We start from the raw sequence: 109,609 nt of genomic DNA, 5'->3' as shown, positions 1-109,609 counted from the left end.
CATTATTCTGTTTTTATATTCTTTAATTACATTTAGTGTGTCCTCCTTCAGTTTTAAACATCCTTTGTCGCTTCCACTTTCTGATCAGTGTTACTCAGTGGCTGCTCGATTCTGATTGGCTAGAGTGTTGTGTGTTATTTTATTTGCAATTTAAATATTGGCGTAGACAAAGAACACAGATTTGTGTTATTCAGTTATTAATAACCCGAAAAAAAGAGATATATTAAAATGATATCGTCACTAATGGGGTTGTCAGTGGATTTTCCACACTCCACTTTGAAAAACACTGGGCTGCACCAGGATGAGAATAACATCAACTACTTCTAGGTTATTTTGCATAACATTTTCAAACCATTCAATTACCCCCTTCTGCTTTTTCACAAAGTCTATATGTATTTGTTTTCCCCCATAGATCTTTGTTTCATAGTGAATTTGAATCCTGAGTATAGCAGAGTTGTAAAGTCAGTCTGGTGATGCTTATGAAGATTTGTAAAAGTAATTTGTTTGACTTTCTCAGTAGACTGTGCTTGTTAGCAATTTATGACATGTAGAGCTGGGATCTCAGGATTTTTGAGAAATTCAATGACAGTCACTTGGTTGGATCAATATGATCACTGAAAGTCAAGAGCTCCATCCTGCCCACTCTGTTCTCTTTTTGTGTGAAAATACATGACCTAATATACCTTAATTGTGATAAAGTGAGAGCTTTTTCTTTCTAATGCTACACCTCTCTATCACACAGTTTCCATTCATATTATTTATTAGGGTTTGTTAAAATAATAATGTCCCCTTACTTCAAGATTTTCTCTATATTTAGCTATTGTATATTCAAACAGACCAAAGTCCTATGTCAATTAATCACTTAAAGTGGTGACCATTGAAGTGGTTTCTGTGTTGCATGTATGTAAAAAAAAACTTGTGACTACAGTAAGGCCTTTCTCATATTTTCAATGATGTCAATATCAACTCAAAAAGACCCAAGAAACAGGAAACATTTTAACATTTTTATTATTAAAATATTCACCTACAAAATGGCCTATAAACACTATTTACAGAGGAGCGAGCTGCAGTGAAGCCTGCTAAGACAGAGAAAGATATTTATACTCAGACAACACTGTGCGCCATTGTCAGAGGAAGAGATGAATTTAGGTGGTGTGGAGAAAACAAACATTTCCCATCGTCTCTATCAGTAAATCATGGGGGCTGGTATAAGAAAAGCTCTACAGTTATTTCCCTGAGGGACAAACCTGCAGTTGAATCACAAAAAAGAAACCTCTCCTAATGTGTCAGCACGGACATGTATCTGAGGTATATCAGTCATCAAACATCACAAATGATCAACGATTCGGGACACTTTTCATTTGATTGATTTAAGTACTCTCATGAAGCACGCAGCCACACACACACACACACACACACACACACACACACACACACACACACACACACACACACACACACACACACACACACACACACACACACACACAGCTCTCAGGAATGAACAAATACAACCTTATTTTCCGATGTTTCTAAAATGTTACAGTGGGCTCTGACAGCACAAACATCGCCATAATCAGTCACTTCAAGTAGATTATAAACACCAAAAATTGAAGTTAGTATTTTCACATGACAGTGATGACAGTCCTTTCATCCAAGTGCTCTAGAAAAAGAGGAAAACATTTATTATCAGTAGAAAGCATGTGATCCTCTGCAGTATCAGTGGATGATCACACATGAATTTCACCGCAACAAAAATATGATTTTATGGATAAAAGACAAAAACTTTACTGTTGTCTGTTTGTTCTTCTCTCTGTTGAGAAAGCAAATATCAGCACGTCAAAAGAATTGCATTTTACTTGTGACATTTTACTTGTGACATTTTACTGGTGACATTTTACTCTTCAAAACTGTTCAGATTTTTATTTTTCTAAACTCACTCTGATTTCTTTGGGGAAGCACCGTTTCACAAATCTCTCGATAACAAACATCCTGCTGTACTTTATACGTCCTTTTGTACCTGCAGAGCACAAAACAAACTCATGGATTTGATCAGGTTATTCATCATACACATGTTTAGGATGAGTATAATGTATGGAAAGGCTAGAAGCAGGAGTTCCATGCCTGATAAAACTATAGCTCGACCGATTAATCGGCCGGCCGATAATATCAGCCAATATTAGCAGATCCAGTGACTTTCAGTATCAGCTTACTTTAGCGCAGATATTACTAGATTTATTTACAAGTCAAATAGAATTTCATTTGAGTTTCATTATATTAAACTAGCAGTTCTCTTTTTGGCTGTCACCAGCAGAGTGTGCTTTATGGATTACTTCAAGCATCATCACTCCAGAGTGTCAGACGGTGATGCACATACATGTGCAGTTACTTTCAAGTTGGGTGACCATCTTGTCTTCATTATCTTTTCCACAAGTGTTTGATAACTGCTTTTGAGGGATTAATGCAATAAATGTGTGTGTCTATATCTTTCTATCTCTACAGATCCAACATAAATCGAAAGAAAGATATGCCAATATATCGGTATTGGATGTTTTTCTCCCCAACATGGATATCGGTATATCGGTGAATCTCATATTGGTCGGGCACTAGATAAAAACTTACAGGTAGTGGCAGACTCCGCCCTCCCAGACGGGCACACTCTTGGTCTCAGAGTACAGGCGGGTACAAGGGTGCGGCACTCTCTGGCACACTGTAAAAAGGGGGTCACAAGACATGATGAATGAATGTTTTAAGTTTTGTCAGGGAGGAAAAAAAGTCTGCAGGAAGGTTTAGGAGTCATGTGGGATGGAGCTGCTCTCTGGCTGATGGATGGTTTTAGGAAAGGAATGTTTAAACAATCTGTCGCTGGATGTTTAGGTGAAGAAAAGGACTCGAGAGGGACCAGGGGATGTCCAGCGTCTGCTCATGCACGGCTTCATCAACATGTGACTGCAAGGGACCTCAAACTGATGGTTTTATTGTTTCGCTTGATTTAATATAAAGTATTTTTAACTAGTAATAAGAGGAGAAAAACTTGAATAACTTTGGTACGCTAAGACTCAACCGCTTCAAAGATGACTTGAATCAGATTCTTTAACTTTTACTGTAAATGTCTTTGATCATTTTTTTTTTCTCTTTGGAACTGTTACAATTTCTTAGATAAGTTTAACAACAATTATATGTTCATAATTTTATATGGCAGACACATGTTCAAGTAAAAAAGTCATCTGATGTTAAAAACAATGATTATTAAAGATAAATAATCAGTATATATATAAATGTTATTGCAGATGTTTTTAAATTCAGTATTGGAGTTTTTTTTTCCTTCTTCTGGTGCAAAATAAATGTAAATTTCTGTTTTATTTGAATCTTGTTTTTGCACAAATAGAGATCTTAAGAACTATACACATATGATCTATTAAGGTGATAATTTTCCCATGGCATAATGTGATTTAAAAAATCATGCTAGTCAGCATCCGTGCACACCACATCTGCATTTTCTTTTCCTGCAACTTCATTTTGTTTTTGTTTGTTTCCTTTTTCTCGAAGGAACTGCAACGTCTACAACTGTGTTCAAATATCTAAACGTCTTGATGGAAGAGGAGTCTCTTATATACAGTAAACTGCCCATTGTTGTGTAAATGAGGGCGACACCTGCAAGCTAGTTCAGGGAGTCAACTCGAGCTGCACTGATATCACACTTGACATGCCTCATTCTCAACAATCACCTGACAACACTTCCTTCTAATTAGCTCTCTATTTAAGCTACAAGATTTCCGGTCTCTCCCTCTGCTCTTTCATTACTAGCTCTGACCTGCACCAGTACTGCACTCTGCTATCAGCCCCACCACCACCCCAGCATCCACCTGTAGGCTCCCACTGGGGGGGGGGAGGGGTTTTGATGTTATCCCATCGCTCATCGTGTCCTGGTGCAGTTTAAACTGTTTTTGTTGTTATAACTTGAACTCAAATTTGTGATTTTTATTTTACGTCATCCAAAGAACCCTTTCACAGGCACACTTACTTCATGATCTTTTCAGGCTATATTCAAGCTGAATTGAAATAAGCCCTTCAGAACTGGGCTGAAGATTTGCCTGTGAGTAACAGCAAAGACGTAAACATAGAGATAGAGTAAAATCAGAACAAAGAAGTACGTTGTCCACAGATAATAAACTGCTGCTGCTGCTGCCTCATTCAACCTCCACAGCATTGAAAAGAAACACTGAGCTATAAAAGTCACGCTGGCTGTTTTTGAAAAAAAAAGAAGAAGAAAAGAAGTGCAGTGCAAATAATATAGAGCTTTGTGTCTTTCTTTGACAGTGTATTCATGCTCTACGTTCATGCCCCTAAGCCTAAGAGTTAACCAAGCCTTTCAGAGGGGTCAACTGTCAGCAGAGCATGTTTCCTGCTCCTAAAGATCCCGGGGTCTAAACATAGCACAGTGCTCTATGTCAGCATACATGATGACATGCAAATCTAACACAGATTCTGCAGTAAATTCACACCATGTGAGACTACAGATTCACAAAGAGTGAGCAGAGGTACAGCCCCTGGGAACACGTCGACAGAATGTAAATCCTGCACTGACACTGAAGACAGTCAGAGAGTCTATGAGTGGACATCTTTCACCAAAAGCACTTTGGAGGGGCCAGAATACAGTAACACTGATCTGACTGGGCCTGGATATCATTTGAACTAAAACTGTTTAAAGTAAAATAGTAAAATGATAGTAGCCTGTCCTTATTTCAACATTAAATTAAACTTTATTTACTTTTTGTTATCCTGTTCAGAGTTAGGAGAGACCTGATCTGACCCTGGTTAGCATTTATAGAGTTAGCTGTCTGACACTTTGTTCAACCTTTTGAGACACTGAGAACATACAAACCCTACACAGAAACACAAGACCCTCACGCTACGACATCACAGTTTAGTCACATGTAAAAAAAAAAAAAAAGAAAGACTTTACATATGATGTGAGTTATTCTGTTGCTTTGTGTACAACAAGTTTAGATCCGTGAGTTTTTTTAAATTTTTGAGCCAGTAGTGAGCACATTTGGAATAGAGGATGGTTACAACCTCAGACATAATCAACTTTTTTTCATGTATTAATGTGAATGGGACCATAATGAAAAATAAAAACGATAACATACTGATACTGGATAAAAGAAGACTTCAACTTGACTGAGACCATAAATTACTTTGTTTGCTGAGGTAATGAATAAAATGAGAAGTAAGACCATTTCTAGTAGACTAACATACAACTTTACATCTTTTTGAAACTATTGAAGTTGACTCTCAGACCATGAAACATTTTGTAATCACTTTGTATTGGCTTTACCTTTGTAACCTCTGTTCACTTCAGTCCACACAAAAACACTCTTCAGTTGTAATACAGTATGTAAAGGTTTTTTTAGGCTTTAGGGACATATGCCATTTATTTTGGCTAGTTCAGGACTTTGACTTTGAAATGAAAAGTGGTTGAGTTCTGAAATACCCAAATGTGTCAGACATTCAGTCCTCCTAGAAAAGAATTATTTATCCCTTTAGTGACTTCAGCTCTAAATGTTTGTTTTTTCCAGTCTAAGTAGAAACTAGTGACATCCCCATTGGGACTTTGTGTCTAGAGCTAATTAGCATATTTTAGCATTCTTACACCCTTAACTACTTTTTTTTTTATTTCTACTTTTCATTTAACAGGTTATAACAAAGGGGCAGGGGGTCTAATTCTCTAGAGAGACCTGGTCCAGCCAAAAGCAGCAGAACAAAGCAGAGTTACAGACACACGTGACATTCAGTGAAGAGACACAGTACAGCATGAATCATAAAGACGTGAAGTGCAAAAGTGTTGAGACTCAGATTACAAATGCTATATACAGGAAGAAAAGCCCATTGACCCCCACCCCCCTTCCCCCGGCGGTTGTAAAAGTAGTTTTAACATGCCTTAGGGGAATCTTGTCTAAAAATGGTAAACATTATATTTGCATACATCTGCATGTGAGAATTGCCCGGTGAGCACCAGCATGCCTGAGTAGAGCCTCACAGAACTGCAACAAGACTTCACACTCTAAAGTTTATTAAATATAATATGAGGGATTAAAAGAAAACATTTCCATGAGGGAACCCTGCTTCTCCCCTAATGCCAGATGAGATAATCTAAAGGCCCCTAAAAGTGCCACCAAAAAGGACAGGCAGATATAAATAGCGAATGGATGGATGTTACTGGTTTCACTGGGCAACTTTTAGATCAGGTGTTCAATCTTCCCTGAAAAAGAATGTGTTCAAAATCATTTCCTGGTGTCCTGAATATTTGACAACCCAACACATTTCCCTTTTTTCCATAAAGTAGCATACTTTCACTGAGCCTTCCCGCTGGAGTGTGTATGTGTGTCGAGAAAGCACATAAACTTACACAGTTCACACTGTCTGCCCTTGAACCCTGCGGCGCAGTCGCAGTTGAAGGCGTCGCCTCCGTTCACACATGTTCCCCCGTTCTGGCACTGCAGACTGCGGCAGTCCTGTGGCAACTCTAAAGCACAACAGCTGCCGTCAACATCCACAGTGCAGAATGAGCGCGGGTGTCAGGTTTCAGGACCACTACTCCACATTACCCACAGCTGATAGCATGTGTTGATAGCCACTGGCTCTGAAACCACTTCCTTTTTCTTCTCACCACTCTGCTTTCCTGAAAAGTACTTCTTTGTCTTGCAAGGGCAGCATCCTCATTTACATTTCAATCAAAATACTTGACTAACACATGTGACAATGACAATAAATTACAGGTATAAAGACTAGGAAGCAGCCTAGTCGCTTTGATGAGGAATGCATCTCATGTTAGTACAAAACATGAACAGATGCAGCAAAAACGCTTACCAGGTTTTGTTCTTAAACCTTCTTCTTGAATCTCAAGTGCGAGGCTGATTTTATTTGTAGTTTCTTCCATCTTCTCTAGTTTAACCGGCGGGTCAGGTTCTACAGGACAAAACAGGAACGGAGCAAGAATCAGCATAGAAAGACAGAATAGATGACAAACTGCAGGGAGACTACAGCTAAAGATAGAAAACATGGAAAATAACTGAGACACTTGGAAGGTACATCTGTAGTTTACATTTATCAGCCTCAAACAAAGAACTACAAAGTTTGACAAAAGGTCAAAATTATACAGCGGAATCACAGAAGTTACATCTATAAATGGGAGGAAGCGTTTTAGAGAAGAAGCTTCGATTCAAGAGCACAGTATAAAATATGCAAACTTTTTTTTCTGTTTAGTCTCTAAGCTATAAACCTTCAGCTCGGGATGCACAGGGGCAGAGAAAGTGAATATTCATCATCACATGAAATATGAAAATCAAAAGAGAAAAAAAGGGTTCTTTTCTAACAGTGTTTGTTTTCTCACATCGTGGTTCAACAAAAGCTTCTAAATGAAGCAAACATTTGTCAGATAGATTGGGTCTGTGTATGTGATAGATGAGAGTCAGGTTTACATTAGAGGAGCAGCTATATGTCATCCAGACAGCCTGTGGTTGGGACCATATGGTTACAAGACCATCGCTTAAGCGGTTCCTTCTGCATCAAGAAAAGCAGTCGTCTTTGTTTGGACGTCCTGAGTCCAATCTGACCAGTTTCAGTATATTAGTGTAGATTTGTAGTTTAATAGATGTCAGAGAGTGTTATATGTCCTGCTAAACGTATCTGAGTTTAGAAACAGGATACATTACTTTATTGGGAAATTATGTCAAATTAAGTCATGACTTTTTGTGTCATAACACGACAAATGTGTAGAGGCTTGTCAAACACAGTAGTAGAACTGATCTTCCATGAAGTTAAGTCGTTTCTGTACTTACTGGTACGATGTCGAATGGCTTTTCGAGGGAGGTGAGTAAACCTGGCTGTTATTTTCCCCCTTCTATCAATGAGTTCTGTGTATCTGCAACACAGAAATCAGAGCTCACCATGTGGCATCAACAGTTTAAATACCAGATGATAATAAGTATAACCATTTTCTGCACAAAATAAAACAATACACATTATTATCCTGATGATTATCAAAGCATGCTTAATGCTCTTAATGAACAAAACAACACACTGCAACATACTTTATTGAAGAAATAGATAAAGCATATATAAATATTTGTGTTACATCATACACACAGGGTGCATTCCTATTTGACTGGGTAACCATGTAGAAGAATTCAACGTTTTTCTAAAGTTATAATAAATGTAAGTTTTCATGCATAAGTAACAGATTAATAAACAAATAACAAAATCATGAGAGGATTAAATGGAAGTAAACAGATGTTCACACCTATTTAGATAATGGAAATTCACAACTTAGCTTAAGTATAATGCAATCAAATTCAACATTGTCCCATCCATCTTTGAGTGCTTATAGTCATCTGGACTCTGTGTGTACCTGTGCAGTTCCTCTGAGTTCTCCGTTTCTGCTGTACCCCCCAGGTCCTGAGGCTGAGATGGGGTTATTGTTCGTCCGACCTGAGTTCCCTGTCCGGTTAACGTCGGCCTCTCTCTCCTCCCCGATCTTGCCTCCATCGGGACTGAGGCAAAAAGAATGTAAACAGAAATTCACAGTGACAGTTTTGACAGTAACCATCCATGTTTAAAAGATGTGCAACAATGTGTTAAATGAAAGCATGATAAGAAACTCATTTCCCCAAACACAGGCACTCACAGGTAGTGAAGGCTAAGTGTTGAGGTATGCTGTGGAGCTGTTCCTGTCCTGTGTTTTTGACAGATGTTAGAGCCACATAATAGTGCTGTCCTGGCGTCAGTTCTCGCAGAGTGTATGATCCTAACTTCCCGTTGGGCAGGAAGCGACTCCTGGTATTCAACCCTCGGGTCACGTTGACCACAAAGCCGTCTGGGATGCTTCTCGGGTGGCGGCTCCAGGTGATCAGTGCAGAGTTAGTGGTCACATGTGACAAGGAGAGGTTCTGTGGGGGAAGAGGCCCTGAGGGACAAACACATGTACATGGTCACAGTGTTACACGAGGAGCATCATAAAGTATTCATTTTCTTTCTTTAGTCATCACTTCAATAACTTGTTTTAAGTTATTTGCATTGATTGATTTATTCACAGAACTGAGCAAGAAGATTATCACTTTGACCTGAAAATACTGTCACTTTTAAAATACTCTAACTCTAATGACGTAAAAACAAAGATGTGGCACACTCAGGCCTCAAGAGAAACTACTTACATAATCAACAGAGGAAAGAGAAAACAAAAGGAACCCACACAGTTCATCAGACATTTTGACAAAAACTTAGCTTTTCTTTTTTAAGATTTTTTAATTTATCTTTTAACTTTATTTAGAGACAGGACAGAGAAAAGAGTCAGAAATCAGGGAGAGAGAGAGAGAGAGAGTGGGGAAAGGAGCCACATTTGGGATTCGAACCTGGGCCGCCCGCTTGGAGGACGATAGCCTAAGTATATGGGGTAGGTGCACTAACCACTACGCTAACTGCGCCCCAGTTTTTGCTTTTTTAATGCAATTTGAATGAGATGACCTTACATAATACCAAGATTTAGTCTAGAGGTTGAATTAAACATGTTATTATAAAGTAAAAGATAAACTGCAAAACCCATTCTAGATGTCTTTAAGTATGATTGCAGTTGTTTATGAATGCATGAATGTACACTTAAAACCATTATTTCACCGTATCTGTGATTATATTTAATGTACTGTACATGTGTCAGCATTTAGCCTTCACTGACTGTTTGCTCATATGTGTATGTTTATAAGGGATGACGTTAAAGAAGAGACATGAAGTAAAGATAAGAGACTCATCCAGCCACACAGTCACTAAACACTGAGTTAGTGTTACTCCTTGTCTTTTTAATTTGCAAACTTTGACCATTTTTTGTAACCTTTGCACTGTGAGATATTTGCACTCACCATCATTATGCTCATTCCTGTTCAACTGTACTGCTCCTGCATTGAACCTTTTGTACATATTTCTTGATTATTATTTTTTATGTTGTTTAATTGTATCTTTATATTATTCTTTAAAAATTCCCTGACAGTAATAGTTTTGTTCTTAAATAGCTTTAATCATTTCTTTTCTACTTCTGGGTTCATTGTTTTGTATCACAACACCAGTAAAAATCCTGGTATGCGTTAACCTACTAAGCAATAACCTGATGCGTGCTTACTTGCTGAAGCATTCTTACACTTCTGCTTATTTACTAAAGCAATAACAAGCTTACGAGAGACATGCAGTTTGTATATTCTGTGGTCATATTTTAAAATGCACTTAGTTATTTTAAAAAGCTTAAAATTGAAGTCAGCAGTCATTTTATTAACGTTGTTATAAATTTGATGTTACACATGATCTGCTGCTGCTGCTGCTGATGTGACCTACTTGTCCAGAATTGCAGCGGTCCAGCTGAGTGACTGGTGGAGGGAAACTCATCAGGTCTGATCCCACTTTGAGTCACTACGTCCACGGTGTACATCTGACCAGGGTGCAATGAACTGTGAAACAGAAAGAGTTACACCAAAGCAGTGAAGCACAACTCCATCGTCTGAGAAAAAGTCATGAAATAGTGATATCTAGTGGTCAAAGTTATATGACTAGAACATTGTAAATTGCAGCATCTCAACAGCACCATTTAGTGGACACATAGGTTGCTGCAGGTGTCAACAATATTATTCTCAGTGTAGTGCAGAACCTGACCTGAAGGTGTGCTCGGTGGTGCTCGTGTTGAGCACATCAGTGCGAGCTTTACTTCCATCTGAAGGCAACAAAGACACATGCACCCTGCTGACTTCTTCATGACCAGCTGCCTGAAGCAGCCAGCTCAGCCACACCTGAGAGGAGGACACATTCAGCACCTGCAGCTGCTCCACCCGCGGAGGTCCTGACACAGAAAGCACATGACACAGCATTCAAACTCAAATGAACATACAAAGAGAAACAATTTCCACTCTCTAAACTACTGCAGCATTAGAGAGTTTCATACTTGTGCGTATCAATGCGGTGGCCGGCTGGCTGATGTCGTTGCTGTTGGTGTTGCGCTTGGTGGAAAAGGTGGAGATGTTGTAGAGCAGGCCAGGCACAAGCCCTCGCATGACGTGTGTGGTCTTCTGTACGTCCAGAGAGTCAGAGTTGCGACTGCTCCAGCCGAGAGGGCCGTAAGTGACAACAAACCCGCTGATCTGACTGTGAGAGGGGTCTGGCTCGTCCCAGCGCAGCTCCACCTCGCTCTCCTCCACACGCAGCACATGGAGACCAGAGGGAGGCAACAGGTCTGGGAACAGTGGCAACCTTACATGTCTAATCCGTACATTGAATAAAGAGAGTTGTATTTGATATAAAGATGATGGGAGGACAAATGACAAGCTGACAGAGCTGATCACTGACTCTTACCTTTCTCACAGTCTTTGCCCGTGTGTCCCACTCTGCAAACACAGTTGTAGTTCCCTCTCCTGTCACTCCTGCACACGCCACGGTTTCCACAAGGCTGCAGCACACAAGGATTCTCCACTAGAGGGGGACGAAGACAAGCGGTTAGAGAGCTATGGTTGGAGCGCACGTTTTATGAATAAGCTTGAGAGGCAAGAGATAGTGAGACTTACACATCTGGCACTGGTCTCCGAAGAAACCATCTTTACACACACACACATAGTTCCGTCTGTAACCGCGACACACACCTCCATTTAGACAGGGATCTGAATCACACCCGTCCTGCTCTGCACACAGACAAATAGAAGGCAGAGTTTGATGACTGTCCTGTATGAGCTGCATGTTAAAAGGTTTCAAATGTAACTCTGAGTGAAAACTTTACCTGCTTCACAATTCTGGCCTTTGAATCCCGGAGGACAATGACATACGTAGGTACCCAGCTGGTTCTCACATGTCCCCCCGTGCAGACAGGGCTCCATCAAGCATTCATTAACATCTAAAGAAGATTATGAACACAGTTATACTGAATATGATGTTTATGTCTGAGCACTGAAATTCACTTTATACAGTTTGTTCTAACTGATAACTAACATTTGTCAATAACCTGCAGACAAATAATCTCTCTTCCCAAACTCTCTCAAACCACAAAACACTTCACACTCAGGACAAAGTCAGTCGACCAAAGCATTAACAAAGTGAACACTGTTACACACAGATTTAAAAAACACTAACAACAGGAAGCACTGAACAAGTGATGATCTTAAATATCTGAAAGATATTCTTCAAAGAGTTATAATGACACCTTATCATTTTTAATGGCTGTGCTAAAGAATATGTAATAATGATGAATCATAAATGCAATCGTGTTCTCCTTGATCCTTTTGTTTTAACGCTGACTTTGCAGTTTTATTTCTGAGACTCTAGGACTTCAACCATAAAGATAATTTTGAATTAGTTTTAGGGTTGTAGAATGATTATTATGATTGTAATTACTTTATTTTACTTTAAATATTCTGCTAATATCTGATGTTTGTTTCAATATGCTTACAAGATGTTCCTTCGTTCTGTTTGAAATGTGTGTTTTTAAAGAATGGCATCTGCGTTAGCGTTGGATAAATGTTTGAGAAAACATACAATGATTTACAGGCAGTAGAGAAAATAATATGAGAAAATGAATTTATTGAAAGAATTTGTGTGAAATTAAAATTGTTCCTTAAAACTGTGTGAAGAGTTTTGACTTTTACCAATGCCCCTAAACAATGAGTAAACCCTGTAATATTCATCAGTTGTTACCTGTCTGACAGCGCTTGCCACTGAAGCCGTCCTCACACTCACACTTGTAGAATCCCACCTGGTTCCGACACGTACCGCCATTGAGACAAGGTTTTAACAGGCATTCATTGATCTCTGCATCAATGGGAAATAAAAAACAACAAATGTATAAATAAAAAAGCAACATCAAACTAACCCATTTCAGAGTGTAATCTGTGGTATTAACTGGATTCTTTTTCAGTTGGACCTGTCAGTCATTGTTCTTAGTGTGTGTCCATGTGTCTGTGTTTGTTACTGACCCTCACAAACGGGCGGCTGGCTCCAGTCTCCCTGAATGCCACAGATGCTCTGGGTGGCTCTGGGCACAGACATGAAGCCTGGATGGCACACATACACAGCCACAGAGCCCGGTGTTGTCAAGGAGAACTGGACCTCGGCGTGCCTCACTTGCGGAGGTGGCCCACAGCTTGCCTCTGAAACGAACACAAACACATTCATGACGTGAGCGGTAACACCAGATCACACACAGTGGGGTTTAACAGAGTCTCAGACTGACGGTGTTTTCCATCCTCTTTCTGTTTTTTGCTCTCCTAAATTTACCTCCAGCATGCTCTTAGAGTGTGTAGACATGATTCACATCATCTAATCAGGCCTTACTTTATATATAGCCTTTGCAACCGTTCTATATCTGTAAATGTGGGGCCCTGAGAGTGCAGCAACACGGCTAAGATTATCTACAGATGGAGAGCACATATCGCTACACTTAACAGCTCAGGATATCCCCTTTCTGTGCCAAATCTATTAACGTGAACATCACTCAAACTTCAGCGTCAGGGCAAGATTTGGAAATGATTCTGTGTGTGACTCACTGTGGACTGCTTACCTGTGGAGGTTTGTATTGAGCTTGTGTTGATTTCACAATGCCTGCCGCTGAAGGCCTCAGTGCATTCACATTTGTACTTCCCTATGTAGTGAAAGCATGTCCCCCCATTCAGACAGGGGCTGGATGCACAGGGGTCCGGCTTACCTGCAGGAACACAAACATAACTAACAATCACTGTGGATAATAATAAGTAGAACTGTATTTATCTAGCACCTTCATGCAGAGCAATAGCCAAACATGCGCTACAAACAGGATTATACAAAATGAATATAAACAGAAAGAAAAATGTTTGATTAGAATGTGTTAGAAGATTAAAAACAAAAGAGGATAAAATCATGTAATAGATATGAATGATAAAGCTCTGACCAATAAAAAAAAAGGGTTTTCATTTCAAAGACACACCACAGTTTATAGCCATTAAAACAGAAAGCTTCATCTTACTGAGCAATTAAAAAGGAAGGTTTTGAAAGATTTGATCGTTCTTGTTGGAACAGGCACTGAAAGGAAGTCTCTAATTAAAGAAGGTGGTAGGTTATCATGAGCTTTATGAATGAAGCTGGCGCAGAGTTCTGAGGGGAAGGTTTAAGTGATCTCTTGTTTCAATTTAAAGCAAAGTCCTGATTGCAGCACATTGAATTAACTCTAATATCCCTGACGACATTTAAGAAAGTCTGATAAAATAAGACTTTCAGAAACTTAAGTGGTCTTGTTAATAAAGACTGTACCAGCATATCGCAGAAGCGTAAAGATGAAAAGTTAAAAAGTACAGAATGATTCATGTCTTCATTAAAACAGTTTAAAAAATATATCAGATCAGTCTTCAACAACTTTCAAATCTTCTATTTGTGTGTCACTCTGACTGCAGTATGATTGACTGGTTGTATTTGATTTTCGTGTCATGCACACAAAGGGCCCTCCCTCATGGGTTTGTAAGACACCAGAAATTCAGTTGCAGTGGTTCAACATTTCATAACATTAAAAAGTTGAATGTTCCTTTCAAAGCTCAGTATCTAATAGTTTATTCTGCCTCTTCTCTCAGTAGGCTTTGCAGATAAAATCTGTTGCAAAAAAGATTCCTCTTCCAAAGCACAACTCAAGTTTTTCATGATTATCCAACCAGAAGAAATCAACGTCAGTGGAAGAATTTTTTCTCAAGGTCAATTCCACCTAACAATCTCTGTCCTCCTTTGGAGCGGCATTAACCCTGCCGCTCTCTAAAGCTAGAGAATCCAGAGCAGCTTTGGGAGAAATCTTGCGCGAGAGTTCTCCCTTGCCCCCGGTCTGGATTTTCAGGATGTAACGGTGTGCAGAGGGATCTTTGTCCTTTGGTTAAATTATACTTCACATGGGGGGCACTGGTGGCCTAGTGGTTAGTGGGTGCACCCCATGTGCAGAGGCTAGCCCTCCAAGCAGGCGGCCCAGGCTCAAGCCCGACCTGTGGCTTCTTTCCTGCATGTCGTTGCCCACTCTCTCTCTCCCTCCCTGGTTTCTGACTCTATCCTCTGTCCTACCTCTTAATTAAGGCCCAAAAAAACCCCCAAAATAAACCTTAAAAAAATGTATCCTAGGCGTCTACAGTACACTGTAACTATTCTTTATGAGACAAAATGTTAGTAGTTTTTGTTTGCACCATATATCATCAGACCATTTGTGTTGCCGGTCTGTGGATTAGACAACTCCTTACGCAGTTCTTCACATGGAATCTTGATGCTTCTGCATTGCACATTTGCATGAATGAAGTTTGTGCTTTGGGTACAAAATGTTAGTGATGTTGGCACTCACCCACTTCACAGTGTTTTCCTGTGAACCTGTAAGGACACACACATCTGTAGCTCCCTGCCTCCTCCTTACAGGAGCCTCCATTACGACAGGGACCAGAAGCACAGGTATTGAGTCTAACTGAAAAGAGACAGAGAGAGGGGAGTCCTTGAAGCACGTACCACTCTTGACCTTTTATTAACACAAAATGAATCTGATCCAGGAAAACAGCTCAAAACGCCATCATAAGCACAAATTATCATAAGCCTTTTAGCTTTGTAATATTTCAAGCAGCATTACGAGTGATGGCATGTTTCCTGGTGTATTAAAGTTTGGTTTAAGCCTGAGCATTAATGCAATAATAATGGCCTGCATTCATTTTTTTCAGTTATACTACCTTTTTCACAGTGTTTCCCCCAGTATCCATATTTGCATTCGCAGCTGTAGCCTCCATCCCGCTCGTAGCAGTAGCCCCCATTCAGACACGGAGAGGAGTCGCAGACCGATTGGGGCTGTACTGAAAAACACACACCGAGACTTGACTATGTTCCATTTGCACAAGCAAACATTACACAACTTTAATGATTTTATTCAAGCCTGTGTGCTTGGTCCAGATGTTCTAAAACTCAGATTATTTGTTACTTGATGACTGGATGAAATGCGTTATTACCTCAAGCCATGAATCATTTTGAAATGTCTCCCCACATGTAAATGTAAACTGCAAATGTGACTGTTCCCTTATGAAAAAAAAAAGCGATGGTTGTCCAGACCAGTGTGTTTAAAATGATGTTTGTCACCATGGAAAACGGCTACTCATGCAATGACACATGGCTGCACAGTGACTTGGTGTTGGGTCAGTGCCTGAGTCTCTTACCATATGGGTAGAAGTCTTTATGATCCAGCTCTGATTCACTAGTCTGACAAGTGCACAGGTAGGTTCCTCCATACTCCAAGCAGGGACCTCCATCAGGACACGGCCTGCTGTTACTGCACGGCGTCTGGGTTAATTCTGAGAGGAAGACAGGTTTATACATTTTTGGAAAAAGTATCTGCTTTCTACACTTCTGTCATTTTACAACACCAACAATGATTCCAGATTAGTCAAAACTTAAATCAGACACCTGATTGGAGAAGTACAAACGTATTGTTGCATCAGTAGCCCAGTATTATGTTTGGTGACACTTTATTGATTTCCCAAAATTATATCAAAGTTGAAGTTACTTTCTGCATGCAAAGTTTTCCAGTCAAAAAGTAATGTCTTTGCTCTGACTACACACAAACATGCCTCTATGATTTTGTATGTTACATTAACTGTGACAAATATGAATTCAGATTCCACTGTCTGGGCTGTGTAATGGCGAGATTCTGCTGCCATGTAACAACGAACGGGACAGGGTATACAGTTCAATATGTGGCGATATATTGTGACACTGTAAGCTATGGAGAAATTTTCATAGAACAAAGAACAAAGAACAAAATGCTTAAAATCAGAGTTTAAAAAAGCTGACGTGGAGCGACGGACAGCGGTTATGTCGTGCACCTCATGTACAGAGGCTATAGTCTGCGTTGCAGCGTCCATTAGTTTGGTCAGTTATAAATAAAAACTTTGCATGTAGTATATATTTTTAATAAAACAGTATTTTTTATTAAGCCTCAGCGTATCATTTTTTTCTTACTCCACGACTAAATTTACTTAAGTGTCCTGATACAGATTTGCAATAGCGTACTGATTTTAATAAATAGTTTACATGCAATGATTTGACTTTTTTTCAAGATTCAAGATTAACTTTATTGGGTGAGATATTTGTCTTGGGCTCTTCAGCCGTGCTGCAGCCATAAGAAATGTATTAGATGGAAAATGTTAATTCCCTCTCTCAGACTGCAACACGCAACAAGTTACAGGGACCAGGATAAGTAGAAATGCAGATCACTGTTATTATTGCAACAACAAAGAAAAAAACTTATTGCAACTCAAAAGTTATGCATGCTATTTTTTTGATTCCCTCAAATGAGACAAAACTTAAATAAACTGCTTTGGAACAGTATTGCAGTATTTTGAATTGTTTAATAATAGTTATCATATTATGAGATTCTAGCCAACACACAGCCCTTCTCCTGATAGGATTATACATATCATACCCACCAAACTGACAGTAGAGTCCTGTGTAGCCTGAGGGGCAATCACAGGTCCCATTGTTGTCCACACAGACACCTCCATTCTGGCACAGACACTCCTCTGTAGACACAGGAAGAGAGAGAGAGGGAGAGAGAGAGAGAGAGAGAGAGCACAAGTGTGTCAGAGAGAGAGGAGAGTCTGCTCGATCGACTTGAAAGCAAGTCCTTAAATGATGTTACAGTATTGGCCTGAGTGTAAACAAAGACAGAAGGCAGAAATGGTCAACATGTGTACCATATGCTGAGCGTCTTTCATCTGCTTTACTGTAAACTTTGTATTGATTTGCTGTCATTCCTCTTCCTTAATCTCTTCCAACAAAGTTTGCAGGATTGGAGGATTACCAGTCAGCATGCTGCACATCCGCTCCGTACAAATGCTAAGAATGTTTTTATTTTCCCCTGCTTCCTAATTGCAGCAGTGGATCAAAGGACATGGCCTTTGAAGTCCCGGGAGCTCTGTGGAGGGTATTATTTTTTCTGATGATATGGAGCATATTTTGCGAGCAAAATGTATGGCCCCGAGGGCAATTAATGGATTGTTAATTAGCAAGAGACACTTTTCATTGGCCACCTGTGCAGCCCAGACCCTTTGATCTGAGAGCCTGATTAGGCACTTCTGTGTCCCACTACTTTCTCTTCCTTGGAGGATCGTGCTCCTTTTTCCACTGTGCCTTCCAAGTGAGCCAGGCAGGAAAGTATTTAGAAGATTTAAGAGAGCCTATATAAGCACAGATAGTTATTTCAGCTCAAGGGTGAGAAGTAGCATGCATTTGCATGAGCTCAAATACTATTAAAGACCTTTCATGGGGGAAAGAAAAAACTTGCTACAACTGCTATGAGAGGGTGACACTGACCTCTCATGGGAGCCTGAATTTGCTTTAATTGGCTTAATAGTTATTTGCTAAAACACATATAAAAGGATTCAGTCATAAAACATTAAATAAAATGACTTAAACCCATTTATGAAAGGAAAGAATGAAACATTAGTAGAGGATGATTGCATTTTACATATTTGGTGTTCAAATTGCCCCTTGGTTATGCAAGCAGCAGCTGTGCTTGAACTTCCAGCGAGGTGCAGTGGCCAACTTCCAGAGGAGCAAGTAGCGGTGTGGAAGCATGCATATTTCAACAGCTCTGTCTGAAGAAATGACCTGAATACCAAAGAGCAGCTTTGACTCATAAAGACGCCTTTTCAAGTCTAGACAAAGCACTTCCTCTTGTTGGTAAACTAATAAAAAATGTGCTATAAAACAATTATTCACAACATCAAGCGACCGGTTCCCGTAGTAAACTGGGTGAGGCCGTGTCAGTTTTGATAATTACAATAATCCATCATCACAGCAGCCTCTTCCAGGGGCACAGCTCCAAATTCCTGTGGGATGGCACAGCTCCTCTTTAACTACCTCTGTCTGCTCTCTACCTGCTCAGCTTCCTGCAGTAGGCGAACAATACCTTCACACTTGTCACCGTAGAAGCCCGCAGCACATGTGCAGTTGTAGATTCCAGAGCTGGTGAGTTCACAAATCTGGTGCTTCTTGCAATCTTCTTCCTCGCACGGGGCTGCATACAGAAAAACAGGTCAGGCTTCGCTGTAAGGCTCAAACTGTATGTGAAAGGAAAAAAATCTGGCAACGTATCCTTGCGGTAGTCGTGCCTGCTTTTACCTGTTTGGTTTTCTGCCTCAGTTGAGTTGACCTGAAGCACGACCAACTCTGTGAGAGGAAAACAACATGTTTTAAAGGTTTAGTTCATCCAAATAACATCCAAATATACATATCTACTTTACTTCTGCTGGAATTAGCCAAAACCTGTATTGCAAGGATGCTAAGAGTCAGCTTCCCTAAATAAGTTCATGGACTTTTTCTTTCTCTCTTTCTTTCTTTCTTTCTTTCTTTCTTTCTTTCTTTCTTCCCATGCACCCCTCCCATGAACTTATCTTTTAATAGTCATTTATTAAAGAGGAGAGAGTGGGGTAGACATGCATCAAAGATCTGCGGGCTGGAGTCAAACCTGCAGCAGATGCTCTGAGGACTGTATATAGAGCAGCTGCTCTAGCTACTGAGCTAAACAGGTAACTCAATTAATTATATACACCTCTGAGTATACACTTACATGTTGTAGATTTATGCCATGGTAATATTGCCCTAAATTCTAAGAACAATGAAGAAGCAAAAAGAAGCAGCTCACTTGAACAAAGTTCATAGCCATAAACGCTGGTTTTGATCTCAGAGAGGTATGATTGGATTCCCTTTGTGCTTGTCCCAGTTGGAGGAATTCAACGTTTCAGGAAGCCAAGGCAAAAGTGGGACTAACAGGCTAAAGTATGTCAGCATTTTCTACCAAGAATCATTTTTCCTAACATGCTTTATTGGCAGAATCCGTATTGAGTTACAGTCACCTGTCTCGCAGAGCATTCCAGTGAAGGCAGCCGGACAAATACAGGTGAAGTTGGCCACCTGATCGATGCACTCGCCTCCATTCAGACACGGCTGAGACTCGCATTCGTTTATGTCTGGAGAAGGCACAGAAGACAGTTCCTCAGACGGGAGAAGTTTATCGGCTGTCGATTCAGTTTCACATGATGATTTTTCAATCTTGAACCTTGGAGAAGCAAGAGGCTGTTGTCTGGATTCAGAGCACTGAACTTCCCCTCTTAGAGAATAGAGTTTCATTGAGCAGGTGTCTCGTATTAAAGGCTAATCCTGTCTCATGTAGATACAAGGATTCATGAACTGTGCAGGGCCTGAAAATTCAATTCCCTGTTGGGTTCAGGTTCTATCAACAATCATTCGCTAGACAAATAAGATTATTATAGCAAACAGGTTTGACTACAGTGAGCTCTCATTGCTACATTGTGTGAAAAGAACGGATGAACTGTTTGCAAATGAATTCAACCGTAACCTCAACTTAGACCCGTTTGTCTTGGTAGACTGAGAAGCTTTGGACAAAAACATCTGCCAAAATGACAGCAGAAAATATTTCCTCTGGAGGGAGATGCCTACTTTTCCCCAGAGTGAGAAACCCCCCCGCTCACCTGTCTCACAGAGGACACCAGTGTAACCCGGTTCACACACACAGGTGAAGCCGCCGCTGCCCTGTATACACGATGCGTTGTTGAGGCACGGCCTGTCTCTGCACTCGTCAATGTCTGCAACACACACACACACACAAATGGGGGGACACAGACACTCACTCATGGAATATTTACTCAGCTGATTAATATATCCGCCACACTGCTCCCCTCACTCTGCAAGTATGTGCTGCTGGCTGTGAAAGGTATTAGAAGAGGTTTGAAACATCTCCACAGGCTGAACTGTGGGAATAGGCAGAGAGGCTAGACCAAGAAACTCTAAAATACTCGTTTTTGAATCGGAAACTGCTTCATGAGGCACAAAATGATTCTGATTAATCAGAGTTTTTTCCAGGTCAGAAGTCTATTCGGAGCATAGGAAAAGAAACGTGTTATTTTTAATACTTAGAACAACATGTTCACAGTAGTTTTTTTCTTTGCTATATTTAGAAAGATAGACATATTTGTGGCTTTTTGTACATGCTGTTTTAATTAAAGTCTTTAACACGTTTCATACTAACGTGGAATCTAAAAGAAAATATTGTAGAAAGAGTTCATTTAAAAAAACTTGTGGGTGCAACAGTTCTTAACATAAAACAATTCCCACTATTTCTATGAATATGACGACCTTTAGAGTTTGATGAAGGTCATTACAAAGAAGACATGGACGGCAAAAAGCGTTTAACATCAGGTCCCATTTGAATATCCTGGTATAGGCTTTATAAATGTTACAATTTACGAAAGACAAGTGAAATAAAGCAATATTATTGATGTTTTTTAAAATATATTCTCTCGATATGTATGCAACACATTTAGTAAAAGTCATCTTATTTTTATCTTATTTCCTTTCTTTTTTAAATCATCTGTTTGTGACACACAGCCTCTTTCCTGTTTTTTGATTTAGATCAAAGTATTGTAAACAAACCAATCAGCCATTAGTTTGTAAGGCTAGGTTACTCAGAGTTCATACAGCTGCATGTTAATGTGAGTTTTAGTGGAATATTTATTTTCATTGGCGATGCATAAAATGAAGTGGGAATAAAGCCTTTTTCAGGATAAAACAGGACATTTTGTATATTTTAAATGGGGGACATAAGGAAAGCATGCAAATTTCTCAGTTGGGTCAAACTTATTTCTGATTTTCTTTTCCTGTCATCTCGACTCCAGCAGTGACTACAGTGCCCCCAAAAGGGCATTTGCAGGCTAGAATGTTTTTCTCCATCAGATGTGCACAAAATAACAAGACTGGAGAGATTTAAATACTTAATAAGGAAGTGCTGAACCTGGTTTTGGTTTAAGAGAAGCTTATTTCAATACATTTTCAATCTAGACACACAACTTCGTCATCACCAGCAACCACAGTTGGACAAAGCAGAGCGTCCTTTATACCTGTTTCACACTGACTCCCAGTGAACCCAGGAGGGCAGCGACACACGAAACCATTAATCTGGTCTTCACAAGTCCCTCCGTTCTGGCATGGACTCGAGGAACACTCGTCGACATCTACAGAGACGGGGAGAAACACAAAGGACGTAGTATGACTCTTTTAATTAGACATAAACAGCTGTCCAAGGTGAATTAGTTTGGAAACGTCAGAAGTAATACAGGTATTAAGAAAGTATCCAAGTGCCCTTTTGGCAGGTGACATGGTTTTTTTCCTGGATGCCAGGTAGACAGGTTTCATTCAAAGAGTGCAGTGTGTGTCGAGCAATGACAGGGCAGGAAGCTGTGTCAAACATAACTCACCTATCTGGCACTGTCGCCCGGTGAAGCCAGCCAGGCAGGAGCAGGTGAAGGAGGGGTTACCTGTAATGCAATCATCAATGCACTGGCCTCCGTTCAGGCACGGCCTCAGATGTTGGCACACGGATGCTGCAGAAAGAGGTCAATGTGTAACCAGAATCCTCAAATCAAGACAGCCAGGAGGAAGCAATTAAACGTCTTTGAAGCAGGACTAACCTGAGTTATTGCAGCCACCCACTTCCACATTGGCATCATCTATTCGGAAGACCCATTTGCCAGGATAGCCCACGTTAGTGGTGCCTTCGACGTTCACCACATCAGCCGTGCGAGAGCCAGGGATGTTGAAATAGCGCTTGCCATCACCGGCATTAAAACCTGCCTGGTAACAAAGAGGAACAAAGAGGAACACATCACAAAAGATGGCTGAATGAGAGTTGAAGAATGTCTTCAAAGATAGGAGACTGTGAGTACGTTTTAATAAAATAAACACAACAACCATCAAGTGATCTTACCTGTGCTGCAATCCCTCCCAGCCCTGCCAGGTTTCCTCCACTGCTGGCATGCATGCCTGTAGTCCAAGTGATGTTATTGTACTGGAATATAGTGAAGGAAAGCTCGCCGTCTGTAATAAGCACCACTTGGAAAGTATTCACCTGCATAAAGGGGGACACGCTCGGTTAGAACAATTCCTGATTTCCATGTAGTCTGGTAATAATGCATGCATCTGAAAGACTCCTGATTAATGGTGCAGATTCCTAAATCTCATCGGGTCTGCAGACTCAATAGACTAACTTGGACCTGTCTTTGAGGCAGCTAGAAGATAAAGTAATTATCATTAAAATGAAACAATAGCTTTGCTTCCTACGCTCTAATTTCATCCAGCAACTACAAGGAGATTGTCTGCCACTTCTAGATGATCTAGGCCATTGGTTTCCAGTAGTTGATCTCTATTAGATGAGAAGTAGTACCGTCTCATCAACACTACCACTCGTTTCAATGTGGACGTAAAGAAAAACTCACAGATTATATTTCAGAAGTGATGTCACTGTGATGTTTTTGGATTACTGTTTTGAAGACTCAAATGCTGCATTAGAACTTCTTAATCATGTTTTTTTAAATTATTATTACTTCAAGCCTAAATTGGGGGTATTTGGACAAAAGGATGAATACTAACTGTTAACGACTGGGCGGATATCCAGTCTCCTTTAAAGCTTCTAAGAGGTGATTTTACTGCCTTAAGCATACTGAATATTTTGATGCTTTTAATGACCCACAAGAGAAACAAATACCATCAGGAAGCAGATGTATGATGCAGATGTAGAGTACTTCTATAAAGTAGTAAACTGCTGCAGTGAGGTACGAGTAAGACAGATTGACTAACAACATGCTGCACAAACAGCTTTGTTTTTTTTACATTTTTCGGTTTTAAAACAGTGGTGCAGTTTTTTAAGAAAACAAAAACTAGACTTTGAGACCAAAGAATAATACAAAAATGTAAATATTTTTTAATGTAAAACTCAAGAGAGAAAGTTATTTTCTCATAGACTTATGTAACATAAAATAAACATTTTTACATTCAGTGAAACTCCCCCTATTGGCCATTAAAGAGAATGCAAGTTTAATCATTTGCTTTACTTTACTTACAGTTAAGGAGTCAGGGGCTGGATCCTTAACTATTCATACTTTACATTTTACTTACTATTTCACCTCCTATAATATGAGGTCAATTTTTTTAAACTGTTTTCCCATTATGTATGATTTTCAATCCTCCCATATCCATTAACCAATAATTCAATCAAACCATTTGCCTTTAATTAAGTAACTCTTTGGTTTTCATGCACTCTCAGTGGCAACATGTGGCATCAATAACTCAGCTTGTGGGAGATAAGGTAATGTTACTTACTGCTCAATGTTAGATCACTGCCAATTAACTAAAATTCAATATTAAATTTGACGTTTCCTACCTTAACACAAATGTATGTAATCATTTGAGTCATATCATAATTTAACCCCAGGAATATGCACAAGCACCTTCTGGGGTGGAAGTGGGAATAATCGATGTAGGACACTTAAAACTTCAACGAAGAATCATAAAAGAACCACCACTGTAAGAAATAACTACACAGCAATAGGAGAGCAGTGAAGTGTGAGTTTATACCGGTGTTTTTGAGTTGCCTCCAAAGAATGTGACTTGGTGCCATGTAGAGATGAGGACCCATGTTGCATTGAAGTTTGGGAACTCTGAGAAGTACGTCTTGACTTCACCTGAAGCCCTCCTCAGGATGGAGGGCTCGTGGCTCTCTCTGTAGAAGACTCTCCCTGCTCTCCGGTTGTCCACATCAGCCCAGAATGGGGCCACAACCCTCCTGTCCCCGGCAATCGGGAAGGCCACTGGTGTGAACTGAGACACCTCCCTCAGGAAAGACACCAGGCCATTGTTGTTAACCTGAGGAGAACAGAGTTGGAAATATAAGATTCATGAAACCATCATGTTTTTTAGTAGCCTCTGTGTCTTGTTTGTAGGAAGAGGCGGGGGAAGTGCTGAGGAGACGAGGATAAGGTGGACAAACAGAAGTAGCCCTAACCTCGCAGGGCAAACAGCAGCATGGGGCAGTGGACGCTCCCATAACGGATGTTTGCACTTCCTATGTCGCAAACAGACGCTACATTTATTCCACGAAATGACAGCAGCTGAGAAAACCGGGTTTCTGCTGCTCATGCACCTGCAAAGTCATCACACCAGGAAGAACACTCACAGGTTTTAAATCCACAGACGTCTGCCAACAGCAAAGTAACCAAATAAATGAACCCACCCTACTCTCGTCCACATAGCCCCTCTGTGAGAAAAGCTCAGTCAGCACTGCAGCTATGGAGTCTTGCATGGTGAAATGTCTACTTAAAATACTTTTAGCCTTTAAAAAGGTAGTGTTAGGGTGCCAGTGGCCTTGTGGTTTGTGAATGCACCCCATGTACAGAGGCTATAGTCCTCCAAGCGAGGGTTCAAGCCGGGTTCAAGTCCGACCTTTGGCTCCTTTCTTGCATGTCATTCAAAAATCTCTCTCTTCCTTATTTCTGACTCTATCCACTGTCCTGTCTCTACAATAAAGGCTTAAAAAGCCCCAAAATAAAACTAAAAAAAGGTAGTGTAGGAGTATTTTCAAAGTATTTAGTCAACTGAATGTACATAAGGCTTTATTTAAAGGTAAAGACTTGATGGTCTCTGTTTGATACATTTCAAAATGAACATCTTTGAGCTGCTGCCAAAATGAATACGCAGATTAAAGACAATTGTGACAAGTTTCTCGAAACATTTACAGATGGAGCAATTTATTTATAGTTTAAAATAACTGATACAATGTTTTTAGTTGCACTCATTTGAGGACAGGGTAGTAGTATGGATACATAACACTGGCATATTTACAGCTTACATGGTTCCTTAAAATTTGATGAAAATCTTTTTTACTCACACAAGCGTAAGCAAAACATCCACTCCTGCTCTTTTAGCTCTGTTTGGGTCAGTCTTGTTGTACTTTTTAAACATTGATTATTGTGAACTCAAAGCTTCTCTGCTAACAACAGCTGCCTGTTTCAGCAGAGGACGGGGTCAAAGGTTTTGAGCCTGCACAAAAAATGTCACGTTAATGGACCATAAAACCCATTTAGCCTAAGGAGGCTAAAAGACTCTCTGAAGTTAAAGAGGTGCATCGTTGATATTTCTGTGGTCGTACAAATATAAACAGAGGAAGTTGGGTTTCCATGGTTGTCACAGGTCTGTAACAATACCATCCAGTCATTTCCTTGGATATAAGTGAGGCAGAGCATGTTCATGTGTTCTGAGGAAGTGAATTGGACATATCTTGATTGGTTTGATACTTGCAAAATCTAGTTAATTTTTCCCAAAAAGAACTTTCATTACCATAACTGTAAAATTTTAACTTTCATTTTTTTATAACCCAAAATAGATTTTTTTTAAAGTACAAAAAAAGACAATTAGTGTCACCATTTTTAGGTTTTCAGTTTAATAGTCACCATTTCCAAATCAAGAAATGTTCTTTTTCATTGCTCTTGATTTTCTTTCACTGTTTACAAACTTGAGTTCAGTTTTCCACTTGTTGTTTTCACAGTTGCCTAAGTCATTTAAAAGTGTGACCGATGGCCTGATGCTACATAAAGGACATTGCAGGAAATGTACAGATTGTTAAGAAGAAAAAAAAGCTCAGGCGTCCAGTTTGGGGGAAGGTTGGTGGTTATTTAGGAAAACATGTTTTACAGAAATACATAAATAAGACTTTAATAGCAGTAAGCAATGTGGCTAATGGTCATTTAAATGATAGACTGCAAACATAATTTTTTTTGAGTGTAACCATGTCAGGTGAGAGTCCTTTTATTGGATTTTAGCCGACCAAGCACTGCACTAAATATTGAGCACAATAAGAAACAAGCAGCAAAACTTTGGAGGAGAGGAAACTTCTCCAGGCTGCAAGATTGAATCCCAATGAAAGGCCTTCATTCATCCATTCATACATCATGTCTGAATATTATCAACAAGGGCAGATTCTTCTTCTCACCATAGCACCTATCCTGTTTCACCTGAACGCTTGCAAGAACTTTGCTCCTCTGCATTTCGAAGCCGTGTGCCATGTGACAGTGACAAAGCAACGTCAGATGGCTCAGCTTTGCTCCCTGCATGTATGAAAACCATAATTTGAAGGACTTTGCTGTAAAAACAGCCGAGGAAGTTTTGTTTGGCACGGCACGGGAGCTCAGTTAATTGCCCGACCACAGTCTTCCCCTCTGCATCAGCGTGATGTGGTGAGAACGTGGCTGATGTGGGGAAAAAGAGGAGCGACTGCAGGGGCTGGGCTCGGGGGTCAGCCAGAGCGCCATTGGATACCAGGAGAAAAACAAGAGAGAGAGGGCACAGAGCCGCACGAACGGAGGGATGTACATGAACTACCAACCTTCCACACCCACATACCCACTAATGAGAGACCTGTGGTGGCAGCGGTCTGGAAGTCTCCCATCTTACAGCAAAATTAGTGTAGGAAATCATGCTGAACACTAAATAGAGTTTATAGTCTAATACTGGAATATGTTCAATCACCCAATCCAATCTCTTGCAGCATCTGGAACAGTTTAAACAAGTGTATTTCCTACTTGTTAAGATTTTTTAGGGGACCACTTTGACATAGCAATGACCTAAGAGGAATTTAAACTGAACTTGGGACCTTTTTCTTTGCTTCACATGGCATACTTTTCCTCTTCTCATGGATTCCAACCCGGCTATAACCAGTACAGACTTCCAGTGAAGGGTGCTTATGCATCACACTTATGTGAGAGAGTGAATGGGTTCAGAGCTGCCTTGTGTTATGCTGTGTAACATGACCAAGGTCAGACTCACAGGGGGAGAGGTGCGATCAGTCAACCTTGTAAGAAGCATCTTGCTCTCCATATTTCTTTCTCTAACTCTCACTGGTGCCACTCCGCTCTAAAACTCCCTTGTTATTTTTTTGGGGAATTCTTCGCCGGATATATCCAGGATTTTGCTTGGGTGGTTTTTCTTTAGAGCCAAGCAATTTATGGACTAAAATAAACTTTCATCTGGCTTAAGTCAAGCCAAAGCAAACCCGTGAATGAAAAGGTGCCCATGGATCGACTCAGGAAAACATTAGTTTTCCTTGTCAAAAACTGAGGTTTCACAGTTACAAGCTTGTTCAAATTATTTGACGAGGCCAAAGGAAGTGACTAAAGTCCGTGCACTCGGTCTGTTTCTTTAGCCCCGGCTCACCTTCAGCTACAAACAGTTTAGATTAAAGTTATAAATCTCATTTTGAACAGAGTGGAGGGACTCTGATACAACTTCTTTGGTACAAGTGATGTGGAAGTTTGTGAAGGTGGAAAAAGATGTTTAAATGAATCATAAACACAAGCCCTACTGCATTTGTGGTCAGTTTAAAATATCCTCCTTTGACTTTTAAAATGATGCACTTTAACCGCTGCTATCTGCAACTAGAAGTGCAGGTAGCAGCAGTTATGTCCCGACTGCTACAAGCATTTTAAACAACTCAATGTGATGTTTATTTATGATATTTATTCATTGCCTCTTCCCTCTTAATTAATAAAGTTTTTTCTGATGTATCCCACATTTATTTTATTTTCGTCTATAGTTTGTGCGATGGTGTGGTGCTGCAGGCTGCAAAGCAAATTGCATCTCGGGGATAATAAAGAAATCCTTGATCCTTAAAGGAGTTTCTTCTGGAACATACATATATGTACCCCAACACTGAAACATGGGGTTGTTGTGATTATATTTGGATATAGTATTTAAATAAAGTTTTAGGCTGAAAGAGCTTTTAACAAATGTCATACATTGGGAATTTGGGAACTATAGATGTATTGTCTTACTAGCAAATCGAATTCTTTAGCTGACTTCTTCTCTTTTGGCACTGTGAGCACAACAAGTGACCAGTTGGAGACTCTAGAAAAGTGCTTCACTCGGCCAATAATGTTCGATAAAAGAGCTCTTGTCCTGTCGTACTTTGTTGTAATGGGCTATGAAAATAGAAAGCTGTTTGAGTCCCATGTTAAACCTTACAATATTTCAAAACATAGCATGATCATTTTCTAATCCTATCCATGGTTGGTTTTGTACCTAAACCCAACCAAAAAAACAGGAAAAAAACGGAAAATTGTACAGATTTGTTGGGTTTAGGCACCATATTCAGATTCTTAGGTTTACCTGGGTTAAAATAACAAGGCAACATGGACTATTATACAGGACACAGAGAGCAATATCCGGTATTCTTGGGTGAGAAAATGTCATAGTTAGATAAAGCTAATTTTGAGGCTACAAAAACTAGCCAGCCCATCATATCAAAGTCAGTCAGTATAAGGTAGAAGTCTTTGGGGAAAAGTTAGGGGTCCAAGAATCAGGCTGAAACCAAGTGGCAACCTCCAGTGATTGATACTGAAGCCAATGTGGAAGTGTAAAAAACTACAGTTTCTTGAGTGTCCACTTGAGGCTTTCTAAAAAGGCCATGGAAACCCAACAAGTCCCACGTCAAAAAGGGAATCGTTTTGGCAGAAACTAAAATGTTTACAAACTGGTTTAAAGAGCTCATATTATGCCCTTTTTGGGGTTCATATATTTAATCTATGTACCTACTAAAGTATGTTCACAATAGCTCAAGTTCTAAAAAAAGTGTCTGTTTTTTACCGGCTCTTTGCACATAGATGTGCCTAAACATGCACAGGAAACACACTAAAGAGCATAATAACCAGAAAAAGCAGAATATGACCTCTTTAAATAATTGGTTTGGTCTAAATCGCTCACTTCATTTCTAGTAAAAAAAAAATGTCTAGGGGGGTGAATCATTTTCAGTGTAATCTGTTTGGATTATTTTAAAGGGCCCATATTATGCTTTTTCTGGTTTTATATGCTCTTTAGTGTGTTTTCCAAGTGTCCTGTGCATGTTTAGGCACATCTATGTGCAAAAATTCAAAGTCTGCGGAAACGCAGCTTCTCCTACGTCCTCCTGTTAGCTGTAGCATTAGCTGCATGTAACGCTCGGTTCTAGACCCCCTCGATAAAAATTTGTCAGTCCGACATCATTGTCAGTGTGAGATCACTGATCAAAGCCCATTGGCTCGTTGTGGCAAGCCCTGCAGCTCATGTTGAAATTTCTGAGACGCGTGCTGAGCAACTGACCAATAACGACAGAGCGGATCGGCAGACCAATCAGAGCAGACTTGGCCCACGTGGGGTCTAACAGTGTGGGCTCAACAGAGTGTAGCTGATGAACTCAGAGCATAGAGGGAGCAAGGAGGAGCAGTACATGAAAACAGACACTTTTTTTGGACTTTAGCTATTGTGAACGTACAAAAGTAGGTACATAGATTAAATATATGAACTCCAAAAAGGGCATAATATACGCTCTTTAAAGCTATGAGTTGTGCAAAATGAGGGCATAATAATAAGGGGTGGGCAGATTTTACCTACACGTCGGTGCAATGTAGCTGTTTGCCACAAGGCCAGGCTTTACTTTAGCTAGTTCCTGTTACTGACCTCAAACTGTCAGTTATGTGTGTTGTGTTTTTCATCGTTTGGAATATGCTAGCTAGATGACGCTAGATGGGAGAGTTGCAGCAAAGAAGATTTATTCAGCCCCCCTTAACTTCGTCTCTTTGCCTGTGTCTCAATTAGACATTGTTTGGCTTTGGCTTCTTCATAAACGATTGTGTGACATCACTGAGACTACTTTTATTTTTATACAGTCTGTGCCTGGAATGCATCACATGGTAAACAATAAGCTTAATATTGGATGGAGAGGCATTAGAGGGGAATACATCCTCCCTAAAATAAATCAAAGAGTGTTATTTCTATAGTCTGATTGGTCCTTTACTTTATGACTTAGGCTTAGGCTATGAAAAGGCTTTTTTTTTAGACTTTTTTAAGTATGTGCAGATCAATCTTGTCCATGGTGGACAAAACTGCTTCTAATATCACTCAGTCACATCGCTCATCCAACACATGCGTCTAAAAAAAATCTCCCATTCAGAGAACAAAGAGTAAAAGTTGATGCACACATCTTTGGGCCATACATAGTGGTGAGGGAGAGTGAGTGAATGAAATTGCACAAGTGTTGAAGCTCTTCAGAGTAGCAGATGAGCACTAGCAGATGTGCAATCTGTAAAGGGTGCAGTTATTGCAGCACGTTCTTGGCAGGACCCTCTAAAAATGTAAGTTTATGTCTAATTATAGAAAAATGTCAGATTAGTCTGTAAATTTTAATTCTATGAATGACATGTTTCACAATAAGAAGAACGAGAAAAGCTCGAGTTTTCCACTCTATGAAGTTGTGTATCTTCAATGAATGCCTTTGATCATAACTGACTGTCCTCACATCTGCTGTAAACTTGTTTTCTTCCCTCGCTGACCTTGGATATCCTCCTTCTTGATCTTTCTACACTGGCCATCCGAACGAGTAGTTAATCCGTGAACTGCATTGTTTGGAAGCCCCTAAGATGCTCTGCAGATACATCTGTGTTCTGTTAAAGTGATTGGTCATTTCTCAGATAAAGCAGCTGGACAGTTCCAGGGGGAAGACCCCTGCCATGTTATCTGAGGCGTAGGAGGAGGGGAGGGGGGGCTGGAGAAGGGGGGAGGGGGGGAGGAAGAGAGATCCCAGCAACGTGTGAGAACTCCCAGACACAAACCATAACAGAGGGACGGCTTGGTTACCAGGAGGCAGAAGTGGGACGAGCGTCGGACCTGTTTGTAAAGGGATTCTTCAGTTAATGTTGATGAGACATCGGGGAGCTCTGCGGCCAAGTGTAACATAACTGTGACTCTCTGATGTGTTTGTTGGTAACAACAGCTAGAAATATGATGTTATTCATGCACGACTCTGCATTTAAATAAGCTACAATGAAAATGCAACATCCAGTAGGATGTAGTAAGTATTTTACAGCGTTCTTATGTCCCTTAATTAGTTTTGTGTATTGTATAATGTGGATTTTTTTAATTCACTATCAGCACTTTAGTATACTTTGTTGCTTTTCAAAATATGCTACATTTTCTTTACAAATAAATTGGATTGGATTGTTTTTTTTAAAAACAACAGTCAAGCCAGCGATCGTTATGAAGCAACTCCAGGAAACATGTACTCAGAATATAAAAACTACAACTTTATGTTGTAGGTTATGTTGCGCACCCCTTGCAGGGCCGGAAACCCCACTTTGCCCTTTGCTGCATGCCACCACCTACTCTCTCCTTTCAACATTTCCTTTGTGTGTTTTGTTTAAACCCCAACCATCAGATAGCTGTGTTTTCATCCATCTACGTTCCTTAAATATTTGAATATATCGGTGTATTGATATAAAACTATTGTATCATAGTATGTAACAGATGACCAGATTCTTGCCGACACTCAGCCGTAACATGTTCTGCTGAACTGTATCAGTGATGATAATAACAGCAATTATAAAAACATCTATAGTCAGTTTGTACCTACAGCTTCTATGTAACCCCATCTTAAAGGAACAGCAGAAGGTATTTATGCAGATTAATCCCCTTAGCACTCAGTGGCATGTTAACTGTTCAAAGCGTCTCTCTGGTGGCAAACATCCCCATGTGGCCTGCACACTCCACAGCACATGTTTAATGGATTCAGGTAAGGCACTTAAAATGAGCGTGACTATAATTTCAAGTGTCTGTCACAATGTGTTATGCCTTTGCGTGAGTACTGGATTACAGCCCAGTGAGATGCAGAGGGAGCAACAGGGTATCACATCACAACTAAACACGGCAGAATGTGGACAGCTCTGATTTTTATCTCTATTAGATGAGAATTAAACCTCAGATCAACATGCCAAGCAACCATTGACTTGTCTAATCTTGTTTAATTTGACTATTGTGTTTCAGGAATTATTACAGGAGAAGTGATGCACTGGAATTCCTTACAGACTTGGATGAAACCTGGTCTCTTTACACTGGATACCTGTTGCTTCGAGAATTTATTTAAAAATAATACTGATTACTTAAGAAGCCCCAAGTGACAAACTTTATAATGTCCTTCTTTATGTCCCTTCACCCACCCTCAAATGCATCCAACCATGTAGTTCCAGGGTTCAAACTGATACACAAAGGTGACAGAGACTTTGCAGTCAGGGGGTCGTTTACTTTGAAGTAACGAAAGGGATCAGGGATGCAAACTTTGAGCTCCATCAAGTTCGATGGATGACTAAAAATCCACTTTGTTAAAGTTCATTTTGAGGGAATATATTTATGTTTAATGACGTTTCAGGGCCTTTTTTTTTTACATTTTTTAAATGACATCACATAATGTATTTATTTTTAGTGACTTTAACTTTTTTAAAGCTTCCTCTCAATCAGACTGTTAAAAAAAGAATGGACAACATCACAGCCCAAACAAAAGCCAAAACATCTGGCGCTCCCCCTACTGACTGGCTGCAGTAAATCTTATAAGCTCCGCCTCCTCCATGTTGACAGATGGAACATGGTCAAACTATTAAATATTCAAAATATATGCCAAATACATTTCCTCAAACATGGTTTCTGTCACAATTTGTCCTTTTGGTACTGATTTATGCCGGATTAACTTTTCTGACTCCTTTGACAAATGCAGTGAGAGGTAACATAACAAACACTAACACAAGAGTCATTGAACATTACATAACTGTGAGTGCCAGCTTCAAACCACACAAGAATCTGTTCTAGTGTAGACTGCACCGACCTGAGTTTTTAAAAATGTTTTATCAGTAAGTTAAATGTGTGAAAGGGTTAGCTGAGGGGGTTGGACATCAATACCCCACCAGCTGATCTCTACTGCAAAGACTGGCTGCATATGTCACCCGCACAATATGTCAGCCCCCCGTTGTTGGGGGTATTTTGGCTTCATTTGTCCACCTTAATATACAGTAAATGTTTGTAAAGCAGTTTATAACTGTGTTCTTCAAGATGCCATAGAAATAAAGTTTATTTTATTTCTAGAAACAATACAGAACAACCACAGTTGTGAGGTCATAAAGACACATCTCTGACACACTGCACTTAAAAATACTGTGTCAATGAGACTATGCACTGTGCGTGGATTCAAAAGAGTCTGACTGACCTCACCAACATAGCACAGATGCTTATATTAGAAAGACCACCTCTGACCTTGCCCATTGTTGCCATGGTTCCTCAGCTTCCCCTGCCCTGCCCTGTGGTTGAACAGGGAGGAGAAAGGCGAGGCTTTGAGCAAATGGGGAAGGAGGAGGGGATTCAGGGAGAGCGAATGCGGATGCATAACCACAACAGGTGGTGTTGATTTAAGGGAGTTCTGCCTTTCCATGCGCTGGAACGGAACCCAATACATGACAAAGGCAGATCAAAGTGTGTTTCACCGTGCTGCGCGAAAATCCTCGACAAACCATTCTGCTCTCTCCCATGAGCACTGTTTCTCTTTCTCACTCTCCAGAGAGGAGATTTCAACCCCGCTCTCTCTAAAAGAGAACCGCTCACAGATGCTCTGCGGCAACAGTAAGAACACAAACTGTCATTTCCTTTAACAGCTTATTGTAGACTGATTAGAACAAGGCTTTTCACTGTTCTGCTAATAGTTTCTTTCTTGTACTTGAGAGTTCCTCAGAGTGCAAGGAGGGCAGATGTAAAGTGAGGAAAATGTCATACAGGATTATAATTCCACCCGTAGGGGACAACATGATATTCTACAAATGAGGCTACACACCAGAGCCTGTGAGTGCACATAAACATATACAAACTCTCACTGGGCACTTCAATGTAGTATCTGGATGTGGGCCAAATTTCATCTCCCTGAGGCTCTTATACAATCCACACCATGTCAGTTTCAATTGCCAACTGCCAAGTGCATGCACACACATACACGCTGACATATAGAGACATAAACACACACACACACACACACACACACGCACACACACACATCAGTAAAAAATCACTGCTCTGTACTCACATAGAGTCCTGTATGCCTGTCACCAAAGAAGGGGAAAGCAACAGAGATCTCCAGCAGCCTGGAGCCTCCGTCGTCCTGAGCAATGGTCTGGGAGTCCCCCTCGTCCTGGCCAAAGGGGTAGAAGTCCTCCAGGGGCACAGCGGGTTCCACCCCAGGCAGCAGGTCCAGGGAGAGCAGGGTGCAGAAGCAGGACAGCAGGACTCGCAGCACCAACACCATGGCCTCAGCCAGCCAGGGATGGAGCTGACAGCAGGCACTGCGGATGGGGAGGGAGGAGCACACACACCTGAGGCAACAAGAGCAGAGCAGAACAAGACAAGACCGTACGTTCCTCCTCTCAACCACAGCGGTGTGAATCCTCCCCTGACTCTGCACTCTGGCTCTGCCTCTTTCTCTCCTCACTCACTTGTCCTTCAGGAGTGAACTGGGCTTCTTGTGTGAGACAGGGGAATACTGTAGATTCCTTGCATTCTGCTTGCTGCTGGGTACTGCATGAGAGCTACACTCCCGTCTCACTGAAATGAAACGAGGGAAGGAATGAAAGAGGGGGAGCAGCGTGATTCAGCTGAGATGTTTTTTTTTTTTTTTTTTTTTTAACAATCCAGCGATTTGGTCCCTGATGGTCAGCTTAGAAATATCCTCAATAAAAGCTCTATTCTGCCTGCCAAAGGAGTTCTTTCAGTTTTGGCCCCACCTCCCCCACAGGGATTCACTACCTTGCATAATTAGCTGCTTCCAGCCAATAGCTGTAAAGAGGCCGGTAACTGGATAACCACTGGGCGGAACTATGATAATCAAAGGGCTGCTTTAAAGAAACTCTGACAAGATTTTCCCTTTTCAGTGAAACTCCTACTATGTACAGTTGAGGCATGCAAGGTTACACAGTGAGAAGACATGCATGAGCACTGTTGTCAGAATATGACACCATTTACAGTAAGCATGGAGCTGAAATGTAAGAAAGGTTTTCGATTGATTTTAAAGATACTTACACAGTAGATGCATGTGTGGCTGGATACACATTAGCACAGGACTGTAACAACATATTTCTGGGTTTTATAAGCCACAAAGAAATAAAAAGACCACATGTTAACTTGAGATTTTAGGTCTGGTAATCTTTGGTCCCCACAGACTTCAAGGCTGCAAACATCTGAAAGAAAACACTGAAGACAGCTCAGGCAACAGAGAGCGAAGGTCATTCTCTCACCCACAACACTAAATCCACAAAGGCTTTTAATGGTGTGAACCAAACGCCAGAACTTGCATGCCATGAAAGGGCTGTGCTGTCCTTTGCAAAGATCACAGGAGACCTTTTTTTCCATAACAAAGATGTGTTTCCAGAAGAAACATCATTAATAAACTTAATTGTCAAAGACAACTGTATGATCGTGCTCTGATACACCCAGTTTATTAAAAACAATCACAGCTTTAACAAATCAAATCCAAGACATAATAAAATTAATTAGCTCATTATAAAAGTTGTTTATGGCACCATAAAAAAAAATAATAAATCACATTACAAAGGAAATCTGTGAACCATTATTGTAAATATTTGGATACATATTCTCATTAGGACAAACAAACAGTGATTATGACAGAAAGAAATTGGTAAATGATCAGTTTGACAAATTTATAATTATAAGATTAGAATAAAGCACCAACCAAGGAAACCATTCATCATATTGTTCCGCTAAAAAATGACGCAGCATAAACAGACTTAGACAGCCAGAGGAAATCCTTAAAACAATTTGGCACATCTAGTCTACTTATACACAAAACACTCATTGTTTGTTGTTGTTGAGTTTTCCTGCAGATTAATTTAATCCGGCGTGCACATGTGCACGGGTGGGAGCAGACGCCTCAGGAGTGTGTTTGTGCAAACGTAGCTTGTAACTTAATGTTGTTGGGAAGCTGCCAGAGGAGCAGTGAATGAGGCAGACAGAGGTGCTACATACTTCACTGCAGGGTCTCTGCTTCTAAACACCAGGCTGTAGCATCTGATTGAAATAAGTCCGCCGTCTGCTTGTCTCCTGATCCAACTGCTCCTTCAGCGTCAGCAACTTTGAAAAAACCAGGGATAAGAAAATGACTTCAAAGACAGAAAGACAAATATATAATACATATGAATTTGTAGTTTAGAAGAAAAACTTTCCAAATTAATTCCCAACAGTTAGAATAAAATACCTGTTCCTCCAGGCATCTGACCCTCTGGCGATGAGCCCTCTCTCTGGTCTCTAAAGCCTGCTCAGCTTGAAGCTGACTGTCTCTCAGACGCTCTGTCTCTGAATCGAGCTCCTGGTGATGGCGGGCAGTCACCTCAAGAAGGCGCTGTGCATGAGAGTGCTCAAACTGGGAGATTTGGGCCTGAAGACAGTTTATGTAAGTTTAAATAATTAAGCAAGTATAAAAGTCAGGATTTTTATTTTAGTCTTTTTCTGTTGCCACAGTCTGTTTTTTTTTTAAAGAAGGGGGACTCAGAAGCTCTTTGACCCTGGGCCTGGGTACACTGACCCCTGGCTCATCCAGTTTTCAAACAAAAAAATACATTTAGGTGCATGGTAGAAAACAAAACTAGTTCAGAATCATGACTAACATGTTCTGTTGATTTAATGTAACAGGGCAGTGCAGTGAGAACTGGCTAAGAATCATAGAAATGATTGCATGAACCTCCTGCAATCACTGAAGGCAACAACACAGTCAGTGAAGTCAGAGAGGGTCTAAAAACAGAAAAATACCTCAATAAAAAATAAGCTACAGGAATGTTTGGCCTTACTGGTTTGAAACGTGTATATTCCCTATGAAACTGAAGTGAGAGATTATCTGCCGTGTCTTATATCCAACTGAAACAGGATAGAACCAATCACAAGATAGAAGGTGGGACAAAGCGTTGAGATGAATGTGATTGGATTGTTAGCTTTGACAAAGCTTTCTAAGTGGTTGAAAAATTAGTTAAGGTTGAGTCATCAGACATTTGAAATGTTTTACAGGAAGAGAAAATAAGGTTATTTGGATGTAAAATACTTAATTAATGTTTAATTGAATTATATTTGAACATTTAACACAACAGCGCTGGATTTAAACCGGTCAGTTTTATTTTTTATTTCATCTGGACTTTGAGACATTATACACAGTTAAAAAACATACTTTTGTAAAAAAAAAATATATATATATAAATATTTGTCTAATGATGTCATCTCTCAATCAATGGCTGTCTGATGCATCTTTATGTAGTGTTTGATATTTTAAGTTTTTGCAACTAGTTTTACATTTTTCTTCAGTATGAACTTATTGAATGATAATTCATTGAGTTACTCTTGCGCTTTGGTTTGAGTTTTAGAATCACATGTAACATATCTCCAATTCAACTAACAAAAACTAAAACTAAATTATTTTCTGCACACAAATATGAAATTTACAGGCCAGAGTGTAAACTAATTCATGAAATTTGCAACATTGGTGCTTCGAAAAATCGGCATTACGTCATCCATACTATCCCCTGTATACTGAATCTTTCTTATGTTTCATTTTATGACAAAAAAAAAAAAATGTGAGTATTAAGTGCCTGTATGAATCCTGATCCAGAGCTCTTTGTGGGTGCTGGATGTGTTTTTCAAATGTAAATCTACATTCATCTGCACATATAAATAGGTTGACTTATTAACATGTCACTTGAATGGCTTTGAAAAATAGCAGTTCATTGTTCTGTAAGCTCAAGTATAGTATTAAGGTATTTCAAAAGTGACAGCTATCACCATTTGTTCATTTAAATGTTTGATTTGAATTTGCCTATTTCTAATAATTCCTCCTGTCCAGCCGTGTGACCCCAGCCCAGTCCCCGTCCATATTCCAGCAGCCTCTCACCTGCACAGTCTGCACCTCTTCATGTTTTTCAGTCAGCTGCTGCTCCAGACTTCGGACCCTCTGTCCCAACAGCTCCTTCTCCCTGGCTGCTGAGGCCTCCCCCTCCTCCCTCCTCAGCCTCTCCATCTCCACCTGACAACAACACGAGGGTGACATAATGTGAACGACTTTACCATGATCGTTCTGCACTCATGTGCCTTCCTGTAATGCGTGTAGCAGAAGCCAAGCACAGAGCCCCGTGGTTCCCACAGTCCACCTACATGTTTCCATCTCTTTGAGATCACCCTGTCCAATGTGTGACAAAGGAGATGAATATTAGGGAAATGAAAACAAACTATATCACAAAAATAAATGAATAATAAATCTGATCTCCTCCTACAGTGATTATTGTAACCACAGATTTATATGCCTTAATGCTCGGGCGGCTGCACGTCTTGGTCCAGAATGGGACAGGAAGGCTTCTGACCAGCACTAAACACATATTACTTCAGTCCTGGCTTCTATATATACGTGGGCTTCCAGCAGTTTCAGAACTGACTTTAAGATGATTTTAATTATATTTTAAAGCCCTTTGTGGTTTGGCTCTCTTCTGTATTTCAAACCTTTTACCTCAGCACCAATACTTTTCAGGTTTCCTTACCAAAAGCTGTTTAATGTTCTGGGGTCCAATAGAGTGGGGGTTATGTCTTATGGTTTAGGCTGCTTTTCATTGTAGTATCAGAGCAGATCAATCTATGCTATACAAAAATACTTTTGATTATATATTATTTTAATGATAGATATCTATTGCACTAATATTTAATGTCACTGCTAAGCCCCTCAACTTTGTGTAAGTGCAAACGTAACATGATGTTGGGTTCTTGAATTTAATTTATTTTACTTAAATCGATGTATTTAAAAGAGCCTGATCAATCTACCCCGCCCCCCATCATCAACCGAAATGAGCTTAACAGACACATATTTGGAAATTAGTAATGTTGTATTTGTCCGATGAATGCAGATATGACGACTTTTCTACACAGAACATAAACTGCAGAAAACAATGCTTAGAATGATGTGCCGTCATATAGTTTCTCCAGCAAAGCACGCTCCAACTCCAAAAGGTTTTTATACTTTTTGCAGCACATGTAGCAGAGCATCACATCTGAAAAGTGGTCATCAATTGAACTCGTTCACGATATATAGTCCATCATCTTGTAAGCATTCTTTTCATCCCCCCCAAAGGTTTCTTTTTGAGCTTTTTATGCCTTTATTTTAAAGAAAGGACAGTGAATAGAGTCAGAAATCGTCGAGAGAGAGAGAGAGAGAGAGAGGAAGAGAGAGAGAGAGATAGAGAGAGGGGAATGACATGCGGGAAATGGGCCACAGGTCAGATATGAACCCAGGTCGCCATGTTGGAGAACTATGCCTCAGTACATGGGGTGTAAGCGCTAGGCTACTGGTGGCCCTGGTCTATCATCTTGTGTTCCAATAAGACTCAGTCATGTGGCCATGTATGATCCTGTGCTTCCTGTTTTACAGCCTCATTGTATGATATTTTGTATCCTGTATTGTTCTGTCTTGTTTACTGTTGAGTTTGTTTTGTGCTGTCTCTTGTGTATTTGTTGATTTTTTATGTATTGTAAAAGCTCACAGAGGGACAGGCGCTGGAAATAAGCTCAAGATATAAGAGCTGTAGTGTTTGGCATTTGTAGTGTTTGGCATTGGTTCACTTGCTTCATAAATGTACCTATACCATTGAACATTAAATAAATACAATTTCCAAATAATGGTGAATCAGATGGGTCAGCTCACCTTCTCCAGTGTCTTTCTGAGTGCTGACCTGTCTTTACCAAGTCGTGTCAGCACCCTCTCCATCTCTGCTCTCTCACTTTGCAGCTTTTGCAAAGACTTCTGGAGATTGGTGACTTTGTCCTGAAGTTCCTCCTTCTCTTGCTGAGAGCTCATCTGGGCCTGCACTTCAACTTCCTGCTGTTGTTTCAGGCTCTGAGACATCAACATGTACATATATATCAAAATGGAGTTTTAACCTTTGCACCTTTATTTGCACTTTCACCACAGTGTGACTCACCTCCTTCAGTGTCCTGTTATGTTTCTCCAGCTCACAGTATTTAAACTCACAGTCCTCTTGGGCTCTTTGAAGGTTCTGGGTCTGCTCTGTGAGTTTGTGGCCCAGCCTCTTACTCTCAGAGAGAGCATCTCGTGTTTTATCCAGGCGGTCCTTTGGGCAAACACATGTTGATATACATACACTACGCAGTGAGCAACTCAGCTTTGTCAAAACACAGTATAGCACTACAACTGACCCTACAGTTCTCACCTTCCTTTATATCCTGTCTTTTTTTTTACAGTTCTTGACACACCGTTGAATGGTGCAAGCAAGAGATTGGAATTTTTCCTCACTTTTTATGGCAATGACCTGACAGCTTTTGAGAAAATCAAGAGATTTATACCAAGCAGGTTATGTTTTTGTTTGCTCAGTATCTTTTAAGTGCAGTCCCAAACTAAGACCGGAAAGCTCTCCTGAGTAGCTCTTGGAGAATTAATGAGGTTGCCCGAGAATTTTATTGCTCAGTCTTTGAGGTCCTCCAGGAAAACCACAGCAGCAAATGTAAATAGAAAATGCTCAGTCTGGAACTGTGAATGTTACTAGCTGCATGGTAAATCAAAGCAAAGGCACTGAAAATGTGGCTATTCATCTCATTTGAAGTTTCAATCAAACACCCTTATTCTAAGAAGAAAAAAAGCTTACAGTATGAAAAACACAGTGCACATGATTTGTTTTAGGTTCAGGTGAAGGACTGTTTTTCTTGGAATGAATTTCTACCTGTAGCATTACATTTAACTACAACATGTAACTTTAATCCTGTTGATTTATCTTGTGTTAAGGATGAGTAGGTGATATTCTGTACCTGCAGCATTCTTCGGTCCTGCTCGCTGGCAGTCAGAGCTCTCTGTAGCTGTGTGATCTGCTCCTGTAGAGCTTCGTTGCTGCTCATGTTTTCGCTGAAAGTGTTAGACAACTTGTGGATCTGTTCTCTCAGCTGGCTCTCGTGCTGCTCAGCTTGAGCCAGAGACGTGGCTAACCTCTCCTCGCTGACCCTTAGAGCTGCACACCGGTCCTCGCTCTCACCCAGCTTCCTCCTCAGCTCTGTGAGTCTGTCCTGCAGCGCCCCTGATTCTGCATCCAGCTCTGCTGCCCTGAGCTGGGCTCTCTGGAGCTCACCTTCAAGTGTGCGCTGGGACAGCTCCAGGTGGCTCGCCCTGCTTTCTGCTGCTTCTAGAGACTCCTTTAGCTTCCGTTGTTCTTCATGTGCACGAGATTCTGAGCCCTGCAGGAGCTCCAACTTGTCCTGTGGAATAGTAGAAGTTTTGTAAAAATTATATATGCTGTGAGAATTTATACCTGTCCTTTTACTCTTTACTTACCTGCAGTGCCCTGGACTCAGCCTCAGCAGCGTGCAGACTTATCTTTAATTTTGCCACCTCCTCCTCAACTTTTCTCTTTTCCCCCTTTGTACGATGTACGGCCTCTTCATGTATAGACATGGATGTGTGCACTTTGTGCAACTGTTCTACCATCTCTCTTTTTTCTGAAAGAATATGGTAAATGTGCTTAAATAGAAAACATAATTATTATCTGATAATCTCAGTGTTTGTGGGATCAGTTGGTTTCCTTACCCTGCTCTGATTTCTTCAAGGACTTCTGTAGTTGTAGCAGCTGGGTGGCTGACAAATCATGGCCTGCTTGGAGCTCGGTCACCTGCTGACTTAAACTAATTACCTGAGTCTTGGCTTCATCCTAAGGAAGAACATGAATTTAGTAGAAATTATTGTAGAACGTATATCAGATTGTTGACCTGGATCAGATCAATAATCAGCTCAGAGTTTGATATTACTAGCTGGTTGTAAAAAAGCAATAATGAGGGAATGGCTGAGTAACGAGTCTGCAACAACCATGAAACTAAAAGACACAGTTTAGAACATTTAAAGTATGGATCCCCAGAGTTTTTCTTCTAGGAGTGCGTAGAAAAAATGAAAAAAAGATATGAAAAAAGATTTAAATACATATTTGAAACCAAATCAGTTTCTGGTAACACTTTATAATAACCATCATCTCTGTAATGTTTATAGATGTTTTATAAACCATCTCTTAAAGGTTTACAAATCATTTGTTAATCATTAACAAACACTTTATATCGTGTATAAAATGTTATAATGTGTGCGTCAATAAACTGTGAACACAACATACATGATTGCATGAAAGATAGTTAGCAAACATTAATAACTAGCATTTCATTGTTTGTTAACAGTAAATAACTATTAACTAACGGTTAATTAACTATCTATTTACCCTTTATAAATGATGGTTATTATGAAGTATTACGTAGTATGTAAATGACGCTATTTGTCCTTCAAACCTTTATTTCAGTTTCTTCTTCACAACAGCAAGGACTTTGGTTTTGAAAAAGTGGAGGACCCATGCCTAGCTCAAAAGTACTCTGGCTTTGCACAAATTAGCATCATGGATCAAAAGGAACTCTAAGATTTTACTTCCCTGAAACCCAGCTTCTTTTGATTCGCATTGTATTCCAATTTGAAGATGTCTAGCCCCCCCCACTTCCTACAACAAACCTGTCTTGTTTTGTGAAATAAAGAATAGAGTTTGAGGTGTGTGACCTTGAGCCCTTTATCTAACAGTAAAAGAAGTTCAAACGTACCCTTTCTCTTTGCGTGTCCCTGATCTCCTGCTGAAATTCCCGTAGAGCTGCGTGCACTGACTCCAAGTTTATCTCTTCATCTACACCACGTGATAAAGAGAACACAGATCTGTCTGTTGTAGCATGCACTTTCAGCAAAATAATTGCATTCTACCAGAACATTCTGAAAATGCATGTGCATACCTTTTGCTTGCAGGTAGTTTCTCCATGAAGAGGGAGACCTTCTATGGGAGCTGGGTGTGCCTGAAAGCCTCGAATGGCTGGTGTAAACAGTGCGACGCAGAGTTGAATATAACCCCGATAACTTGAGCTCAAGCTCCCTGCGCTTGGTATCTTCGAGACCTAGCTGCTCTTCCAGACCTTGGATCCTCCTTTCAGCGAGTCCCGCCTGAACAGAGAGTTCCTTCAGCTGGATCTGGGCTTCCTCCAGTGCTTCCTCCAGCTGAGCGGTGGTTTGACTGTGCCTCTGGTCACACTGCTGATGATAGGCTTCTTTTTCCTGAAGCAGATCTTGGTTCTGAAGCTCCGATTTCTCCAGCTCCAGCACACGGCGCTGCAGTCCTGCAACCTACGCAAACATGAAAACCAGTCACAAGACTTACCATATTATTTTTCATGAGTCATGAAATTTGTTCAACAGGCTGAATATAGCAAAACACTGATTAACAACACTGCAGTGTAAATCCTGAAGAACAATATCCTGAGCATTATCTAGCCACCAACACTTTACCCAGAAAATAACATCATGGTTTCTGTAAATGGGTGCATTTCATAATGCAGAGCGAGAATCTTAACTTTATTATGCTGTTGCTATTAATTCAAGACAGCAGCTCACTGTTACAGGAGTATATGCAGTGTGTTAGGGTTCATATTCTCTCATGAGTACAGCAGGTATTCCTCAAGTATGTATGCAAAAGTGGAATGTTTGCTCGAGCATGTTGTTAACAGACTGATTCCCGGAGGCCTTCTACCTCATTCAGTGCTGCGTCTCTGCCAGCCTCGCACTCCAGCACTCTCTGCTTCAGAGTGAACGCTTCACACCGCGCCTCCTCCTCCTTCTGCTCCTCCTGACACACCCGGGCCTGCAGCTCTCGCAGCTCCTGTTTCTGCCGGCTGTTCTCACCTTCAAGTACCTTTACCTGCTCGTTTTAAACACAGCACACACTTCTTGAAGATAACCATTTCTTAAAAAAAAAAAAAAAAAGAATAGGTTAGAAATGAGTAAACTCAGTGATCTTATTACCTGTCTGCGCAGCTCCTGCAGTTCTCTGCGAGCCTGCAGGCGGGACTTCTCAAGCTCTCTCATGCTACTACGCAGCGTGGTTGCCTCCTGGTGCAACGAGGATTTGCAGTCTTCCAAGACAGCTACTTTCTGCTCTCTCTCCTCTACAGCTCGTCTTAAGCTAGCAAAGACATATTTTAAGTTAAAATAACTGAAAACAATACATAACCGTTAGATGATTACAGAAGAGAACTGCAGACAGAGTGACTAATGTACCTGCTGTTGTCACTCTCCGCTCTTTTGATAAAAACTCTCAGCTCCTGGTTGGAGGCTTGGATCGCCTCCTTCTCCCTGGTCTCATCCCCCAAGAGTCTTCTCAGGTCGAGGGCTTCTTTCCGTTGCCTATCCCTCTGTTGTGCACACTCCTGGAGCTCTCTGTGAGCTTCAATCAGCTCAGTTTTCACTTTGATGAGTGTATCCTCTGCCTCTTGCAGCTGGTGACGAAGGTCCTCTAACTTCATGTCCAGATTGTGGTAATTGAAAATCATAAAAATGTAAATAATTATGACTCAGGAGCTCTTTGTAGATCAACAGTTCACCTCTTTTTCATGAGCTGAATATAAAAGTGGCAACACTTTACAAAAGGGTAAAAAATAAAAGACTTAATGTTTAGCTATTGCCTGACTCATAATGATTCAGTGGTGAATAAGGGATTCTTGTTAAACAAACGATCACATCACTAGGACTTACTGCGGTAACTTAACACTTATTAGATCATCCGTTAAGGAATGTTGATGAACAGTAACTTCACAAATTAACAGATACGCAACAAAATCAGTCGGCAACATTCCAGCAACATAAAAGTGTAACTGAACCCCTTGTGTTTGCTCCTCTCTGAAAGCACCTTTGAGGTTTTATATCAAACTGGTTGTCAGATGTAAACATGTACTGAATAAATAAAGTAACATCATTAAACTTGTTACATGAACATAAGGAGATTGGTACATTCAAGTATGGTGTTAAGTAACTGTGAATTATGACTTCACCAGCTTTGAATGGTTGGCAACAGACGTTCATGCTACACTCTGCATTAATGTATCCATTAAATCATCATGAGTCATGTGAGATTAAAGAATCATCACAGTATATTATTTTTGCCTTTACTGTAAAGTGATTCCATATATCTGACATCTATGAATACATTTTTTTCTTGTTCCTGGTTTCGTTGAAGTGTACAATGTGAAATTGTCACGATTTACTCTTGTTTAGTTTGTTCCTTGTTGTTGTTGTTGTTTAGTTGTGATTTCCTGTTTTATTTTGTCCTTTGTATCCTCGTGTATCTCTGTGTCCTGAGTATCTTTCTGTTGATATTCTATAGTTGTAGTTTTCAGTGTTTCCTGTTTTATTTTCTAGTCTTTTCCCCCTGTGTATCGTGTCTAGTGTTTCTTTGTGATTGTGACTGCCCTGATTGTCTTCACCTGTGTCACTAGTCTCACCTGTGTCTGATTACCCCAGTGTCTGTTAAGTCTCAGGGTTCCTTCCCTTCTGTGTCAGGCGGTACATCTTTCTACCTGTGCTCCAAGTGATTTGCTCTTTATTAGTATTTGTGTTTTTGATCCTCTCTGTTCAGATTTTTTAGTTGGACGTCTAATGGACTTTGTTTCTTGGCAATTGCAAGCTTTTGTTTTTTATAAATTAGTTTTAGTTTCTGCATGTGGGTCCTCCCCGTTGTTTTATTACTCAATGTGACGGCTATATATTCCAATTGAATATAAAGATTTTAGTTTACTAAATCAAGAATAAATAAGATAAGAAACTATTTAAAATAAGCATCCAACTGTATTTCAATTTCCAGTGTAAATTAAATGAAATGACTTACATAAAAAAGTAGTTCACTGACTTTAAAAAAATGTGTGTTTGTCTGTTACCTACAGGTCGTCAAAAACTAAAACACATGTTTTGCATGAAATAATCAAATTGTAAAATCCTTTAGTATACTGTAAGGCTGATTTTGGATCAGATAACACATTCGAGCATCATTGTTTGAAAGCTTATCCTCAACGTTCCCTATGTTAAGTGCAACATGTACATTCTTAAGATACTGTATGACCTATATTCAGTTTTATGGTAACCTGTTGTGTATAGGGGGAGAAACAGGGAGGACAGAGCTTATCTGGGCACGGATAAGAGCCAGTTGGGCCTGCAGCCAGGTGCTGTCTCTCCCCATCTCCTTACTGCAGCTCAGAAGTGTAAAGAATCCACGGAGAGCAACTTGACAAACAGCAGCTCCTGCCCCCCCAGGAAGTATCAAGGAAAGAGGGTGAGCGAAGCGGAAGATGAGGAGGAGTGTTATGTTCAAAGGCCACACAAGATGGTACTTTCTCATAAACTCTAATGTGGGAAAAAACAAGCTAGTGCTGATCTGGCCAATTATACTTTATTTTATCTGATTTATTAGAGGGGGGTGTTGGAGGAGAAGGGCTGAGAACATGAGGGCAGCAGTGTTGCATTATATGGATGGGAGATGGGGACCTGGAGTCCCAGCGGAGCCAGCCTTTCGCTGCTGCAAGGGAGAAAATAAACACTCCCCCACTGGCTTATTTACACAAGGGGTTAACTCAAACTTTGATTTCATATTATGGTACCAGGGACCGTATCCCCCCTGTTCCCTTCTTCTAGCTCTCTTCCACTTGCTTTCTTCCTCTCCAATGCTCTCTAGCTCTCTGTCACACACTCTCACTCCTCCTCTGTCACAGCCTGACATGAGAATCCTTGGATGGGATAAGTAAAAAAAACAATCAAACAAGGAAACGAGCAGGGGTAGCGGCCAAATATGACAGCGTCGTTGAAGCTTGACTTGATATATGATAGGGAGGGCTCTCCAAACCTCAAAAGTCTTTTGCTCTGGCTCCACACAACCTCATTCACTATATTCTGACAAGACTAAAGAGACAGAGGGAAGACAGGATGATCCTCATTTTTGCTTTTTTTTTGTGGAAACCGATAAGTCCCATACAGATAAACAATCCCCCCTTTCAAGGAAACCAAGCTTTTAAATCAAGGCATGGTGAGGCCCTTTACTACTCTGCTGTAACATCGTAATGAGGTGACTGTGAGCTTGTTGTTTCACTAAAACGCCCAGCGACCCAGTGCCTGGAATTCTGACCTCAAGCAACCTCAAGAGATGAGATTTACGGCTTTCGTTTGGCTCAGAGAGGTTTGTCACTGGCCAGAAATTATAGTCTCTAATTGTGCTTTTATGTTTATATTAAGGTCAGTGAAACTAAATTATCCTTCAGGGAACTTGACAGGATGAAGGCACAGAGATTGAGTGCTGGACACCAGCTCGTCTTGGAGGATTTGGCTCTGCACACCTGATGGCACCCTGATGCTAGTTGAGCTCTGTGGCATCAGCCAATGTCAACACCAGCCAATGGTAGATGGCTCTCCCTCACACTGGTACTAATTAGTGCAAACTCCAACTCACTCAAGAGTCATATCCCTGCTCTCCCATCCAGTGCCAATCCAAACAATCTGTCTTTTCCTATACATGTCAGAAGAGCACGATTGGGTACCTGTGACTATGTCAGTGAATGCAAGGACCAAAACAATCATTTACAGGCCCTGAAAACAAAAACAAAACATTGCACTGGAAAGTCATTCTTCTTTGCTCCTCCAACATGGTAGCCTTCATAACAAGTCAACAAGTTTCTCTGTACGACCACCAGAGATGGTTCAGATGGATGTATTACATGGATTTTTTTAAGGCTGCATTTTTATTTTGTGACGACAGATAAATATCTTCTACAAATCATCGTCTCTGACACTTTAACAGACAAAGCAAACCCAGAGGGGCTATGAACCAAGCTGCTCCCAACGTTAGCTTAGCTTGCTTCGAGTGGTTTCAAACCTAGTTAGCTCAGGATTCCTTCAGTGTTCATCGCTTTAGAGGTTTTTAATGTGAGACACATAGTATGCAAAGATCTCCTCTTCTGAAAAAGAAATGAGCCCAGTCATTAAAAACAGTAAAGAAACACTGTATAATGCACTGAATAATCAGTGCCTGTCCTGTTCTCAATTTCATCTTTTTGTTAATTCAAAGATTTCATTTTAATGTTTCTTGTTAAACTGGATAGTAAAAGACAGATCTATGGCTTCATTATCTGTATAACTTTTGAATTTTTTTAAAGGAATAAATCTAAATCAGGCCAAACAACAATAATAATGTCATAACACATCCATTTGTACTGTTTTTTATTTTAAGTTTGTACTGGTGCTGTATGAGTACTTATTATTTGCAAATTGAGGTTTTTGAAATCGACGAACACGGTGCAGAACATTTTCCTCCTGATGTCTTTGAATGACAAGCATAACGGTCAAAAGGAAGTCAGAAGAATCTGGTGAAGTTTAAAGTTACCTCCTGTTGTGTATGTTCTCTCTGTTGGTTCAAATCTCTGACCTGCTCAGATAGACTCTTTTTGGTATCCTGGTGGGAGCTCAAAGACTCTTCGAACTGAGTCCGGAGGCTTTGCAGCTCTGACTGAAGGACAGACATGGTGTCCTAGAACAAGGAGGTACACATGTAGTAAATCTGAGTGATGTGCAAAGATTTTTTTTAAAAAGAAGAAAAGTAACCATCTATTGTAGCCTTGTTTTATCTTACCTTATCCTGCTCCTGTTTACTAAGGGCCTCCCTCTTCATCCGCTCATGCTCCATGCCTTCATTGATATGATCCTGCTGCAGGGCTGCTAGTTTCTCTGTGAGGGCAGCCTTCTCCGCTTCCTTCTTGGACAAAGCCTGGTCACAACAGACTTGAGGTCAGAGTTCATGAAAACTTTGACCATTGTACTTGGACACACAAAGACTAAATTACTAAGGTGAAAGCAATGAAGCGAGCATCTTGCATGAGGATGGACAAACAACTGTGAAACTGTGAATCAACATCTTGGAATTCTATGGTTTTGGAACAATTCTCTATACCTTTGGTTTCCTTAAAGTGCTACAACATTTCACAAAGCATAGATAATAAAAGAAAACTATGACCACATAGCACACCTGCTGCTTTTCACTCTCAGCATGCAGGAGGCTTTGGTTGAATTCCTGCTGCAGCCTGGTTTTCTCCTCCTGCACCTGCTGCAGCTCCCTCTGGCTGTGCACACGCAGCTCCTCACACTGTCTACGCAGCTGCTCCTCAACCTGCTCACGCTGAAGTGTCAGATCTGCAAGCTGCTGCTCCTGTCACCCACCGAAAACACAAAAAACCTCCTGATCAGTTTATAGTTGGCTAAGAAGTCAGATGTAAGGTTTTTCTGATGGCAACGTTTCTGTGGAAGTTACCATTCGCTGTTGTTCTGCTTCAAGCTGCTCTCTGTGAATTTGCTCTTTATTGTTCAGGGTTAGCAGTGAATTCCTCTCCACCTGGACCAGCCTCTCCTCCAACTTAGTATGCTCTTGTGCTGCTTGTGCCACCTGATGTTCAGCATCCAAACGAACCCGAGCGACATCACCTATACAGATGTATCACAATCACACCAAAAGTTTAGATGGGAGACCCTAAAGGATCTATTTTGAGTTTTATTTACAGGGAATATCCAGTCATGTTTTTTTTATGTGGAACAAGCTAGCTTAACACCACTTATCCGATCCATGTGTGAATGTGTGGAGTGTTGGGACCCTTGTCAGCTGAAAAATCAGCCTCAGTGATCCTGCAGCCCAGCTGTTGCAGAGCTCACAGCTGAAATATGGATCTCTAGTGGGCTGTTGGAAAGACTTCATGGTTAGGAGCCTTGGCACGGAGGACAGTGGGGTCTCTAAGGGAGGGGGCTACTCACGCGTCAAGGCCTCGTTAGCCAGGAGCAAGCTGCGCCTCTCCCCCTCCATCCTGGTGCGCTCTGCCTCCAGAGACGAGGCCAACTCCTGGCTCTCAAACAGCACTGTCTCCAGGGACTCCTTCTCGGCTCTGGAACACAGTGGTAAAGTGGTTAGAGCTCTGAAAAGAGGACCTTTGAACCGCTAGGTGTAGAAGATCATAAAATCCAATGATCCATCATGAGTATTTTCCAAATAAAACCATGTTACTTAAAGACTCTTGTTACATGTGACTGGCTGTGCTTTAGAGAGTCAAATTTGCTTCGAGGGTCAAAACAACGTTAAACACACGTTTGCAGTTGGTCTGACTTCAATAAACACACAAAGACACACTCACTGTTTTTAATGGTGCTTTTAGGGGGACCCTATTGACTTGAACATATTCCTTACACCCTTAATCAAACCATAACCGTTCCAGATACACACCAAACCCCAATCTAGTTCTTTAACCGATAAAGACAGATACAATCTACTGTAACTTGTGCAAAACCTGAAATTGAGTCATCATAATTAAAAGAAGAACAAATAAACAAACACACTCTGACCTAAGTGCAACCAGCTCTTGCGTGAGTCCACAGGCCTTTCGGTCAGCAGAGTTTAGTTTGACATCCAGAGCAGCCTTGTCTTTGGCCAGCTCCTCCCTGTCATGGGTCGCTCTCTTTAGGGCTGTGGTCTGTGTCTCAAGCTCCTTCCTGCACGCACACAGCTCCTCTGACAAACTCTGCATCTGCTTATTGACCTGAAGAATGACACACACACACCAACAAACAGTCTGAGTTATACTATTTACTTCAAGAAGACATAATACAGACTGTAGAGTTCATGCATTCAAACTATAGCATACATACATTAAACGTTACATAATGTTTGGTAATGTGTAACTGTTGGGTTGAGAATGGACCACACCACCTTTTGATGCAGCCACATTAGCTGTACTGATTCTGAATTCTGCAGACCTTACTTGTAGCGGTAATAAAACACAAATTAAAAAACTGAGAGATTCATCTTACTATAATTTAAATGCAGGGTCATGATAAATGCATCGCCTAAAGCAAAACAAGTGACTTGAAGGGTTATGATTTTTCCACTTGAGTAAATCATTTTGGCGCAGCACAGGACTTACAGTATATCTAGAAACACAAATAAAGCACAGAATAATGTGCCGTTAATGCAGAACTTTGAAAGTGACGTTTAAAAACTTCACAACAGATTATTTCATGAACTGAGGGTTTGTCCTGGGACCTTTCTTTTTAAATTCAGTTTGTATTGAATTTAGATGGTAATTTTGCAATTTAAAAAATGACTTAAATGAAGATGGCTTAGATGCTCAGAGTTTAAGAAAATAAAAACCTTATGCAGTGTTGTTTGGGACAAACAAACACCCAGTATACCCATTTCCCAGCTTGTTTGGTAAAACCAGAATTTTTTTCCAATTCAAATGATTTACTTACACAGAAGTAAAAATTGTGCTACAAAAACAAAGAGTGAGCCAAAATGAAACTGAATGGGCCAATGGGTGCAGCTCAAATCATTAACAAAGTGAAAATAAGGACTCTTCTTTGTAATTAGTGACATTTAAAGAGATGTTGATATGTGTGGCTCTTGTTTTGAAAAGCAACCCAGAATGAAAAACTAAGCTGTGAAATGAAAGGTAGTGTTGTGAACACTAATATATTAATATAGCCTTGGGGTCGTCCATACGCTCCTTCTTTTGACACCTTATGATATCTCAACTTTGCAACTCTCTGATTTCTACTCATTACGAGCAATGTTCTGCTGTATGCACCACCACAGCTGTTAGCCAGCGTTTACTAGAAAAGACAGTTAACATAAGAAATTAAGTTAATATTGATGCCAGTAATGACTAAATGCCAGTCACTATGGCGACAAGAGAATACTTCGATGAAGCAGACTACTCAGATGAGTAACTTCTGCAGATGAAGACAATCTGACAGAGAGAGGGAAAACTTCTGTGGCTGTATGTTAAATTCACTATCGAGAGCTATCTTCCCTGATAGTTGGTAACAGCGGTGCTCATCAACTGATATCCATCTGGATTATTTGGTAATGGTTTTACTTTAACTGCTTTAGAAAAGAGACCACTCCAAACAGCTAGCCTGATGCTGTCCAAGGCAAAACAGCCCATCAGCATCTCTAAAGTTCATAAATTAACACTTAATATGTTGTGTGTTTGTGTTCGTACAAAAAACCGAGGTGTTATAAAAACGTGTTTGGGTTTTTAAAGGACTTTTTGGCCTGCCATGTGAAATCCTGAAGTCTCCACTGTTTGCCTGGCAACCTCCCTGTGACAACAAACCTCCACGGGTCCGGCCAAGAAATGCTTCCAGCACGTACGTTTTCCCAAAACCATAACCTGTCATGTTTACATTACTGTTTAAATGCAGATTAATCAAACAGGATAGGAAGTGTTAATTAACAAGCTTTCAAATTGTTGCGTTGAATTTCTTTAAACTTTGGAGGCTAGCTGTTTCCCCATAATCTACCAGTCCTTTATAGTACTCTAATCTTCCTGGGTGCTTGCTTCACATTCATATTAAGCATCCAGACATGAACGCAGTGTTGATATTTTCATTTTAGTCGAAGAAAGCGAACCGCACAACGCATACTTAGTTTATTTCCCAAAATGTCAAACTGTGTGAGACTACAGGAGCGCTTCTGGTACCCCTCAAACCACCGGTGCTCATGGAAGGGAAAACTTAGAAAAAGTGGAGGAAAACTTCGGTAAAAACAACCAAAAAACATCGGTATAAATAATCCAGCTCCAGGCACTCAGGATGGTTGGAAAAATATAAAAGGCCTTTAATTCATTGGGATACAAACAATGAAAAACACCAACGTGTATCGGCCTGGACCTGGATTATTTATACCGATGTTTATGGTCTTAAGTTTTCCTCCACTTTTCTGTTTCTTTCTTAGTTGAACTTGTCGCAAGAATCAAATAATAAGAAATCTCTATTTTGAAGGAAAAAATCTGTAGCATCTAAATGGGTTTCCCTGTTATACTTTGCATTCGTTGCAGACAAACTTCAACACAATGGTTGAGTCTACTATGAGTGGCGACTTCGAAGAATTCCCTGCAACTGATTTGAAAAGCAACAATGGCAGTAATTTAATTTCTAACCAAAGCAAAATGAACTAACACAAATTAAATATTCGCACATGATGTCTTCCAGCCTCTCCTTAGGTAAATATTCAAGAGGATGAATAACATCACTGTGGTGCCCAATAAGATGGATAACATTAGCTTGGTGCAAAGGATGGCCAATCCAGGGCCTGTTTTAAACACAGTCATTTATTTTTACAGATAAGCTATCGAAAAATGTTTGGATGGAATTTGTCAAATTGTTTAGGTTTGTTTTATTTTAGCTGGGATCAACATGGATATCCCAGTTTCACATTCAGAACAGATAACAAAACAGAAGAGGATTCTTGTCATTCTTTGGAGAAGCAGGGATCTGCTGAGGGAAGAGTGGGAATACTTTAGGTGTTAATTTATTGCTTCTCTGCTAACCCCACTGGATATTATATGTCTATCTATTTATCTTTTCCAGTTCACATTTGTTCACGAGGATCCCTTGTTTGTTATCTCCCAAGTTACCCATAAAACACAGAGTGGGGGCTCAGCCTGCCTCCATATCCCATTTGAGAGAAATAACCATGGCAGCTGTGTCCAGTACCTCCAATACATTTTAATGTGACAACAAGCTCTGTGAACCTGCTGAAAGCTATTAATAATAACATGCTTCTCCCAGGTGATGAGATATGGGAGGGTGGAGGCTGAAGTGTGTGAAATGGTCAGGGGCCTCTGACCTGGGAGTGCTGCTCCAGTGCCTGAGCGTTCTCCCTCCGCAGCAGGCTCAACTCTGCTTCGAGCTTCTGGCAGAGATCTTGCAAATGGCCGTGGGAGCTCTCCAGGGCCTGTTTCTCTGCGAGCAGATTCATCATCTCCTGCTGGAGCCGTGCTGTCTCCTCCCTGGCTGCTGCCCGCTCCACTTCAGCTTCCCGTCTACGTTCACCAAGCTCTGCCTTCTCACCGTCAGCCTGTGAATTAAGCAAAAAATACATCACTTTTGTTCAACCCTGGCTTTTAACGGTGTTACAGGACAAACGAATGGCTACTAACCTGCAAGAGAATACGACTAAGTTCCACCTTGTCTTTGGCTAAGCCTTCGCTCAGGGCAGCCATTTTGGCCAGAGAATCTTTCAGAGTAGCCTCCTGGTTCTGCAGTTTGGTGAGGGCTAACTCATGTGCAGCACTCTGGGACTCCATCTGTTGAGTGCATCACAAATATTAAGTATTAAACCGTCAGAGAGGATCTCATTATAGAAATCAGTAGAGGTCAAACTGTAAAGGCTGTTCCTGATGAACCATTTCAGACAGGTTGTTGGTTTCACGATGCCATGTGACTTTAAAATAGCCTATACTTGTCCACTAGTAACAGCTGCAGAATAAAGATCAAGTTTACCTTGGTTGAGTTTCAGCATTGACGGAGCAATTCTTAATCAGCTTTAGCAAGCTAGTGTACTTACATTGTGTCTGAAAATAGGGCTGTCAGCATTAACTCGTAAATCACGATCAATAAAGGTCTGGATTTTTTTTTTTTTCGATTAATTGCATGCTATTATGTCCCTTTGGGCACACTGTTGAGCCTGCAGAGTGTCTCCCTGTAGTCACAGTGATGGAAAAGAACAACACTGCTGCATCTTTGAACGTCTCATTTCACTTTGAAAAACCATCAGACAGCTCAGCTGACGAGTCCAAAGTGATATCCTCCTTATGACACTTCTTCATTTTTTTACCATTAACTATAGCTGTTTTCATTTAGCTTTGATCCATGACCAGTTCCTTTGTCCGTGGAAAAGTTATTTCTATAATCTTCGATCTACCAGAAGGACCTTCAAAATAAAAGCGGGGTCGAATTGAAACAGCAAATAAAGTACTCTCAGCTGAAGACTGCACAAAGATTCAAAATAAATATGTTTAAATGTAGTGATTAATCCTGATTTAATTTTAATATTTGGCTGCACTAACTGCTATTATGTCGATGTTATTAAGCTGTATGTGTCTTTTAAGGCTAATGATAAACTGTTTAGAACAATACTCAAATCCTTATCAGTGCATTAGATAACATAGCTACCATGGCTGTTAAATGTATTAGTTCCTTTTAATCAGTTGTGAAGTCTTAAAAATCTTGCTATTGGTTCTGACAGCCCTGGTCTGAAATCATTATCTGATTCACTACTGCCTGCTCACTTTATAGGGAGTTCTATGTTGGACTATTGAGTGTCTATTGGCAAATTTAAAATACACTTTCAGACACCATTGTTGTCTTACATTTCCACCGCAAATAAATCTTATCCGTTCTTTTTCTCTCAGCACGACTCATGATGGTATCCAAGTTATGACTAATGCAATAGAGTTTTAGAGAAAATGCAGAATTCCAGCATGTGGACTCCTGCAACAGTCTGCCTTAAATTAGTGTTTCTGTCAGTCCCTTGTGCGTGTCCTTTATGAACAAGCACAAGCCTCAGTTGTTGACGATTTATCAACAGGTTAGCTAGTATATCAGGCTCTCTGGTTTTGACATCAAAGCAGTGTACCTTGCTGAGAGCCAGAGCAAGGCTGGCCTTTTCATCATCCAACATCTCCTTCTGCAGGTTGATTTGACTCAGAGCCTCCTTCACCGTCACAAGCTCCTTACGCAAATCTGAGTGCTTCCCTTCAAGCTCCCCAAGACTCCTCTCACTGAAACACAACATGTTGCAAATGCATGACTCTCCAACACTGTTATTTGTCTCACACAGATTATTTATAAACAAAATCCCTCAACAGTAATCCTCCTCCACTTAAAAAGATGGAGAAACGTTGGTGCCAAAGGCCAGAACACTGAGGGAGATACTTTTGTGCTGTATCGCATGTCATGCTCCAGTTCTCAGCTAATCAAAAATTTTTAAGCAAAAGAAACCCTCAAAGAGAAGAACAAAGTTTTCTGCTTGCATGAATGCAGTAATTCAATGTAAATCATTTACATTTTCATTCAAATGTCATCTGACTGCATTGCCGGACGGAGGATGACATGTGTTACTGATCTGAACTGTAAACACACAGAGCTTGAAAACAATCATGGGTGACGGGGTGTGTGTTGTGTAATGGTCATTCTTCCTCTGCTCGTGTTGTACCCTCGTTGGGCCTCCGTGCGCTGCCGTGACAGCTGCGTCTCCAGATCCTCCCTCTGCTGCCTCAGGAGGTCCCGCTGTCTCTGCAGCTCCAGTGATGAACCTCGCAGTGCCTCCAGCTCGGCACGCTGGGAGTCCACCTCCTGCTGCAGTCCTGACAGCAGCTTCTCCAGGCTGCTCTTCTCACTGTGGGACATGAAGGTAGAAAGAGGCAGAGATTAAGACAGAGAGAGGTTGCTGAGTTTGTTTGTCGTACACCAGTCACCAACATCATTGTTTAGTTACACTTGACTGAATGACGTTTAACAACATCAAAATCACCTCTTCTAAAAGGTTGTATCAATGTATTTAATAACTCTATGACTATAATAGTCCACTTGATAAAACATAAAGCAAAGCCAGGGACTCGGGAGGTGTTGGTGCTGAGGGTGCTGCAGCACCCCCTGAAAGAAGACACAAATACAACTATGCTATACAGATGTAGTACACTGTGTTTACTATAGTAGTGTGTAACTCGCTTGTAATACTTCCTGCAGAGTAAAACAACGAACAGCAGGTCGGAGCTTTTCTATCCTACATTGAGGTATTCAACATAATAAAAAAAAGTCAAAGCTGTGTGATCATCCTGGCATACTGAGCAGGATAATTAGATGTTACTCTAGAATTTGCAGTTATGTTGATTATTCCTTTAACAACTTCAGAACAACATCTGGCCGTGCTAAATCACTACAAATTCCCCCTCATGATGCATCGTCCAGCTCCACTGCTCACTTGTTTACTGAAGTGTGGAGTCTTTCAATAAAAACTGCACCTCATAAGGTTTATTAAACAGTATATCAATGTTGCCTATGGCCAAGACCAGGGTGGCATTTTTTTAAGAGCTTTTGTCTCATGATGTCAAATTAAATGCATTTAAAGAAAACGTAGGGTCTGAACCGTGAGAGGGTGAGGGCTAAAGGGACGAGCAAGAGTGAGGGAACGTGCCATTGTGCACATAGATGGAGGGACAATAAACTTAAACATCAATGGATCATCTGTTCTAACGTAATTTATTATTAAGAGAGTACTGAAGGATCCTCCTCCCATCTTGTTGTTATTTCTGTCTTTCTAAATCTTAATTATCTTTTTCTCTTGAAACCTTTTCCTCTGTCCTTTACTTCATTTCATTTATGTAGGTATTTTTGTATGTTTATTTTTTGTATAAATGTGCTAGGATCTGCAAAATAAATGATGACATTTGACAACTTGTAATGTAAAAAAAACTTCAATTAGGTATAAAAAAAGTTTCAACATTAACATACCAATGCTGTCCAAACAGCTTCAACGTGCTTTGAGAGTGCATTGATGTTTGTGCGTCTGATCGTCCCCCTCTCTGCTCTGTTTATCATAAACTATAAACTGGTCATGATCTATGTGTAAACTTTCAGTGTGAAGTGTGTTGTCTGTTGAAGTTTTACATGTTCAAAAATTGGTAAGAACTGCTGTTGATTCTCTAATTATTAAATTTGCCTAGCACAAAGTATGACATCATCAAACAGAATGACTTCTATCTGACTTCCAGCGACCCAGAACAAAGCTTCAATGTTTGCCATCAGAACAGAACAGAACTGAATAAAATTAAGGTATTTGATCATTTTAATATAATAAGAGCTAGATAATGAGACAGAATGATCTGACAGTTTTCCTCAAACGTTTCGTCGTGTTAAACACAGTAAAGGGAAAGGTTAATATCAGCACCATGAATCATGATAGAGTACCTGGAAATCAGCTCCAGTGAGCAGCGGTATCTGTTGCTGTCTCTGAGACTTTCCTCCAGAGCTTTTTTGGCCTCCTGACTCTCCTTCCTTACTTCCTGGCTCTTCTGCTCCAGCTCTCTCCTCTCTGTTTCCCTCTCCTGCAGGTGATCACGGAGTGTGTTCACTTGCTCCACTGCAGCATCCAAACACCCACGTAGGTCCTGTTGTGGGTTGTTTGTGGTGGGTAAGTCAAGAAACTTGGATTTCATTACAAAGTGATAAACATAGCTCTGTAAAACATTGACGCCCAGCAATTTCTGATTTTGTCATATTTAGATTAAGCAGCATCTGCTTGTGAAACCTCATCACTTGAGTTCTCAGTGTGTACCAGAGCAGTTTAATCACAGAAAGGTTTTCCCTCTTACTTAGATTTTTAAGGGACTTCTGGATGCCTCATGAAGCGAGAGAATGCAATATTTCTCAAGAAAAAGGAGAAACACAACACTGTTTTTAACCATATTTGTCTTACTCATGTGCTATGAAGAATGTGGACAATGAGTTTACCCGGGAGAGGGACCGGTTTATGCCCTGTGTCCACCTAGCATTTTTTGCCAGACAGAAAAACGCTGGCTGTGCGCTCAGGACCTCTTGTATGAAGCGTTTGAGCACTGAGAAGAAAAGTGCTGCAAGTGTGTCCTGTCTCTATGACAGGCAGCTGTTAACTACGGCTACTGCTCTGTTGCTTTTTAATGTATGTTTTATATTTAAGACAGTTTTTACTCCAGCAGACACGGAGCAAAGAGGATGTGGGTAAAAGACAGAATCCGTAGGCGGCAAAAATACAGTGTACAGTGTTTTTGTTTGTCTTGATTTTCTCTGAATTGCATTTGAATTTTTTCTTCAAGTATTGTTTATTTTTGTGTCATACAAGTGTATGACTTGTCTGAAAGGAATTTAACAGGTTAATGTTCCCTGTCTTGCTTTTACAGTCCGGCCCTAAAGTACTTGCTACCTAAAGATTAGGGGCCGATGATCTAAAATATTGAGAAAAAACCACCAAAAACAAGCTTTTGTTTGACCTGTGTTTGTTTCTGGTGCTTGGAGAGAGCAGTCTGCACAGCCATCAGGGTTGAGTTCCTCAGTGGAGACTGGCCATGAAGAGGTGAGGAGCACACACTTTCAAAGCCGCTGCTCTCGCCCTTGTCACCAAATAGCTGGATACAACAGATACAAAAGAGAAAACAGTCAACTTGTTTTTTGTGCTAGCCTAATGAAGATTTAGCACAGTGTTATGTTGTTGTTGTTCTGACCTGCTGAATGTGACATAAAATCTTTTGGAGGGCTTGGATCTCTGTGTGGAGAACCTCCATCTCTGCTTTATCCTCTGTTCTCCTCGTCTCCTGAGCAGGAAACCATTTAGGTCAGATAACAAACACACATAAAGCAGGCCTGACATCCCCCAGACGCCAGCCCTCTAGACAAGGAAGTCGTGGTGTTTATCAAGCCTAAGGTCCAGACAACAGCCGATTTAGCCCCCTTAACCAACCGTTTATCTACCACCCCCCTGTTGTGATTGTAAAGGTCTCACCATCCTGTCCAGACTGATCTGCATGGTGTCGAGGCTAGCATCCTTCTCACTGTTCTGGCTACGAAGGTGCTTGACGGTGTCAGCCAGCTCCAGGACTCTACAGAGATCAACGTGCATGTTAACGGGCATGGAATGAAATCACAAACACACACGGTTCTCTGAGTTATTGAAGCTACAAGACTGGCATGTACACCTCCTCTACCGGGCCATCAACACTATCATATTCTCTGCACAGATTTAACAAAGACTCTCTGGGATTAACATTGACATTTATCAAGATCAAAAGCCAGCTAAGATGAAGAACACAAAAGCATTCCTGAAACTTCTGGATGAAGCGCACAGGAGCTGGGACAAAAGGCTGGATTGCTCTTTATCAGGACAGAAGGTGTAGTCACTGAAAAAAGCTTGATGTGGAGGATTTTAATGATCAAAGTTCTGGGGTTCCAGCTAGAGGATTGAATTTGTCCTTCCTGTGTGAATTCTATAATTGATCAAAGGACTAAACTATAGACGACCTCGTGCCCATTATTTCTAAAACAAGTTCTGACTAAGTTCTTTCCATAAGTCCATGTTAGTCCATTCACAGACTGCAGAAACATATGGATGTAATGTTTTAGTTGTCAGTCCAAAAATGAGATTTACTCTGATTGGTGCTGCATTGGAACCACAAAAAGCCATCTTTACTTTACTTTACTTGTACTTGAACAATTGCCTTGATTTTAATTTCCCTATTCATGGGTAAATATGTATCAGCTTTAACGAGAAAAGTCAAGAGCTTTCTATATTTCCTCGATGTAGTTATAACAAGAAAAGTATCTAACAACCCTCAGAGAATATGCAGCTTTAGCCTCTTATGAACCAGCTAAAAGGGTGCAGTTTACTTTACATATACATGTTTCTTTTAAAAGCAGGAAGCGAGGGATGGACTTGTCTCACATATTGATTGATTGGTGGTTACAGTTGCCAAGAGCAATAAACATGAGAGGTATTAATCAAAATCACAGTACTAATCCATACTGCCACTAGCTAGTCTTTTAGCTCTATGCCTCATGATGGAGACAGTGTTAAGACAGTGTCAACAATATTTTTTCTAAACTCTAAAATATTAGAAAAAATACCTACAGAAAGAATTTTTGTCGTTGTGGGGAAATAAACAGGTGACAGTCAGCAGAAACGAACAATATTTTATTCCCCTTTAGTCATCTTGGCAGGATCAGAGCAAGCTTTGCGATGGACACGCCCACGTCGTTGTAGAGATGATTTTACCTCGAGTTAAGTTCTACTTTCTCTGCATCCCAGCGACCCTGAAGCTGCATGGCCTCTTTCAGCTTCTCCTTCAGCTGCCTCTCCAGTGCAGACATCCCCGCACCACTAGAGGGGCTGTCATGTGTTATCCTGGCCTCTACATTCATGCAGGCAACTTGCATCTGTCTGCTGGCATCGACACACTCCCCACGCATATCAGACAGAGTCCTATTGATAAGAATAATGTGCGACAAGACATACAGGAATCATCACAACATAATAAAGATTTGAAATTGTAAAGACACATGACGTGCTCTTTTTGTTGTACAGTTGTGAGCCATTACTGGAATAAAAAAACTGTCTGTATATATTTGAAATGGGTGGATGTCTGTTGTGGTTAAACTCTTGGATTAGGACTCACTTTGAAGTATCTTCAGTTTAAATTACCGCACAGCCTGTGACATGATCACAGCTGTCTATGAGCTGAGCAATCATTATTATAGCAAATTACACTTCAGTTGTTCTCGTTGTGGTTGAACATGATAGAAGCCACATCTTATAGGGCTCAGGCTTTGTCCTGATTGATGATTTCACCAGTGAGGCTAGACACCTTAAGCCATCGGTCCCCCCAGTGAGGAAACAATAAGCAGGGGGACTGGCGACCCTGTTGACCTAATCCACTTTGATCCTCGGCTGAGAGAGATGGGTTGTGGTTGCTGTCGTGAGTGTGAGACATAAGAGAGGTGGGGGGGGGGGGGTTCTTGTGGATTCTTGAGTCGCTGGAGGGCTTCTGGCAGAGCGCCACACTCACCTGTCAGTGAAAGTCCTTAGCTGGGTGAAAGTGCTCCGCAGGGAAGCGGCCTGGCGCCACAGAGCTCTGACACGAGCTTGTTCTCGACAGAGCCGGGAGGCGCATGTCTGCAGAGAGAAGCAGAATACAAGGGAATAGAGGAGTAGAGGGTTGAGGGTGATGGTTGCTCACAACAAATGATGACACCTTGGATTTTATTGTAATCTCAAACACATGTAATACTAGAACTCCTGGACTCAAACTGGCACACATACAAATAATTGGATTTCCCTGAATCAACAGATGTAGCCCATTTGCAGCACGAACGCCGGATTGTTTGCACAAAATTTTCCTCCCTCTCAGCAGTTGGAATGTTTTCACAGGAAACAACAACTCAAAAATCATAGCAATGAAACGAACAGGGAATGAGAGTGAATCGACTAAACTGGCTATGAATGGAATTCCTACCCCATGTGAACTCAACAGGAGTTTAATTGCACAATCTCTGTGCAGAAGGGAATAAACTCGAGCTTTCAGTGTTGCTTTTGGGGCACTTTCTTTTTTGTCGTTATTCTCACCTCTTGCTCCCTGCGCAGACGGTTATCACTGAAATCAATGTCTTCACGAGCCTTCCACAGGCTCTCTGTAAGTCCAACGTTGACAGTGCCAGCCTGATCGAGTTGTTCCCGCAGCAGAGAGTTAACTTGGCTGAGGTTGGCACACCTGAAAGTAACAAGGGATATGCTACTGTGAGACCATTTGTCCCCTCTACCCTGACAAACAACTGTTGTGAAACCTTTCTATAACTCTTCTAACAGCACCTAAACTCTGTCATTCATACAGCTAACATATTAATGTTGCATCTGTAGCCTGCAGAACCACCCTTGCCAACCACACTTACTGGGTGAACATGTGTGACAGTTTTACAGCGCCTGTGTCAACTTAGATTTAATTTCCACCAGATCTTCTCGTAGAGTCATTTACAAAAATGTTTACATCATTCTCACACTAAACACACACACACTCTCACACAAACACACACTCACACACTGTTACAGTAAAACAAGCCACATTTTAATGTTTGGTTATCTCTCTGAGAGGAAGCCAAACCCATGTTTGCGTGTATGTGGTGATATTGTGTTAAAGGAAATTGAGCCATACGGAAAGAGGGATTAAGTTATCCAAGTTTTAAGTAAAAAATCATGGTTGTAAAAGTTGATCTCTACATTACGCTTACATTACAAATTGTTTTAGTGGATAGAACTTGGTAGCAGTAAGTGATATGTTATTAAACTTATCAGGTCCTGGCAGAGCTTCTACCATGGGCATTTCAAATAAAGTTCCATTGCTCCATTAATCATAGGGTATTAAATCCTGGCTTCAGCTGCAAACATTGGCCCCAGTTGATGTGAAACATCATTAAAATGATTTGGAAAACAAAGAGGACATAGTCCCATTAATTTTCTTTTTGACAAATTGGATGCTGAGACTATTTGCCATGGTCAGGTTCTGCCATCTCCCTGCAACAGGGGCAGGAAAAACAGCGGGCCATCTCAAAGAACCGCTGTGAATATTTCTCTGGTTCAGCATTTCACAGAAATATTTCTGCTTGATTTCTGCTGCCCAACAAGAAGCGGTGAAAGTACAACAGGGGCACATTTTAAACAGGCTTTTCCATGAATTTACTGCTCTAGGTATGCATCCAAAAAGCGACTCCCTGTAACTCTTCTGATGTCTGGATATGAACCCTTTCTTAAAAAATTACAGAGGCTGAACAAGTTCCCCACTCTGCACTGCATAGTGTCTGTTTCTCACCTTTTCTGCTCCTCCTCCAGTTTAGCAGATTTATTCTGGATAGTCACATTGAGATCCTGCTCAATTCGCTGCTGGCGCTGGGCTGCGTCCAGGTGAGCCTGCAGCTGAACATACAACAACAACAAAAACAACAACAACACTGCTTGCATCTTGTTGAAACTAGACAGTAAATAGTAGCAGGAGTAAGTGTTACCTTATACATCTCCTTATAAATCAACATGATAACAGTGTTACTCTACTAATACAAACATGCATAGATTTGGATAATTTAAAAAAATCTAACATTAAAGCAAATTATTAATGCACAACATAAAGAGTCCATGCTTTACTTTTCAGTTATTCATGGCTCCTTTACTCCTTTTCTATGTGCACAAAGAATAGACTTGTATTGGAACAAGATTCAAAATAAAGAGATAAAAAGGTTCATAGCACTGAAGAAGTCTTTCGGAGAAAAGGTGACGCGTCTTCAAGATCTTCAACCAGTCCAGGTCCCTTTGGATCAAGCTTTGAAGTTTATAGCTCTAATACTTTAGTTGTTCATAACTACAGATGTAGGAAAAATGAAAGGAAACAAACTAACACTGAGTTTCTGTTTAAGTTGTTGGGCCTACATGAGTATCAGCAATGATCTCTCAATCCTACTACAGGGATGAAACAACTTCATTTAAATAATATCAATTTATATGGTGATACTAGTGATGGAAAGTACTGGCCCAATCCCTGGAAGGTGTTTAACTACGTAAAGATCTGAACTACTGGACTTCACCTCTAAATGGAATGCAATGGAAATGGATTTCTAAAAAGTATGATTACAATTTAATAAATACTTGCAAGGTACTGTCACTTGAAGTCATTCTGGTTTGATGCAAAGAGTATTGCTACAAGAGATCAGATTTTTAGACAAGAATATTTAAATCAAAGCAATTCATGTTCTTGAAGCGGGTTGCTGCAGTCTTACCACCAATCTCATCTTCTCAGACTCTGACGTCTTCTCCAGCACCTGTCCTTCTAGTTCCCCACACCTCTTCTTGTACTGAAGGACCTTACATAAAACAAACATACGATGGACGGTTAAGCCAAAAGAACTTACTTTTAGTGTTAACATTTCTGAGTTGTGATGACCATTCTTAGTCACCTTGGTTTGAAGCTTCTGCACAAGTTGTGCTTGCCTCTGCTGGGCCTCCTGGTAGACCTGCAGTTTTTGCCTGTATGCTCTGTCCTTGTTCTGCAGGGCTTGCAGGGATCCTGGTGATAGGCTGTCCTGGTCTGAGTCCATTGATGACTGCAGCGTCAGTATCTGATCGAGCTTCAGCAAATGGGACAATAAGCTGAATATTTTTATGACAATACATGGTATACATGCACTCTGTCCTGACTAATGTTGATATTAGATGGATTTTGTGTTATTTTTTTGGAAGTCTAGATTCTACTAGACTGTAGAGGATCAGTTGCAATGTTGATGCATTTACTTCTTTCTGTGATCACCAACACAATTAATAGCATGCATGTCAAATTAGAACCTTATAATAAAAGAATTGAAAAAAACAAAACTATTAAGTGAGGTAGAGCATGCTTATGTGTTTTAGGGGAGGTGGCTTCGACATTTCTTCAGTTAGAAACCTTTAAAATCAAGATTTCTTTTTCCAAAGTAGCCTACCCCGACTTAATAAGTCAGTAACTCAGTCTTTCCCATCCCATCTATCTGAATGTACCAATGATTAATGTTTGGAATAAAGGATGTGTTTGTATTCTGTTGAGTCATTTAGCAGTTTTCAACAGTTCATTGTGGGTTCAGTTTAAGAACAAATAAAGTTAATGCATGGGAGCTGTCCTCAATGCATTTTTGAGGTTTTACATAAATGCATGCTCATGCCAAGAAGAACATCTTACAATGGAGCACTCTTGATTGGTAATTACTATCATCACTTGATTCAATGGTACTGATGAGATAGTCTAAAGTATGTGCATAGTGTGTTTCCCCCATGAACAGAAAGAGTGTAATTGTCAACCCTTTGATTGACTAGCTAATCCAGAGGCTCTAAGTATCAGTGTGCAGTGTGAGGGTTGGACAAACACTGGCTAGACTTAAAGACGTTGTGAGGGGTCATAATTTCAGTCAATGGAATGTCTAAGTCCATTATGTTTGTTTACTGTTTTTATGCATGATTATTGGGTCTGTCAAGTGAATCTAAAAACATAATACAACACATATACATATACAAAAACAAGATACACACACATACACTGGTCTTTCTCTTTGTGGAATCTCGTATCCTCTTCCATATCTGAAAACCAAATGTCCTGTAACCTCCCAACCTCACACAACCTAAACTCCCTCTGCACCACCCACTCTCCAGCCTGGTGCCAGACACCCTGTCCTCGCTAATACAAACCACATGGCCCCAAAGCACTACAACACTGCGTGCCTCCCGTTCCCCCTTTCTGACTTCTCATTTAAAAGCAGAGGAAGAGAGCGAGGGCGAGAGCGTGAGCGAGGAAGCCCCCTCCCTCCAAACCACCATCCAAGCCCTTCAAATCAACCCTGCGACCCACTCCCCCCCCCCCCACCTCTCCTCTGTACCTCATCTCTTCTCTGGGTGCTTAATCTCTCCAGCAGGCTCCAAGAGAGCCAAGACAATAGTCTCACTGTTCAACAGTGAGCCCCGCCACTTTGCCACCATTATTAACACATTTTCAAATGCCCCTTTCAGATTTTCATACTACAAACTACACTAACGGCCATCAGGCACTTGGCCCTGTGCTTTTGGTGTTTTTCTCTGAGGACCTGGTGAGCACAAAAGCTTCTTTTACTGCCCGTTGTTGAGGTGACAGCTTTAGGGACTGAGAAGGGAGGAACAACATGGGCGGAGTGTTTGAAACACACAAAACTGCAGCAGCTGTGTTTAAAGGGACTCCTGGAAACAGCTGTGTGTGAAGCATAAGTGATTATGCATCTTTTCAACTATTTTGGCACAGCTTTAGCAATAACACTGACTTACTAACAAGCATGTAGTTCATAAATACACCTTGAACACAGGGCCATAGCGCATGAGATTTATGACAGCAGATGAGCTCAATCTGAATTTGGAGCTCTTACAGCGGAGTTCAAGGCTGTTACATCTGTGGGAATACTACAGTAGAACAATGTAACTCACAGAAAAAAAACATGGCATAGCTAGCTTCAACTTATCCTTATAGGAAGACACTCATAAACACAAAAGGCAGTTATTTTTCCCTAATTTGGTCATAATGGTCTTAATGGATAACCCACTGTTATTTCCTTTTCATGTAAATGCACTAAATGAGCACAATATCAACTTTACTCATGCCATTGCTATACTTTTATTTTAAGGTTATAATGCAAGGTTCAGATGCAGGCTGTTGTTATGTCAGTTAATGTTTTCCTCGAACGCTACCTTGTAGAGATTTTCACTACTAGAGGCACTATGGAGCAATGATTTATTGGATAATCACAAAATACTAAGGTATTGCATATAACTGTTATGTTGATGATATTCAGCTGTATGTGTCTTGTAAGCCTAAGGACAAACTGACTGTTTAGTACAACAGTTTGACTGCAATAAGGGACTGTATGATGCGCTAAGACTAAGGTCCTGATCACTGCCTGAAATAGCTTAATGTCTAATGTTGTTTAATATTTATGGTCCTTTTACTCAGTTGTGAAGTCTTAAAACGTTGGTATCAGATTTGATCAAGCTAAGTGCTTCTATCAAACTCATTGACCTTTACATGTCTCTAAATAGCTGGATTGTTTCACAGCCTGAGCAACAAATGACTGGTCAGGGCTTGACTTATGCAACAACATTTTCACCTGACTCAGTAGGTCAACCCCTGACCAAGTGAACAATGGTGTCCAGTACACTGCTGCAATGCTGTTGACAAAATCAAGTCAAATGACTCAAATCACACTCACCTCATCTTACCTACAATGACTTTTTCAACAAAATTCACATTTTCAAGTTTTCAAATAAACAGTCCTGCATGGTCAGGCACTGTGTACCGTCTGCATCTTTACATAACCAGCATCTCCTTGGTCTTCTAAGTAGGGCCTCCTGAAAGATCTCTGTAATGTGATGGCTACCACACTATAAACATATGTACAGTAGTCTCTGTGTATGTTATTTTTAAAGCAGCTGAGGACTAATTTATTCAAATAGAGATCCTCGTGAAAATGTTGTAATCTATGTATGTTTCTTCAATTCATGATGTATTTTTGTTTGTATCATGGACATGGTCAAAGACATACTATACTTGTACACAAACTAGCTTTGGAAAGGTGTGATAGATAATCTGCCTACTCCAGTTATCACCAGATGCCAGAAGTAACACAAGGATGGGCTCTGCAGTGTACCAATAAGGGTAAGGTAGAAGACTGCTACTTAATAAACATGGATGGAAGCAAACAGTGATTTCAAATTTAGAAGTGGTTTTCTAAAGATTGCATGAGGAACGTTGTTTTTCAGACCTCGTAGATACTTAAATTGGAAAATGAATGTAAATAGAACTTGTTTGTTTGTATGAAAACTCTAGAGGGAACACTTAGGGTCCAAATACATTTCCAAAAAAATGAAATCACAAAAATTATATTAATGATATTCAAAGGCAACTATATCTGGAGCCCTTTTTGTATTTTATGAATTAGTTTAGTCTTTAAAAAATGAAAGAAATTATAAAACAAACAGTGTAATGGCATATAAACCTAACAAGAAATAGAAGGTTTATGTAAAGACAAAAATAATGCATATTTGTTTCTTCTAGTATATTGACATAACTCATTGTGTCACTAATTGCTTTTATGTATGTGCACTTAAATTGCCCCAACAACAGTTGATGCAAACAACTACACCTTCCCTACCTTGCTGTGTACTCATTGACCAGGTATCCAAGGTAACTGCGACAAGTCCACACCCTGCCCAGTTGAGGAAGGTTGCTTTCACGTTTTCATACATGTAGGCGTCTTGCCAGCACTTCACCCCTGTTCCACACACTACGGAGGGGACGCTTTTTTATTGATTCTCCCCAGTCAGCTGTAAAGCAGGAGGCCGGGGCCTGCTCTGGATTAGCCTTGCTCCGTGCAGGAAGCTCCCAAGAGGGCGCCAAAACAGCCCATAGTACAGACCCCCACCTTCACTTTACTGCTTACACCAACTTCTACTCCACTGCTCTGCTTGCATCATTTAATCTCATCACTCTCATCCCCAACTGAGCTTGAACTCATTGTTCTCCCCCAACATATCGGTCACTGGTGACTGTAAAAAAGGCCAAAGAGAGGCAAGTAATCCCAGTCCTCCATCTGCCCTAACTCTGGGGCTTACAGGGCTTACTGGGGGCCCAGAAGTGTGCTCACTGAACACCCCTTGCTATTTACGATCTGCCTTGGAGTACAATCACTCTCGAGGAGCCTCTGTGGCCCCCTGAAATGGGCTGAGCCCGATCCCAATGAAGCCCATCTCTTTGAGGACATCTACTGCCATTTTACAATAATGTTCACGATGCAATTTATACAACAGCCTTTTTGTCATGGTATGCTTTATGCCTCCATATGGTTCCTTTTCTTTTTTTCATCCCCAAATATTTGTTTCTTGAGCCATGCTTATGTTTCCAAAGTAAAATACTTTTTCGTCTCTTAAAATGTGCTTTGAATTAGCCTTTTATATTCCTTGATATTTATGATTTGTGCCACTCCTTGCATTGTCTCTTTTGATAAATATTTCAAACAACATCAAGGGATAATCTTGCTTTGATTCATCTGCCAACAAGCAACGAGAGAATCGTTTTCAAGGCCCTTGTGAAGGCTTTGGTGTTTTGGCCAAAACTTGCTGCCTTGCTCATGTGGTAGATCAAAATCCAATCCATTACAGTTACCAAGTTATGATTACAATTTTCTCTCACTGACCTAATGTCACAACATTTGGAGATCTCAACAGTTTATCTAAGGTTTCAACTGAGTTTTGTAACGCTTTCCAAACCATTATGCATTTCTGCAGCTGTTTCTTTTCTTAACTTCATAAAACTGTCTTTGTATACCTGTTTCTCTGTGCAGAGAAAGACTTCCAAGAATATCCAGGAACTGCACTCCTCTTTCTTCCTGTCTCATTCTCAACCCAAAGTGAAATCTGTCCTTGAGTGCGCAGTCCAGCCAGCATGTGAAGGGTTACAGCTGCAACCGTTTTCCCTGGCTTGGCCTGGGCCCAGAGGCTTAATAAAGGGAATTAATGGAGTGCACTATCTGTCAGATTCCTAAACACAGCTGGAGCGGATGTCCATCGCCCCCAAGCTGCCCAAAAAATCGTACTATCCTACTTCAACAACATACCCGCTCCCCTTCCCCTCACATTACCCCCTGAGTGCTGACTCCGTGAAATAGCCCCAGCTGATTGTGAAAGCTGTTTATGTATCATCACTGTCGGTAATTACACAATGTGGGATAACAAACAGGGGGAATGGAAGTGAGGAGGGGGAGCTGCTGTGTGTGTGTTACCATGGAGTGAACTTTTTGGTTACAGGGACAGCTGCTGCGTGATGGCACTCAGGGATACAAGTGATCTGTGTAAATACGGCCAAACTAATAATACATGCTGTGTACTCACAAGCATGTGGCCAGCCTTGTAGTACTTAGCACAATGCCCCCGGCAAGGACAATGCTGCACAAAGCCTGCACACACATAAACACACACTCAGCAAGTTCAAGACTTCACTTGTGATTACACAATCTTGACATGTGAAAAAGAACTGAAGAGTGTGCTTAATGTTTGACTTTAAAGTCAAGTAACATGAGTAGCTTAATGTCAAAAGTTGAACACTTTAATGGAATACTTTCATCAGAAATTTAGCACTGAGATGGACTTTTAAGCAGATTTTCTCCGGGGATAGCAATTAATTTTTACAATTTCATGATATCCGAGAGTTTTTGGCAGCGTTCCATTCAAACTGCGGCCTAAATTAATGGGTTTGTGCCAGCAGAAAAAACAAACTGGAAACAGAGGGGGGTAGCAGGGTAAAGGGGACAGTAACACAATCCTTAAAGACAGACTTTATCTGCTCCAACTATGTTTGACAGGCTTCTTATGCAGAGACCCAGAGGATTCAAGATTTCAGAGGGCACGGGCGAATGGCAGTTGGTGTCAGAAATCATTCAGCAAGAGTTTATCTTTATCCAACCGACTGCCACACTGCGGCATTGTGCAGCCACTCGCTAAGTGTTCAGGCAGCAGAGTATAGATGTCTACGTCTGAGAAAATGCACACTGGCTGGCCTCCAAAAGCAACACAGAGGGTTCAGAATTCACCCAATCATGCTCTCCAACCTCGAGGCCATGCAATTCACAAACTGGGTCAAGGTTTATCCGGGTTCAGGTGCAATTTTCTGGGGTCACCAGAGATCAAGCTGAGTGACTTAACAGAGAAACAGAGGAAGGCTTTCAGAGTCCAGGTGTGACTTCATCAGTGTTGCGTTAATGGTGCACCATTAGGTCAACCAGACTTATGGGTTGAAGAGGAGAAAAAGGGGATCTAGGATAACTAGGTATGTTTTTCAGCTGTCACACATTCAGGGGTGGGTCGGCTTCAGCTGTCATACTGACAGTGACAGGTTCAGATGGATTTCATTATGAAACCACTAGCATCATATTTAGTTTCATGTTAATGACATACAAGGGGGGAACTTTTTTCACAGGAAAAAACAAAACGCTTTAAAGGAAAAGAAGACATTTTAGGGAAAGCTTGTTTGCTTTCGTTAATAAAATAGATAGCACTTTGAAATCTGTACGGTGTATATAGAGCTACTATCAGTTTCATGTATCTTGGCTCACAAAATTACTAGAAAATTGGAAAGCAGCTAACCAAGCTTTGACCAAACTTTCTAAAATCCACCAGCAAAACCTCTTTGAACTCACTAATCAACATTTAAAGACGTGACCCATTTGTTTTTGTTAGAGGAGAAATCAAAGATTTGAAGGATTCTTTGTCTAATACATCTGATTCCCAGTAAAACAGATGGATTGCAGTTACTGTGCTGGCAGGGAGGTACATGGTCCCAATCATGTTGATGGATTTTCTCTGCAAGAGCATCCTTAGACTGCTAAAGGGACACTACACCACAGCTGACCATATATTTTTTACCTTGAAGGAAGGCACATTATTATGAGGGATGTTCAAATTCATCCATCAAGACACAACCTAAGGAAATGTCATGGCGCCTTCATCCTGTAAGCAGGAATTGGCATTAGGGTAGAGCTTTTACTCTACTTTATTTATGTTCTGATATTTTTCATATTATGGTTATTTCACATGTACAACAGAAGCTAAACAGATTGAATATCCATTGAGAACAGATATTTAATATTCATTGTCTGACTTGTTACTCAGAGCAGGTATGCCATATTAATATGGACTTTCAAACATGATGAGAAACAGCATACATATGTGATTTATGCAGAAATAGTATCCCTTCAGCAACAAATATTGAGGGAGAAAGTTGTTTTCAGATAAGAGAGCTGGTGTAAATGGCACAGCCAAGGAAGTATATTTGGCTCAAGGGCACAGATAAGCACATTGGATTAACATCACATCACAGCAGAGGTGCCAAACAATCATGCTGTTTGGCAGAGAAAAAAACAGTCAGGAAAAAGACAGAGGCTTTCACTGGAAAAGGCGAGTCACAACAGGAGTCTTTTAAAAAACCTCCTGACTTGTGACTGCATAACAAATTCAGCTGTGTTATCAGTTTAAGTTACAGTGATGTTTAAGAAAAAATGATGAATTCCATGCAAACCCTTCCTATTCACTACTTCAAATCACTCCTCGATGGTGTGAGCATGACATATCACCAACACTTGCTAATGTTTTTTTTCTGTTTAGAGTCTTTTCACACATCTAAATATATCAACAAAATAAATATGCTATATATATCTCCCAAGCTAATTAAGTTTTATTTATAGCCCAGGGTTTAAAATAAGTAGTAAGGGTAACACAAGCAGTGGGAGTTCATTAGATTTAAGCAGCAGAATGAGGGCAGTGTTATCACAAATGGCTGCTTTGTGCACCATGAAAAATGAGCTTTTTCTTCAAAGGTCTCAAGGGAGAGGCCGGTGACCTTCCCAATTTTCCCCAAAAACATCAGCCGCTACATGGAGGGGCAGCCATGGGGTGGCTATGAAGGGAGACGCCGGTCTTCATGAGCACAGGGGGTCTGAGTCTACCTGAACAGACCACAAGGAAACCCTTCATAAACGCTCCTCCCGCTCTTATTTACACTTACAAACACATACACACACGCTCATGCATCCACACTCACCAACACATATACACAATGGGTGCCTATACAGCACTTACTGTAATATGTAAGCTGTAAGTCTACGGCAGTGAATCACATAAAATGCACGAGTTAAAATACAAGTTACATTTTCCAAGTTAAATGAATGTCCTGTGAGTCTGTACACGAATATCCAAACCTTCTCCCACTCTGTTTTCATCACAGTACATGCAAAAGCTGTTTCAACCTCCCCACACTGTTTGTTTGTTTTGCCCCAAAAGGCTTTCCCTGCTGGAAAGAGCTGTGGTACACTGAAGTTTATGGTAACCATATTCCATTTCAAACGCATGTAGCTTTTTGCAGTCAATGCTCTAGTGTGGTTGACCTTCTTGATCTCATCTCCAAACAAAACTGCAAAAATGTACCATCTACAGCATTACATAATCCAGCGTTTTTTATGAGCTGCATTAACATCTGAAATTAAAATCACATTCTACAAATGCAGTTTTAAAGGATACACAGCTAGGTAGGGAAATGGTGAATACTTCCAGAAAAAAAATAATTTTAGTGATACTATTTGATGACATTTTAGTCATGGTTGTAGTTACACGTGTATCTACAGATAGGTATACATGAATGCAAAATCTTTAGTAGAGAAGGGACAAGAATTTAGTAACTGCACAGGTCTGGTGTCTGTTAAGCAGTCCAGGTGGTAATGACCAAATGAGTTGGAGCAGGCTTTGGCTGTATGCAGCCTTGGAGTCTTAGAGTGGATATCTGTCATAATTCATCCAGTTATCTCAGAAACATTGGTAGATGCCACCGTAGGTCGTAACCATTATCAAATGGGTTCGGAGTTGGCACAAAGTGAGACTAACAAGATACGATCTACATTTCTATGGCAAGACTACATTTCCTGTGTGCTGCACTCCAGAAAAATACAAAAGGCAAAAATGAGTATCAGATCACACGGTCACATTTAGTTGTTATCATATTGGTCTTGTGTTTTCCTCCTGTTGATGACAGTTTTACCAGAATAGAGTGCTTAGACAAATGCTAAAAATGTAAAAAAAGTATTGCTCCACAGTTTGGCCTTGACCTAAGAATGTGTTGCTGCCCTGTGTCACTCCTACCCTGTCAGTGAGACTTGCCTGTTTGACTAGCGGCTGGTCACGGTTCATCTGGCTCGGAGACGGCTGCTCCCTTAAGGCCCTGCTTTCCTCGACCTCGCCGAGCTCAGAGCCCTCACCTGGGATGCAGAAACAGATCATGCATACAGAGGTGTCAATCATTCCGCATGTGGAATATGATAACTAATATATAGAAAGACAGATGTATTGTTTTAACTGACTGCATTCAATGCTTATGTCTGAGCATTTGGATTCAAGCTTTCCTTCCTACCAGTTGGTTGCTCAGTCAGGTTGCGGGTGATGATTAGGCGGACGCGGCTAGAGACAGGCGTAGGAGTGACACTGGACTCGTGTCCATCACCTCGCAGTGTCAGACTACTCGCTCCAAAGCTGCCGTCTGAGTGAATCAGGGACTCCTCCAACTTCTACAATCATACCAGTCATACAAATACATCACATAGCTTTGCAAAAGCCTAACTCATCAAGGTTAGACTGTTAGGGCCTATTGTACATTTTACTAGTATACAAATACTTTAAGCTACAATATTTACTTACGCAATGTAGACCTTACAGTATAACAGTAAAGTAAAAAAAAAGACCTGCTTGTGTGCTGGATCATCTTTATTGAGTCATGATCATGCAAGAAACAATTGGTCATTGCAACTACAGAAATAGTCAAACTACCAAAAATCATTTGAAGACTTTTTTTTTCAAAGCAATGCAATTTATTTTACATAATTTGTCTAAAATGTCTTGAAAGTGACTTTAACTAAAAGATAAATGTTGTAAAGGCAACGGAATTGAAATGATGTTCCCTATGAAATGTTAAGTATCAAAGTATGGTATAATGTAATTCTTATATAAAGTATTAGTTATTAAGCACAATAATAGTTTTATTAAACACAAGAATATTTTAAGGTGCTTGTACTGTAGCTGTACTCTCAGTAAGCATACAGTTGCTATTTTTTTTCCAGTACTTTTAATTCACATTTTTAGTCAATAGCATTTCATGCATAGCTGAAGATAATATCAGTAACAGTGCATAACAGCTTTAAAGTTACCAACCTGAATCACAGCCTCCAGTCTAGGAGAGTGTGCACCTCGGTCTCGTTCAGAAGTCATTGGAAGTATGCAAAAACGGACAACACTTTGATAACTAAATGTAAGCTATGTATGCATGCATGCTAACGAGTACGTTTAACCATCAGTCGTTTCATTTAACAAGACAGAAACCCAGCGCAAGCATGCTATTATTTAGCTACTAAAACTTCTGATAGAAAGTCGTCAAATGTTGAGTAAAACAAAGTTTAGAAGGTGGTTATTAATTTACTAAATGAAATTAAATCGCATTGAATGGGTAACTATTTAAATGACGGTATAGAAAGAAAGAAGAATTCACAGATACGGTTTTAGCAAAGAAACTTTAGGAGCGCCTGCAGGAAAGTAGAAATCTCATCCCATGGTAACCACTCACTTCCGGGCCGTTGCCATAGAAATAGAATGCTGGCTTGGGTGTTCCCATGGCAGCACGGACGCCTGGATTCCGATGGGTTAATAATCACCAAGGCACTGAAGTCACACTGAACGCTGTTAATTCTACAGATGATTGTTTTATTAAGAACACATTTAATTAATAATTTAGGCACTTCTAGTTGCAAACATTTATTATCCTATGCAACCAATACTAATGTGAATAATCCTCATAATCATCACAATCAAAACTACAGTTTCTGCAAAGATTTCATAGTCTATCACAAGCACCTTTCATTGACCCATTCACACTGAAGTCTTTATTCTAAAGTAGCTTAATCTCAGGTAGGGAAGCTCAAAACCTGTTGTAATAATAATACAAATAAAAATAATAATACACTGGACTCAAAGGCCTTCAGCACTTTTCTTAATACCCAAAGATGCATAACAAAAGAAAAGAAAGAAAACAATATGAAGATGAGATAATCCATCAGAAGGGAATAAAGCAGGAGGTTGAGCGCAGAGTTGGTTGTTACTGGGGGACTGACTTAATCAAAGGTGACAGAAAACAAAGAAGATATTATTTTCCCACACATGATACAATGTATAATATACGTAACATCAGCCAAACAAAGCTCTAAAAATAACCCGATGATCGTATAACACACTATTATAGGACACAATGACATCCTGGGATAAACATGCCAGTTGCATAGTAACATCTGTATGATGCAACACATCTCTGTGAACTCTTTGACCCTGAGTGCTGTCCTGTCAGTACATGAGGCGTTTATGTTGAATCTATGGGGAAGAGCTCAGGCCACTGGGATGGATCAAGGAAGATGGTGCAGACTCCGCTGTAAAACCAAAGTCTTGGCAGGAAGCACTCCACCTCCCAGGTGTTGGCTGTTCGGTTGTAAATCTCCACTTCTACCCCATAGTCCCCCTCCATACCTATCCAATGGCCTCCAGTGACAAACAGCTTGCCATCTAATGTTACCAAGCCCCCATTCTCATGGAGCATGTGGAGAAGCTGGACCTAAAGAGAGGAAAAATCAACACACCGTTGATAGGCAAAATAACAGTGGAATAAAACAGATTATTTATGCTATGATCATGTTAAATTAGCCTTGATACAGGCTGTTGCATTAGTGTATTATGACTGCAGTGAGCAGTTGTACTGTGTCTGCACCTATACCTTCTGCCACATGTTGACCTCTGGATCATAAGCGTAGACTTTCTTTGTGTTGTCAGCAACCAGATATATAGTTCCATCCACACAGACAGAACGGGGTGACGACAAATACTTGGGGATAAAGGGTGAACATATGCTGCTCCAGCTATCTGGAGAAAAAAACAAAAAATACCAAAAAATATTTTCAGTTAAAAAGAAAAAGAAAAGGAATTAAGTCATGCTGTTAAAATTATGTTTTGGTTCCTACAACTTGTTGAATGAATCTACAGAAAAAATAATTAAACTTAATTGAAAAGCTTTAAAATGCAAAAAGCATGTTGACGATTTGATGTCATTGTTAAATAAATTGTTTAATTGCAAATTTAGCATTGAAAAAAGCTGCAGATCATTAAAAATGTACCTATAATGTAAAAATATATAAATCTAAATACATCCCTTATTATGTAGAAAAAAGATGTGTTACATAAAAATAGAATGGTACCTAAGGTCCCTGATCTTCAAGTCCTTGAAACTACTTTTAAAGGCTTTCTATGTGATTTTTCACACTTAAATATAATATAAATCAAGTATATCCTCTGAAAATAACTCTGTGAGTCATGACTGTCTACAATGGGTGTAACACCCGAGTCCCACTGTCTGTGATGTTTTCAGAGTTTTCAGAGTCCTATCTTCACTTTGTTGACATAGGCGGCCCGGCCGGCTGACTCCTCCCCTCACGTATAAAAGTTGTTTAATTGAGGGACTAGAGAAAAGAAGAATAACATACTGTACTCACTGATTAACTGTGTTTCTAGATCACGCTCATTTCAGGTAAATTTACATGCAGTGTGAAGATACGAGCATAATAAAGATCAGTAGCATTAGCATGCTAACACAACAATGCACCGCGAGTTGTTTTGGTTTCATGCTGGTGCTCAAGGGCGACATCTGCTGGATCACATATAAAGCCTTTAAGGATCTAAATGGTTCCTTCAGCCAATTGTTATCTGCATTTTTAGAAGTAATTACAAAGATACAATAGTGACCAAATTTAAAAATCACAATCATACATGTTTAGTGCTGCGTGACCCACTCGCAAAGTTCCCGTGTGGTTTTGGGAAATACTACCCCCCAGCAGAGACTTTTTTATTGGTAAAATAATTAACTGTAAGACCCTGTCCTGTGGTGGTCTTTCAAAAGGTTCATAGACCAAAGGGAAAGTTCTTGCTGGAGAGAAATGACTTACATTTACAATTTCTCTCAGAATTTTTTTTCTAGAAAGCGTTTTGGTAATTGATCAGATACTATGATGAGCAAAATAGTTACTATTAATACAAGGAAGAGGGGAAATAAAAAATAATGAAATACCTGTCCTTACCTATAACAGGATTGTAACACTGCATGGTCAGAGCATTGTACTTTACAGCACATGAGCCAATCACGTAGAGCTTCCCATGACAGGCCGTAGCTGTGAAGTTTGTCACGTATTTCAGTGCAGGGCACGTCAAAGCCCAGGTGTCACTGTAAGGGTCGTAATGCTCAACTTCAACACGATCTGCTGTTGTACCTAAAGGAGGAATTTGTACGAGGAATAAGTGATGAGTTTCATGAATTGATTATTATAAACAAATTCTTGAATTCAATTTTGAGATGTATATGTTCTTGTAGAGCCTGGCCTAAATTTTAATGATTCAACAATAAAGAAGTAATGCAAGCAAATCCACTGCTGAGGTAAGAAATTATGGGCTCGAGACGCTAGGGTTTATCAAATTTTCCATTGCACTGCAGGTTTAAGGCACAACTCTATTTATTTTCTTACCTCCGATGACGTAAATCTCCCCGTTGAGTGTTGCCGATGTGTGGTTAGTCCGAGGCCTGAGCATGGGTGCCACAGTAACCCACTTTCCCTCTCTTGTGATGTACTTCCAGGTCTCTGTGGTCGACCAGGTGTTTGTATTTGAACCCCGTGAGCCCCCTGTCCGGCAGACAAGATCCCTTTGTCAAAAGTCTGTTTTACATTCTTACAGTTCTGCTTATAATCGATCATCTTGACTTGTTGCCCTCTGGCTCCCTCTTGATGTTTCTGTGTTCTAAAGGGCTTCAAACACTTGACTCACCTGTTACATACACATCATTGTTCAGGGAGACCATGGAGTACCCCCATTTGTTAGGGTTGGGGAAGTTTGGGAGCTCATGCCACTGTTCTGCAGACAAGAAGAAAGAGAGTTCATGTTGGCACATCATTCAAAGAGAGAGAGATTAGATGTTCACACATCCAGTTTGCACATGTAAAAAGTGCACACGAGAGGGAAGAATATAAGGGCCAAGAATTATGGAGACAATTAATACTGTTAAGGAGCATCTATTTTCATTGAGCATTTTCAAAATATCGTGAATATAGTTTCAGTATAAGCGTCAGACATTTGTCTGCATTTATAGAATTAAATTAAATCTGAAAAAAAATCCATTGATTTGAAGAATCATCCTGTATTGATTAATGTTTTCCTTAGCCTAGGACTCATTCTAAAGTTTGACTTTATTGTTGACATTTTGACTTTTAACTCAACTTTTCAAAGGAACCTTAACTTTTTCTCTGTGCCTGGCACTAAAACGAAAGGCTTGATATTATTATCTACTTTCTTTTCTTTGATAATGTTGGGCCTTTTTTGCCTTAATTGATGTGACAGCTGAAGAGAGACATGAAATGTGGGAAGGAGAGAGCGGGGTAGACATGCATCAAAGGGCTGAAGCCAGAAGTCAAACCATTTGCTGATGGGTCCAGAACCTTTGATATATGTGGTGCCTGATCTACTGACTGAGTTGAACTGGTGTCCCAATTATCTACATTTTGATTGCATTCTTGTAATGCAAATGAATGATAAATCCTCCTCCACTCATTTCTTTTCTGTATCCCTGTCATATGCTTCCGTATAAATGATAAACATACCATGTTCAAAACCAGATATGGTTAAATAAGATGGGATCATCTTTTCAGTAAGACCTCAAATAAAAGATTTGCACATAAATAACTTTTTTCCAGAAATGAAAGAAACTGAGAAGATTATCTTTTATGTCTCATGCAGAAAGCATTCTTGTAGAGTTGTTTTTCTTTCAGTAAAACATTTAAAGACCTACAAAACATCTGCCAAACAAATTAGATTTCCCAAGAGTTCTGCTGTAAAATAGAATCTGAACCTAAACAAACTTCAAGTGAATGCAAAAAGAAGTGTTTACTCGTCTTGATGTTGTAGAAGGCACAGTTCCTGAGCAGCAGTCTTTGCAGTCTTGGGTCTCTTTCCTCATCTTCATCTGAATCTTCATCCGAGTCATCCAGTGAACGACCCCCCATCACAAACAGCACCTCTTGCAGGTTTGGTTGTGGACTCTGAGCGTTGAGTCTGTCCATGAATTCTGGTGATGTCTCCATTTTCTTGAAAGTGAAAGTCATGATTTTTTTAAGGAAATCTACTCAGATTGAACAAACACAAGATAAGAGAGAAAAGGAGGGGGAGGAAGTATGAACTCACTGACCTCTCTGTGAATTTTCTCCACAGCTTCTCTGCAGCTTGGAGAGGCCTGCACCAGACTGTCCTTCAGTAGGGTGTCCGACAGGTATTCAGGGCTGAGCAGAGAGAGACGGGACAGGCCAAGGAGTTCATGGAGGTGGCAGAGCCGAGACTCTGTAAGGTGCCTGACCCATTTCAAGATGGCCTCCACTCGGTTGCACTCTGAACGGATTTGTAGACCTTCATCTGACAGACAGGCAACTAATCTGTCCTTTTCCAACAGCAGAAATTCTTCACCTTGTTGGACTGAATCAAAGTTCTCCAAGAGGAAGGCCCATGCTTTGGCCATCACCTCGGGGCAGCCGTGGATAGCTCCAAACTCTAGAATACCAAGGCAATTTGTTGCATCAATCTGGTTCTGCAGGTATCTGCTGCACACGCCTCTCACTGTCTGAAACTGCAGCTGGCTGGAGGTGCAAATCAGGCCCTCCACATTGCTCTGGTTAATGGTCAATTTGCCTGTGTAGGCAAAGTCCAACAAACTGCTGAGTATATCAGGATCAACATCCTGAAGCTCCACACGAGCAGCTATGCTTTCCACAAAGTCCCCTGAGAACATGCAGTGGAAGTATGTGCTGCACAGGGCCAGCACGCTGCGGTGACAGGGGAAGTCCCTGCCGCCTGCACTCAGAGTAACATCGACAAGTTTGGGCTGAGAGCAGAGGGAACGCAAGCCCTCCAGGATGCTCTGAGGATGGGAGGACAGGCTGAAGTCCAGGTCATCCACATTGCGCACCATGGTCTAGTTCAGTTTCAAATGTAGCCCAAATCTTCTTTCAGCAGGGATCAAGTCTGAGTTTAGAGCTCACCTAACAATGAAAAAAACATTAATACCTTATGCATAAAAAAAAATCAGTCTCAACATCCATCAAAACAATGTGCATTCCTATGAATGTTTAGTAACACACATTCATAGGAACACAACAGAGGTGCAATGAAGCTTTTTTAAAAGATTTATTTTTGAGGCATATTGTGCTTTTAGGACAGTGGATAGAGTCAGAAATCGGGGAGAGAGAGAGTGTAGAATGACATGCATGAAAGAAGCGACAGGTCGGATTTGAACACAGGCCGCCCGCTTGGAGGACCACGGTCTCTTTACAGGACATCTACACCCACAAACCACTATGCTACCATCACACCGCAACAAAGCGTTTGAACATGAGATGTTGCCTCTCAACCAGAAGGTCGAGGGTTCAATCCCCAGCTGGGCAACGTGTCCGATGTGTCCTTGGGCAAGACACTTAACCCTGAATTGCTCCCACTGCTTCAGTGGCGGTGTATGAATGGGATTAGTTACATGTGATGGATGATACAACATAGCGACCACTACCATCAGTGTCTGAATGGGTGGGTGTGACATGCAGTGTAAAAGCGCTTTGAGTAGTCGGAAGACTAGAAAAGTGCTCTATAAGCTCAAGTCCATTTACCGTCTTTTAATATAACTTTAAAAGATCCAGTTGAAAACCAAACAGCTTTTAATAAGTTTCATTTTTTACTTTCCCCTATGGACAGTCCATAATCTAAAACCAAGCATGCATGTTTCAGTTTAATTTAGTTCTGTCATTTCTTTACTTCCCTAACACAACAGAACACAGTACAATTACTCAACGACGATAGCACACAACGTGGCTAGCTTACAATAAATATTGCTTAAACAAAGGTAGGACATTCCACATAAAGGTACCTACTTTATAAAAGGCCTCTCTGATTGTAATAACAAAACACATTTAAGAATAGATTGGAGGATTAAACAGTACTTGTGAAGATACCTTTCACTTTTTCTCACAGTAGTTCCATTTTTACATGAAAAAACATGATCCTGTCTCTTAAAACTACTGCCACTGTAGAGGTTGCAGATTCTCTTGCCTTTTCTATCTTTTAATAACCTCAAGATTTGCCTCTATGATAAGTTGTTGTTTCAATACAGATGCTTTTCATAAACTTGATTTATGTCATGTATGACTTACTAAAAAGAGGACTATGATTAAATACTGTTTGTTATTTTTACAACTAATGGATAATACTTTGACTACAACTTAAGAATACAATGTCTCCTTCATGACTGTCTGAGTAAATAACGATCAGAATGTTAAAAGAAAACTGCCTTGTTTCTTCTTTGAGGCATTACCGTGTTGTTACAAGGACTACAAGGTACCTCTTGCTCTTGATTAGAGTGATTCACTGTGCTAGTGACTCTAATCTCATCTGGGGCCAACAAGAAATACATTTTCCTGTCATCAAACACTTAGTAACCAAAAACATACTCACCACAAAGGCAGAGAGTGGAAATAATGGATCATCCTTCCAGTTAGAAATCTGTCTGTAAGTGATCAACATGGAGTGGGCAGCATGGCAAAGCAGCTTTTGCCAAGTCACTGGGACTGCCTGTGTCCCAGTTATTTTTAGGACTGACAGTGACGCCTCGCTGAAGCCAGATTCCAAACAACAAGCATGGGACCCACAGCTGCTGTTACACACGCATAGTTTGCATTTTGTCCACGGGCCTGAAGGCTAACTACGGAGATAACTGTATTTTTTTCTCTCACAACAGTTAGTAATTCAGCTAAACAAGAAGCTTTTCGTCTGTGTAGTGATTTGTTTTTGAGATTTGATTGTAAAAAGGGGGCCTTCAAAAGGTGAGAGCTAGCAGAAGAAGTTAAAAATAAAAAGGTCATACACACAATAATGGAAAAGAGTAATCAGTGTAATCGTTTATTTCATAGTAATGCCAGTACGTTTCTCACCAGATCATGTTATGGGCATGTTAGGGACATTTTCAATGATTTGTTTTTCTTATCAAATAAAAAATCCTAATCTTAAAATGAATATGTTTACTCAGAAATAAACACACACTTACAACTTAGGCACTCCTCTTTTTTTGTCATGGAGTTGATGAGTATGGTTTGAAATTAATTTGACAACTGAGTTTGAGCAGAAGTACCAAAATATTCAGTAAAAATGTAATAATATAATAAATTTTCTGAACATCTTTTAAAAATGAGCATTTTAGTGCAAACTTCTGATTCTAATAAAACAGTATAAAAATAAGAAAATCACAATTCAAATCAAGCAATATCTGATAAATGAAGTAAACAAGGTGTACAACCTGGCAAAGCATTCTGTGCTAGTTTCAGAACTTGATAGTTAAAAAAACCCAATATAATTCAAACAGCGTTTGGGGTTAGGGTGTGATACCCAGCCCTCGTTTGATCAAACTACAAACCATACAAAAAATATCAAAAAAAGACGTCACAAGCAACTACTCAATATCAAAATCAAAAATCTCGGCCTCTTTTTCCTTCCAAAAAGCAAAACTGCGGTCGATGTATTTACAAATCTCCTCATTGCTAAAACTAGAAATGTCCGTTCCACTGTGGAGCATCCCCTCATCGGGTGTGGGTGTCTGCACAATGACTTTAGGGACCTGTCTAACCTCTGGGAGGATATGTTTCACAACTTCTGCATTGCTTTCAGACTGACTCACAGTGTTTCCAAAGAACTTCACTTTGATGTCCTCAAAGCCGTCATTCCACTCACGGTTCCCGGCCTCGATGTCCTGCATGACGGCCTTGTGGAAGTCCCTGACCAGCTCCCAGGGAAAGCTCCCCACGTGATCGAACACCTCGAAACACAGCAGGTGCCTCATCTTGCGTTCGTCCACAGGAAGCTCCAGCTCAAGGATGTGAAAGTAGCCCAGCATGAAGAGATCCAGGGTCAGACTGTCGTACTCCACCGGGACCCCATCCAAACGAGGCAGGAACTGCTCAGGGGAGTAGAGGGCCTGCTGCCTGTGGAGTCTGCAGATAACAATGAATGGTTATTCAAGATTTATCAACGCTTGTTTGCACTAAAGCATATAAACACTACTCTACTTATTATTATTCCCATGCTGAACTATTGTGTAATATGTTGCCTTTTTCTTAACTTTAATGTCCGATTTCATTTCTGATTAGTGAAGGATTGATCAGCTTTGTTCTAATACTACATAAATCATTTAAAGAAAAACTGTTATTCTGTCTAACGTTTTATTTTCCAATTTGTATCATGGATATTCAGTAATTACGTACAGGTAATCAAACTGAACCAATCTTAAGTTCAGGACTTTAAAGCTGAATTAATTTCATTTTTTCCACTTGGGGCAGATCATCTCATCAGCAGCTAAAAACCTGATTAGCCTTGCAAAATTGTTGCCAAGTGATTGCCTATTTACACATCCAGCAGACACAGTGTAACATTGGCATTCACTTAACACACCTAACACACATTGTGCAGATTAAGGTCTTTAAAAGAGGACCAAGTCAATCCTGGTTGATCCCAGTCATTATACGTTCATGGAGTTGAAGATGTTTTCATCTGGCAGCAAATACAGCCTGCCAGCATGCAGGACCAAGAGATTTAAGAACGTATTTGTTCTAGGTTCCCTTGGCTTTTGTTAAGGTCTAATCGTGCATCTTTTTATTTTTATTTTAGAGAAAGGACAATGGACAGATAGACAGTGGAAATGAGGGAGAAAGAGAGAGTGGGGAATGACATGCAGGGAAGGAGCCACGGGTCGGATTCGAACCAGGGTCGCACGCTTTGAGGACTACAGCCTCCATACATGAGGTGCTCGCGCTAACCACTATGCTACCTGCACACCTGCTATTGGCTTTTAGTATAGGCCTGTGTCCTTTGTATTGACCCTATTAGTCTGTGCATATTTCCCTCTGTCTCAGTTTACGATATAATGTTGTACTTTAAAGGAAGAATGTGCACATTTGTATACATAAATAAAGCAGAAATGAAGTGTATCCTATCTGAGTCATGACTGTTTACAATGAGTGTGAAGTGCCCGTCCCGCTGGCTGTGTTGTTGAATAAAAGCTGTTTAAGTCAAGGACTAGAGAAAAGAATAATAACATAGCCTACTCACTGCTTAGTTGAATGTCAAGTAGGCCTAGGCGTTTTTCAGATTACGGTTATTCTGTGACAATTAACGTGCAATGTGAAGCTTTAAATTAACCCAAGTGTGCTAACATTAGCCTGCTAACACAACAATGCAGACCACAGGCAATTGCACAGGCAATTGCAGCTCGAGCCAAGGACAATTTTGTCCACCGCTTGAGCTTAATGGTGTTTAATTATGGTGTGCTATGGGGTGCAGGTGTCACCAAACAGCAGTTTGTTTTGGTTTCATGCTGGTGCTCAAGGACACCATCTACTGGATCAAAAAGTTGCATGTTCTTCCTTTACGGGTCAAATTGCTGAAGATTGATTACAGCTCTCACAGAATGCAGCAGTCAGTGGTTTAATCATCAATGCCTCAACAGGCTGCATGTTAAATATTAATTTAAGACCATTTAAGACTAAGATGAAGGGTCTTCCAGAAATCACAAAACGTAGTGTACTTTTGGGTTGTTTCTGACAAATGAAAGTACCATTACAAGAGTTTGTGGCTTTACCTGCGTATCTGTCTGGACGGAACACTGGAGATCATGCTCCTCCAGTTCCCCAGCATCTTGTTGACAGCACTCCTCTGCTTGAAGAAATGACCCAGTGAGCTGTTCATCATCTTTGACTGGGCGCTCTCCTCGCTGCCACGGTGAACCGACTCAGGTTTGTTGCCTGTCCCAGAGTTTCCACCGCTCGTCTTCCTCTCTGCTGCATCCTTGCTCTTCAGTGTCACAGTGTAGGCAGATTTCTTCCAGTGGCCTAAAAACAGCACAACAATCCGCTCCTTTCTAAGACTGGTGGTCTCTTGGACATCTGCTACATTTTCATCATAATCAATGCCGGAGTCACTGTTCTGATCTGTTTCTTGGGCAGGACTCAGGACTTTGGGTTGTTTGTCTGACTCTGTGGCCTCAAGTTCCAAGGAAGGACTCAACACGACAGCCTCCTTTGGCTCTTCTGATGAAGGGGAGTTCAGTGTCTCAAAATTAGACTTCAGAGTCCTTACTGAGACTCCGAACTGATGGATTTCATCCTCTATCCTCTCTCTGCGTCCCCTGGTTGAGTTTTGTCTCTCTGGCGTCAGAGAGAACACAGTGATCAGGTCGGTGTTGGGCATCTTGCAGTAGGGCTGGTCTGTCAGGTTGGTCATGAGCAGAGACATGCTCTTCACAATGCCTGAGATTCGACCACACCACACGGGAAGAGGAACGTGACTTTTGAAGTTTCTGAACTGTGTGTTGACGGTGATGTTCACTATGGGTGCTGGCAAGATGTGTCTGAGCTCCTCGGCCAGACGAGCCAGCTCCAGCTCGTAGCCTTCACAGTTCCTCTGCATGGAGACGTTGGCAATCTGCTGCTCCAGATAGATGAGGTCATCCTCGGCCAGCAGCTCCCCGGAAGGCCCCAGGATGGCATTGTGGGCTTGGGAGTACCTCCAGGTGACTTTGGCATATCTGTTCCCATTTTCCTGTGAGCGAGGAGTGGGCACAAATAAATTCAGATTGACATATAAACAGTATTTTTTTTCTAATTTTAAATGGTTGTGGCATGAGAGGAGTAATGAGTTAAGTGTAATGATACAGTAAAACTGCGATCCAAACCTCAGAAATATGACTTGACTGGAAATGTGTTACGTGTTTGGATTTTGGTTAGATGCAATTTAAAGTCAAAGATGATGGAATAGATTCACAAAATAAGACCACAATTTAAATATCACTCACTGTGGTCTGGTTAGGCAGTAATCTGAATTTAAGAGGCTGTAACTCACTTTTCAAGGACGGCAAACAATTCATCAATTTTCAAAAGTGTTCCTTTCCTGTCCATCAATGTATCTTTTTATTTACTCATCTTCTTTCTCAAGTAGGCCTTCAAGAAAAAGATCTAAATGACTAAATTAAAAATTTTACTGAATAAAAGTGAAGAGAAAATGGACCATAAACATGCGTTGTTTTCTGTCAGAAGGTAAGATGTGTCATAGAGTCAGACCCAACAATTTAAACCTGTCATCGGGCGAATGGTGAAGCAAGGAGAAACTACTCCTCACATTAACATGAACACACCTTTCCTTTGAGTGGATAACAAGTCAAATTTAAACAGATGTAATACAATTCTTTCCAACAGTGGCTGAAATATTGATTACATGATAACTGGACAGACCTCAAGTAACAGTGACCATGACCTTTGACTACCAAAATCTTATCAGTCCACCCTTGAAATATTGTGTTCATAAGAATGGGGTGTGCATAGCATGTTTCTCCAGGACATTATGATGTCATGGACAAGTTGAAAGTTTTGGGACAAACAGTCTAATACCATTAAACACTTTTCAGAAAAGGTGTCATAATTAGCATGTTCTTGTGTTGTCATTTTTTAAGACATACTGTACACCTGACAGCCAACTTCTAATGAGTTTATCCTTAACAACATTTTTTTCAGGGGATCCTTTGGTATTGGTTTGGTATCCAAGTAGAATGGGAAAGTGGGATGGAAAGACAACCAAAAGCGATAACACATCCTGCATTGGCTGTCAGGATCATCAGGAATAACTATGGAAGCCCCGTAGCCAACATACATCCATACTTTTTAATTTTACTCTGTGTTCCTGTTATAACAGCAATTTCTGTTTCTGTCTTCTGAAGATCTTGATCAATATTTTTGGATAGCAACACTGGTTTTTCTGCTATAATGAGTTAATTTCTCAAGATCTCAGAAAACGACCTATATTGACCTTGTTATCACCTGAAAACCAGCAAGCACTTTATTAAAGATACCTTGTGTTTATTTATAATCTGTAATAAAGTAAAGTCATCATGTAAACATCATCCATTATCTCTGAATTTATATTTATTTTTATAAAGTAGTCCAGATGTATATTTTCTTTAATTCCCAGGCCAAGCTGTTCATGAGCCTGAGCTACAACGATAATCACTGAAGATTTGTAAGATTTAGATTAATGTATAATCAAATATACTGTTTGATATTTGTAGAGACATTACCTTCCTCCTCTGATCCTCCTCGTCCAGCAGTCTGGCCTGCAGCTGTCTCACCATCACCTGCCTCTTCCACTCAGCAATAGGACGGCCTCTCTCGTCATGAGTGGGCACCAGGTAGTCGATGTCCGACAGGTTGGCCTCCTCAGTGGGCAGGACCACCATCTTATTCTGCAAAGACACAGTAAAGTCAGTGGTGGGCCATCAGGGCCAGCTAGGCCTTCTCTGCTGGCCTTTACACTATCAGATTCACAAACTGATGTTTTTCATGAATACAATATGTTGTGTCAAGTTCCCATTAGGTTGATCTTATTGTCACAGCTACTCTCTCCCTCAGATGTGCTGCTTCCAGTGCAGCACATTTTAATTACAGCTTTTATCCAACCAGATTTAGCCCCTGTGTTGCCTTCAGAATTTCAAGTGAATCCCTCTTCAGTTTAAGCAAATGGGAACAATAGTGCGTTGTGATATTCTCTACCAATCAGATTTTGAGTTTGACATGTTGGGTGTACTCTTTGACATTCCAGAGCCTTCTTCCGTTGTCTTGTCGGGCACGTCAGAATTTAGTGTGGCTTGATTGGCCAATGAGCCAGGCTAACATTTTTCAAAACTAGCTAGCTAGACATTGTTGGACGAGAAGTTCGAGAAATTGTTAAGACTTTGTTTTGGTAACGTTTAGATTTTTAAGCACTTTTTTTTGAGGTATAGATTTTTTTTTTAAGCTAGCTAAAACACATGGCTGAAGGAGAAGAAAACTGGTTTAGTGGCGGATTTATTGGCAAATCCTTTTTCAAGAAGGACGTTTCAAGTGAAGTTGGACATCGTGAAGAAGGTTTTGTGCCCCACTTTCACTTTCTGCCTAGCAGCTATAAAATATACCCTAGACTTACAGATTCAGAGCGTTGCAAATTGTGTTGCTGGGAATACCTGATCGACTTTGCAAAATCGGACTTGCTTACCCAAGGCACGACAGGACACTTAAAAGCACTGGTGCTCCTGAAAACTTTAGCAGAAACCTCAGTGGATCTACAATCAAATGAACCATAATGCAGGGAAACGGAGCTTTACAACAAGCTGACTGAATTCTCCAAGACAAAGAAAGAAGGACTTTGTCTTTGATTTACAAGCAGCTTTGTGTTATTGTACGTGTCTTTACTTCCTTTACTTCTTATTGTTAGTCATTATCAACAATTTGTTTTATTATGCAGCTATGTCGCTGCTTATTTTATGTCTGCATTACTGTCAGTTTTTATGTCTATTTTTACAGTGTTGTTGTATCGTGTGTCATTACCTAAAAGCCTTACCAGGGAAAAGGACCGCAAATTAAATACGGCTAGAAGTCCTATATACATTGCACCACATGCACTTTAATTAGATGTAACAATGTCTAAATGTATTGTCCCTGACAAATAAACTGATAAATAAATAGATATAAAAACAATACATTTTTACTGTTCTATCATGTGTTTTATTCATGGTTAATGTTGTTGCTTCTGATGTTGATGATGTTTCATTGGCAAATCTGTGATTTGGGTTTTATGGCATGTTTGACCTTGTTTGAGGTCATGGACCAAATGTGATTGGTTGTTGTGAATATATTCTTGTTACCGTGGTAATGACATAATATTTTGGCTGCATGTGATGCCTGTTTGTGATGCAGCAACCTGTCATAAAGCAAAATAGTGATAGGACTTCATCCTTGATGGTTTCTAAATGTAGCATCTGCAGTAAGTGTATTTGTAGCCCTCGTAGATGTTTAGCCATGTGTTAGTTTTATTTCATTATGAAAATGACGTAACCCTAACCCTAATCACGTGTAATAACAATAACCTATAACTGTGTCATCATAATGAGGTTATTAGGGGGTGATTCAATTGCAATGGGACAGCGCTGAAGGTCCAGGTGTAACATACACTTCCCACCACTGAGTTAAACTAAAGAAAGGAAACACTCACAACGGAAGGAAGAACAGAATAAGGAGTCTTATTGCACGTACTGCTTGTCCGGTGAAGACTCCCGATAAGCTTGATTGTTTCAAAGAATTTATGGACTTCATGTCAACAAGAAGTTTTCTCTCTGCCAGGAGATTTGCATCCGGCGTCTTATCAGCTGGGATGGTTACCTTACTCACAGCGGCCTTGGGCTGATTGAAACCTTTAAGAACTGGAGGATAAATCAGAATCATGTTTTGCATTGAGCAGTTTGTTGCTTTACTTTTCTTGAAGGGATTGTATTTGTTAATAAATTGTTGTTGTTTTTTTTTTTGTTTTTTTTTACCAGATGTTGCGATATGAACCTGTTCCATTCTGTTGATGCTTATTTTCTCTGTTTGGGCAGGTGAGGAAAAAGGAGGTGCAGTCGGAGGCTGAGGGTATCTGGCCTGCGGGGACTCCTCACTCTCAGGTTGCTAATTTTGAAGAAAAAAAAAGGGAAAAAAAGACATGTCGAAGTTGTTTTGGGTTACAACCGCAAATTGTGCAAATGGAAAACATGATAAACAACTAATCACAGTGTTTACCTTTAAACTATCCATGGGTGAGTTGGAGCTGTAACCGTCCCTGCATGTGTCGCTCAGGCAGCCGTAGTAGTCCTCCCTCTTATTCTGTAACAACACAGCCTGCTTCACCTTCAGCTCTTCCTCTGCTGGAGCAGTAAACTCAATGTTTTGATCCACACAGGCAGTCTGCAAACACATAAATCATAATCAAGTAAAATCAGATTTAAGACTTTTCAAGACAATTTACCCTGATAATAATAACTAATGGCCAAATTTAACAACACCAGCCTGCAGGTGACCAGAGTATGGGTTACTGACATTTTATTTCTCTCATCAAATCTCCTACAGTATTAAATAAAATACTTTCGGGTTGGAAGTCAAAGACAAAAAAGTTGTGATTATTTAAGAGGGTAAAAATATTCCTTCAATGACGGCGAGAAACAGTTGACCTTGATGGAAACTAATATTGTCCGGTATAAAACTACACCTTGATAGATTTGTGTTACATTTTCTTCTATTGTTTAGTGGTTAGTTCACACAGCCAGGGTTCAAATCCAAACTGTGGCTCATGTCCCACATATTATTCCCCTCTCTCAACTCTAGGTACCAGAATGCTTTGTCTCCTTAAATTTGAGGTGAAGTCAGTTTTTATTAATAAAGCTTCATAAGAAAGGTTATCTCATTAGCTGGTTAGCTGTTTGTCGACACATAAATCATTGTTTTCATGTGGAACAAGATTAAGAAGATTTTGAGCAGGTGACTCAGGTGACCTCTGTACTCAAGTGTGTGCATGTCTTTTATATGTTTAAAAAAAATGCTTTTGAGGACAGTTGTAAAAACCACAAAACCTTACAACAATAATCTAACAGTTTGGATTTTATTTGTACTGTGAGAGTGGAAATGTTTTACACAACAAGCACAATGACAAAAAGGGAGTTATTATTTGTCATCAACAACTCGAATAACTAATGAAACACACACTGATTACTTCTAGCATTTCTAGCAAATACCTTTACCCGACAGATTGTAGGTTTGGGTCATGTATATTGGGTTTAGCATAGCCACAAAAGGAACGGGGACTTTTTTTTTTCTTTTGAAAAATATGCATCATGTTTGTGAAATACACTTTTAATTCTCAAAGAAGAGACTCAATAAATAAGCAAAATAAAATAATGTTTAATGTTCAGGCAAACAGCAACAAAATTTAAAGCTAAATTCTGGAGACATAAGAACTAAAGAAATGCATGGGATAGTAAGAACCTTGAATAATTGGCAGCCTTTCACACCGCTCCAGGGAGGATGTAGCATGTATGGAAGCATTTAGATCCCCTTTAATGAACCTGCGTTGTCCTAATGCACTCCATGCAGAATGCATATCAAATTCAGCTCTCCAAGGACATTATTAACAACCAAAACATCAAAGGCAGCACTAATATGCTTCTGCATGCTGTTGTGCTTTGTGTCCATGAGGTGGTCCTTGCCATTTCCTCTCACACGGCACTTTGATGTGGAACAGCACGAAATATGCTGTGACACTGCTCGGGTGGAGGAATAAACTTCCCCGAAGTTGTGCAATCCATAAATAGATAAACAACGGGGCTGGGAAAAAAGGAAAGGGGGGAACCAGATTCCTTTGCGACCCTTGTTGTAACAGTTCAACGTCCTAAAAGCTATCATGAACCGGCCCTTGTGTGTGTGTGTTTGTGTGTGTGTTTAATTAGTCCCAGTGGCCTGAAAGCATTTGGTTTTCATCAGCACCCCATCACAATTGCCACGCAAATATAGATAGCCTAGCCCTGTTTTGGCCTGGATCCACTCTCCCTTTATCAAAGACCACAAAGAGCCCGATCACTACAGATTAGGAGCCAAGAGTTAAGAAACAGCTACTCTCATTGTCGGACATGCAGCACCAGTAATCTGTGGTCCCTGTGGGTCGAGCCATGAGAGGGTTGAAGTATTTCAGAACACCATGTGTATTTAAAAAACATGTCTTGTAATTCTGCACACTGAAATCCATCATTAAAACAACCTGTTTCCATGTGAAACCTTCACGTTCTGGGTGATAAATTGCAATGTGGAATGTATACAGCGGGTGTACATTATACACAGAACACTATAGTGTAAATACATGTCCACTCACATGTTAAAATACTCTCAGGTTTCCTGCATGGAGGTAAATGCTTCAGAGGCAAACAACAGACCGACACAATGTTTTTGCCAACACTTGCAGCTCTTTACATTCACAGTAGCTAAACAAGTGTTAAGCAAAAGTGTTATTCCTCTACCTAATACTGTATCATTTAGACAACATACTGGAGCAAAAAAACAATTTTCAGCAACACAGTAGGTTTTAAAAAAGGAAATAAAGTATGTGCAATTTGCAAAAATCAACAATGACAACATATATTAAGGTCATGGGCAGGGAATATTAGTCATGCCTAACCGTAAGAGGCCACAACTGATCAGAAAACAGCTAAAACACTGCCAAAACATCTGCCAACTAGGGCCTGTTAACAGAACAAAGCTTTCCTTTCATTTCACAAAATTATTACTCAGCCCCTCCAATCACTTATAAAAAAAAACACTTAAAAACAAAGTTCTCAAGCAGAAAAAGGATTAAATACAAGCACACGCAGCACACAAACCATAAATAATAGAGGAAATGATCAATAATCCAGCATTAAAATGTACTAACCTCGACCTTAAGCTATTCTCTTAGTGCTGACTGGTAGGACTTCACTGTTCAGAGACACTGCAGAGGCTTCGGCTCATGCACACAGGTATCCAGGGCGGTTGCTCCGTGTTGTGGATGTGATACTATCTTAAGATCACCAACCACTTGTTTGACACCAACATCAGCATCCCTGCCAGTGGCCAAGGGCCGCCAGGCAATAAACAATAAACTCTGATCGGAGAATGCTGTTAATAATTAAGGGAAAGGATAGGATGGCCGGTAATGTCACTAATGCATGGACAAACCAATGGCCACGCTGTTGCACGAAGGGAGGTATCAGCGGAAGACTTGTCAAAGCAGCTGGAAAACAGACATTTTATCCATGCGCGTTCAGGCGATTTTTCCACTTGGGACAATTGAATGAGCTTATTCATCAGGTGTTTTCTATTGTGAGGGTGGGGGTCAAATGAGTGAGTACTGACTGTGGAAACACAATGTGATACCATAAGCTTCAGTAGATATGTTTGACGGTTCAGTGGAAAAAGCTGACAACAACAAAATGAGCGTTGTGACAAAGTGTGGCCACATTTTTTAAAGAGTTTATGGCCAAAATGTTGAACTAACTTCCACTTGAATACAATCTCTGTGTCAATAAAACAAATGCATTCCAGCTTCTTAGCTGGAAAGGCAATCTGAAATTGAAAAACAACAACAAAAATAATCCATTTAGGGTCTATTTTTAATCAGTCCATAATTCTTCACAATTTAATGAAATCTGTTCATCAACATTCCTTAACCCAAAAGCTGTCAAATGTTTTGGAGGGTAATTCATTAGAAAATCAACACATATCTCTGAGGAGTTTCTGACTGTTAATCTGATAAAGTTAATCAGACCACTAACAAGAGGTTCAATTATTTCTGTTAAGTTATTCCACATGCCTGTCACAGATGCTTTTGGGTCAGTTTCTGCCAAAGTTATTCTTACCATGCAGACCTCTAACTACCAACTGGTTCACAGTGAGATGTACTTACGCCTGCATAATGTGAGAAAAATATGTGACATGTGGTAACAATAATCAATACTGCTATAATGATGAAGAAGTACATACACATAACCTGTGTTTGAAACACATTCTCAAGAATCTAAAATAAGCCTTTTTACATCACAACATTAGCCATACTTAATCTGAGAGTAGCTGATAGCTTTCCAGAACTTAATTTGACTGGTGTTAATGAATGGCTCCTCTTTCAGATAAAATGTACGTGTGGTAAGTAAGAAAGCATTGCTTGTTTAGTAGAATAATTTTTATTCATTGCCATGTATTACGACTTTTGTGGTGTGTTTATTGCTATTTATTTTGCAGCCCAAGATTGACGGCTGTTCTTGAGAGCTCTAATCAGTATAGAAACCATCTTAAAATCGTTGTTATCAAACAAACTATCGTCATTACGATCATCATCATTAATAATATAAAAACCAACGTCACCATCATTAAGGTCGTAGGTATTCATGAAAGAGCTTTCACCTGTCTTGTATTGTTCCTCTTCCCCCTGGATGTGTCCTTAACAATTAATTACTTTAATAAAAATCACTGGCAGACATGGCTGTGTAAGAGGTGACTGTGGAAGTAACTGTAATACAACTGACTAATAACATAACAATCATGGCTGCCAAGCTATATCTTGCTGTTGGCTTTTTATTATACAAGAAATTACATCACAAGGCAATGATAACAGCTAAAGCTTCCCAATTATTATTGTTGTCTCAATGTTTATTAATGGTACTAAAACAAAGTTCAGAAAGTTTTGATGTCATCGTATGACATAATTATTACACTGTCTCAAACAAAAAATGTCATCCATCCATCCATCCATTTTCTTCCACTTATCCAAATTCAGGTTGCGGTGGTAGCAGGCGAAGTAAGTCAACCCACACTTCCCTCTGCCAAGCAATGTTTCCCAGCTCCTCCTAAGGGGTTTTCTTGGCATTCCCAGGCCAGATGGGATATATAATCCCTCCAGTGAACTCTGGGTCTACCCCGGGGTCTCCTCCCAGTTGGACGTACCTGGAAAACGTCAAAACGTAGGCGTCCAGGAGGCATCCTAATCACATGCCCAAACCACCTTAACTGGCTCCTTTCGAAGTGAATGAGTAGCGGCTATACTTTGAGCTCCCACAAAATGTCTGAGCTCCTCAACCTATCTGTTAGGCTGAGCCCAGCGTCCCTCCAGATGAAAATCCTTTTGGCTGCTGGAATCTGTGATTTCATCATTTCGGCACTACCTCTAACTCATTACCATAGGTGGTCATAAGCTATGGGTTCATTCAAAGATCATCCAGTAAATAAGAGCTTTGCCTTCAGGCTCAGCTAACTCTTAGCTGGAACCAGAACGGTTCCATACAAACAATCCACCTGCCAATCTCACAGTACATCCTACCCTCATTCATGAACAAGACTTTGAGATACTAGAAGTCCTTCACTTGGAGCAAGAACTCACTCCCCATCCAAAGGGAACAATCCACTGTTTTCCAACAGAGAACCATGGCCTTGGACTTGGAGGTGCTGATCCTGATCTTGGCTGCTTTGCACTCGGCTGCAGACCAGCCCAATGCCTGCTGGAGGTCCAAGCATGAGGAAGCCAAGAGAACCACATCATCTGCAAAAAGCAGAGATGAGCTTTCGAGGTCCGAAAGCTCGACTCACCGGCGAAAACTTCAACACAGCAGCGCTCAGTCAGGGGCTCTTGAGTATCCCCACACCCACCTGGTGCCTCTTACCCTGGGAAACTCCAGAAAGTACTCCTATCCAGGAGTTTGGTTCCAGGACCGATGCTGTGCTTTGAGTTGAGCCCAACTATAACTAGCTGGTAGCAATTCACATCCCGCACCAGCTCCTTTCTCGCCAGAGAGGTGACATTCTACGTCCCGAGAACCACCCTGTGCTGCTGGTCTGCTTTGCACACCCAGGCCCCCTCGGCTTAGCATGCACCTGACCCCCATGCCTCTCCCTGTGGATGGAGAGCCTTCAGGGCAGAGGCTTCATGTTGTTCTTTCGGGGCAGGTGTATTGTTTTTGTCGACAGGAGCCGCCAAAATCAACAAGAAACAAAAGCTCCTGACAGCTGCTTTCAATCATTAATCAATTATCAATACAGCAATTTGATTTCTCTTACACAATGTTAAAGTGAAATATGTTTAGGGAGAGAGTCCTACATGTTTTGGAATATACTATAGATGGTAAAATAGACCCCCCTTCTTCTACGATGAACCCAGACATCGTAACACTGTAACAGATCAATAGAACAGAAGTGAAACAGGATTGAGGGCTTCAAAAAAAGGTCTTAATATCTGACATTACAAAGGACATCAAAAGTCCATTAGATGCTCATGTTGTCAATCAAATATTTTTATATCAGATACAAAAAGCTACTAAATCATGTTCATCATAGCAATGCACAACATCCTAAACAGCATAATGATGAATTAGACAACAGTATGTCCTACCTCTCTAAGTAATCTAAAAATACTGTTCTCAAAAAAGTGTCCTTGGCCTGATCTCTGTGAATGGAGAGCAAAAGCCCCAAATGTGAGTGAAGTAAACCTCACAACACAATGTTTATTTGATCGCAGCTGTTCCTGAGAAGCGAGATGAGGAAGTGCGGTTGACAGAGCTGAGCAAGTCTGACCTCGTTGTGAGCGATCCAAACATGCAGAGAGGCCAAATGTACTGCTCTCTCTCTCTTTGGTCAACATCCCGACCCATTTAGGTCACTGCTCGGAAATGAGATGATCTGAGTGACACTCAAGAACTGATGAATTCTGTGATCTACCCAGCACAAACCTGAAACACCCTAGAAATGTAATTAAAGTCTAACTTCACAATATATTTAAGAAGCAATAAATAATCTGCTCTATAAATATGATGCTGATTTGAATCAATCAACCGCTGTTTAAGGTTCTCTATCAGATGACCTCTTTGTTCACATCAAGCCTCAGATCGCATGTTCAAAAGAAAGATGATACATCATTCTGTCTAATACCCACATCATGCAGTATCCAGAGGTGACAATCATAGCACTTCCAAGTCCCTGGAAAAAACATGACACACAATCAAACGTGTGTTTGAAGCCAGTGACATCCTGCTCTCCAAGTCCGCAGAGGGATAGAGTTGCTGGTTCCAGGCATCAGAATGGTGAAAACGCTGAAACTTAAGCTTGTGGATCTCATAACGGACTCAGCCCCCTGGCCCTCCACCTGAGCCGCTGGAGAGGGGTAACTGATAGGCCCTTAGCTGGCGCGAGCTCCGGCTGCGTTGGACGTCGTAGCAGCCCTGGCGCTAATTAGCTCTCCATTGTTCATGGGGAGGATTATCTCTGAAGGGAGAGCTCTGCAGCAATGCCTCGCTGGCTCCCTATGATCATCCTCTTCATGTATGAGTGCTGCTCTTCTCTGCTAACTTATTTATGGCGTCTATTGGCTGACAGCTTTCGTTACTCTGTGTACATCGCTGTGTAGTCTGCGCTATAGGCGGCGAGTGAAGTGTGAAAGGGAGAAAAAATGACAGGCTGCATGAGGACTTTAAGGTTCAACAAGTCCGCTGACAGAGTGGTCCCCATGGGCTCTTTCAGTTAGAAGTGTTTTCTCTGACCTTTTTTCAAATCAGCTCCACTAGGCTCAAATGTCCGTGTCAGTATGAAATGTAATCCTCTGAGGTAAACAAAATATACAAGGCAAACTTACAATTCATTTGTGCTAAATGTAAGTTAGTTTTGACCTCATTGACCTATGACTTGTACAGGCAGCGTCAGCACAAACAAAGGTGTAAACACTGAAATATTCATCACGTCACATAAGGGAGTGCTGTGCCTCTGAACAAAACTAAAGAGCTAATCTCAGAGAGTCCTCAGCAGCAAACTGAGAACCAAAATCTCCTCCAGCACTCACTGCATCAGTACCTGTAATGCCTTATTTAAATTAACACAAAGGCCGTCATCCTCCACTCTCTGAGACCTCTTAAACTGAGAGCAAAGCAATCAGGCTGAGTGGAAGACAACAGTGCTGGAGAACAACAGGCCTGACCTGCATAAAATACATGTCATAAATTAAGAAATGACTCAGCGAGGTTCCAAGACCTTCCAGATGTTTGCTGTTGACTGTACTCCCTGAATTAGCTTTGATTTTCATGCCAGAGTCAACAGCTGGGCAGTGCTGACACAAAGGGAGTTTTGATCACACGACTAATTACAGTTGACTTAAAAAGGCGTTTCTAATATTTTGTGTGTTAGAAAGCAACTTTAGAAGAAAAGACGTAAGTCTGAGCTGGAGTATTGTCTTGATTAAGAGTTTAAAGGTGATAAAATAGTGGAATCAATGGTTGTTGGGCTTATACTTTAACCTCGGGGCTATGTGGTAGGGTAGGTAGCATCGGCATTGTCACTACCTAGCTGGCATCGACACAGCCTGGGTCTGTTGCAGGTGACAATGCTAATTGATTGTGGCGGTAACTTAGGGCCATAGGGGTAGGTATGTGACTTAAACTATTTACATAGTCACATCATTTAAGGGATGTCTTCATGTCTACTTATTCTTTCATTGGGAGCACACAGGTACCTTGTGTTTAATTCAAATAATGTACTGTGCATTTTAATGTCTTATTCTCCTTAATGTTGCCTTTCTAAATAAAAAAAACTTCCTAAATTGGTAAAAAAAAGGAAGTAGAGAGCTTACATTTTCCTCCACGACAGAGATACAGAGATATCTGGCACATTCATGGTGTCCATTATAAGCTGCCAACTGTGCTGCTGTTAATCCATCAATATCCTGCTCTGAAGGGTTTGCCTGATTGGCCAACAGGATTTTACAGCACTAAGAGAAGGAAGAAGAAAATGAAAACAATATATCTTTATAACTGGAGTATAATGAGAGAAAACTTGGAGTACGACAAAAGAATATATGAGAAAATGTTCCATCTCACCTCCAGCTCTCCATTCTCTGCTGCATCATGAAGTGGGGTCCCTCCCCAGTAATCCTTGATGACCTTTGATCCCATGTGAAGCAGCGTCTCCAAGATGCAATAGTGCCCTCTGCTGGCAGCAAAGTGCAGAGCAGTTGCTCCTTCTCTGTCTTGGCAGGACAGGCTGATATCAGTAGAGGTCGCCTATTTGGGTTTCAAGGAAAAAGAATCAAAGTTGTGAAAAAAAACTAAATAGAATATATTCAGGAAACCTTTGTAGTGCTTCTACTGACCAGCCAAACCACCACAGCTTGGTGGCCCATGTGAGCAGCAGCATGCAGGCAGGTCATGCCATCGTGGGCCCTCAGGTGAACGTCAGCCCGGCAGTCACTCACAAGGTACTCTACTACATGAAGGTGACCCTCCTGGCAGGCTAGGTAGAGTGGGGTAGCACCAAGTCCAGTCTGATGGTTCACACTCCTAAATTCCAACGAACATAAACAAGAGGTCTGGATTTAAGAGTGTCAGCTAATAAACACTTTAAATAAATTAAAAATGAGTTGCAGAGCCGATGTAAAACATTTTGTATCTCAGATAAAACACACTTATTTGATCAAGGGTTTGGCCAGTTTACAATTCAACTTACACAACATTAACAGAATAGAATGTATTGATTTGGCATTGTACATGTACAACAGAATGTGGTTTCTAAATTCTTTCAAAATGCCAAATGTGTTCTTTTTATTACTATAAAAAGAGTTATATAGAGTTTAAGAGCAGCAGACATAACTACATAGCATTGAGACAGGAAACAGTTGAATTTCCTCAGCAGTCCTTATTTTTTTTTTATGAATATGAACAACTAAGTTTAATGTTTGGAAAGTGTGAACACACAGGATTAGTTAATGACGTATCAGAAAAAGACTGGAGAACGACAACAACAATTAAGTCCTCCAAATAAACTTTCCTTAGATCCCTGAAATGCAACCCTTTGAGCCTTCAGTGATCACTGAGGCTTTAGAAGTTTGTGTTGTTGATAAGTAAATAAAGAAGAATTTGATAAGCTTTTAAAAAGTCTACATCAGTAGCAAGTCACAGTTAGAGCAAGTTTTTTTATTTTTATTATTAATGGAAACACATGGTAGTTAAGTAATAAAATAACTTATATGCATGGAAATACCAACCAAAAAATCAAAAAAAATATAAGCACAAAGTGTCACATGTGGTATAAAATTGGGATGCAGTTACACTGTGAACATTAATTACTGTTAGCGGTATTACAGAGTCCCTTTGCACCTTTAGAAAAAAGCTAAAGACCCAGCTCTGTCATCAACACCTCCTAACTTAATGATATTGATGATGATATTTAGAATGGTTTTGATGCTGATTAGAACTCTCAAGAACCGATGTCGATGATGTTGTTGGTGCTATGCCTCTGTGCACTGCCTGTCAGCACCTGTGTGTCCGATGAGACTTGAAGCTGTTTGTTAGAGACATTGTTTCCTCCTCTCTAGCTCCTTGCTTGTGTTGTTTTTACTCTCTGATGTACATTGCTTTGGATAAAAGCGTCTACTAAATTGTAGAATGGTTCAACATTAAGAAGTTGTTTGTTAATCTCAGGGAATTTAAACCTCACAAGACCTTCTGAAAAGTATACTAAAAGTATCATTAACACACAGGGACTACACTTTCTTATTCTTGTGAACTTCTCTGTTTTTAATGGACTTTTTTGTTTTTCTTTGTAAAGTACATTTACAAGTTAGTAGAAAAGTTTCTTTTACTTTTGGATAATCAGAATCAATATCAAACTGAACATATTATTACAAAACTAATGTATCAAAAAGATTTTTGTTTGCCTTCTCTATTGTTACTAAAAAGTACATCAAACAAGGTAAAAAATAGAGGAAGTAGTAGTGTGATTATATAGGATATACTTTATAAACCCGCATCAAACCTTTTTTTTAAGACTAGTTCACACACCTCAGGGCTGCATTTACATTAATAATCTCACTGATCTTCAACCACAAGGCTGACATGTGACTGACAGCGTCTACGACATGTATTATTCACAGGTCACTGATGGTCACATGTGATGGTCTGACCCTGCCATGTGTCATGTACATTACAGTCATACTCTTCTCCTGTAACAGGGGGATGAAGCATGATGAAGGACAATTAAGTAATTACTCACTAAGTGCTGCTGTCTCAGGTTTAGGAGGTGGAAGGTATTAATGGGAGGGGGGAACACGTCACATATGTGTCTCTGTGTGATTGTAGCCCTAATGCCATAAATCATCTGGTTTCAGAGCCATATGGAGATGTCACTCAATTCATTATTTCTGTGATTTTTAATAGAAATACGCAAAAGACGTTCTGATAACCCAGTGTCACACACACACACTGGCTTTTACGTGGGTTCGTGGCCCTGCTTTATTCAAATTCTTTGAAATTGAAATCTGAACCACAAAAACAAATCATCATTCATGTTTCATAGATAAGTTAGACATAACAGCAAACCCACCCAGGTGTCTGTTGAACAAGCAGTTTTAAACAGGTGAGGTCCCCATAGGCTGCAGCATAATGAGCAGGTACAGCTCCACAGTTTGTCTCCACCTCTGTGTCTCCTCCAACAGAAAGGAGCCACTCAATGACCCCCACACAACCAAACCGGGCTGCGAGGTGGAGCGCTCTGGCACCAGCAGAGTCTCTATCCTGGAAACAATCACAAAGCTCAGAGTTAAATGGAGTTTGATACGATTAATGCTTCTTTACTGTATCTGCTTATTCAAGAACTTGTGCTTTCCAGGGCTGAGGAGGTAATTCACAAACAGGTGCAGCTTTCTTTCTATATATATATATATATATATATACTAATCAGTACCACAAATTAAGAAAGGTGAGGTTTTCCCTCACAGTCCACTCTCCTAATGAAATCACTGTACTGTTGCTAGACGATTAAAGACAACCCCCCAATGGTAACACAGTGGTACAGAGAACATACAAGGTTTTACAAACGGACAGCCTCTCTGCCACACTAAAGGGAAACAATACTTTTATTTCATCTATTTAGCAACCTTAGAATCTCATCTCATAGAAAAACAGATTGAATGGAATTATTACTCCTTCTTTTCTCGTGCTTATTTTTTAATTAAAAGTGTTCCGACCCTCCTTTCTTTTCTTTTTTTTTTACAAAAACTAGTGGCATTGTTCAGTAGATCTCTCTTTTCATGTGTTACAGTAGTTTTGAAACATACTGTATGTTGTGAAATGTTCCATGCTGAGTCTTGATCTAGGTGCTGTCCTGTCATCATTTCCTTGTTTTGTCTTGTTTGTTTTTTGTTGTTGTTGTTTTGTGTTTTTTTGTTGTTGTTGTTGAAAATTACACTTTGAAAATTAATAAGATTATCTAATATTTAAGAGAAAACTAAATTATTTAAGAAACCTTGGAAGGACTATCAGGTAGGTCTTATTATAAACGATCTGTACGAATCATTTATCTGCTGATTATTTGAATGATTCATTGATACATTTTTGTCCCAGAGGCCAAAGTCATGTCGTCAAACTGGGCCTTTTGCCGAAGTAACATTCAAGAAGAACCTTAAGTCTCTAAATATAGAAATTTATAAATGATACACAATACATACATAACCATAAATATTTACATCTAATATGTAGATATAATTAAATAGATGACAATGATAAGCAGGATATTCTCACATTTAACAAGCTGTGACCAACAAATGACTTTTCTCCTACTTTTAAAATGACTACATTTATTCAAAAATTATCAAAGAAGGTTGAGATATGTTCTTTTGATTAATCTCAACAGCTCTACTGTAGGTATAATTTAGAGAACCCTAAAAGCAGTAAGTGAGCTACACCTGAGTCCATACTAATAGCATATCAACTGGAGCTCCCCTCATGCATGGACATAATTACACTTGCCACATAATGGACACTTAGTAAGTCAACACCATGTGATGTAATCAGATGGTAATACTTCTGAAAGGCATACTGTACCTTTTACTACTGCAGTGATGTAACCTCACTATGGGATCAGTTAGACAGCCATCAGTAGTCATCTCCTGATTTTAGACTCAGGCACAACTGAGTCTGCAGAGCTGGACATTACTCGGCATTTGAGCTCTGTTGCATGTTTCTCTCCTCTTTTGTGTTAAGACTGATCTCTTTGGAAAGGCTTACCTCTATATTGCAGCCTCCTTGATCCACCAGCCACTGCAGCTCCCGGATGTGGCCGGTAGCTGCTGCATCATGTGCTGGTGTGGCTCTGTTTGAGGCCCGGATGTCAGGTGCCAGACCCAGCTCTCCCACCAGGAACTGCAGGCACTCCAGGCGTCCACATCTTGCAGCGTGGTGCACAGGACCTGCACCTTGAGCATCGGTGATGGCCTGGGAGAGGTAACCGGAAGATGCAAGCTCCTTCAGGAGTGCAACATCCCCAGCTCGAGCTGCCTGGATGGCCCGGTGAAGCACCATCGCCTGGCTGCTATGAGTAGGTTATGGCACACAAAACGAACTCCCTGGAGCGCTTCACATCCAAGCAGGCTTTCATCTCTTTCTAATGCTTGACTCTCATATAATAACAAAAAATTCATGCCTCCTCTCGAGCCAGGAAAGTGACACCTGAGCAGTAGCCAGCTGGCCAGCATGGCTGTTAGGGAGAGAGGAGGGGGTCAGAGCCGGCGAGATAGAAAGGTAATGAAAGACGGGTGTAAGCGCTGCACTCGTGGCCTCCTGCTCTCCTTTGTGTGGCAGTGACCATATGCTGGCACACGCACTAATGCTTCACTGGAGATGGGGGAGCTGAGGCAGCACGGAAACTTAAGTAATGGGAGAAGTCAGAGCCAAGGCATGGTGGATTACAATGAGTGTTATTTTTTTACAACTGTTAAACAAATTCCTCTCAATGTGGATGATTTAACATCTGATGAATCTGCAACAACGTAATTGTGACAGAACACTTGAAAGTAGATTCATTGAAATGTTTAAAGTGTATGTAATCATCAAGGTCCCCTGACTTTAATTAGCTGATTAGCTACTCATATGACATGATGACAGCTGAGCACATTCATCTCTCCATATCACTGCTCCTCAAGTCACGTCCAGTTCTTCCCCTTTTATTACTTATATTAAATATTTCATCCATTTTACACGCTCAGTTAATGAAACCATAAACACAGATGTATTTTTAATTATGTACATCCTCATTTGACCTCCAGGATGACTGTTCATGCCATCAGTGTGCTTCTTCCAGCAGTTGCACTGTTTCCCTTAGATCGTCCACGACTGCATCCACGTCTGCTTTAGTCGTCCCCCTGCCCACACTCAACCGAAGGGCGTTAGCTGCCACCTGTGTGGGGACGCCGCAGCTCAGGAGGATATGGGAGGGCCTGAGGGACAGACAAGGCAGGGCAAAGGGAGTTTATGTAACTTTAAAGATGGTGTGTGGAAAATAAGAATAGTAGGTGCATGAGCGCCTATTTTACCTGTGTCCATTGACTGAATGGCAGGCGGCACCAACGCTGGCCAACAGCCTCTCACAGTTGGACAATACCCTCCACCCTAAAGCAGCAGAGACATTAATCTTTCAGAACCTTTGTAGTTTACAAATGGCCCTGTAGAGGTCATGAACTGCCTCCGGCTAACATTGGAGTAGGGTTAGAGGACACCGTTTAGGCCAAAGCCGACATAGGACATAGATGGATGAGTCATGAGATCACCTTGTAATCCAGAGCCCAGGATGGACACGTTACATGTGTTAGGGAGGATATCAGAGCCAGGGTAATGGCTGTTGAAGCAGATTTTGTCTTTAAAGACAGCCTGAACAGGAAAACAAAAAGATGATTGGCATTTGGTTGGAATTGTGAATACTTTAAGGATCTGCTAACCACAATCAGTAACCTTTTGAATGAACTTTCTCACACTGTAATCTGACATTACCATTTGCAACTTTCACAGTCACAATGAGAATGCATTATTTCAAACTTACCTTCAGCCGTTCCTCCAAGTAAAGTTTGATACTTCGCATGTGACTCTCATAATCAGACAGATTAGCGGTCACTAATTCTGCAGCCTGAAAGACATGTTAGGCATCAGTGGCTATACATGATACTATTACATGTTTGGTGCTTAAATAAGGGGACATTCTGAATGGTATTCATTTTTTAAATAATTTTTTGTCTTTAAGTAGACCTTTGCACATTACAGAATCTGTCTCAATCAAACATCATAGCATGCCACGTTTTTAAAAAGACCGGCAGTTTCACATGTCAAACACGTTAAGGACTTAAATAATGAAGGGGCGCCGGTTAGATAGTAGTTAGTACGCACGCCTCCTGTACACAGGCTAAAGCCCTGGAAAGCGTGCAGCCCGGGTTAGAATCTGACTCTCCTTTTTCACATGTCATCAAAATTTCAGTTACATTTATGGAACAGGACACATACCTTTCCCAGACCAGCAATCATTGGCGTGTTTTCTGTGCTGTAATATTCAGAAAGACGTAAAATAGACACTTAGATTCATGCAGGCCATCATGGTATTTATTGTTTTTTTTCTCATGTAAGACTTTTACCCAGGTCTGAAGTTTCTCTCCTGTCCTCCTCCAAACAGCATCGGGTACAGCAGCGTTTTTGTTCCGGGGCCGTTCACATACAAAGCGCCAATCCGAGGGGCGTAGAACTACAAACATAACAAAAATATGTCAATAAAGCATTTTCTCTGTTTCATCTCTTGTTTCTTATCAAGATGTTTGATACAACTTATTCATCACCTTGTGCCCCACTATGGTGAGATAATCCACTCCGAGTTCACAGGCGTCAACTCGGATTTTCCCCAGAGCCTGAGCAGCATCAGTGTGCAGCAGGATCCTCAGCCGCTCCCCCTGCTTGTTCAGAGATTTTACTCTCTGGCAGATCTCTTGGAGAGGCTATTAAGAAAATCAATCATTATTCAAGACATTTTAGACTTTATTGTAGGCAGCTGTCTGGCTTCTGACTGGGAGAGGAAATTGGTAGTGGCTCCATCTGAACATAGAGCTACATAAAAAGATGTTTTTTTTACATTTGGGTCAAATAAAATGTCACATTTGATATATGATACATTGAAGGATTTACTACTCCGTCAGCAACAGTTTCTTCTTTGAAAATAGCTACAGTATATGGTTGTATTCTAGCATTCTTTCTGAGGATAAAAATATATCTTCTATCAGTATCGTGAGGAAATGTAATTGTAGCTTCACATAGAAGTGGCTGTGATGTTTCCCATTCTCTATCTTACCATGATGACTCCTGTCTCATTGTTGGCAAGCATGACAGAGATGAGACAGGTATTAGGACGAACTGCAGCAATAATATCCTCCACCTCTACCCGGGCTGTCACCCTCGACACAGGCACAATTGTCACATCTGTGAAAAGAAGACGCACAGTTACCCAAACAAGAACATGTTAAGAAGATAATTAATATAGCAACTTCTTAAATAATTCCAAGGTTTAATATTCTAAAAACATATCCTATTCTTCTTGTGTTTGTCTGAACTACACTTTACAGGAGTGTTTCCTACCTGCCTTGCCATTTTTCTGCAGGTGCTCAGCTACTAGTTTAACCGAGTCATGTTCCACATTAGAGGTGATAATGTGAGGAAGGCAGGCAATGCTTCCATTATGGTGCCCTTCTCCTTGCTCTGCAGCCCTGTAGTTTCTCCTGAAGTGTTCGACAGCTGTGTTGAGCACCAGATTGTTGGCCTGTAAGAAGATTTCTTAGCTATTATCAACAACAGTTGCATTCATGACGCTACTATTCAACACAGAAGGTTTGAGAGCATCGTACTATATAAACAGAATCAGATGATGCATTTCAAGGCAAATGTAGCTAAAGAAAAAGTGCATAGTAACAAAAAAGAATACCTCTGTTCCACCAGATGTGAAAATGATGTCCTCTGCTCTACCTCCTACCATACTCCCCACACTCTCTCTGGATTGGTTGATCATTGCCTTGGCCTTAGCACCTTGATATAAACATAGTTTGTACAAAAATGGTGTTTCATTTTGTTTACACAATAAAGTAAAACATTAAATGTTGGGCAGGAGGGTGCAAATAGAGGAGAGCGGAGAAAGACATCAATAGCTGTTTCACTGCGGGTTTAATCTCTGTATTGTTCACCTGCTATATAATTGCTGCTGGGGTTTCCCCAGGCATCCTGCAGGGCCTCTGTGATGGCCTGGATTACTTCTGGTTCCAGTGGCGTAGTGGCATTATAGTCCATGTAGATCCTATATTACATTAAGAAGATTGAGGAGAAAATTTGTTGAGTCACTTGATATATTGTTAAGTACATGTACTTTTTTGGAGAGCATTAAAAGCATTTTACACTATATAATCAGTGTTGTTTTGAATTATTTTAGTTGAACAGTTCACATTATTCAGAGTGAATGGCTTATCCAAATCAAACTTTCCTACCTTTCTTTATTCATTTCTGAATAATGATGAAACGTGTGGTGGTCTGTGAAGGCGTGGCCCATTACCAAGGGGATGTCATCAGTTTGTTTGGCCATGATAACACCTAGAAAGAAAGAGGGCATTCAGTAGGTTGGGTTAATAAATGTGTTATAGTAAGAAACGTGTTTTTTCAAAGGAAAGCTTCTATAGTCCTTTATAGTCCCATAGTGTCTTTACTGAGTGAGCTTTGATCACAATGTTTTTAAACCTGCATGAATAACTTTAAAGCTGAAAGGCTGAGGATCAAACAGCTTGTTCAGTCCTTACGGTTTTCAGATCATGGTTGTAGCAGGATGTGCGAATCACACCAGACTCCAGCTAAATTCTGGTCAGATAAAGCAGATTGTGGTAGTTTTTGTAATGACATTATGACATTTTATTCAGAACTTGGTGTTTATTAACATGTATCTGTCAGAGGTCGGTAAATGTTTAATTCCCACCCTGCCACGTAGTGTACACGTGTGTCTTGTGCTTCAGCTGTAAACTTGCAGCTAACATTCAGATAAAATAGGTCCAGTGTCTGTTATTTAATGTAGTTTTATATTATATAATATATATAATATCCAGACTGTCAGCAGCAGCTGTGGCTGACCTAGTTTCGCCTGTTTTCACGACACGGTAACATTAAAACACAAGGACACTCAGGAATGGAAAATGTTGACAACCTGTCATTCTTCTTCCCAGCAATGTCAGCAAGACTGAGGTGATGTTAAGCACGCTAAAAACACATTTTCTTTACACGAAATCTGCTAACTTTGGCTAAAGCTAGCTAGTGATGCTAACTACACTTGGCTGACAAAATGACATTTAATTTTGAATTAGATCTCCGAATGAGTCAGATATGATCTTATTTGTATAACATGGCAGGTTTTAAGTTATTGTCTTTGTGTCTAACCTTGTGAAGTGATGTGAAGATGCGCAGAACAGATTTATGACTGAATTGTCAATCATCAGCTAGCTAGCTTTGTTTGTATGAGTGGATAAAGCGCTCCTCCGTTGGGTTGCCAGATGTGGTGGAGAAATACAAGCAACCATCAAAGTAAATGTAAGATAAACGCTCAAAATAATGTCTACAGTAACTTTATAAATGTTTTATAACAGTTTTCATGTCAGATTTGATCTCTACATAAATCCAGGACCTCTCCCCTTATTCGTTTTTAAACTTTAAAATCGTTTTTATTTTTCGTTTAAGAGGGTTTCACTATCACCTACTGAAATCATTTTCATTCGGAAAATCGGTAAACTTTTCATGCCAAAAATCCCGAAATAGCATTTTAATCAGAGATTAGCAAATTAGGAATTAATAAATTAATGACATAGTAAAACCATTGACTGTATGTCATATAAAACCTATTACAAACTGCATTAAAGCGCTGGCCTGTGGATATGGCAACTTCGGATCCTGCTACCATGGTAACGACCAGGAAGCAACGCTTTTTTTTTTTAAACCAGGAAGTAACGCACATACTGTAGCTTTCCACTGCTGTCAACCAACTAATTAACACATTTGTAAAAAATGAAATAAAAATAATATATATTTATACGTTGGTGGGTAAATCAATACTTAAATACAA

At 40.4% G+C, this 109,609-nt stretch overlaps 5 protein-coding genes across 7 annotated transcripts; all 5 read right to left on the bottom strand.

Moving 5' to 3' along the window:
• Window positions 1-990: 990 nt before the first annotated feature.
• Window positions 991-35,639, bottom strand: sned1 (sushi, nidogen and EGF-like domains 1). 2 transcript variants are annotated; one of them, XM_020633074.3, is made up of 32 exons: window positions 34,820-35,637; window positions 24,481-24,768; window positions 22,835-22,975; window positions 22,539-22,701; window positions 22,326-22,451; window positions 21,969-22,082; window positions 20,544-20,657; window positions 19,908-20,021; window positions 19,174-19,221; window positions 18,962-19,069; window positions 17,478-17,570; window positions 16,209-16,343; window positions 15,732-15,851; window positions 15,359-15,475; window positions 13,577-13,720; window positions 12,993-13,166; window positions 12,715-12,828; window positions 11,804-11,917; window positions 11,595-11,708; window positions 11,386-11,502; window positions 10,979-11,266; window positions 10,693-10,876; window positions 10,378-10,490; window positions 8,687-8,965; window positions 8,411-8,552; window positions 7,842-7,924; window positions 6,871-6,969; window positions 6,410-6,526; window positions 2,623-2,710; window positions 1,941-2,020; window positions 1,792-1,813; window positions 991-1,663 (listed from the first exon to the last, which is right to left on the bottom strand). In XM_020633074.3, exons 1-32 carry the CDS (start codon window positions 35,036-35,038, stop codon window positions 1,651-1,653), a joined length of 4,185 nt encoding a protein of 1,394 aa, XP_020488730.2. In that variant the 5' UTR covers window positions 35,039-35,637; the 3' UTR covers window positions 991-1,650. The 2 variants fall into 2 exon arrangements, with proteins under 2 accessions (XP_020488730.2, XP_065812172.1); XM_065956100.1 differs by lacking the exon at window positions 6,410-6,526 and having other exon boundaries at window positions 34,820-35,639.
• A 218-nt stretch (window positions 35,640-35,857) lies between these two features.
• crocc2 (ciliary rootlet coiled-coil, rootletin family member 2) lies at window positions 35,858-75,714 on the bottom strand. The gene is made up of 36 exons (XM_065956101.1): window positions 75,330-75,714; window positions 74,536-74,689; window positions 74,262-74,383; window positions 64,997-65,167; window positions 64,820-64,903; window positions 63,862-63,965; window positions 62,625-62,769; window positions 62,068-62,174; window positions 61,278-61,484; window positions 60,012-60,108; window positions 59,734-59,823; window positions 59,503-59,637; window positions 58,445-58,644; window positions 56,691-56,873; window positions 56,112-56,256; window positions 54,634-54,780; window positions 54,321-54,551; window positions 51,035-51,228; window positions 50,453-50,580; window positions 49,959-50,128; window positions 49,677-49,856; window positions 49,284-49,418; window positions 49,038-49,181; window positions 44,897-45,135; window positions 44,642-44,801; window positions 44,370-44,537; window positions 43,582-43,966; window positions 43,399-43,478; window positions 42,359-42,479; window positions 42,107-42,270; window positions 41,590-42,030; window positions 40,749-40,898; window positions 40,472-40,663; window positions 38,678-38,809; window positions 37,001-37,180; window positions 35,858-36,876 (listed from the first exon to the last, which is right to left on the bottom strand). The coding sequence occupies exons 1-36, from the start codon at window positions 75,384-75,386 to the stop codon at window positions 36,793-36,795; spliced, it is 5,826 nt and encodes a 1,941-aa protein (XP_065812173.1). The 5' UTR covers window positions 75,387-75,714; the 3' UTR covers window positions 35,858-36,792.
• A 140-nt stretch (window positions 75,715-75,854) lies between these two features.
• On the bottom strand, window positions 75,855-82,870 carry klhl30 (kelch-like family member 30). Its single transcript, XM_020632796.3, has 8 exons — window positions 82,743-82,870; window positions 80,440-81,283; window positions 80,143-80,338; window positions 79,026-79,112; window positions 78,728-78,883; window positions 78,287-78,475; window positions 76,933-77,078; window positions 75,855-76,773 (listed from the first exon to the last, which is right to left on the bottom strand). The coding sequence occupies exons 2-8, from the start codon at window positions 81,211-81,213 to the stop codon at window positions 76,525-76,527; spliced, it is 1,797 nt and encodes a 598-aa protein (XP_020488452.1). The 5' UTR covers window positions 81,214-81,283; window positions 82,743-82,870; the 3' UTR covers window positions 75,855-76,524.
• Window positions 82,871-83,098: 228 nt separating this feature from the next.
• Window positions 83,099-104,507, bottom strand: LOC109982330 (espin like). Its single transcript, XM_065956098.1, has 11 exons — window positions 103,723-104,507; window positions 102,041-102,231; window positions 99,813-99,999; window positions 99,541-99,723; window positions 99,294-99,431; window positions 90,914-91,078; window positions 90,673-90,802; window positions 90,392-90,558; window positions 88,402-88,566; window positions 85,915-86,873; window positions 83,099-84,271 (listed from the first exon to the last, which is right to left on the bottom strand). The coding sequence occupies exons 1-11, from the start codon at window positions 104,014-104,016 to the stop codon at window positions 83,734-83,736; spliced, it is 3,117 nt and encodes a 1,038-aa protein (XP_065812170.1). The 5' UTR covers window positions 104,017-104,507; the 3' UTR covers window positions 83,099-83,733.
• A 134-nt stretch (window positions 104,508-104,641) lies between these two features.
• Window positions 104,642-109,042, bottom strand: scly (selenocysteine lyase). 2 transcript variants are annotated; one of them, XM_020632546.3, is made up of 13 exons: window positions 108,931-109,042; window positions 107,997-108,099; window positions 107,700-107,809; window positions 107,444-107,544; window positions 107,101-107,281; window positions 106,817-106,944; window positions 106,311-106,466; window positions 106,113-106,219; window positions 105,985-106,021; window positions 105,530-105,613; window positions 105,261-105,360; window positions 105,027-105,102; window positions 104,642-104,930 (listed from the first exon to the last, which is right to left on the bottom strand). In XM_020632546.3, the coding sequence occupies exons 2-13, from the start codon at window positions 108,089-108,091 to the stop codon at window positions 104,777-104,779; spliced, it is 1,329 nt and encodes a 442-aa protein (XP_020488202.1). In that variant the 5' UTR covers window positions 108,092-108,099; window positions 108,931-109,042; the 3' UTR covers window positions 104,642-104,776. The 2 variants fall into 2 exon arrangements, with proteins under 2 accessions (XP_020488202.1, XP_065812171.1); XM_065956099.1 differs by lacking the exon at window positions 108,931-109,042 and adding an exon at window positions 108,701-108,914.
• Window positions 109,043-109,609: the final 567 nt, after the last annotated feature.

The sequence above is a fragment of the Labrus bergylta genome, chromosome 6 (genome assembly GCF_963930695.1).
Source record: "Labrus bergylta chromosome 6, fLabBer1.1, whole genome shotgun sequence".
NCBI lineage: Eukaryota > Metazoa > Chordata > Actinopteri > Labriformes > Labridae > Labrus > Labrus bergylta.
Note: the sequence above shows the minus strand (reverse complement) of the source record. Positions and strands in the feature narration are given on the sequence as shown.

Bases quoted from the DNA above. Each gene is read 5' to 3' on its own strand.
- sned1 (XM_020633074.3), bottom strand. From the start codon at position 35,038: ATGGTGTTGGTGCTGCGAGTCCTGCTGTCCTGCTTCTGCACCCTGCTC. The intron at 22,452-22,538 runs GTTAGTCCTGCT...CTCTTTCTGCAG, and splicing joins GGGTGGCTGCAATAACTCAG to CATCCGTGTGCCAACATCTG. The intron at 16,344-17,477 runs GTGGGTATGATA...TCTTCCTCTCAG, and splicing joins AGGACTCTACTGTCAGTTTG to AATTAACCCAGACGCCGTGC.
- crocc2 (XM_065956101.1), bottom strand. From the start codon at position 75,386: ATGACTTCTGAACGAGACCGAGGTGCACACTCTCCTAGACTGGAGGCT. The intron at 54,552-54,633 runs GTTAGTAGCCAT...CTTAATTCACAG, and splicing joins TTAGTCGTATTCTCTTGCAG to GCTGACGGTGAGAAGGCAGA. The intron at 49,419-49,676 runs GTGTGCTATGTG...TGTTGTGACCAG, and splicing joins CTGAGAGTGAAAAGCAGCAG to GCTTTGTCCAAGAAGGAAGC.
- klhl30 (XM_020632796.3), bottom strand. From the start codon at position 81,213: ATGGTGCGCAATGTGGATGACCTGGACTTCAGCCTGTCCTCCCATCCT. The intron at 80,339-80,439 runs GTCAGTGAGTTC...TTCACTTTCAAG, and splicing joins TGGAGAAAATTCACAGAGAG to AAAATGGAGACATCACCAGA. The intron at 78,476-78,727 runs GTAAGAAAATAA...TTCCTCCTTTAG, and splicing joins GGAGATTTACGTCATCGGAG to GTACAACAGCAGATCGTGTT.
- LOC109982330 (XM_065956098.1), bottom strand. From the start codon at position 104,016: ATGGTGCTTCACCGGGCCATCCAGGCAGCTCGAGCTGGGGATGTTGCA. The intron at 90,803-90,913 runs GTAAACACTGTG...CTTCAAAATTAG, and splicing joins CACCCATGGATAGTTTAAAG to CAACCTGAGAGTGAGGAGTC. The intron at 84,272-85,914 runs GTAAAGCCACAA...TGTTATCTGCAG, and splicing joins CCGTCCAGACAGATACGCAG to ACTCCACAGGCAGCAGGCCC.
- scly (XM_065956099.1), bottom strand. The intron at 106,220-106,310 runs GTGATGAATAAG...TTATGTTTGTAG, and splicing joins TCACCATAGTGGGGCACAAG to TTCTACGCCCCTCGGATTGG. The intron at 106,022-106,112 runs GTAAAAGTCTTA...TGAATATTACAG, and splicing joins GAGAGAAACTTCAGACCTGG to CACAGAAAACACGCCAATGA.